At 41.1% G+C, this 143,459-nt stretch overlaps 4 protein-coding genes across 15 annotated transcripts; 2 read left to right on the forward strand and 2 right to left on the reverse strand.

Annotated features, from left to right (window-relative positions):
• Positions 1 to 1,524: 1,524 nt before the first annotated feature.
• On the reverse strand, positions 1,525 to 24,269 carry DRAM2 (DNA damage regulated autophagy modulator 2). 6 transcript variants are annotated; one of them, XM_025379317.1, is made up of 10 exons: positions 23,858 to 24,037; positions 23,407 to 23,531; positions 21,438 to 21,500; positions 15,598 to 15,742; positions 10,395 to 10,462; positions 8,899 to 9,038; positions 4,696 to 4,873; positions 4,058 to 4,140; positions 2,997 to 3,089; positions 1,525 to 2,461 (listed from the first exon to the last, which is right to left on the reverse strand). In XM_025379317.1, exons 4-10 carry the CDS (start codon positions 15,726 to 15,728, stop codon positions 2,354 to 2,356), a joined length of 801 nt encoding a protein of 266 aa, XP_025235102.1. In that variant the 5' UTR covers positions 15,729 to 15,742; positions 21,438 to 21,500; positions 23,407 to 23,531; positions 23,858 to 24,037; the 3' UTR covers positions 1,525 to 2,353. The 6 variants fall into 6 exon arrangements, with proteins under 6 accessions (XP_025235102.1, XP_025235085.1, XP_025235095.1 ...); XM_025379300.1 differs by lacking the exon at positions 23,858 to 24,037 and adding an exon at positions 22,900 to 22,957 and having other exon boundaries at positions 23,336 to 23,407; XM_025379310.1 differs by lacking the exon at positions 23,407 to 23,531 and having other exon boundaries at positions 23,858 to 24,269.
• CEPT1 (choline/ethanolamine phosphotransferase 1) lies at positions 23,218 to 71,672 on the forward strand. Of its 5 annotated transcripts, none has more exons than XM_025379271.1 (10): positions 23,271 to 23,581; positions 31,873 to 32,286; positions 44,331 to 44,478; positions 46,088 to 46,229; positions 59,518 to 59,602; positions 67,041 to 67,172; positions 67,648 to 67,806; positions 68,285 to 68,410; positions 69,014 to 69,103; positions 71,482 to 71,672. In XM_025379271.1, exons 2-10 carry the CDS (start codon positions 31,948 to 31,950, stop codon positions 71,593 to 71,595), a joined length of 1,335 nt encoding a protein of 444 aa, XP_025235056.1. In that variant the 5' UTR covers positions 23,271 to 23,581; positions 31,873 to 31,947; the 3' UTR covers positions 71,596 to 71,672. The 5 variants fall into 5 exon arrangements, 4 of the variants coding, with proteins under 4 accessions (XP_025235068.1, XP_025235056.1, XP_025235074.1 ...); XR_003118550.1 differs by lacking the exons at positions 23,271 to 23,581; positions 71,482 to 71,672 and adding exons at positions 23,984 to 24,128; positions 51,730 to 51,814 and having other exon boundaries at positions 69,014 to 69,928; XM_025379283.1 differs by lacking the exon at positions 71,482 to 71,672 and having other exon boundaries at positions 23,218 to 23,581; positions 69,014 to 69,928.
• A 324-nt stretch (positions 71,673 to 71,996) lies between these two features.
• Positions 71,997 to 89,315, reverse strand: DENND2D (DENN domain containing 2D). 2 transcript variants are annotated; one of them, XM_025379263.1, is made up of 12 exons: positions 89,079 to 89,315; positions 84,415 to 84,590; positions 83,408 to 83,520; positions 82,698 to 82,767; positions 81,921 to 81,998; positions 80,647 to 80,787; positions 79,312 to 79,460; positions 76,896 to 77,073; positions 74,019 to 74,060; positions 73,526 to 73,610; positions 72,957 to 73,196; positions 71,997 to 72,504 (listed from the first exon to the last, which is right to left on the reverse strand). In XM_025379263.1, exons 1-12 carry the CDS (start codon positions 89,134 to 89,136, stop codon positions 72,428 to 72,430), a joined length of 1,407 nt encoding a protein of 468 aa, XP_025235048.1. In that variant the 5' UTR covers positions 89,137 to 89,315; the 3' UTR covers positions 71,997 to 72,427. The 2 variants fall into 2 exon arrangements, with proteins under 2 accessions (XP_025235048.1, XP_025235050.1); XM_025379265.1 differs by lacking the exon at positions 89,079 to 89,315 and adding an exon at positions 85,189 to 85,484.
• Positions 89,316 to 112,652: 23,337 nt separating this feature from the next.
• CHI3L2 (chitinase 3 like 2) lies at positions 112,653 to 127,462 on the forward strand. 2 transcript variants are annotated; one of them, XM_025357323.1, is made up of 11 exons: positions 112,704 to 112,806; positions 114,549 to 114,578; positions 115,463 to 115,664; positions 115,967 to 116,023; positions 118,933 to 119,083; positions 119,648 to 119,772; positions 120,030 to 120,159; positions 122,765 to 122,947; positions 125,339 to 125,455; positions 126,247 to 126,386; positions 127,239 to 127,462. In XM_025357323.1, exons 1-10 carry the CDS (start codon positions 112,767 to 112,769, stop codon positions 126,382 to 126,384), a joined length of 1,173 nt encoding a protein of 390 aa, XP_025213108.1. In that variant the 5' UTR covers positions 112,704 to 112,766; the 3' UTR covers positions 126,385 to 126,386; positions 127,239 to 127,462. The 2 variants fall into 2 exon arrangements, with proteins under 2 accessions (XP_025213119.1, XP_025213108.1); XM_025357334.1 differs by lacking the exon at positions 114,549 to 114,578 and having other exon boundaries at positions 112,653 to 112,806.
• The last annotated feature ends 15,997 nt before the right edge of the window (positions 127,463 to 143,459 follow it).

The following is a 143,459-nucleotide window of genomic DNA, read 5'->3' on the forward strand; positions in this document are numbered from 1 at the left end:
TCCAAGATCTCCCATGGATTATCTGAAACTATAGATAGTACTAAACCCTCTATATACTGTTTTTCCCTACACACACATATATATACCTATGATAAAGTTTAATATATATGAGATAAAGTTTAACATATATATTAGGCATAGTAAGACATGAACAACAATAATAAAATAGAACAATTATAATAATATGCCAGCATACTACTCTTGTGCTTTGGGGCATTAAATAAAATATGGGCTACTTGAACACAAGCACCGAGATACTGCAACAGTCCATCTGATAACTGATGGCTACAAAGTGACTAATGAATGGGTAGTGTCTACAGCATAGATATGCAGAAAAAAGAGATGATTTACATCCTGGGCAGCAGGGAAATAAGATTTCATCACACTACTCTGAAGAGCCTATAATTTGAATTTATGAATTATTTCTGAAATTATCTTATTTTCAAACCATGATTGACTGCAAACAACTCAAAATGCAAAAAGCTAAGCCATGAATAATGCAAGCCAACTGTATTAACATTTTTAGCCTATGTTATTTCTAAGGGTAAAAGTTAACTAATGGGATTCAAATATTATCAAAGTATTTTTTTTTTTTGTCTTAAAACAATTTATTTAATATGTTGGTATGTATCGCTAAGCCTCATGTTCTAGGAATGGACAAAGTCCATGTTTTTCCCTGAGCCACCTTCCCCATACAAATTTTATAATTTTATAAACATTGACTCTGACAATTTCCTTCTCCCCATACTATGATGCTTCATAACTTAAATAATAGCTTCCCTGATACAGGAATCAGGACTAAATAACATTTTGCAGGTGTGTTACACCATGCTTTTCAAAGGCATGATACTTTTTCATGGTTTGTATCCAAATTATTTCTAGCAATGTCAGCATTTAGTCAATCAATACTTATGGAAATGTCTCCCAGGTTTACTGCTGTTTAATATAGGTATAGTATTTTATTCCCTTTCTGTCTTATCAGTCCAGAAGACTTCAGAAATATTATTTACTGATTCTTGTATCTAACAACTAATTTATAATTGAGGTCTCCATCACATAAGCATTATTCCTTGACTTGCTCCACCTGATAGTTTAAATGTTTTCTCACCATCTTTTCTTCTGGCCAGGGAACCATCTCTTCTAAAAAGATAAAAACCTGGTTAATCGTCTTCAAAGATCATTTTGCAAACCAGTTCATCACTGGGCACTTTCCAAATGAGCATTTTTTTCTTTTTCATTTCATCAGGGATCTGTAAACTATTCTTTACCTGTACATACAGAGATTCAAGGAGAAACAATCCAATCATCTGCATAACCAGAAAAAATGAAAACATTGTTTTTGTAGATGCACGTATCACAATTACTTTGCATGTAGTTTAATTGGATTGCCAATTTTGTTCTTTAGAATTTGGGCTCTACAAAAGTTACATCCCATTAAAAAGGCTCAATATTTACCTGTTCAAGACTACTTTTACATGTAATTATAACTTGCTATAAACAAAAATCTAAGAAGCTCTTGACTACGGTTATGACTTTTGTTTGATATTAATCATATCTGCTGTTATTCCCAAACTTTTCAATGTTATATGAATACTAACCCTTGTTTTATATAAAATATGACTAAATTTACCTATAGGTACCTCTCTCCTTCATTGGTGATTACAGTCTCACACCAGAGACTAAACTTCATGAAACTACTGCAAGCATGTGTATGACAGACCAATCAGCTTAGTATCTGGCATTGTGACCAGAAAAAGAAAAAAGAAAAAAAAAATCACCTACAAAATCTCTTGGGCAAAACTTAAGCCATGAAAGAGCTCACACGAATCCAGGTCTACTTTCCAAGTAGATTCCAGAACAACAACAAAAAATTAAGACTATAAGAAATGATTTAATATGATAAAACTCCCATTTCAAAACCCAGTTCTAAAGGATTTACTGACCAATGCTGATTATTTAGTCACGGAAAATGTCTCTCATAAAAGTGCTCCTAACAAAATATGATCTACAATAATTTATAAAATGTGAAGGGCTGGATGTGCAGACTGATTGGTGCACGTCAGGTTGTTTCTCTTAAATAAGGTATAAAAAACTATGATATCATAGTCTTTCGACTTTATTTTCTAGGATAGAAAAGTATAGGCATAGGTGTTTTTAATAGTCTTCTTGATGATATCCTTTAAAATAATCTATCAAATGGCTTCTTTCATGTTTCCTGATTATCAGTATTCATCAATGTTACTGTCAGCCTTGATTAACTGGTTGAAAATTTCAGAGCAGAATAAGCAACTTCTGTGAATCTTTCCCCAATCCCTGAGAATCATAATCATTACAGAAATATTTTATCCTTTCATCAAATATCTCTGGAAAGTAGCCGTGTTCGTTCACTGTTAATAGGGCAAGGTGCAGTGTCATAGAGGGTTAATCCATGTAAATTGGCTTCCACCCGTAAAGAAATTTTCTGGAACAGAAAAGAAAATTATATATAGAAGTTTCCTCCTTAAAGAGAGATCACTCCTTCAATATGTTCTATAGGCTACCTTGTGATTACGAATGTAAAGCAATTCTAATGGTAATAAGAGTGAGACAACTGTTTTACTATCAAAGGTATCTGCTTTGTACCAATTAAAATCTGGAAAAACCAAGCTTCTGTATTCATAAAGTTCCTTGTTTTTCTTTGGTTTCTACTAAGAATCAGTATAATGTTGAGAATGACCTATGTAAAAGTACACAGAATCAATAAAAATTTCTATGTAAGAATTTCTGAAATTTATTTTATAGCCCCATTTTCAAGGCTAAATCTTGCTAGCAATATACTACTTCTTTAAACACAGAAACAATTTACCTGAAAAGTTACATCACTTGTTTATGATACCAAATCATAAACAGTTAATTTTCAAAAAGGCTGAGAGTTGCCTATGGAAAGTTCTCTTAGTCCACCTTCCTGGACTAAGAGAAGGAAGTCTCACTGAATGAAGCTAATACTGTTTTCTTACCTGAAAATCACGAATGTAAGTCAGGAAAAAACCAAAGAAGGAAAATGACATAGACCATTCTGCTGCGGTAGTGATCATGTGAAGCACATAACCCTGAGTCAGAGGAAAAAAACAACAGTTTTGTGAAATTTCATTTAAACGATCTATATACTATGTTTCAAATAAAAAACACACAATTCTTACAAAACAATGGAGGTTCTGAAAATCAACCCTTGACTTACCAGGCATATATCTCTAGAATTAAAGAGCCAGCATTAGGAAGTCCTCCTAAATGACACTCTATTTATTTCACTGGGAGCGAATAAAATTTCCACTTAAATAGCTAAGACAGAACAGGATCATTTTTACTCTACAAACGAGAAATTACTACTGCCTTACCCAAAGTCATAAGATTCATAATATGTGACTAAGAAAAGTTTAACAATGCTCAGAATAAACTTAGTAAGTGGTGTGTTTATGATATTAAATAATATATGGGTTACAATTGGGAAAATCTAGTAAATTATTTCATTCATTACCACAAACATGTCCAATTTGGGGTTAATTCTTAAATAAACCACCACCAAGTGGTTTGTGAAAACAGAGGAATTCAATTTATTCTTTAGTATATGTTCCCCTTCCTTTATTCTCAGGGTCCAAGATGCTATCTACATTCAGATATTGACAATACTGAAACCTAAATGCAGAGTCTATAATCAATTTCCAGATAACAAAAAGTGGGAGATGTCTTTTCAATTCAGAAAACAAGTATTGAAAACATAAATGATCGTGGTTGGCTATTTTATATACTATACCCACATTTAGGGGAGTCAATTTCTCAGAAAACTCTTTTGCCATCACAGTGCTCTTCATATTTTGACAATATCTACAGATCACAGGTAACAGGAGAATATAGAAGGTTCTACATAAACCCTACCATATCCAGAAAATAATTTTAATACAGAACTGATTATTCCACCAGAAGACTTTCATTGTTACTGATGAAATGAAAAACACATCAAGATCAACCAAAATAACCATCTTTAATATAAAACGAAGTTTTATAGACTATAAGTTCTTACTTTGTCCTCGGGGTTCCAATGGAGTTTCTGTTCTAAATCAGTCCCAAAATTGCCACTGTGCAAAATTGATGAGCAAGTCAGCACTATAAAAACATAAGTCAAGGAAGAATCTCAGAGAAGACCTCAGAGAACAAAGATAACTTTACAGTCTAAAAGGATTACTCACACATTTATTGCTAAGGTCTGAACCCATTTTCTTAAAGACTTAATGTTACACAGCAGTGGTACTGTAAAACAAAATGTGCTGCTCAGAGGGTTACAACAAAATGGTTCTCACAGTCAAATCCCACCTCTTTGTTCAGAAAATTAGCTGTTCTATCATAATCTTTAACTAAATAATGGTTCTCAGAGATGGCATTTACTCATCCCTCATTTCTTTAAAGTGAGTATGATCAGGCTCAACATTTTTGTTCCTAGCTCAATTACTGAAGTGCTATGTACAATCTGAATTTTATACTTCAAATTCTTTAGTTTAGGGTTCTGAACCTAAGAAACTCTCCTACACAAAAAAAAAAAAAAAAAAAAAAAAAGAAAGAAAGAAAGAAAAAAAGGCTTCTTACACTGCACCAATAGTGTTCACTTAAATTTTGTCATTCAATTCCTTTCCAAGTGTAGTCACATTGTACAGTGAAGGATACTGCTAAATGCACTTACTCCACACCAGATAACCAACAATAGTCTGATCCAGAAGACTTGTTTGCCATGGATTTTGGGCTGCATTTGGTAGGAAAGGATGGTCTGAACAAACATATATAATGAGCCCATACCAAAGGTAAGCACAGCTCCACTTACATGTGCAGCAAAAAGGGCTGTTTTCTGAGAGATAGAGAGAAGAAATACGTCAATAAAAGAAAATCAGAACACATTGGCAACACAACATTTAAATGCACAAGTCAGAGATTTCAATAGGACATTCACTGAGTAGAGAAGCTCAGCCAACTCTACAAACAAATTACTTTCTGAGGTAATTTTCTCTCATAATACTCAGCATAAACCTGAGGATTATAGTAATACCAAACTATTTCATACATCTCCACTGGAAATATAATAGGAACTATTCAATTATTATTTTCTTCATTTAATAATATGTTTACTTGGTGCCTATTAGGTGCTAGGCACTATTCTAAATCTTCAGATCCATTAGAGAACAAAACAGCAAAAATCCAGCTCTGAGTTTAGTAAAGATACACAAACAATAAATATAAACTTCAGAAATAAGGAAATTCCAGTGTGCCTCATGGTGATAAGTGTCATAGGAAAAGCACAGTGCAGTAAGAAAAGATTAGGATGGACTGCAGTGCTGGGAACTGGGAGTTTCCATTTAAATTCAATTTAACTGTAAATAAAATTTAAAGACTCAAGAAATTGAAACATTTTCCCTTGGCTCTAGCTTGATTGGTTTTATATAGTTACACTGCCATAAGCCAAGGAACACCAAGGACTACTGGTAATCACCAGATGCCAGGAACAGATTCTCCCTCTGAGCCTCCAATAGAGAATCAACCCTACCAACGCCCTGATTTTAGACTTCTGGCCTCCCAAACTTTGACAGAATAAATTTCTATCCAGTCACCCAGTTTGATATTTTATTATGGCAGCCATAGAAAATTAATATAGATTTCTGCTTACTAAACTTTTACTACTCTCCTTTGATAAATTTTGTATGAAGAAAAAAATTCCTCTAAGTAGGCAGTGAAGACACTTGCCATGTAGTTATTTTACAAATTTGTTTTAAAAGAAATTCAATTTTTATTTTTTAAGTTAGATTTTTCAAATACCATTTTATAGCAATTATTAGGCATCTCTTTAAATGCAGGCAACCATAGCAATAACAGAATTTTTTATAATCCTGCATAGTCCCTTTAACCTCTCTCAATAAGTTACTAAATAATTAATGAAAGCATGTTTGTCCTAAGTACTACGCTAGGTGCTGGAAATACAACGGTGAACGTTTCAAAACCATTGTGCTTGTAATTAATAAAGACATACATCAACTAAAAAATAAAAATAATAAATTTACAACCATGGATATAAAGGGCGTTATGGCATACCAAACAGAGGAAACAGTATGTGAAAGAGAATTAAATAAGCTTGTCCTATTTAAGGAGCACAAAAAGTGATATATACAATGGAGACATTAAGAAGGGGAATAATGCAAAATTAGGCTTGAAAGGTAGACATCAGCCAGATCATACAAGATCTTTGAGTTAGGCAGTTTGGTGGTTTAGCAAATTATTTCTTTCTCTCTTGATTGTATCTCTTTCTACATAATTTTTAAACCTGTAGAACTTTAAGCAAGGACACAGGGAAGCAAAGTGAGATGTATATACATTTCCAAAAGATCACTTTTACTACAATATGAAGAAATGACTCAAAGAATGTAAGAGTGAATGCACAGGAACCATTGAGGAGGCTATAGCAGTAGCTCAGATGAGAGATGATTAAATCTAAACTAGCTGAGAATAAGACAGTAAGGAGGGAAGTAAAGACAGAAATGGAAAGAAGTGAATGTCTTCAAAAAATATTCAAGAAGTAAAACCAGTAAGTCCCGACTCCATTTAAAACACAGTGCTAGCCTCTCTTCCAAGCCAATATCTGCAAGGGTAAACCATTAATAGACCTGGTTTTGTAAAATTTTTCCTGTATAAATTACCTAGAATTTGTCTCCACAAAAGAAAAGGGGGAAGTGGAGGAGGAAGCAGCGCACTCGCCATTTTAAGTAGTAAACGTTTACTCTGGAAAGGAAGGAGATCCTCATTAGGATAGCGGTGAGTAAAAAAGAAAAAAAGAAAGAAAGAGAGTCGTTTGATATCTGCGTAATGCTACAGGATCTCGTTATAAACAGGGCCCAGCAATAAAGCCATCAGTGAAAGATGAAGAGGGCAACTAAAGTTGCATGAAGAGATGTTAAAAAAAGAGAAAAAGTAATTTAATTCAAAATTACATGGCCATAGGTACTCTTGGGGTGAAGGTAAATTAGAATAAAAGCTAAAAGCAAAATAATAAAGAAAGTATATAGGCTACCTTAAGTAAATGAGATAAAGGTGGAAAGGCAGCTTGTGTGGGTGCTATCAAGAACTGCTATTAGCATTTGCTGGGCTGTGTAAACAAATATTGGAGATCCATTTTTACCATAAAAGTGATGAGAAACATTGTTAAATTGACCAAGAGACAGAGAATCACCATCCTCACACTGAAATTCCCCAAAACATTTTTTAACAATGAGCTACAGAAACTGATTAGGGAAGGCAGAACTCTATTTGTGGCACAGAAGCTAGCTAGTAGCACACCCAAATTGTTGGTATCCTTTCATAGTATAAAGTGGCTGCTGGGAAATAATGTCTAGCAAAACTACATTTCTCCAGAGTCCATTTTTTCTGACCTGTGCACACCTGCTGCACCCCTATATCTAGCAAACACGAATGTAAATGGAATTACATGAGTTACTGTCAGGTGACAAAAATTCTCTCCTTCACCAAACCCAGCTCAGCTTACTCTGAACTCTCTTGTCAACTAGGTCCTGACTTCTGGGTTGCCATGTTCATCTTATCTCTGCATTGTCCAATTTTAGCAAGAATCTTGTTCAATTTAGCCATAATCTTCCATTCTCAATATCTGATCACCATAAATATAATTATCACCTCTACCATGCCTCAAGTGATGTCTAATCACCCTGGTCTGCCTTCACCAAGAATCCTATTAGGTCAGCGCTATGGTTTTGACATTTGACCCCTCCAAATCTCAAGTTGCAATTTGATCCTCAATGTTGGAAATGGGGCCTAATGGCAGGTGTCTGGGTCACAGGGATGGATCCCTCATGAATAGACTGATGCGGGGGGTTGCGGGTGGTGAATGAGTTCTCGCTCTATTCATTCCTGTGAGAGCTGGTTGTTAAAAAGAGACTGGCACCACCACCCCCTTGTTTCCTCCCTTGCCACGTAAAGCTCTGCACACACCAGCTCCCGCTTTGCTTTCCATCATGTGTAAGCTTCCTGAAGTCCTCATCATAACCAGATGCTGGCATCATGCTTCTTGTACAACCTGCAGAATCATGAGCCAAATAAAGCCCTTTTCTTATAAATTACCCAGCCTGAAGTATTCTTTTATAGCAACACAAAACAAACCAAGGCAGTTTAACCAGAATTCCTTCTTAACCTTTACGTTTCCAGCTTAGTAATTTTCCATCCACTAACCACTGCACCCTGCTCCACAGCTATAAATTCCCACTTTTACTTGTATTCAGAGTTGAGCCCAGTGTTTCTTTCCTACTGCTCTCTCTGTGGAGAACTGAAAAATATTTGATGAAGGTTGACCACTACTTTCACATTAAGTATTTGACATTATTTTTTCCTGAGAAAAAGCTAGAAGACCTACAGCTCTTCCTTTCATTTCCTCATATATAAGGCAGGACACCTAGGAATGCAGGCAATCAAAGAAAACATCCAAACAAGTAGATAAAATAGGTAAATGATTATAAATTGTTAGGCATGCTAAAAACAAAACTTTTAAAATCTGTAATTGTGTCACTTATAATTTGTATCAATTTTGTTTCAGTAGTGAGTTGAAGTAATCTCCAACTAAATAGTAATGAAGACTCTATAGTCCTGTGGATCCTAAAAAAAAGTTAAAATAATTTGTATTTGTTCAGACTTCTAAATATGAATTTTTCTAGTTGTGCAAGTAGCTATTTCTCATAGGGTCAAATAATTTAAAGGAAGTGATTTCTATTTTGTTAAGGTAAAGAAATAACAGCATGTAACTGAATGCTTCAGGTTTCCCTTTTAATATATAGTATATTTATGTACTTAAGGAAAATACCTATGCTGGGCTAGAACACAAACCTGGAAGTTTGCCACAACAGAAAGTCCTAAACAACTCAGTATTCCAAGTACAAGGCCAGCCTTGTTTAATTTGATGATAACGTTCTCTTCAGGACTCAGAGCATGAACTTGCTTATAACGAACATAAATGGTAGCAATGCCTGGGAAAAGATAATCCAAAAAACAACAAAGTAATAAATAACCAAGAAATAAAGTTGCCAATGAAGAGTTCACAAATGTCACTGCTATCCAGAATCACAGATTTTCCTTTTAAAATTAACCAGAGAGAATAAAAAGAAAAAAACAAAAAACAAAATAGCTGTAGTTTTGTTTTTGCTTTTAAGAGATGGGGGTCTCTCTATGTTGCAGAGGCTGGACTCCAACTCCTGACCTCAAGTGATCCATTGGACTCAGCCTCCCAGATAGTTGGGACTGTAGGCACATACCTGTGTGCCTGGCTCATGCTGTGGATGTTGGAGAGCCTTAAGGTTGTATTACAGAACTACTGATGTCTCCAGTGACTAAGCAAATCATTTGCCTTCCATGGGTCTCATATTTACAAATAGTTATATAAAACACAACATATTTTTATGATTAACATCAGAATCAGAAGTAACTAGTTCTAGAATATAGATAAAATGGGCATAGGCAAAAAACCCAAAAGCTTATTTGTGTCACTCTCATATCATTTTATTTCAAATTACAACTTGGCTCAATAAGATATAGCAGCCAATTACACAGGGGGAAAAGCCCACCTTACCATATTTATCAGTCAAGGACTAGCTAAATCACATTTTCCACTGCAGAAATATTGCCAGAGAATTCAACAGTGTAGAAAGCATTACAGAGATATGCTGGTAAAGATGTGTTTCTAAAGAGTTTGGGCATGAGACGAACTTCTTTAAGTTGAATTATCTTCCTGATTTCCATTTTTGACCCAAGCAAATAATAAGCATCATACAGAAGAATGCAAATATTTAAAACAATCACACTTGATGGAAAAATATGTGAGTAAACCATTAATAAAAGTTTGGTTCAAAATAAACAGGGCCATGAAATACTTCAGTAGCAACTCTATCCCTTTAGCATTAGAATGTTGCTCAAAAATCAAAACATGGTTCCATCTTTATTCTCAAACACCTAAACTGCTTATCCCAAAGGAATTTAGTTAGGATTAGTTGTGGTCAGCTGCATCCACAACTCTTTGTTCCTTACTGGTTGCTTAAGAAGTCCACTACAGTCCTCAAGGAATATATGGTTATACTTAACAACTTCCATTTGAATGAATAGTAGAATAATCCTGTACATATTTTTTAAAGGTTTATTCCCATAAGTCAACATTTCTAGAAAAGTGTTTATCTTTTAAAAGGAGCATAATTATGATCAACTATTTAGTGATAACATACTCTCAAATATAACTAGAAAGTAAAACAAGTAACACTCCAGTGTTGAAAGAAGAAAATACAGTAGCAATTTGGCTATTAAGTATTATTGTTAAAATCACTTTCAATACTTACATAAAACTGCCGCGATATTTAGCATTGCCCCAAATAAGCATTTTTCTGGAGCCAGTGTACCAGTGTCACTGAAAGAAAAAAAGGAAGACATGTGCATTTCTCACACTAGATAGACACATATATTTCTTCTAAGGGATAAGAATACCAGGAGTTACTTCAAACCTCTTATCTTTTATAAGTCCATGAGTTCAACTCGTATCATTTTACACAGAGAACATGACAATTTGAGTTCACAAATATCTGCCTACTTCACTTTCTACTCACATCATTTTTAAGATTATTTCTCTTCCACATAGTAGAAATCAATATATACTGATTTTTAAAAAGCTATCCTTGATATGTTAAGACTATGTTATTGACCGACCATCACTCAGGCAGATGAATTTATCTGTCCCACCAGAATATTCCTTAAACACCACAGGCTTTTCACAACTCTGCCTTTTTGCACCTTTTGTTGACTATGCCTGTATTCAATTAACACCTATTAACCTACTGATCAATTTTTAAAAGGATTATCAAGTACTTACCATGTGCCAGACACCATTTCAGAAACGGGAACACAGTGATAAGTAAAATAGACAAAGCCCCTGCCCTCGCAGAGCTTACATTCAAGACCAGTTTTGAGTCTCTTCCCCTCTATAACCTTGGATGACTCCTCTAGCAGATAGTGACTCACACAGCATGCTTTCTGAACTTCCATAAACTCACTTACCACACAGCATTGCAATGTATCCACTTATATGCCTGTCTTTCAGGGCAGTACGCAACATACCCAGGCAGATTAAAACCCTACCACTTACTTACTGCAGGACCTTAGGTTCATCCTTTTATCTCCCTAAAACTGTTCCCTTCATTTGCAAAATGGGGCTATTCATTCCCTCCCAGCTTCATCATATCACTATAAGGATGAAATGTAACGGTAATGCATGTTAAGTATCTAGCACAGTAGCAGGCTCATGGGAGATACCCATTAAATATTAGTTCTTTTCCCCTTCTTAAAACTACTACAAAGATTAAAAAGACAATGTCTTTGGCCTTGAATTGACATACTACAGGAAAGAGATAATCAGGGTTTCAACTAAGACAATGCAATGGGGATAAAAAAGAAATGGAAAGTTATAGCTGGTAAGAAGCCATAACATTTAGTAAACATTTAGATTAGGGGTGTTAGGAAATGGAAAATATTAAACATGAATTGTAAGGATTGCTCCTTCTAACTTTACAATTCCGTGAGTCTTTCTCTTAAAAAAAAAAAAAAAATCTGCAGTGAAAATAGAGAAACAAAAAATAATGTATTTGTAAAGAAACAATTATAAAATAACAAAATGGATCTTTTACATACAAAAGATTTTGGTACTTTGACCATCTTCAGGAGGAGGGAATAAAAAAGTAGAAGTTCCTTCTACTTTTCAAATTTTCCACTATATATATGTATTATTCTTAAAAAAGAATTCCATAATTTTCATAGATATACTTCAAATGGTACATGTAAGTTAACAAAGGCATGCATTTCCAGGATGGTTGGCTAAGAGTGTTTCTTCCTTTGGCTCAGGACAGAATGACAAACACTGGCCTACAAATGAAAACAGCCATGCCCATCACCTCATTATCACAGCACTTCATCTCAGTGGTCACAGCATCACCAAAAAATGTCTGACCATCTAACATCAAAATATATGTTATCATTATTCTATATGTTAAATATTGGCAAAGTTGAAATGTTTTTAGATTAAAAATATACATAGATGTTGTAATATTTCTTCTCTTACCCCAGTGGCTAGTCACTCCCTTGGGCATCCACTACTTGAACCAACTAAGAGAACACCTGAAGCACACGTATAGCAAAATTGCCTTAGAAGTGAAATTTACATTTGGTTATGTCCACTGGGGCTGTTAACAGCTAAACTTTTTTTTTTTTTTTCTTTTTTTGAGACAGAGTCTCGCTCTGTTGCCCAGGCTAACAGCTAAACCTTTTGGATAGGATCTATGAACTGAAAAGAATTTTGCAGACTAGCTAGTTTAATCATTTTGCAGATGAAGGAAATGGGCCTACAAGAAATAAAAATAAGTACTAGAGTTTAAATATGTATGTCAGAATGTTGGAGAAAGACCTCAGGGTAATACTAAGTTCAACAGCAGAAAAATTAAAAAGCAGAAGGGGCAGAACAGAAAAGGATGTGCCTAGGGTGCTTTTTAAAGAAAATCACATGCAGTACCATCAAGGAAGTGAAACTCTGAAAAAGAACTAAGTGGCATTTTATATTACAGTAGTCCCTTGGTATCTGTGGGGGACTGGTTCCAGGACCCCCATCAGATAACAAAACCTGGGGATGCTCAAGTCTCTTACATAAAATGGTGTAGTATTTGTATATAACCTATGCACATCTTCCCATATGCTTTAAATCATCTCTAGATTACTTATAACATCTAATACACAGCACTTCATTCCTGTGGATTCAACAAAGTACTTGGCACTTGGCAAACTCAAGTTTTGGAACCTGATGGAATTTCTGCAGAATATTTTCAATCTGTGGTTGATTGGATGTATAGAAGTGGAACTATGGATATGGAGGGCTGGCTGTACTAAAAGTTCTTCAAAATGAAAGCAGACAAGTTCTCAGATGGAGAAAAAAAATACTGTGAAAGACCCTCACAAATGTTAAATATGTACCTTCTGGAGTTACTAAAGAATGGTGTGGCTCCTTAGGCTACATATTCCACTAGCAGAGTGGTAATTATTTATCAAATTATTCCTCGAAATGGAAGCTTAAATTCTAAAACATTTTTGGGTTTTGTAAATCTTCCCAAACTGCATCCAATTTGTTTATATCTTTTGTGCCATGCCATACCACTGCAGAAACAACATGTAAATAGTAATGTCCAGATCTTTTCTTGACATTTTTAAAAGATAAATTTAACCTTCCAATTTATCATTCTTTAAAAGATTACTATTTTCTGTGTTGGAAAGGTTATTTTTCTGAAGGTAAACAAATAAATGAAACAACCACAACAACAACAAAACAAAAAATATTACTTAACAATAGCAACAAAATCTGGCATCTCTATGAAGAGACCGATGCTTTAAAAGCATCATATAGAGGCTGAATACTTTCGGGGCGGACCTAACTATATTCCATGTGAAATCATCTAGATTAAAACCCACTAGTAGTTGCTTAATCATATTTAATAACAATGTTTTAATAATTATGCTTTCTTCATCTCTCTGCCCTATGTAATTTATTTACCTTTCATAGAGAAATTTAAGCCTCAATAGCTCAGAAACCATGTATATGATTATGATTTCCTCATACCCTTTTTGTGAATGTATAAATAGATGCAATACTTTTAAAAGCATGTCTAGAAATGTCAAATGAAAAATGTAGATGCCCTATTACCTATGTAGCAATCTCACTTCTAGAAATCTACCTCACATCAATATCAGTATGTAAAGTTATACGTAATAAAACCTTCATTATAGCACTGTTTGTAACAGCCAAAAAAAGGGAAGAAAGAATAAGTAAGCAATTTCTGTCAACATCCTATCACTTTTTACAAATGAAACAAAATTAAAAACCCAAAAAAGTGAGAAAGGAGGAGAAAAAAAAGAGAGAGTTTTGTACATACAGGATAATAAGATAAAACAAACCAAACTCTGGAAGGAAATCTACCAAACTATGAATTGTCTCTAGAGTATAGAAATTGGAGGGTGTCAGGAAGGGATTTTTGCTTTTCATTTTTATAATCACTCTGGTATTATTTAAAATTTGTTGTAATAATTACTGCCATTGCAATTTTAAAAAAAGAGGGTTATTATAGCTTCTTGGCCTTTTGGCTAAGATCAAGTGTAAAAAAAAGAGCATATGCAACTGACTATCCCTTCTTCATTCATTGTGAGATTTCAAAAATGTTATCGATCAATTTTGATACTTAATACGTCAAAAATATCTAGGCAGCATAAAGAGTAAAAGCCTAGCTTCTAGAGTCAAACTGTACAGGTTTAATTCTTGGTTCCAACACTAACTGAGTTGTATGTTCATGAGCAAATAACTTGACCTCTCTGGACCTCATTTCCTTCTCTCTCAAATGAGGATCATAGTTCCTATCTCATCCAGTTGTTGTAAGGATTCAACTATTTAGGACATGAAGAATGCTTAGAAAATTACTTTCTATGAGGCTGGGCGCAGTGGCTCATGTCTGCAATCCCAGCACTTTGGGAGGCCAAGGCGGGCGGATCACGAGGTCAGAAGTTCAAGACTAGCCTGACCAACATTGTGAAACCCCAACTCCACTAAAAATACAAAAGTTAGTCGGGCGTGGTGGCGTATGCCTGTAATCCCAGTGACTCAAGAGGCTGAGGCAGGAGAATCACTTGAACCTGGGAGGCGGAGGTTGCAGTGAACCGAGACTATGCCACTGTACTCCAACCTGGGCAACAGAGTGAGACCCCATGTCAAAAAAAGAGAAAAAAAGAAAAAAAAAAAAAAACACAAAGTTTTGGGCATGGTGGCTCACACCTGTTAATCCCAGCACTTTGGGAGGCTGAGGCGGGTGGATCATGAAGTCAGGAGTTCAAGACCAGCCTGACCAACATCGTGAAACCCCATCTCTACTAAAAATACAAAAAATAAAAAAATTAGCTGGGCGTAATGGTACACGCCTGTAATTCCAGCTACTCAGGAGTCTGAGGCAGAAGAATCGCTTGAACCCAGGAGGCGGAGGTTGCAGTGAGCTGAGATTGCGCCACTGCACTCCAGCCTGGGCAACAGAGCAAGACTCCATCTCCAAAAAAAAAAAAAAAGAAAATTACTTCATATGTAGTAAGTATATCAAGAAATGCTTGTTGTTTCCATTATCTTTTCATATTATTATTATTATTGTTTGTAGCTTTTTTTTTTTTTTACTTTAAGGGGAGAATAATTCCAATTCTATATTCTGAAATAACTTCAAATACTTACTTAGAAAACAAGGCACTAAGGAGTCACAGTTCAATAACCAGTTCACAAACTGAATCTTACTGAGCTGTCTCTACATTTCTCTATCACAAAGGAAAAGCCAAATTTAAGTTCCTTTATATATTTTCTTTATTGTTGCAATGCCAGTGTAAGATCTGATTTTTAAAAGGTTGACATTAAATGTCGGCTTCAATGTTAAAATAAGAATGAGACATAAAGAGTCTCCTATCTAAAGAATATATTTCACTTACCTGATATAAGGTAAAGCCGGGTCTATATGGTGGAGTGTTACTGCAGTAATGTATGAAAATATGAAAGCAGCAGATGTCCAAATTACAAGAGCTGAAGGAAGGAAACTTAGGCCTTGCTGAAACCACCACATTTCAAACAGGTTTTCTGAAATAGAAAAAACATATTAGAAAATTCACAAGGGTTTCCTCATCCTACTTTAGCCATCCACACCCCACAGCCTTGTATTTACCACCCCAAGCTGTTTCACCTCTGAAATCATCCCTCATGCCATACCCTAACACTCGCTCTCCTTCCCTTTCTCAGTGAGTGGAACCAAGATTCACCCACTTGACATAGCTAGACACCTGCTTTCTTGTCCCATCTTCCCACGGAAAGTACTAAGGACTGTTTATACTACCTTCTAAATTTATTTCAAATCTACCCTTTTTCTCCATCTTCACTGTCATTACTTTACCCAAACCACCATCATCTCTTGGTCGATTATAACTTCCTAAGGGGTACCTGTGATATTGTGAAATATATATGTATTTGGTCTTCATCCCATTTCCTGGCAAAAAGCTCTTAAAAACGCTTGGAATCTCCAGGGTAATAGGAGTGTCTTCTATATACTAATAAGGCTTGCAGTTCATAGAGAGTTTTAGGATGGGAGCTGGTCACAGGAAAGACCAAGGCATAATTACAGGGTTGGATATTTAGTCCTCCATCCCCAATTCCAGGAAGGCAGAGAGAGAGGATGACAGTTAAGTTGATCGTGCCTGTGTAACCCATAAAAACCCAAAAGGACTGGGTTGAGAGAACTTCTAGATAGCCAAGTATGCGGAGATTCCTGAAGGATGGCATACCCAGAGAGGGTGCAGAAGCTCCGTACCCCTTTCCGTATCCCTTGCCTTGTGCATCTGGTAAATATAAGCGTTTCTCTGAGTTCTGTGAACCACTCTAGCAAATTAATCAAACACAAGGACTGGTTAGTGGGAACCTTGGTTTACAGCCAGTCAGTTAGAAACATGGGTAAGACAACCCAGGCTTGTGATTGGTGTCAGAAGTTGGGAGGTAGTGTAGTGGGACTGGGCCCTCAACCCGTGCAATCTGATGCTATCTCTAGGTAGATACCATCAGATTTGAATTAGGGGACATCCAATTGGTGTTGGCTGGTGGAGAGAAATCTCCATACTTCTTGATGATCACAGAAGTATTGTGTTGATTATTGAGTGAGAGAACAGGAAAAACACTTTGGTTGGTTTTTCTTCCTCTTTTTTTTTTGAGACAAGGCCTCACTCTGTCGCCCAGGCTGGAGTGCAGTGGTGCAATCACAGCTAACAGCAGCCTTGACCTCCCTGGCTCAAGTGATCCTCCCACCTCAGCCTCCCAAGTAGCTGAGACCACAAGTATGCACCACCATGCCCAGCTAACTTTGTTATTTGTAGAGATGAGGTCTCATTATGCTGCCCAGGCTGGTATCAAACTCCTGGGCTCAAGAAATCCTCCCACTTCAGCCTCCCAAACTGCTGGAATTATAGGTATGAGCCACCCAGTCCAGCCTAGTTTTTCTATTATTACTCAGTCCTCCTCCAGTCTTGACCAAACCAATCTAGACTCCATTCTAAAACCAAAGTAATCCTTCTAATTTCAAAATACCAATCTGATCACCTTATTCTCCTACAATGGTTTCCCCTATACCCTTAGTCTTTCCTCCTTAACATGGTCCATAATATGTCCTTGCATTGTCTGTCTTTACTTATCTTTTTTTTTTTTTTTTTTTTTTGAGCCAGAGTGTCACCGTGACACCCAGGCTAAAGTGCAATGGCGCAATCTCGGCTCACTGCAACCTCAGCCTGCCAGGTACAAGATTCTCCTGCCTCAGCCTCCTGTGTAGCTGGGATTACAGGCATCTGCCACTATGTCCAGCTAATTTTTGTATTTTTAGTAGAGATGGGGTTTCACCACATTGGCCAGGCTGGTCTCGAATTCCTGACCTCAAGTGATCCACCTGCCTTGGTCTCCCAAAGTGCTGGGATTATAGGTATGAGCCACCGTGCATGGCCTGTCTTTACTTATCTTTCTATATTCACCTCTGGCCATGCTTGGTTCTCAATTCTTTGCTCTAGCTATCATTATCTCATCATTATTATAAAAGCAAACACCTAGCATTTACTATGCCTTACCAGTGTTTACTAAACACCTTAAATACATGAAATAACGTCCTTTCCTCAACAGAATTACAGAGGTTAAGACAACTGCCCAAGGTCATAGAGCTGGATGTGGTGGAGACAGGATTCGAACTCAAGCAATTTGATTCTAATGCCCAATCAACTATGCCACACTGCCATAGCATATTTCTTGCAGATCTTCAAATGTGTCATGCTCTCTAGCACACCTTCAGACCTTCATGGTGACTACAACACTACCTACCCAGTTAACTTTTATGTGTTTTTCAAGGCTCAATCTTTCCAGCTTCAGTTGAGTGTCCCTGCTTTGTTTTTAATAGCACCCTTTACTTCCCCAACCAGAGCACTCATTACATTTAACTTGCTTGTTTGGTTTTCGCTTCCTCACTAAACTTTAAGTTCTGTGAGAGCAGGAAACAACTGTTGTGTTCACTATTATATTTCCAGCTCTTACATGGGGGCGGCGGGAGTGGGGGCAGAGACAGAGGGCCTAAATACCCCCATACCACACATCACCACTTTCTTCCTTGAATTCCAGACTAAGGATGTTATTAAGTAATAATGAGTCAACGATGTGAATTAAGAAACATTGGAACAACTTCATGCTTTTAATTTTTTTAATTTTTTAAAATATAGGAATACTTTTAAATTAGAATACTCCTATGTATGTGAGAAAAATTTCATGTTTGAAGGTGTATCTTCTCATATTTTTTGATGACCTAAAGAAATTTAGTGTTTCCCATGAACTTTGTGAATACTTACAGCTTCCTCATCTGAGACTGACTTTCCAAAGAATGAAATCTCAGCCATTTTTGATTCGTACTTGTCATTTACTCTGGCCATCTGATTTGTTGCTAAATATATACACTTGCATTTCATAATCTTCTCTTTTCTCTTCCTTTTTCCTTGTCAGTCCTTAACATCCCATCAATATCTTTTTTCTTCATCTATTCAGTTAATCATGACAAGTCCTTGCCAAAATCCTATTGGTGCTTTCGCCTGTATAGGTTTCCAGGACAAGAGTTCTTAATTTACATAATTTTGAGTCATTTCTAAGATCTTTAAATTTTTCATTTTTCATCTCTTTAAATGTTAATTTCTGTTTCTGAACATTCCCATAAATCCTTAGGCGTCTATGTCAGTTTAGCTGTCCCTTGTACACGTTTTACAGTTTTTGACTCTGAGCCTATATTGGACAATCTTAAAATCTGGAAGTATCCTAAAAGGCTTAACTAAGGGTGAGTCATTACAGAGAGGATCCGTATTTGTTTTTTCCAGAGAGTATGGCACATCAGCAACCCGGGCCAACTTTATGTTAATTTCTTGGCTTCTGGTTTTTCAGACCGTGGAGGTATGTAAATTTGAACTTTTTGACTATGAGTGATGGCAGACCCTCCAGTTTCAAGTTTTCAGGTGGTATCTTTATTCCCCCACCTGGAGCTGTGATGAAAATGAACAAATTTCTTTGTGACCTCCCTTTGCCAGGAGGGAGAGATTTTTCTGGCCCACCTATGACTGAGTGTGTAGATTTTTGTGGGTCCTGGCTGAAGTTGGGGGAAGGTGCTTCTCCAATACCATGAGTTGTACAATTTCAAGTGGAAATACTTAAACTTTATTCTATGAAAACATCACCCACTGAAACACAGGTACCATTTACACCTACTACCATGGAATGGCACCCATTGGAGCTATGTGCCTGGGAGGTTACAGGGGTATGAATTCTATCTCTCTGCTTTGGCTAGAGAGCAGCCTGTCACCTGTCCCTGATTGTGCTTTACTTCTGCCATCAGCCAAATGCCCCCAAAGGAAATACACTGCTAGTATACTACTCTAGTTTCGGCCTTTTTTTTTTTTTAACTTTTTAGCCCTGGAGATTTCCCTGTCTTTCGTAGAAGACCTGTCATGAATTTAATGAGCTAATTTATTGAGCATTTTGGTGTACTGGTAAAAGGGATTTTCAAATATTTTGTCCACCTCATTGCTAGTAGCAAAATCTCCTGCCCCTTTGTTGTTTTACATGTCTAAATCCTTCCTTTTCTTCAAAAGTTCAAATGCTATCTTCCACAGACAACTTTACCTAAGCCCTTTGTAGATAGAAATAAGCACCCGTTTCTCCGAGAACATTTGATTTTCACATCTTTCAGAGCTCATTATCTTCTATAGTATGAAAATTGAGGATGGTGTCTTAAGGGAATAAAATCTTTCCACTTCTCTACCTAAGCAGAGCAGAGGACCTTACCCACAGTAATCATTCAATTATGTGTTGAATGAACAGCCAAAGCAAAATCCTTTTAATTCCCAAAACTGTTTATGATTTTTCTATTTCAGTAAACAACATTACCATTTTTTTTCAGGTTATGACGATTCTAAGACTTCAGAAGAATCTTAAGTTCTCTCTTATAAAGTCCTCACATGCTGTCACCAAGTGAGGGCAATTGTATTTCTACAAGTCATTTAAACCATTCTTCTTCTCAGTTCACACTGTACCTATGTGATTCTGACTTTCAATTCTCTTGCCCTATGTGCTTTTTCCTTCCCCTTCACCCATTCCACTTGCATTACTGAATTAACATTCGTAAAGTATTCCTCTCCTCAAAACTTTTTTTAAATAAAATTGTGTGAACTTGAGCAAGTTTCATAACTTGTCTGAACCAGTTTCTCCTTTGAAAAATGGAATAACGTGAGGCAGGGTGCGGTGGCTCACGCCTGTAATCCCGCACTTTAGGAGGCTGAGGTGGGCAGATCATGAGGTCAGGAGTTCGAGACCAGCCTGGCCAGCATGGTGAAACCCCGTCTCTACTAAAAATACAAAAATTACCCAGGCATGGTGGCATACACCTGTAATTCCAGCTATGCGGGAGGCTGAAGTAGGAGAATGGAGGCTGAGGTAGGAGAATCACTTGACCCTGGGAAGCAGAGGTTGCAGTGAGCCGAGACTGCGCCACTGCACTCCAGCCTGGGCGACAGAGTGAGACTCCATCTCGAAAAAAGAAAAATGGAATAACGTTAAGGTTATCGGCACAGATTGTACCAGCTGATATAGCAACCACTGCTACATGTAACTATTGAAATTAACATCTCAATTGATTAAAATTAAATAAAAGTTTTAATTCCTTAGTCACACTAGCCACATTTCATATGCTCAAAAGCCACATGTCATCATCCTGGCCAACATGGTGAAACCCCATTTCTACTAAAAATACAAAAAATTAGCCAGGTGTGGTGGCAGGTACCTGTAGTCCCAGCTACTTGGGAGGCTGAGGCAGGAGAATCACTTGAACCCGGGAGACAGAGGTTGCAGTGAGCCGAGATCACGCCACTGCACTCCAGCCTGGCGACAAAGCCAGACTCCGCCTCAAAAAAAAAAAAAAGAAAAAAAGCCACACGTCTAGTGGCTACCATTCAAGACAGTAAAAGTTTAGAACATTTCCAAGATTGTAGAAAAGTTCTACTGGACTGTGCTGAGTAGTTTTCATACAGCTTATACTGATAGCACAAGCAAAGAACCTAACACATTGCTGGTGCATAATAAATGGTAGCTTTCAATATTATCTGTTAAATAGTATAAAATAATACCCAGTTCATAGAGGTTTATTCAACGATTAAATAAGATATGTATTTTCAGAGATGATCAGTATATACTTGTTCCTCTTATAATGTGAAAAATGAATTACCTGTTTACAAGTTCACAAAATGTTAGTCTTCAGATCTGTTCATACCTGCACCTTTTGTAAGTCCTAAAATCCACAAAGAAAACAGGAAGTTTTTCTCTCAATCCAAATAATTTTAAACACGTACAGTTTTAAGTTAACACACCATATTGTTCACGGGCAGAATACTAGGCTATAGCATTGTTAACAGGTTCTTTTTCTTTAAAGAGTTGACACTTGAGTTTTTTACAATGATGTACCATCTGGAATTAAATAACGTTTTAATTCTAGGATATCAATTTTCATATGCATTCTCACATCCAACACCTTCACTATCTTAAAGAGGATAAAAGAAAAATCATTGACTCCTCCTATAGAGAGACAACATGAGGAAAAAAATAACAGATTAAACAAAATAAAGCAATTGCAAATCCATGTGATATAAAGAACACAGCTGTGAGATGAGATTTCTCCAACTGCAAGTCCTGCCTTTACTACTGCCCAACTCTGTGATTTCAGGCAATTTACTTAGCTTCTGAGTTACAGTACTCAAAGAGTTGTTCCTTGGAGTGGAGTAGAATAAGCACACAATAATGATAGCTGATTTATTAATTATGTAGTTATAAGGCCACAGGTATGGAGTACAACTTCTCTGTATGAATTTTTTCTATGTATGAATTATCTTGGATTCGTATCTCCTTAGGCTTTGAGAGTCCTAGTTGTTTAAACTGACAATTTATAGAGAAGCAGGGCTTGAAATAAATGGTTTACCAGTTTGCGAATGACAACTGAGGAATTTAAATGCATGGACTAGTTGAGGAAGACTAATTGTCAATGTGTTTTTGCCTTTGAAACCCGAAAGCATTGCTAAGTAATTGTCAACCAAACAAAATTAGAATTTTAATGATTCATAATTTAAAAAACCTTTCAAAATAATTGAGAGTATGCAGGAATAAATTTCACAGGGCAGTAAGAATGTTTATAAAAATGTTCTTGTAGGCTGGGCGCGGTGGCTCACGCCTGTAATCCCAGCACTTTGGGAGGCTGACGCGGGCAAATCACGAGGTCAGGAGACTGAGACCATCCTGGCCAACATGGTGACACCCCGTCTCTACTGAGGCAGGAGAATCGCTTGAACCCGGGAGGCGGAGGTTGCAGTGAGCCAAGGTCCCGCCACTGCACTCCAGCCTGCCAACAGAGCGAGACTCCATCAAAAAAAAAAAAAAAAGGTATTGCATCTCTAGCCTATCTTCTCTGCTTTCTTTGAAGTTCCATGAATCAAAACTGTGATTACAATTTTTTTAATAAATATTTAAATACCCGTGGTAATAAAACGAATTCCTCATGCTGTCTCTGCCAAGTGGTGAATGCTAGGAACTAAGTAAATTCTGGAAGTTCCAAGTGAACGGTCAGAAAGCCTTAAGCTGCTTTTAGAGATGCACAGAATCATCAGGCTCAAAGCAAAATACAATTTAAAAATACTTACTTTTCTAAACTCTAACTTGGCCTCCTGACAAACGTAATATTCTCCTAATGGTTAAATCCTAAAGAGTATAGAAAATTAAGTTTTTTAAAAAGCTGCATCAAATGTTACATTAAGAGAAATGAGGACAATCCGATAATGCAATGCAAAATACAGAGTTGCATTTGGTTACTGATTTATAAATTAAAATTTGGGAGAACTGGAAAGATTATTTCTACAGTGTTTCTGTGTTTTTCAGATGTATCCTACCATAAAACACGGTTGTGAAGATACCCAGGACAGGCAATTTCCTTTCTGTGTAGGACCCACCCGCTGCGATAGAATTGAGTGTAAAAGGCTGAGCTTCGTGTAAACACAAGGTCACCAGGGATCATAATTTCAAACTCTCCCCTCCCCCTCACTCCCTCCAGTCACCAAGGTATCTGAACCCAGAACTCACAACAGGAACGTGGACTCACTGCAGCTTTTGTGGGAAGGGGATGAAGATTCTTGGTAACTGCTTCAACAAACCAGAGGAATTAAATAGACCTTTGATTTTTCTCCGGAGGCGCGAAGCACTAGGCCGTTTGAGGATCTCCGCTCCGTTTTGCCTGGGACCAGGAAAAGACGCGAGAGACGGAACTCGCCACCAGGTACTGCTTGGGGAAGGAGGAGAGTAGGGGAGACCAAGAAAGAGGACAGAAAGGTAGGGCACGGAGAACTGAGCCCAGCTGCACGCATCCCCGCCCCCGGAAACCCCCGCAGCTCCCGCCCCAACCAGCCCCTCTCTGGCGCCTGGCACAAGGTAGCCCCCGGAGGCAATGAGAGCCAGCACGAGTCTCGCGCGCCCGCCACGCGGGTAAGGGGGCTCCAGGCTGCGCCCACTTCCCCAAGCTGCCAGATCCCAACCTCTGACGCACCCTTCTAAAGGGAGCGGGCTCCAAGCGCTGGGGCCTGTCGTTTCTCCCCTACTTCGGCTTACCTTACCAGACGGACCAGCGCTGACCGATAGCGCCTAAACCCGCCCGCTAGAAGGAGACAGGGCTGGGCCTTAGGGCGCGCTCCCGATCTGACCGGCCGGCCCCCGGGGCGCGCTCACGGCCCCGAGGAGCGCGCTTACGGCGCTGCTCTTTCAAACCTTGTTTCCCTTTACGGCAATCGCGAAAGTGTCGTGAACGTGCTGCCGCCGATCAGTCATCCAGTCGGCTGGAGTCGGAGGTGGTATCTCTAGGGGTGTGCTTGTTGGGGTCAGGGTAAGGCTGCGGGACGGGGTCACCGGGCGTGAAGGATTTGAAGGGCGTTGTAGGGGCCGGTGGAGAAAGGACTGGATGCTCTGGGGCGGGTCATTAGGATATAGCTGTGTATGGACTCGCGCGAGGCGAACACAGTCCTTCCTGGCGCAGGGTGGCCTCGCGCGCGGGGTTGTGGGGAGGCGAGGGGCGACTGCCCCCTTGCTCCTCTGTGGAGACATTGGGGTGGCGGAGCGCCGGCGCGGGAGCCGGGGGACTGTTGTGTGGGAGCCAGAGGTAGGGGTGGGAAGAACCATGGAGGGCCAGCCTGAGCGGGCCGAGGGCTGGGAGCGCTACCCGTGCGGAACGGACCTTGCCTGTCAGGTCCACACCCTCCTGCCCGAATTCTGGCAAGTCCACACACCGTGTGGCATCCTCTGCCGGGTTTGCCTCTCCTTAGGAATGCGGTGCTGATGTTTGTGGCTGGGACTCGATTCTAGTTAGCAACTTTTCTAGAAATTTCAGCCTATATTGATAAGCTGTGAGACTGCTAGCCGGCGCTTATTTCAGCAGTAGTCTTGCAAGGAGAAATAACCAGAAGAGTTGCTGGTGTTTGCCAGTATTCCCAGAAACACTGCATGAATGGGATCTTTACGTTTAGTCGTGTTTAACTTGTTTTCTCCAATTCAGTGCTTGGCATTTTGGTGTCATTTTTGCCATTTTGCATCATTGGTATTAAATATATAATTTTGCTTGAAGTCTTTTAGTTCATCAGTAAATCCGTAGTATAATAGTAGGCAAATTCATAGTTGTCTTTCAGCAAATGTTAGTGTCTTGTATATGGACAAAGAATAAAGATGTATTGCCTCCTCGAACTATTAGGAATATGTCCAGTCCGTAGATGTTGAGTTGAACGACTTATAACACAAGTTAGACTTTGGTAAGGGCATTTAGAGCATTACTAAATTAGAGCCATTGCCATTCACATAAAATTCGTGATTGAGGTTCTAAAAGTATTTATTTGCCTATTCGTTTTATGCTGAGAAAAACTAGTTAAAGCCCCCTGCACAACTTGTCTTTCTAACACTTCTAAGAAATAAATTAGGTAAATCTACCTTGTGTTAATACCAGTTACATTTTATTGCACGATTTCTTTGTTTTCTAGGCTGCAGATTTGTTTTTTAAGCTGGCTAAAGGTGCTGATGTTCTTTTTGAGGGTCATGTTGTGCTATTTTTTTAAGAGACTAGAAAAATAATCTATAAAATGCCAAGCTTTTGCTGATGTTTGTGTTGTGTGTGTGTGTGTTTTAAGGGGGAAGAAAGCTATTTCCTCTTTTAAGGAGTGCAAGATTTCACTTCAGCAAAACGCTAGATCTAAATTGTGTTACACAGCCCTGTTTTTGCTTCCGAGTCTGCTGAAAAGGCTTTTGGTTTTGTAAACTTGCTCTATGTATCACTTGTTAAATAATGCTGAACTTAATCCTGTGATCCTATTAGTTTTCTTTTCCTTTTTTTCCCTCCTTTCTTTCCTTGTTCTTTATAATTTGCCCTTTCTGCTAGTGTTGCCATGAGTATTTTTCTTTAGCCAATTACTTGTGAAAAGACTGTAAACATACTGCTGAATCAATGCAGATCAAAACTTGGCACCCTTAGACATGGCAGGGATGGACATTCTGGAATTTCACACAACAGGTTGTATATTGTGTAAGCTTACCTTATGCACTGCTCAGGAGTTAGAGTTTTGTTTTTTGTTTTTTGTTTTTCAATGTGATACTTGTCAGCCGTTCCCCATGCTAAAGTCCACACAGGAATAATGTAGCCAGTATGCCATTATCCTCAGCTGATATAAATGCAGCCGTTGTGCATGATAGACTTTTTTAGTAAAGGTATTGATTAAATATCTCTGATTATACTTTTCTACCTTTTTTGGATTTTCCACATAAATATTTATGCTTGCACAAAGAAAATTCTTTGTCAGACCGTATGTGTTTTCCTAGTTCTCCTCTGGACTTACAAAACAGTTTGTTGATAGCATTCATAACTTAGCTGTTTATGAAACCCCACCCTCCCCCTTTTGAGCTTCTTAAATGTATGGAATGGTATATTTCAGTCTTTTTGTTTCCTCAGAGTCTGGAACAACTGTTTATTAAATACTAGACGAGTAATATTTGTTAATTGTTCAGTAAGTACTGGTTACCTACTAGTAGGGTGTGGTGGCACACGCCCGTAATCCTAGCTACTCCGTGGCTGAGACACAAGAATTGCTTGAACCCAGGAAGAGGAGGTTGCAGTAAGCCAAGATCACGGTACTGCCTCCAGCCTGTGCTACAGAGCGAGATCCTGTCTCAAAAAAATTAAATTAAATTAGATTAAAATAAGTATTGATTATCTACATAGTGCTAAGTATGGTATGAGCTTGTGGGAAAAGAATGTTAACAAGACAGGCTTGGCCCATGCACTTGTGGAGTATACAGAAGTGTGGGAGAAAGACCAAAAAAAAAAAAAAATCAAACAAAAATAGTTCAAAGTGTGATGAGTGCTTTAAAGGGAGCAGAGCACTGGAGCCAGATTTTAACAGAGGAGGGGAGTTACTGATTACAAGTGAAAAGGCTACAATAGCTATAGGACTGTGACAGTATTATTATGAACTGACTTACAGCGTTACAGCTGATGGGAATTTTATACAGTTTAAAATATTCACTTGTGCTATTATGATATATGAAAACATATCCTCAGTGAACAAATAATTTTGGCTGTGTTCTAAAGTTACAGATTTCTTTATAAGCACATCGGTTGCTTTCCATTACATCCAAGTAAAATCACAACTCTGCATTAATTCTCCAAACTTCATTTTATCTCGTTCTTCCATCTGGTTTACTCCTGTCCATCCGTGGTGACCTCTCTTGTACCTGAGCAAGACAAACTCTTTACTGTAATCTCAGGGTGTGTTCCATTTTCTTGGATTATTCTTCCTCCTGCTCTCCTAAAATGTCTGGCTCCTTCTTTTCCTCTGAGCTTGGTATAAAAGCTACTTGAAGACTTCACCCTATTTAAAGTGTGTACCCCCAGCTATTTTCTATCTTGGCACTTGTTTTCCTCATTGTGCCTATCACAGTGTGTAATTTTTTTATTTGCTTGTTTACTAGTTTTTATTTATTTTCCCACTGGACATAGGAGATGGGATCATGTCAGCCTAATTCACTGCATTTATATGTTGGTTGAGTGCATTGGAAACTTATAATCTATTTTCTTATAAAAACTATTAAGACTGGTGGCTAGGTTTCTGAGCTAGCCAGCAATAATTTTAATTTCTTACTTTTTTTTTTCTTTTTGTTACTTATACTGTGGTAAGAAAAGGACATTTTCTGCTCATCCTTTTGGTCATAGGCCTGACTCCATATAAAAATTACAACTGGCTAGAAAAACTTTTGGGTTTTTTTGTTTGTTTTTCAGACATGATTTTGCTGTTGCCCAGGCTGCAGTACAGTGGCATGATCATGGCTCACTGCAGCCTCAACCTCCAGGGGTCAAGCAATCCTCCCAACTCAGCCTCCCAAGTAGCTGGAACTGCAGGCACAGGCCAGCATGCCAAGCTAATTTTTTTGTATAGAAGTGGTTTTGCCATGTTTCCCAGGCAGGTCTTAAACTCCTGAGCTCAGGTGATCCACCTGCCTCAACCTTCCGGAGTGCTGGGATTACAGGCAATGAACCACCGTTCCCAACATAGAATAATTTTTTAATATTCTCCTTCCTTCGTGTATTCCCATCCCACATCCGTTTTTCCTTTCTCGCCACATTGTCCTGATATTCCTGTTGTAGCCACCTACCTACCCTATGCAGCTCCATTGAGATATGCTTGCTTTTAATTTGCTAAAATTCAGAAGTTCCTGTTTTTTTCTGTAATGGTTTTCATGGTCAAAGACCCTGGATCTCAGATATGACAGAAGGAAGAGTGGAGATGAACCTGTGGTAGTGACTGCAAACTCTGTATCTGTATGTATGTGTTGAAAGTAAAGTAGCCACCTGTAGGTCAGAGACTACATGTATCTGAATTTATATTTGCAGTGTTGTTGTTAATAGCTTCACAGAGACATTGTTGCTGTAATGTTGGCAAAGAAAACCTTCAAAAACTCATTGCCTCTTTTCATGTATAAATTTATACAGTGGCTAGATCTGGAAAGGTTTGTCAAAATGTAGATTTTTATAAAAGAGAAATAGAAGGTTAAAAAACCATCTAGGTCGCAGAAGGGAAAAACTGAGAGGGAAAGTATCCATTTATCAACTAGTCCTGCCAAATGTTCAAACTTAAAACCATTAGGATCAGTTGCTTATAGCTATTCAGTGCCAAAAGCAGGCTAGCACTCATCTCTTTTTTTTTTTTTTTTAAAGTAAGAGAATAGAATACTGCAACAGTAAAATACAAATGGAATTGACTAAATTTTTTTTTTTTTTTTTTTTTTGAGACGGAGTCTCGCGCTGTGTCACCCAGGCTGGAGTGCAGTGGCGCGATCTCGGCTCACTGCAAGCTCCGCCTCCCAGGTTCAGGCCATTCTCCTGCCTCAGCCTCCGAGTAGCTGGGACTACAGGCGCCCGCCACCACGCCCGGCTAGTTTTTTGTACTTTTAGTAGAGACGGGGTTTCACCATGTTAGCCAGGATGGTCTCGATCTCCTGACCTCGTGATCCGCCCGCCTCGGCCTCCCAAAGTGCTGGGATTACAGGCTTGAGCCACCGCGCCCGGCCGGAATTGACTAAATTTTTAATTCCCATTTCAAGTGGAATTCCATAAGAGCTATTATTTACCAAATACGAAAATTTATCATTGCTTGACTATAGAAAATTTGGCTACTATGAAGCTAAGTGTATTGGTGGTTATTGATCTTCCATTTGATCTAAAGTGATCTTATCACCAGTTATTTAATATTATATAAACATTACTTTAAAACAGTTTTAATCAGTAACTTTGTGATACAGTTGTGTGAAAGAATTCCTCAAAATGTAAGGAATTAGCTTTGATTTTTCTCCTTGATTTGAAATATTAAGTTTTTGGGTTTTTTTGTTTGTTTGTTTGTTTGTTTTAAGACAAGTCTCACTTTGTCACTCAGGCTGGAATGCAGTGGTGCGATCTCCGCTCACTGCAACCTCCACCTCCCGGGGTCAAGCAATTCTCCTGCCTCAGCCTCCTGAGTAGCTGGGATTACAGGTGCCTGCCACCACACCCGACTAATTTTTGTATTTTTAGTAGAGACGGGATTTCACCATGTTGGCCAGGCTGGTCTTGAACTCCTGACCTCAGGTGATCCGCCTGCCTCAGCCTCCCAAAGTGCTGGGATTACAGGCATGAGCCACCCTGCCCAGCGAAATATTAAATATTTTTATTTCAGGGCACCTCAGTTGGTTAAATTGTGACACTGATGAGTCTCTTGAGATTTTTGAAAATTTATTTAAGGGCATTAACTTGACTATAGCGACTATTTTCTAAACGAAATATTGAGATACGTGATTGACAGAGGTCATTCACCGTAGGTCATTAGTAACGTTGAAATTTTGGAATTTGATATTTACGGGCATATAGGAAAAAAGTTCTGGTCTGTATGTGACACCAACATTGTGTTCACATGTCCATACTAGGCTGTGGGGTGAGTGTCCCCCTGGCAAGTACCTACTTGTCCATGTGGTTACTCATGAGCTGAGTGCCTACATTACATGTTTTGTGGCATGTGACCCTGTGGCCCACTTCCCAGAATGCACATGTGGCCTGGGTTCATAGTCCTCTAGCCATGGCCCAGTCTCAGTTCAGTGCCTTCCATCCTGGGCAGCAGGAGCACCATGCTCCAGTCTACCACAGCTGCCTCTGCGCCTTGGCCTGGCTTCACTGCATTCCAGGGACTATGTGCTGCCTCCCCTCCACCCCAGACAGGGAGGAACCTGCCGCTCTCAGGACCACCCTGCAAAGGCAGAATAAACCAGATCCTCTCACAGCAAAAATAGTTAAAAGGGACAACTGAGCATGTTTTGATAGTAGATCCATTGTTGAGATGTCCTAAACCCATACCATTTCTGGCACTTTGATCTTGCTTTATGGATAGTTTCCAACCAGAAGATCAAAGTATACCTATGCCACTAATCTTTGTGTTCTATTAAGATTCTTTCTCTCTTTCTTTCTTTTTAAAATAATCTTATGGTCTCTGTTCCTCCTCCTCCTAACTATGGTAAGTTTCTCACAAGGTTCTTTGTTCATTTTTTTCTTCCCATGCTTAATCCCTTTGAGAACTTTTCTACTTCCTAGTTTTTAACCAGAGTAGCTTTTAAGTTGATGACCTGGACTTTTCACTCTTACCAAAACTCCAGTTTTTCGATTTTGTCTAAAACATCTCTACTTAAAAGTCACATGTATATATATATATATATATATATACACACACACACACATATATATATATTCCCTTCCTACCCTCGTCCCTAGTTCCCTTTCACCCCCTGCACCCTAAAAGTCAAAAAATAACAAACTGATTTTTCTTTTCCAGCTTGCCCTTTTGACAACAGTACCAGTAATCTCTAGCAGTTGACTCTTTTTTTCTTGTTTCCTCACCTCTCATATCTAATTCTTAAGTACTTTCTGCTGAATCTTCCATTTAAATAGAAATTACTTACAGATTTGACTGTCTTTCATATTTTCATTTTTACCATCCTACTATAGGCCCTCACCACTTCAAACCATTGAGATCACTGTAGTTACTAATTTTTAATTGTTCTCACTATTTTCTCCATTCTGATTCATCTTGAAAATACTCTTGTATTTCCTTATGCTACTTGATTACTTATAATTGTTATCTCTAATCTTTACTAAATGAAATACAAATACTTCAGGAATTAAACTCAAGGTCCTTTATCAGCAGTCATCACTTGACCCACTTTTACTTTTTTTCCTTCTACTTCCTCAGTTCATCAGGACACTCTGCTAATACATATATACTGTCTTAAAGTTAATTTTTTTCATTGTTGTTTATCTCCACCGAGAATACCATCTATATTCGTTTTTACCAATAAGAAGTTTTATGTTTTGGTTTAGTTTAAACAGAAACCCTGTGTTTGTTTGAATACTATTTGGTTTAGTTTAAACAGAAACCCTGTGTTTCTGTTTGACTGCTACTTACCAGCTGTGTGATTTGGACAAGTTAATTAGCCTCACTGAGCCTTAGTTTATTTTTCTGTAAAAATGGGGATAATTAATAGTCCTTGCCTTCTAGGGTGGTTATGAGGATTAAAGGAGTTAGTATATAAAAAGTGCTTAAGTTTTGTAATATGAAGGGCATGCCCGACAAATGTTAGATATTACTATTATATAAAAATCTAGTTTAAGACTCATTCAAGTCATTCCTCTGATACTAATACTGATTTGCTAGCATTGAGACCTCAGTTTCCGTATATGTGTAATGATGAGATGATTTCTAACACTTGTTGCATTATACAACTGAAAACTGTGTGAGATCGAAAAAGAATATGAGCGTCAAAGTCAGACAAACTATTGGATAATAGGAAGTGTACTACTATTAAAGTCTCTTACTGTTTTTTGCCTAAAGTTGAGGTTATACACTTTCAATAAGAACTAGAACCAAAATCAGGTCCCTACTTTTCTGGTCCTGTTTGATACTTACTACTTTACTGACAATTTGATTTTTTTGTTTCCTTATTAATATTGGCATAAGACGTAAATAGTGGCTGACAAGTGTAATTTTTGTTTTTATTTTTATTTTTATTTTTTTTAGGTAAGCACCAGCCACAAAATCCTACAAAAGAAGGTAAATTACTGTCTTTAAATATTAAAAAAAAAAACAAGATCCATGAGTGGGCATCGATCAACAAGGAAAAGATGTGGAGATTCTCACCCGGAGTCCCCAGTGGGCTTCGGGCATATGAGTACTACAGGATGTGTATTAAATAAATTGTTTCAGTTACCAACACCACCATTGTCAAGGCACCAACTAAAGCGGCTAGAAGAACACAGATATCAAAGTGCTGGACGGTCCCTGCTTGAGCCCTTAATGCAAGGGTATTGGGAATGGCTCGTTAGAAGAGTTCCCTCCTGGATTGCCCCAAATCTCATCACCATCATTGGACTGTCAATAAACATCTGTACAACTATTTTATTAGTCTTCTACTGCCCTACAGCTACAGAGCAGGTAAGAGTTTCTTAACAGATCTCAATATTTGCTGTATACCAAAAACGTTGTAATTGGGATCTTCGGGTCATTTTAACCAAAGAGAAAGTAATCTGACAGCTATCTGTCGACTATTTTAAAATATCACACACACTGTGATAAAGCTTATAAGTACAACCTACACACTTGCTTATTAGAAACCAGAAGCAAAGGGTAGACTGTGATCCTAGTAGTTAAATTAATGTTAGCAGGGATTAACATGTAAATTGTTCCTTTTAAAGTCACTAAATCTCAGTTTTTTACAAAAAAGTTTTTCATTCTTTTAAATGGTAGAATAAAGTCTTAGCAAAAAAAAAAAAAAAAAAAACTGAGAAAAGTCTCTGGTATTTAATATGCCATGACTGTAAACTAGCCTTATCAAAAGGTTTTTTTTCCATTCTAGTGAGAAGTTTTAAATTACCTTTCTCTCTTCCTTTAAACATGTATGCCTGATGGACTTCAGGTATATGGCTTATTATTCTAACAATTGTGACAAAGGAAGTGTAAGAAAAAGTCAATATAATGTATTTCCTATTCCATATCTTGCTCTGGCTACCATTAAGAAATGATGCATGCTATTGCTTACAAAGACTCACACAGGCCTTCTCAGATCCAAGCCTCTCTTCTACTGTTACCCTCTGTTACCCTCTGTACTCATTACTTGAAACCAAAACTAGAACTCTTTCTCAGAATAGATAATTGATATTTATTTCTTTGGTTTTAAAATGTCCTTACCAAAACATGAACTAAGCTAGTTAGGTAGATGAGAGAATTATAAGCATTTGTTCTGCCTGTATTAGTTAGACTGATCAGTTTCTGGTAATTCAAGACAATAGAAGGTAATTCTAACTAAACATGTCAGAGTGACTGAGCTAAATGAGACGGTAATGGCCACAACATTCCTTAGCTTGTTTTAAGCTTGAAGTAATTTTTTTAAGTAATCTTCTAGATTATTTGTCCTTTGAGATAAAATTACCACCATTCAACCCTCTATTCTTTTCTGTTTTCATCAATTTGTCTGTTGCCATAGGTTAAATTAAAAGTCATTAAAGTGAATGGCTATTGAGGGTCACAGTTACCCACAGAACATGTGATTTCTGTCATTTGCCAGGTTTTCATTTCCCATTACCCTTAATTCCTCTTTTACAAATACAGTCCATACAGATTTTATAGATGTAAAATCTGGTTTCTCCTCATCTTTCTCATCTTTTTTTTTTTTTTTTTTTTTTTTTTTTTTTTTTTGAGACAGGGTCTCCGTCTGTCACCCAGGCTGGAGTGCAGTGGCGCTGTGTTGGCTCACTGCAATTTCCTCCTCGGGGGTTTAAACAATTCTCCCGCCTCAGCCTCCCAAGTAACTGGTATCACAGGCCCACACCACCACGCCTAGCTAATTTTTTTATTTATAGTAGAGACAGGGTTTCACTGTGCTAGTCAGGCTGGTCTGGAACTCCTGACCTCAGGTGATCTGCCAACCTTGGCCTCCCAAAGTGCTGGGATTACACTGAGCAACCAATACAAAACCAGTGCATTATTTAAATGTGTCCTTGGATTCTTTATCACATATCCTTTAAATTGTTTCACTTGAGGCTTATCTGAGAATTTGACTGCCACTGCCGGAAGGGTTTGGTCCAAATCACACAAATCATTAGAGATATAGTAGAACAGCAGGGAGGTGGGTTGATTCCAATGGAAGACCTCCAGTACTAAACTAGTTCTAGGATGGGGATCAAGGAGTGAGAGCAGGTTCAAGGATAGTTCGGCCACTGATAGTCATTTATTGAACACCCCAGAGTATATCAGGTAATGTGTTCCCCTATAATACTTTTTCTTGGCCTCTGTTCTTAAGTGATTTGGAATATATGACTAGCCCAGAAATTAGTTAAATCTTTAGGGAGACTTCCAGAATGGAAGCTATTCTTTTCACTAGTTGTAATGGTTCAGAATTGCTGCTAGGAATGATCAAGGCGGGGTATAACTGAGCTGCTGTTTGTTTCTCTGCAAAGGAAGGTAATGTCCTACAGTGGAGATGCCTGGATGCATCTTCAGCTACAAGGTAGCTATGCTTATTAGGCTCAAAGCAGAATGCATTGAAATAGGTCTTGGTTGTTTTCTATGACAAGTTGTTATTATCTCTGTGATCTTCAGTAAGATATGTAAATTCTCTAAGTCACCTTCTTTAAATCTTATTTTGTGGTGTGATGATCATACATTCAGGGTACCTAGCATATAATGTTCGAAATAGTAGATGGTTATTGTTTCATTGATCAGAAAGATTAGGTATATAATCTATTCTTCCACAGTCACCTTCCCATTCGTGATTTCCTCTAATAATACATAATATGTCCAGTCACAAATTCATCTAAGTCCTTATTTCTTGTATATTTTTCTTTATCATCGTGTTGGAGTCAGAGAATTTCATTAATTTTATCACCCAGGGAAGTTCTCTTTCGTTATATCTCTGATTCTTTTGGGCCTTGTGCCAGTGGATGATCATTAAGTTTCATGTCTACTTGTATAGTATTACAAACTTCCATTTATTTTTTATGTTACTAATTTTTTTAATGTATTAGAGTTTCAGACACCAATCTTTCTGGTAGAAAGGAAGGTCATTATTATAATAGTTTAAGCTCAGTTTGTTTCTTTTCTTAGAAAAAGCAATCTTCCTAGTAGATAAGAAAATAAGTTAGTCTTTATTTTTCACATTCTAAAGGTAGAAATACAGACTTCTCTCTTTTTATATGGAGAGCCAAAATTTCTCCTTGATCTGTTCATTACTCAGTATTTAAACTTCATTAGCTAGTAGCTTTAGTTTTAGTGTCATAAGTTAATTTGGAATTTCTCTTGTAACTTGGTACATATATACTTGTGTTCACCTTGCCACCATCCACAAAAAGAGTCAGACTCTGTAAAATATTTGAAGAGATTTATTCTGAGCCAAATATGAGTGACCATGGCCTGTGACACAGCCCTCAAGAGGTCCTGAGAACATGCCCAAGGTAGTTGGAGCACAGCTTGGTGTTTTTTTTTTTGGTTTTTTTTTTTTTTTTGAGACGGAGTCTCGCTCTGTCGCCAGGCTGGAGTGCAGTGGCTCAATCTCAGTTCGCTGCAACCTCCACCTCCCTGGTTAAAGTGATTCTCCTGCCTCAGCCTCCCAAATACAGGACTACAGGCGCATGCTGCCACACCCAGCTAATTTTTGTATTTTTAGCAGAGGCAGGTTTTCACCATGTTGGCCAGAATGATCTCAATCTTTTATTCTTGTAATCCACCTGCCTTGGCCTCCCCGAATGCTGGGATTACAGGCGTGTGCCACCACACCCGGCCAGCTTGGTATTATACATTTTAGAGAGGCGTGAGACATCAATCAGATACATTTAAGAAATACATTGGTTTGGTCCAGAAAGGCGAGACAACTCAGAGTGGAAGGGCTTTCAGGCTATAGTTGAATTTAAACATTTTCTGGCTGAGTTTGTCTAAAGATCTGGGATTGATAGAAAGGGAATATTCAGGTTAAGATAAAGATTGTGGAGACCAAAGTTCTTTTGAAGTCTTATAGTGACTGTCCTTAGAGACAATAGATGACAAACATTTCCCTTTCAGATCTTAGTTACTATCTCTTCAGGATTGGGACGGTCTGGAAGAAAAAGATCTAGCTATTTTAATAGAGGTTCTTTACAGATGCAAATTTCCCCCTATAAAGAACAGCTTTGCAGAGCCATATCAAAATATGACCAAGAAACATGTTTTGGGGTAAAATATTTTGATTTTCTTCCTTGTCTTGTAATGTTATGCCAGAGTCAGGTTGGAAAGTAAGTCAAGATATATAGGGTTAAATAAAACCCATCTGATGAGAATTTATGATTTGTAGGGCATGACTCCCCAGACTCCTTAGATACAAATTTGGGCAAGGTAAAAATCAATGGTTTAGTCCTCATCACAAAAGGTAGATAAAGGAAGTTGGTGTTAACCTGTATTATGCCCTTAAAAACCAGAAATGCCATTACCAAAAAGAGTTCTGTCAAGTTTCAATATAACTTTTTGAAATATTGTGAGTTGTTTAAATGCTCATTTGTTTTTGTTTTTATATTGCTAGTTTTAATGCTTTTGATTCACCTCACTAAAAAATAACTTGTTAGTTTTTTTTTTTGGCATAGAAAAGTGAAAAGAAAATGAAAATGGCACATTGTCTATAATTTCACTGTCCAGTTAACTTATGTTGACATTGAAAAGTGAAGGGGAAAATAATTACATAGTTAGAAAAATTCAAAGAGTGGCATAAAACAGAAAGTAAAATCTTCCCTATCTGCCTTTCCTTCCTATGCCTCACCCTAAGCCCTCTCCTCAAATGTAATAAAATTTAACAGTGCTTTTGTGTGACAAATCACACCCTAAATTTTATTGAATAGAAAAAGCAACTTGCGGAACACACAGTACACCATTTAGAAATTGTTTAAAATATGCAAAATAAGCCTTTATTGTTTAGGATTACATATATATGTAATCAAGTCTAAAAGCAAACATGGGAATAATAAAGACTAAATTCAGGTTAGTGGGTACTTTTAGGGGAAGATTGCATGATGGATTGGAGAGAGCTGTTCATGGTGCTTCAATTATGCTTTTTAAGCTGAGAGGTTTGTCAAGGGTGTTCATCATATTTTTAAAACTTTTTGTATGTTTGAAATAGTAATAAAACTCATATTGTACCTGCCCATATATATGCCCACCAAAATCTTAGGAGTATTTTTTTCCTTTTAGTTGACACATAATAATTATATATGAGATACTGTGTTACATTTTAAAACACATATACAGTGTATAATGATCAAATCAGGGTAATTATATCTATCTCCTCAAAGATTTATTTCTTTGTGTTCATATTCCAGATCCTCTCTTCCCGCTTTTTGAAAATATGCAGTACATTATTGTTAGCTATATTCAGCCTACATTACTGTAGAGCACTAGAACTTATTCCTCCTACATAGCTGTAACTTTGCATCTGTTAAACTATCTGTCCCTATCCTCTCCTCCCCTCCTCCTTACCCGTCCCAGCCTCTTGTTTTTTGTTTTTTTTTTTTTTTTTTTTTTGGAGACGGAGTCTTGCTCTGTCGCCCAGGCTGGAGTGCAGTGGCCAGATCTCAGCTCACTGCAAGCTCTGCCTCCCGGGTTTACGGCATTCTCCTGCCTCAGCCTCCCGAGTAGCTGGGACTACAGGCGCCCACCACCTCGCCCGGCTAGTTTTTTTTGTATTTTTTAGTAGAGACGGGGTTTCACCGTGTTAGCCAGGATGGTCTCGATCTCCTGACCTCGTGATCCGCCCGTCTCGGCCTCCCAAAGTGCTGGGATTACAGGCTTGAGCCACCGCGCCTGGCCCGTCCCAGCCTCTTGTAACCACAATTCTTCCCTTTACTTCTGTGAGCTTTTTTTTTCTCCCGCTCCTGCGTGTAAGAACTTGTGGTATTTATCTTTCTGGGCTTGATTTATTTCACTTAATATGATGTATTCCAGGCTCATCTGTGTTGCTGGGAATAACAGGATTTCATTTTTCTTTATGGCTGAATAGTATTCCATTATGTATATTTACCACATTCTTTATTCATTTCTTTGTTAATAGATGTTTAAGTTGATTCTATATCTTGGGTATTGTAAATAGTGCTGTAATAAACATGGGGGTGCAGATATCTCTTTGATATCCTGATTACCCTTCCTTTGGATCAATACCCAGTAGTAGGATTACTGGATCATATGGTAAATCTTAGTTTCTTGAGAAATCTCCATACTATTTTCCATAGTGGCTATATTAATTTACATTCTTGCCATCGATGTATAAGAAAGAGCTCCCTTTTCTCTGCATCCTCACCAGCATCTGTTAACTTTATCTTTTTATAATAACCTTTGTAACTAAGGTAAGATAATACCTCATCGAAGATTTGATTTGGATTTCCCTGATTATTAATGATGTTGAGCATTTTTTCATATATTTGTTGGCATTTATATGTCTTTTTTGAGAAATAGTTGTTCAGATCATTTGCTCATTTTTTGATTGGATGATTAGCTTTTTTGCTGTTGAGTTCTTTGTATATTCAAGGTAATATCCCTTGCCAGATGTATAATTTGCACATACTTACTCCCATTCCACAGGTTCACTCTTCACTCTATTGATTGATATGGAGAAGCTTTTTAGTTTGTTATAGTCTCGTTTGTCTACTTTAGGTTTTGGTTTTGTTTTTGTCTTTGAGACAGAGTTTCACACTTGTTGCCCAGGCTGGAGTGCAATGATCTCAGCTCACTGCAACCTCCGCCTGCCAGGTTCAAGTGGTTCTCCTGCCTCAACCTCCCAAGTAGCTGGAATTATAGGCATACACCGCCACACCTGGATAATTTTGTGTTTTTAATAGAGATGGGGTTGGTCAGGCTAGTCTTGAATGCCTGACCTCAGATGATCCACCTGCCTCCGCTTCCCAGAGTGCTAGAATTACAGGTGTGAGCCACTGCGCCCTGCTGTGTCTGCTTTAATTTTTCTTGCCTGTGCCTTTGAGATCTTAGCCATAAAATCTTTGCCTAGACCAATGTACTGAAGCATCTCCCGTGTTTTTTCTAGTAGTTTTATACTACTAGGTCTTACATGTATGTCTTTAATCCATTTGAGTTGATTTTTGAATATAGTGAGAGAGAGGAGTCTAGTTTCATTTTTCTGCATGTGGATATTCAATTTTCCCAGCACCATTTATTTATCCTTTCCCCACTATATGTTCCTGGCATCTTTGTCAAAAATCAGTTGGCTATAAATACGTAGATTTATTTCTGGGTTCTCATTTCTCTGGGTCTGTATATCTTTTTATACCAATACCATGCTGTTGTGATTACTATAGCTTTTTATTATATTTTGAAGTCAAGTAGTGTGATGCCTCCAGCTTTGTTCTTTTTGCTCTAGATTGTTTTGGTTATTCTGGGGTTCTTGTGATTCCATACACATTTTAGAATTTTTTTTCTGTTTCTGTGAAGAATGTCATTGGTATTTTGATAGGGATTAGCGTTGAGTCTATAGATTGCTTTGGGTAGTATGGCCATTTTGACAATATTAATTCATGGACATGGGATGTCTTTCCATTTTGTGTGTGTCCTCTTCAGTTTCTTTCGTTAGTGCTTAGTAGTTTTCATTGTAGATATCTTTCAACTCCTTGGTTAAATTTATTCCCAAGTATTGTATTGTATTGTATTATATTGTATTGTATTGTATTGTATTGTATTTTGTTTTATTTAGCTGTTGTTAATGGTGTTGTCTTCTTGATGTTTTTCCAGCTAGTTTGTTATTGGTGTATGGAAATGCTACTGCTTTTGTATGTTGATGTTGTATCTTGCATATTTACTGAATTTAACAGTTCTATGCTTTTTTTGATGCAGTCTTTAAATTTTCTCATATATAAGATCATGTCATCTGCAAAGAGGGACAGTTTTGACTTCTTGTTTTCTAATGTGAATGCCCTTTGTTTCTTTCTCTTGTTTAATTACTCTGGCTGGGACTTCCAGTACTATGTTGAGTGTGGAAGGTGGGCATCCTTGTCTGGTTCTAGTTCTTAGAGGAAAAGCTTTGACCATTTCCCCATTCAGTATGATGTTAGCTGTTGGTATGTCATATATGGTCCTTGTTGTGTTGGGGTATGTTTCTTGTATGCATAATTTGTGGTGATGTTTTATCTTGAAGAGACGTTGAGTTTTATCAAATGCTTTTTCTGAGCCTATTGAGATGATCATAGGATTTTAGTTCTTCGTTCTGTTGATGTGATATGTCACATTTATTGATTTGCATATGTTGTACCATCCTTACATCCCTGAGTTAAATCCCACTTCATCATGGTGAATAATCTTTTTAATGTGCTGTTGGATTTGGTTTGCTAGTAGTTTCTTGAGGATTTTTGTATCTGTGTTTATCAGTGATACTGGCTTGTAGTTTTTTTCTTTTATTGCGTCCTTGTCTACTTTTGATATCAGGGTAATGCTGGTTTCATAGAATAAATTAGGAAGAATTTTCTCTCCAATATTTTGGAATAGTTTCAGAAGAATTGGTGTAGTTCTTTAAAAGTTTGGTAGAATTCAGCAGTAAAGGCATTTGGTCCTGAGTTTTTCTTCGTTGGAAAACATTTTAATATTTATTCAATCTTGTTATTTGTTATTAGTCTGTTAAGGTTTTCTGTTTCTTTTAGTTCAATCTTTATAGGTTATACATGTCTAAAAGTGTATGTCTTTCCTCTAGGTTTTCCAGTTTCTTGGCATATAGTTGTTCATGACAACCTCTAATGATGTTTTATATTTCTGTGGTATCAGTTGTAATGCCTCTTTTTTTGTCTCTAATTTTATTTATTTGGGTCTTCGCTCTCTTTTTCTTGGTTAATCGTAGCTAATAGTTGGTCAATTTTATTCCTTTTCGAAAAACCAACTTTTCATTTTATCATTTGTGTGTATATATATACATGCAATATATATGACACATGTCATGTGTGTCATATATGTATATATACATATATATGACATATATATTCACCTTTTTGGGGTTTTTTTTTTTGAGATGGAGTTTCGCTCTTGTTGCCCAGACTGGAGTGCAATGACACTGCAGCCTCGTCCTCACCTGGGAGGCAATTCTCCTGCCTCAGCCTCCCCAGTAGCTGGAATTACAGGCATGCGCTACCACACCCGGCTAATTTTGTATTTTTAGTAGAGACGGGGTTTCATCATGGTGGTCATGCTGGTCTCGAACTCCCGACCTCAGGTGATCCACCCGCCTTTGCCTCCCAAAGTGCTGGGATTACAGGCGTGAGCCACCACACCTGACCAGATACTCGTGTACATATATACACACATATACACATATGTGTGTATGTATATATATTCCATTTCATTTCGGTCTGATCTTCTAATTTTGGATTTGATTTGTTCTTGCTTTTCTGGTTCTTTGAGGTGCATTATTATGTTGTTTAATTGAAATCTTCCTACGTTTTTGATGTGGGCATTTATTTTGCTTTATTCTTTCCTCTTAGTACTTCTTTTGCTGTGTCTCTTAGGTTTTGGTATTTTGTGCTTCGGTTTTTATTTTTTTCAAAAAATTTTTTACTTCTTAATTTCTTCATAGAGCCATTGGTCATTCAGGAGCATGTTGGTTAATTTTCATGTTTTTGTACAGTTTGCAAAGTTCCTCTTGTTTTTGATTTCTAGTTTTATTCCATTGTAGTCTCAAAAGACACTTGAAATGACCCCAACACAAAGATTTAAAAATTTGTTGAGACTTATTTTGTGGCCTCACACATGGTTTGTCCTGGAGAATATTTCATGTGCTGATGAGAAGAATGTGTATTCTGCAGCCGTGGAATGAAATGTTCTGTAAATGTCTGTTAGGTTCATTTGGTCTATAGTGCAGTGTAAGTTCAATGTTACTTTGTTGGTCTTCTGTTTAAATCAGGGGTGTCTAATCTTTTGGCTTCCCTGAACCACACTGGAAGAAGAATTATCTTGGGCCACACATAAAACACTGACAATAGCTGATGAGTGGGAAAAAAAAAAAAATCTTACAGTGTTTTAAGAAACTTTACAGATTTATGTTGGGCTGCATTCAAAGCTCTCCTTGGCTGCGTGCAGCCCACGTGCCACAACTTGGACAAACTTAGTTTAGATGATCTGTCCAGTGCTGAAAGTGGGGTAACATTTAATGGTTTTTATGATGCATCCTCCCAGAACAAGAAAAAAATTACTCTTGTACTAGCATGCGGATATATTTGTGTGTATGTAAAATCTTCATTTCTGTTTCAAAAGTTTAGTAAAACCGTATGTTTCTTGGAATTTTTTACCTGAGTTGACTCACATAACATCTCTGCAAGATTTTATAAGTTGGTTAATTGCTACATTGTGATAAGATTATTTGTTTATGTCAGTTTTTTCCCATACACTTATCAGGGCATAATGAGTTCTGACTGATGCGTGAGTTCCTTCATTCATTCAATATCTCCCCCAGGGTCTTACAGCAACTGGGATCATATTTATTCCTGAATTAGAAGGCTTGCTTCTTAAAATACCTCTGAGAAGCATAAAATAATGTGAACAAGGAAGAAGTATATAAATATTAGTGTATCATTGTGCAGATTCACAGGAAGAAAGGAAAATCCAAAGTCAAGAAAACTTTTTATGTCTGTGATTGTTATTTTACTATTTCCTAGGATTGTGTATATACTAGTTATCTTTGTTCCTGAGCAACACTTTGCCCCATTAAAATCTTAAGCTTGGACCCCAACAAGCCCCTAGATTTCTTGTCCCCTAAAGCAGAGGTATTCAGCAGAATTTTCTGATGATGGGCATGTTCTATGTCTGAGGTCCAGTATAGTAGCCATAGCCACGTATGGCTATTGAGCATTCAGAATGTACCTTGTGTAACTGAGGAACTGAATTTTTAATTTTCTTTAATATTAATTAATTTCAAATAGTCACAGATGACTGATGGTTGCTGTACAAGGTAGTGCAGCTCTAGAGAGTTACTGGATTCCTTTAGGAGCAAGAAGCAGTAGATCCAAAGTCCGGAAGACAGAGTTCTTAGTCATAAAGGATTAATTACTTAGTTCAATGTGCTTGCATGTAAAGTATGGTTCCATAACCACATTTATTGCTTTCGGGGTTTATAACGCTGGCTTAGTGGAGGTATGTACTAGGTCCTTTGGATAATCTCAGTGTCTTAACAGAACTCAAAAAAGGTTTGTGAAAAAATTCTTACGTTTCAAAAACTGGTCTCTGTCAGAGAGATCTAAATAGATCGCTATCAGAAACTCCTTTGCAGTACAGAATATACTGAATGTTATTTGCATCTCTGAGTGTTTAATATTCATAGTGTAACTTGATAACAAATATACAGTAAAATACCTTGTGATTATAAAAAATATTTTATAGCCTGGGAAGGGGAAAGTAATGAAAAGTGATACTGTATACTCTTCTATATTCTTAAGGATAAAACAAATAGGACCTCTTCTTTTTGAATATACAACATTTAAATTCAATACCAAGCCGGGTGCAGTGGCTCACAGCCTGTAATCCCAAAACTTTGGGAGGCTGAGGCAGGTGGATCACTTGAGGTCAGGAGTTCGAGATCAGCCTGGCCAACGTGGCAAAACCCCGTCTCTACTAAAAAAAAGAATGAAATAAAAAATTAGCTGGGCCTCGTGGCACATGCCTATAATCCAGCTACTAGGGAGGGTGAGGCAGGAGAATCTCTTGAACCCAGGAGGCGGAGGTTGTAATAAGCCAAGACTGCACCACTACACTCCAGCCTGGGTGACAGAGCAAGACTCCATCTCTAATTAATTAATTAATTAATTCAATACCAGCAGTTCAATTTCTGTTTGGGAAAAAAGAAGCTATTCCTTGAAAATGTGACTGTGGATTTGAAAAATAGTATTCTGAGCACTCTATGCACTGGATATCATGCACTAGTGTTATTTTATGGCCCATTGAAGAGAGATGTTTAAAAATGTTACAAACTCAAATTTGGAAAATGGCAGCACATTATGTCCCCCTCTTGAATATTCACAGGATGTATTAGCAATATTAAGGACTGGAGGAAGTCCTGTAGTAAAGAAATCTGTTGAACATTGTTTAATGTTTAACCCAGTGTGTTTCCCATATGAGCTTAGCATGGCATTTTTCATGTAATACCTGCAAACATTTTGAAGAGTACAGTTTTGGAAAAAATTCAGTAATTGACCCTTCTAATCTAAACATTGAGAAGAATCTTATGGAAGACACCTAGTCCAATCTCTTATGGGATTTCTGTAATCTTCCTGGTAAGTTGTTATCTAGCATCTGCTTGAACACCTCTAAATGCAGGAAATTTAATTCTTTTACAATTCTGATTGTTTCAGTGAGTTCTTCATTATGTAGCACTTGGATCTTCTCTCCCATAGCTTCCAACTAGCTTTCCAATCTGCAGGTAAAAATATTATTAGTCAAACATGGTAACTGTGTGTCTGAATATTCTTGCCTTTCTTATTTCACAGGCACCTCTGTGGGCATATATTGCTTGTGCCTGTGGCCTTTTCATTTACCAGTCTTTGGATGCTATTGATGGGAAACAGGCAAGAAGAACCAATAGTAGTTCTCCTCTGGGAGAACTTTTTGATCATGGTTGTGATTCACTATCAACAGGTATTGTTGATTTTTTTTAATGTTGTTGATTATTAACAATGATTAAACCAATGCGATAAGCAGTGTTAGAATATATGTTTAGTCATGAAAATAAGTAATTTTGTATTAAATTTTAGTATTTCTCAAAAGACTATGAACCTAGTTAATTATTGGTAGTGTTAGGAAATTTAGAAATTAAGTTAATTTCTGTGTGTTATTTTTAGCCCGAAATATTGTTTTGGCATCTTTTGTTTTTAAAAGCTTGGGGCATAATTGTCATCATCAAAACTATTATGAACTAAATGAGAGTACGGTGCTGGGAGACTAGTTAGGTAATTTGTGGTCTTCGTGTATTTAAGTGAATGTTATATATACATTCAGAATTATGTTAATAGACTTGGATTGTAACTATGTCATGAGAAGCTTAAAGACTATGACAAATTAGGAGTATCGTTAATATTGCATTGTGTACTGGAAATTTGCTAAGAGAGTACATTTTAGGTGCTTTTACCACAGGAGAAAAAAGATAACTATGGGACATGATGGATTAGTTAATTTGCTTAACTATAGTAATTATTTATATATATGGCATGTTTTACACCTCATATACAATTTTTAAAAGAAATACTAAAGTGCTAGCAATAACTGAGTTACTCTATTTGGATTATAAGTGATATCTCTTTATTGGCACTGTTTTGCAAATTTTTAAAATAATAGTTTATTATGTTTTTAGAGGGGAAAAAGATACTTAGAAACTAAATGACAGTTTTTCAACTAGTCTTTCTGACAGGAACTCATCCCTCCCCTCTTTTATTTTTATTTTATTTAGTTCCTCAATTATTTTCTTGTTTGGCATGGCACTTAAAATATTTAAAAAGAAACAAGCAAAAACCCCCTATAGTTTTAACTCCTGAATCCAGATTTGCAGGTATAGGTGCATGTCAATTATTGCTTCATTGTATCCCAACAGCAGCTTATTTAGTAGAAGAGGAGAAGCAACTAAGCTCATATAATTTTTTAAGAAATACTCAAAACTTCTGTTGAATAAATGGTAGTTGGCTGTCTTGAAAGGTAACAACTAGCTGACTGCAGGATGGCAGGCTTCCTATTATTTATTTTAAATTGCAGTCATTTTTGCGTTGTAGTTTGAGTTCTAGAGTTTTATAGGAAGTCTTTTTCTATGTATGTCACCCATAACAATATCTGTTTAAAAAAAAAAGACAGTTATCAATCTGAAGCAAGTAAGTAGGTCCATCTGGGGATTATATAGCCCCTTTGTTTTTCTTCCTTTTTGACTGTCTACGTTGTAATGTTTTGCTGATCGTTAGTACTGGTGTCTCTCAGTCAGGAAAGTGCCCGAAGAAATGTTGAAGTATTTTAGTTGCCTTCAAGAACTTTGCCTCCACTAAGTGATTTGGTTTAAAAAAAAAAAAAAAAAAAAAGAAAGAAAGATTGAAATTATGGGGTAAGAGATTATGTAACAGATTATAGCCTACTTTTCTGTTACAATAGATTACTGAGAGAAGATAGTGCGTTTACAACATATGTTTTTGTCTCATCTAAAATCATTTCCAGCTCAGTTGTTTGCTATTCATATTATTTGGTTTTCATTGTGATCTTTCTTCTGCAGTTTTTGTGGTTCTTGGAACTTGTATTGCAGTGCAGCTGGGGACAAACCCTGATTGGATGTTTTTTTGTTGTTTTGCTGGGACATTTATGTTCTATTGTGCGCACTGGCAAACATATGTTTCTGGAACATTGCGATTTGGAATGTAAGTAATACTTAATGGTAATTTTTGTTTTCTCTTTCACGTATGGAGAATGTTGCCTTATAAGTATTTGAGTATTAGAAATTGATCAAATCACTAAGTTAGTTTAATAAATTTAAAAAATTTTTAAGCTTCATTATTATAGCTATTTCCTAATAGTCTCTGCATATGCCCCTGTTTTATACTTTTTTAAAAGGAGATGTCAGAACCTCCCAGCCAGTATTTTAAAAGCAATACAAAAAGCAGTAGCCCCTCATCGTTGTCTTTCCCACAGAAAAATTCACTTTTTTCCCCACCATTATTTACCTTAATTCCATTTTTATTTTGACATATAAAAATGCATTTCCAGGAGAAAGAAGATGGTTTCTGAGAGCAGTGCCCTAATCCAATCTTAATTTTTAGTGTTTCTGCTATTTTCAAAAATGACAGAATTTATAATATCTGGATTTCACATAGTTTGTGTTTCGTTGGTTATTATGTCACAGTTCACTTTCAGTACCTATTTTGAAAGCTTATTTATCAGTCAACCCTAATGTATTCTCTTTCCCTTTCGAATAATACAGCATCAACCATATGGTGTGGGAACTGAAGGAAGGAAAGAAAATTAACCACGGAAGTAGGAGAAGAGTAAATAGTGTTTTTAGTAGTGATTTGATATCACAGCTTTCTGTCTTCCAGTCTTTGAATTTCCCTCATGATGTTATCCTGTGATGAAGTGTGTATTTAGAGAACTGTAAACAGCTCCATATGGTTGGATGATAAGATGCCTGCCTGTAGGGGAGTGGCAGGAGATAAGGCTGGAGAAGATCCAGAAAATTAAGGTCCTTCTGTGCTCTGCCGAGAAATATGAGCTTTTATCCTGAATCTGCAGGGAACTTTTGCAGGACCTAAAGCAGGGAAATGACAAAAGTGCCTTTTAGAAAGATCAGTCTGGCAGTAAGGCAGAGGATAAATTGTAGTAGGCTGTGACAGAAGCAAGAAGACCCGTTAGAGGAAGCATCAGCGCATAATTAATGAGAATGATGAAGCATGCACGAACACAATGGCAGTGCTATTGCAGAGCAAGGAATAAATTGGAGAGAGACTTAAGAGGTAGAAACTCTAGGACACAATATATATTTGGATGCAGGGAATGAATGAGAGGGCAGAGACTGAAATGACTCCTAGTTCCCTTACTTGGGTGGCTGGATGGAAGTAGAGAAAGGCACTATAGGAAGAGGAACCTATTTAAAGAGAACAGTCTACCCAGAAACATATGTGAGGGATTTTAGACATCCAAATAAAATGAGAACAGGAGAAAACTTAGAGAGCAAGCTTAGAAAGAAGCCCATGAAATTTATTGAACAGCCAGAGTAGTAGGAGGCGTACTGGAATGTAAAGCCAGAAGGATGCATTTCACAAAAGAACATTGCTAAATGCTGCCAAGACTCAAAATGAGGACAGAAAAGTGTACATTGAATTTGGCAGTGTGAGCTATTCATAGTAATTTCTGTGTAATGTTGGAGTAGAAGCCAGACCGTAGGGGATAAGAAGTGAATGGAACAAATAAGTAGACTACTATTTATTACACATTATATAAGGTTACTTATAAAATGTGTGACTGTGATGTGAAGGAGAGAAGCATTGGTTAGAGCAGAGGATATGGGCTCAAAGGAAGGAGGGTCTTGTATTTTTATGAGAAAATTTTGAGCATTCAGAAGAAATCTGCTGGAGAAGAGATTGAAGATAATGAATAAAAAGAGAGGGAATGATTTATAGAACAGTAGCCAAAGATTTAGGACCAAAGGAATTCTAGGGTAAAAGGCAGAGGCATTAAATAGGAGGAAACTCTGCCACTGACACTAGAATGCTTGCAAGGCTGGGGTGGGGGTGTGGGGGCAGGGAAACACTAGATAGTTTGAATTTAATATATGAGCTTAAATATTAGTATTACAAGGGATTAGGTTTAATTTGGGAAATTGTATCCAATTTTCAGAAATTCTACATTTGCATTAAAGCAGCACCAAATTTGTTTTTTAAGTTAAAAGCAGGCTATAACATTCATAGAAATGTGCTATGGCCAGGCACAGTGGCTCATGCCTTTAATTCCAGCATTCTGGGAGCCCGAGGAAAGAGGATCACTTGAGCCCAGGATTTCAAGACCAGCCTGAGCAGTATAGACCTGGTCTCTACAAAAAATTTTTTTAAAAATCAGCCAAGCATGGTGGCGCTTGCCTGTGGGAGGATCACTTGTGCCCTGGAAGCAGAGGTTGCAGTGAGCTGAGATTACACCACTGCACTCTATCCAGCCTGGGCAACAGAGCAAGAGGCAACAGAGCAAGAACCTGTCTCAAAAAAAAAAAAAAAAAGAAATATAGGCTAAGTGCTCTACATCAGGGAGCCATTTATCAAAATAACAATGTAATGGAGGCATATAGAATAGAGATGTACATATAGATACATAGAATCTATAGAATACATGTAGATATCCCTAAAGACTTATCAAAGTTTGTATGCATGGAGGAGAAAGTCAAAATTTATTTTGCTTAATAAGGAGGGAACAAGGTCAGCTCTGGAATGTAGTTTGAGTAAAGAAATTTTTTAAAATCCCTTGCATGTTCTTACTCTTTTCTAGAGAAAAGTAAAAGCAACTTTAAGTACCTTAGGAATCTTATTTTTAAACGTGTTTATTTATTTGAATTGTTTTATTTTGATGTTTACATAAGTGAAAGGAATAATGAGAATTTCTTTTTTATTTATAATTTTGGTTGTTATACTTTTAATAACTTCATAAAATAGAATGTTTACCAGATAAGAATTTTTTGTTCCTTAGCCTCTTTAATATTACTGTTTTTAATTGTTATTAAGTTTGCTTATAGTATCTTGAACAAAAATAGTCACGGGATTGTAATTCATCTGTGACTAAATAATTCTCATTAAAGTCTAGCATTTTGAGAAAGCAAATGTGCTTTGGATACATCTTCCCTGAAATTATGAGCTATGTCTTCCAACAGTTTGCTCTGATCACAGCTAAAAGCTGCCTTGCACAGAGAATATTAGTGCCTATCATGTCTATTCAGACTCCTGTTCTCACAGTGCCCTTGGATTGAACAAGTAGAGATCTTACAGAGATGACTAGCCTGGATATGAAAGACTGGGGAAGAAAATGGGGTTAGAGGCTAGAATTTCATGGGAGGATTGGGTTGTAGAAGATAAATATGAATTGAAGCTCATTTATCAACATTTGCAAAATACTCTTTAAGTTATTTATGGATTATACTGAGTGGGAGAGTTCACATTTTCTCCCTTAAGGCCTAAACTATCTATATTAGGAATTTTTTGGGTTTTTTTGTTTTGCTTTGTTTGTTTTTGAGATGGAGTCTTACTGTGTTGCCCAGGCTGGAGTGTAGTGGCACAACCTCAGCTCACTGCAACCTCCGCCTCCGGGTTCAAGCAATTCTCCTGCCTCAGCCTCTTGAGTAGCTGGGACTACAGGTGCGTGCCATCACCACACCCAGCTAATTTTTTGTATTTTTAGTGGAGACGGGGTTTCACCGTGTTAGCCAGGACGGTCTCGATCTCCTGACCTCGTGATTCGCCCACCTTGGCCTCCCAAAGTGCTGGGATTAGGTGTGAGCCATGTGCCTGGCCTATATTAGGTATCTTTAAGTATATAACTTGTAGACATATATAGAGAATCATTTCTATAAATTAAATGCTTAGAAATCCTAATCAATCTTTAATAAAACTATACTTACATAAAACATCGGTCTTAAAAATAAATCTGTGCTGTAAAGGCAGAACTCATTTAAATTATTTCAGGAGCAAAATACTCTTCAATTAAATTTTCCAAGACAAAAAAATAATAATTTGAACTTGGGCCAATATATGTTGGCTCAAATGTTAATCTCTGTTATCTTTTTTATGTATCAGCTTGGGCAAGGCTCGTAACTTTCATGGGCCTCATTTCCTAATTTGTAAAATAAGCTTTAGATTAGATGATCTATAAGGTTCTTTCTTTTTATAAAGTCTGTGAGGCTACTAATTCTACACAGATATTATTACAAGTGTACTTATTTATAATTACAGTAGGCAGAGTATTGATTTTTGCTTTTATTACATTTTTCAGCTCATGCTTCTAAAGTTTCACATTTACATTAGCTAAAAACCCTGTCACCAAATGTTTATTTCTATGTAAGTAAGTAGCTTCCCATTCTTTCTTTTCTATAGTTAAATGAAAAAAAGTTAATAGGCTATGTATTCCACTGGGTTGTCTGACAAATTGAGTTCATCTTTTTGTCCAGGTAATTTTTAAAGAATAATTATTTGAAGACCTCTTGATAATAAAGAACTGTTGTTTGTTAATGTATAATCCACTTTGTATGGATTCAGAATTGGGAAACTTTCTAATCCCTGCATAGAATCTATTTATCTTTAAATGTCTAATACTTAACATATGAATTATTAAATACCAGAGATTTTCTTTCCAGTTTCCAATTTCCCTGTGTAGCTTTTTTCCAGCAATGATTTGTTCATTTGGGCCTCAGCTCTGTTCATTTAATTTTATCAGTTGCCGTAGATGATGTCCTAAAACAACCATTTGTATTAATGTAAAACCTAGATTGCAGTCTGGCCTCTCAGATCACCAGCTAAAATCATGGACATCTATCTATCTCACTAGCATTCCTCGGTTCTTAATTTTTATTTAAGTAGTTTTTATTTGAAGCTTAGTCTATACTGCTTTTTTGTGTGTTATTATCTGTGTTTCCAAACTTTTTAAGTGATTGAACTGGATGTTTTACCTATTTTTATCACTAGTAAACTAATCCAATGTAGTAGAGTATTATAATGCTGGTATGGAATTAGCGAAGAAAAAGAGGAAAAAGGAAAACTTCTGGACTAGAGATTATCAGGAAGTAGGATAAGGAGATGGCCAATTTGATTTTTGCTCTAACCATGTCCATATAGAAGTTACTCTTGATGAGATTCTTTCCCACTTACTCTTTCCACATATATGCTAGTTTTTTTTTTGAGATGGCAGAGGTAGGAGTGTGGTGAGGCTTAGGACAAGGAAGGAGCATAAGACGGATTAGTGGTTTTTCAAAATGTACATTGGGACTTCTAAGAAGAATTCCTATCTACAGGGAAGTCTTGATCAGTTCTGGTGCCAAAAGGATTTATGTCCTAGTGTAATTATTTGGCAAGTAATTCACCACTCCTAGGTAATTAGAGTTGATACTGTGTTTTTAGTATTAGTGTTTCCAGCTGCCTACTTAAAAGTCAATTTTTCAGTATATTACAGTTTTAATTTTTTTAACTTTTCTTCTATCTTGATTTGGATAAGAACTATGTATGTTTGTATAAGGATAGTATAGTACTGTATAAATTGTATCATTCCATCTTTAGGTGTCTTTGTAAGAAGAATGCTACTTTTTAAATCTGTTTTTGTTACCTGTGTTAGTAGGGCTCTTTAGCAAAAGTTCCGAGTAAAGTTATTTTGAAATGTTTGTTTCCTTATGTATAGATTCGATGTTACAGAGTCCCAGATCATAATTATAATATGCCAGCTTCTCACAGGAACCCTGGGGCCTTGGTTCTGGAACTTCACGGTAACTGCTAGAATATTCATGATATCTGATGTACAATGGTGTGAACTCAATAAAGACAGCACCTTTGTCATGCACAGAATAATTAAAACATGAAAAATCAAAAGTCTTCCTGTTGGTATGTCACAAACAGGTTGTTAGAAAACATAATTTTAATATATAATATTAGGGCAATAAAAATCCACCCTATTAAATAAAATTTTTTAAAAGTGGTATTTCTGGTGATTTGATGCTAAAGCCAATTCTCCCATTTGCCTATTGTGCCTAAAATTTTTATTCTATGTACTGTTTTTTGAAACAAATACCTTTCCACCAGTAAATAGAATTTTTTTTTATATTTCTATTTTGAAAACAGAATAAAGCAAGCAGAGTTTTTCTTAGGTAAGGAAGTTGAGACGATCCTATATTAATGTAGGAAAGATTCTGCTTGTTCTGTTAACTTCTTTAGCATATACTTTAAGCAGTCTAATACCAGTTCTTCTGCTTGTGTTTGCAGCAGTCTTGGTGTTGTATAATATTTATGCTGGAAGCTATTCTGATTTCTGTTTGTTTTGCTTAATGTTTTTCACTCTTAGTTGTGCTTTTGAAACTAAATATCCTTAGCTTTTCATGTTACTATAGTCATTCTTTGAATACTTTCCTTTTTTTTTTTTTTTTTTCTTTTCAGTAAATACATATGTCTCTAGTGTATTGCTAAAAGTAATATATCTTTTTCCTCTTTTTTTTTTTTTTAATCGAGATAGAGTCTCATTCTGTCACCCAGGCAGGAGTGCAGTGGCACAGTCATAGCTCACTGCAGCCTTGAAACTCCTGGACTGAAGTGCTCTCCCACCTCACCTTTCTGCACCATCACACCTGGCTAATTTTTAAATTTTTTTTTTGTAGAGACAGGTCTTGCTGTGTTGCCTAGGATGGTCTTGAACTTCTGGCCTCAAGCATTCCTCCCACCTCAGCCTTCCAAAGCACTGGAACTATAGTCATGAGCCACAGCATTCACCCTTCTTTCTCTTCTTATAACTGCAATTTTGACCTTATGACTTTTAAAAACATTGTTAGGAAATGTATTCCTAGTGAGATAGTCCAGAATCATTCACACTTTAGCATAAGAAAAAATAGGGCTTAGATTCAATTTATTTGGCAGTTCAGAGAATGTCAGAGAACTGTTCATATGAAAACCTGACAGATAATTATATCAATGCAAGGGTTCATTAGGTTTCCTACATTAGGTCTCCTGCCCTGAAAAAAAAAAGAATTGTAAAAATTTTAATATTGCTTCAATAATACAGAAATAGTGAATTCCTTGTTGGCCGAGTTCGTTCTTTCTTACTTTCTTTCTTTTTTTTGAGGGGGGTGGATTTCTCACTTTGTCGCCCAGGCTGGAGTGCAGTGGCGCTCTCTCAGCTCACTGCAAGCTCCACCTCCCGGGTTCACGCCATTCTCCTGCGTCAGCCTCCTGAGTAGCTGGGACTACAGGTGCCCGCCACCACGTCTGGCCAATTTTTTGTATTTTTAGTAGAGACGGAGTTTCACTGTGTTACCCAGGATGGTCTCGATCTAACCTCATGATCCGCCTGCCTGGCTGAGTTCTTTCTGAAAAGTGTATTTCAGTGTTGTAAATCCAGTTATTCAGTGGCAGTAATGATGGCTTTGAGGACAAATTCATGGTGAGGGATATTCTGCATCTTTTTTCAAAATAACCTTGGAATGTGGAGAATACAGTTGTGCCTCCGTATCTGTGGGAAATTGGTTCTAAGATCTCCTGCAAATACCAGAATCCAGGGATGCCCAAGTTCCTGATATAAGATGATGTAGTATTTGCATAGAACCTATACACATCCTCCTGTATACTTTAAGTCATTCTACGTTACTTATACCTCACACAATGTAAATGCCAAGTAAATAGTTGTTATACTGTAATGTTTAGGGAATAATGACAAGGAAAAAAGTCTGCACGTGTTCAGTACAGATACAGCTTTTAATATTTTTGATCTGTGGTTGGTGTAATTCATTGATGCAGAACCCACAGATAGAGAGGGCCGACTGTACTAAGAAGTCTATCATTAGTCTCCCTTTACCCTTACACTGTCTTCTGGTACTTTCTCCAAAGACCTGTAGCTTTATGCTCATTGCAGTTGTCTAGATTTATAGGTTTATAATTTTTGATAGCCCTTTTTTATTGTTGTTGATTATACTTAGCAAAGGTCTTTTCCATCAATGTTCTTGATGAAATTAACAGTCAAAATATTGACTGTATCTACTTTCACCTTGTCTCTGATAACAAAGTACCCTATATTTATAGAGCCCTTTCTGTTAAAATGTTTCTAGAAACTAATGCATTTTAACATCATAAAAAAAGTTTTCAAAATATTTTGTTTTCTCCGTATATACTGTTTTTTACCAGTTGCTAACTTGCAGAGATTTTCTTTTGCTTTTAATACTTACTGCTTAAACTGATTTGATAATTAAAATGAGATTGTCAAATATACTCTCTTTTTTTATGAAGTTTGGAAAAAACCTTCAGAAAGAATTGTCCTTAATAATTTGTTTCTAAATGAATTTGATTTATTAGCATGTAAACTATATATAAGCTATTTCCTGTTGTATTCTAGCATTTTTGGTAAAATTGTATTAGAATACGAAGAGTTTTAGCACTGCATGGGAACAACGTTCCGGTTTCTCTTCAAGCTTATTTTCACTGTAACCTTGGAAAAGTCACTTGACCTTTCTAAATTTTCTCATCTACAAAATGGTGATGTTTCCTACCTCCTAGGGTGGTTGTCAAGATTAAAAGGGTTAAGAATGTAATGTGCTTACTGTAGTGCTAAGCATATAATAAGTCTTCATTATTGTTACATTAGGACCTTTAGCTGACTCCTAATGGTTGGCAAATTTTTTATTGTGCCAGTTAGAGAGGAGGAATAAGCTCATGATCCCTTTATTTAACTCAGAGGTTGTGAGAGGATTCTCCTTTCGGGTCTTACTGTTTTCAAAGGCGATAAAGATAGGCTGCCCCTTAAATTTGAGACCTATACTCTATTTCTTTTTATGTTAGAGGACTTGTTCTATTCTAGCCTTTGGCTATATTTTTCTCTTCTTACTCAGAGTTATTCAATGGGCTTTTTCTTTTTAGTCTTCTCAGAAAGTCTGAAGATCCATGTAGTCATTCATGTGGTAGGTAATGTGTTTTTAATAATTAAGCTTATTTCAAAAATAGACTTGTCTTGCTGTCTGTTTTCCAAATTTATAACACTTGAATTAAAAATACTCCAAGTTACCACTCAGCTGTATGGTTAATATTATTTAACATTAAGATTACCATGTCCAGTTTGTCCCTTATCCAGGATAGAAAGTAAAATATTCAAAATCAGTATATTTAATTTCTAGGTAATCTTTATTTCAGTCCACCAACAGTTCACCCCACCCGTGGTATTTCTGGTAGAATCTATAATGAATGTCATGCTCTGGTTATCCATAAGTTACCTACAGCTTCAGATCCATTTACAGATAATTATAAATCTGGAGTTAATAGCGATCTAATCCTTGAGTAAGAATCTAGACTTCTTCAAATAGATGATTTTTTTAAACAAAATGCTTCTCTTTAACAATAGCTCACAGGTCAAATTGTACAAATTGGGGATTCTTTGACATTGTGAATTTATCCCTAATGCATATTCTATGTTAACCAAACTAATACAAACAATTGTGTTGCCAAACTACAACACAATTATATTTACTATGTATAGTTTAACAAAAATACTTATGTTTACAAAATAACTGCAAGTGTATCTTTGAAATGCATATGTCACATGTAGAAGAACAATGGATTGTCTGTTTCTGATTTTAGAGGGGAAAGACATTAAAAATTTGTGGGAAAGATGATTAATGTGCTTAGCTTTCATAGAATGCCATTTAAATCCCTTCACATCCCTCAATTAAAACTGAATTCTGGAATTCAAACCAAATGCATTTGTCAGGTAACACTGATAAACAAATGGAAACTTTCAAAATAGAAATTTTTCTCATAGTTAGCTAACTTACTTTGGAGTTGTTCTACCCCCCTTTTAAAAGCTATTTTGCACTTCTGATGTAGTAACTACCTTGATCAGAGAGTTTTCTAAGCTTTTTGTAGTGATGAAGACCTCCTGAGATCATCACTCCAACTAAAGAGATGCTCTGTTCCCTTGTTGAGAAGTTTATTCATATTCATTTAGTACACTTTATTCTCTGTTAATCAGTAGACCATTAGAGTGTTGTAAGGAATGATTGGCCTAAAGTTTATTATGGGCGTTGAAGGTTATTTTGACCTCAGACTGTCACATTTATAGCTTCCCCATCAGATGAATGGTTTGCTTCTTTATTTATTTTTGTGACAGCCATCAAAACAGTGTTTGTTTCTGGCTTGTCATAGTAATTTAAGTGTGTCCTGATGAGAATATTCATTATGGGTTATCCCCAGTAATTGGGAGAATTCTTTGTTGTCTTTTGACAACCTATATTAAAATAAAGTAGAAATAGGAAATTATTATTTATTTATTTATTTTTAAGACAGAGTTTTGCCCTTGTTGCCCAGGCTGGAGTGCAATGGCACAATCTCAGCTCACCACAACATCCGCCTGCCTGGTTTAAGCAATTCTTCCGCCTTAGCCTCCTGAGTAGTTAGAATTACAGACATGTGCCACCACACCTGGCTAATTTTGTATTTTTAGTAGAGACAGGGTTTCTCCATGTTAGTCAGGCTGGTCTCAAACTCCCTACCTCAGGTGATCTGCCTGCCTTGGCCTCCCAAAGTGCTGGGATTACAGGTGTGAGCCACCACGCGAAGCCAGGAAATTATTTTAAAGCAGCACTAGTCAAGATGTTCATGTACCTTCATAGATATAGAAAATTGTGGTTAGTATCATTTAATTTTCTTCCTCTACAACTTTAGGCTGTAGAAATCTAATGCAACACATAAGTAATTTGTTTTCCCATATAAAACGTTTTGTTAAAAAAATCACTGGTGTTTGGATGCTCTTCGACCACATATCCCATGTGTCTTGAAGGGTTTTTTGGTTTTGTTTTTCATTGTTTTTTTCTTGGTGTGGTACTAGTGGTCAGTTTCTTTGTTTTGGTTTTGAGGAACAGTCCCAACACTTGAGAATATTACCACTGATGATTCTCCACTGATGATAGGCAGTTCTCATGATTGAGAGAATAATATAATAACAATAATAATAATAATATAAAAAAGGAAGTGATTACAGACATGCCAAATTCCTGCCCTTATATAATATTCTGTCCTCTAAATAACTGTGTATTTCCTGTATGGCCAAAAAGATTAAAATGAGCCTCTTTCTAGTATGTGTTACAGTAAATTGAGCCCATACTGAGACTTCTTAGCGGAAAGGTGGAAGAATGAATTGTCATATAACTAGCTGTCTTCTAAACAGAATCATAAACTCTTGTTTATCATTTCTACCACCTGTCCCTCTTAGCTTGCTTTAGTTCCCATCCCTGGGAATGACTTTGCACTGCATGCACCCTTTTTCATTGACAGTCAAGATTAGAACCACACTTCCAGGAGTTATGATAGGCAGTTCTCATGATTCAGAGCAGAAGATTCTCATCCTGGAGTTCAGAATAGTCTTCTAAATCAGATAAACAAATAAGAAAAAATATTCTTAACTAACTACCAACTGGTAAGTAAGTTTTCATGGCCCTCTCTCCATAATAGTAAGACATTATTCATCTAAATAAAATGTTAGTATTAGAATGGTTAAGAAAATTCTGTCTTTGAAAGTTTCAAATGACTATTCTATAAAACTTGACCTGAGAATCCCAATTTGAGACTTTGTAAAGATCTTTTATTTTTCCTATTCTCTTTTATATTAATCCATGGTACAAAGATTAATTGCATGAGGTTCCCTCCATTTTTATTTTGTAATTCTATACTTCTGGCCCTTCCCCTTCCAAAAGGCTACTTCATATATCCAGCAAAATGTTCTAAGATGTCTACCCTCCTCCACCCAAGACAGAATCGATCATCTTTGACACCTACCTGCTTAGTCTCCTGAATCTGCTACTGAGTGTAATTCCCCTTATTGGCAACACCAGTCACCAGGTCAGCTCTACAGATTCTTTTTAGCCTAATTCAGTCCATTTTTTTTTTCAATGTGTATATCAAGATAACTACATCACTGTATGTTTGCAGCTAAATAAGCTTCTGTTTAAAAAACATTCCTGGGCAAACAAAGACCCATTTTTTTTAGTTGCAAGACGTTAGTTTCAACCCAGTTATTTATCACAGCATGACAGCTTATGTATCTTAAACTCACATTACAGATTACCTGCTTTATATAGTTTTAGAAATGGAGGCTCTGTTCCGTTCTGGGAAGTGAATCCCTTTGCTGTTGTTATCTACTTTCAGACTAATTACTTATAATAGATAAATTATTCACTTTGTTGAAAAACTAGCATTATAAGAAGGTATACAGTGAAAAGTCTCCTCATTCTTATCTCCCAGCTCGCCAGTTTCTATACCGTACTCCCCAACAGGTAGCCACTATTCTTAGTTTGTAATGTATCTTTCAAGAAATTTGTTATGCAATTACTGGCAAAGATAAAAGTAGAATACTATCTCTTTTTTACACAAAAAATAGCCTGTACACATTCTACAACTTATTTTCACTTACTATATCTTTGCTACTTTTTATATCAGTATATAGAGAGCTGCCCTACTCCTTAAAAGCTGCAAAATATTCTATGTTATGGAAGTACCATAATTTTTATAACTACTCCCTTTGAGGGAATTTTTTAAAATTATGCTATTGTAAATTTATAATTCCATAGTGAATAACCTTGTATAAACATCATTTTGTGCAAGCGTATCTGTAGGGTAAGTTCTCAAAATTAGAAGGCATTTGAATCAGTAATCTAAGAATGATAATCTCAAAATTGTAGAAAGTGCTAGTTTACAGGAGGAAAGGAAAAACAGCGTATGTTTTGCTTCTCAGTCTTTTTGCCCATATTCTTTTTTTCACACTTTCAGGCTTCTAATTTCTGCTGCCCTGTTGTGCATGAGGTTTGTCTCTTCTTGACTGTAAAATTATTTTCAGCAACCCCAAAGCTAATTCTTGGCTGCTTTCAGTATCTTCTTTGCAGAAGTCTTAGAGTAGTTAACCTAGTAAGAATAAGAATTTGAGAACTGGAGGAGATTTTTGTTTTCACACCTATACAATGGCAGACATTAAATGAATATATCTAAAGAACAGTAAGTGTTACAAAGTCTCAGTGAGTTAAAGCGCACCATTTATTTCATCTGATACTACAAAGCACTTATTTCAAGATTTCATATTTTATAGCAGTGCAATGTAATCCTCTGCTTGATACTCAAAATTTAATACCTCCTCAATTTTTTTTGTTTTTTTTTTGTTTTGGTGGGAAAGGTTAACCTATGGTTTCAGCCCAACTTCAATGAGTCAGAAATTTCCTTTGGAAAGGAGGGGTTTTTATTGCTCTTTGAAATTCATCAAATTAAATTAAAAGGCTTCAGATTTTATATGATTTTTGCTCATAACAAATTTTTGATGCCTCCTTTTCCCCTTTCCTCAATATTTGAGATTTTTTTTTCTATTGTGCATGATAGAGGAATGCTGCTAAGCTTGCACGTAATTAACTTGAAATTGTTGTGAGTAATTCTGCTCTTTTGGCTTTTTGTACCTAATCAGAATTGATGTGACTGAAGTGCAAATCTTCATAATAATCATGCATTTGCTGGCAGTGATTGGAGGACCACCTTTTTGGCAGTCTATGGTAACTTTTTTCACATTGTATGTCCCATTTAATGCATGTTGTCTTTTGCTTGTGTTTTGTAATATGGGATAATCCAGTTAAAGGGTAATGTGTGAAATTCTTTTATTTTTTCTGAAAATGAAAAGTCATAGCGAACAGTAGAACACAACTTCTCTTTAGAGGATGGTGAATTTTACTACTTGGAGTTATGTGGAATGTTAGGACTATTCCAGGGCTGTTATTTTTGAAGGCCATTGAGAATCTGAATTAGTATTGTCATCCCATTTTACAGATGAGGAAACAGCAGACACTATTAACAAGTTAACCAGTGACAAGATTAAATTAGACCTTTTATTCTCTTTCTTAACTACATGAGTCTACCAGTTTCTCTGTCATATACTTAAAGCTGAATAACAAATTTGAGATTGTAAGTTAACTCTAGCTCCAAAACAGGATAAATGCCTGTTGAATGAAATCAGTGTCATGGGATTGTTTGAATGAGCTTGGACCTTGAATTCCAGGTCTACCTGAAATATAGTCACTCCTACAAACAGATTCTATTCCACAAACCTCTGAGGTAGGGAGTAAAATATGGGGGCCAAGAACACAAGCTCTGGAACCAGACTCTGTGCATTTGACCCAGGCTGCACGGCCTACTGTGTGAACTTAACCTGTTGTGTAACTGTCTCTGGCCTAGTTTCCTCTGTAAAATGAGGTCAGTAGTACCTATCTCATAAAGTTATTTAATGCATTAAAAGAGTTAATATATTGTTTAAAGCACTTAGAATAGTGCCTGTCAAATTAATAAGCACTCAATAAAAGTTGTTGCTGCTCTTACAGTTTTAATGTATTCTTTCAGATTTGGGTTGTCATAGTTTGTACTCCCCTGGTCATCAGTTAACTGCCGATTTCTACCATCATCCCTTCAGAATACAGTATTTATCATTCATTTGGTGAAAGCTTAACAAAGAAAAGATTTACTAGACCTAAATTAATGTAATTCTTAAAAATCAGATTAATTTTAAAGTATAAGGGAAATTTACTGAGCAACATTTTTCCCTTACCTAACTCACTTTATGATGGAAAATGAGGTACTTGAGGAAGTGTAATTGATACACTACCTGAAGTATTTATTGCCAGAAATGAATTGTTAAGTGTCTTTTGTTGGGAAGATGAGTCTGTGAAGGGGTAGGAGATGAAGGAATAAAAATAATCCACAGTCAACTGGGAAAATTGTGAAACTATTCAGTTATGTACATAATATCATTCATTTATATATCTTAGATTTCACTATAGAGACCCTATTGGCTTTTGAGACTAATGCATAGGAAATACGAATTTTATTACTTTTGCTCTTCAGTAGACTAGTTCTTTTTTTTTTTAATAACAGTTTTGCCTTATAGGAAGGAAATAATAGTTTTTGTTTTCCTGAAACCAGATCATAAAGCCGAAAGCTTACCCCCACTCCTAAAGTTTTGACTATGTTATTATTTTTATAAGCCTTGTATACCAAAATTTTCCCCACAAAATTATTTGTAACATCTTGTACATAAAGTTTCAGCATACCAATATCCAAAAAGTGGGATTTCTGGCTTGATTATTGGAAAACAAATCAGTGTTTGGTTTATACAGGTTAAGTATCCCTTGTCTATAATTCTTGGGACCAGGATTTCAGATTTCAGATGTTTTCAAATTTTACAGTCTTTGCACATACATAATGAGATATCTTGGTATCTTGAGATACCAAGTCCAAACATGAAATTTATTTTCATATACATCTTATACACATTGCCCGAAAGTAATTTTATACAATATTTTTAATAACTTTGTGGATAAAACGAAGTGTGTGTACCGAACCATCAGAAAGCAAAAGTGTTACTATCTTAGCCACCCATGTGGATAATCTGTGGTTTGGCATCAGTGTTACTCCTGACTCTGAATTTACATACTACTGTTAAGCAATCATTTTCTAACACTTATTTACACATAGATATATTTAGCAAAACATAAGACGTATAAGTGAAAAGATAATGTGTTCAGGGTAGTGAAGCAGCACACTAGCATCACTAGAATACCTGTATGTTATCACTATTAACCAAAAATTATCTGCAGGCCTTTTTGACATTTTCAACAATATCTTTATACCACACAGCAGATAATAAGCAAAAAACAAAAACAAAATTAAAAAACAGTAATGCACTTAGTTCTTGGCCCCATGTCGGGCATTGGGGAGAGCCTGCTGTTGGAATGTCCAGCCTGCACAATGTCATTTTATTACCCTTTGTGGGGGTACTTACGTGACAGGATATGGGCCTTTACACAAAGATATATTGCAGCTATGAAGGGGACTGGGAGGGTCATTTTTCCCTTGGAGATGCTGAATAAACTTTAGTGCACCTACATTTTGACCTCAACCTGTCACATAAGGTCAAGTGTGGAATTTTCCACTTGTGGCATCATGTTGGCACTCAAGGAGTTTTGGGATTTGTAGCATTTTAGATTTTGGATTTTCAGATTAGGGATGCTCAACCTGTGTGCCTAATCATTTTTTGTAAATATGGAAATGCATAAAACATTGTAAATGAAGTTGTCTGCACATTATATACATATCCTTATTTCTTAGGTGATGCCTGGTAGTAAATTGCTTCAGTATACTTTTTACCTTTTTCCATTAGGAAAAATCTACACATGTACATAATAGATATAATTTTTTCTTTTATAAAGATCAAATATTTTGTCGTCTTGTAATTAATATAACTATCCTTTTTAAATTACATATTTTATCTGAGGAACTCTCAGATTCACATCTGAAATGGAGTTCCCAGACCCAGTAAACTAGCAGTCTAATTTCAGGATTCGTGAGGTGAGGTTGCAACAGGAAAACAGATTCTCCCCGTGCCCCTTCATCCTATTGTTAGCACTTTGGTCCTACTGTTAGCATCATTAAACTAAAAGGGTACAACCTGACTTCTCTGGTGATATATTTGGAGACTTAGTGAAATATTCTGTTTTTTCTTTTCTTTTTTTTTTTTTTTTTTTTTTGAGACGGAGTCTTGCTCTGTCGCCCAGGCTGGAGTGCAGTGGCCGGATCTCAGCTCACTGCAAGCTCCGCCTCCCGGGTTTACGCCATTCTCCTGCCTCAGCCTCCCGAGTAGCTGGGACTACAGGCGCCCGCCATCTCGCCAGGCTAGTTTTTTGTATTTTTTTAGTAGAGACGGGGTTTCACCGGGTTAGCCAGGATGGTCTCGATCTCCTGACCTCGTGATCCACCCATCTCGGCCTCCCAAAGTTCTGGGATTACAGGTTCTTTTTTTAAACAACTCCCAATATAGATTCCCATAATTGACCTCAGATCACTATATTATTTTTTTCTTTTTACTTAGCATTATGGGTTCGTTACTGAATATGCTGTTTTGAATTGCATTATGCTAATACAGAAACAATTACTACATATTGAGCTCTCACTTATTTGCGTGCCAAATGGAGAAGAGATACTCACTTAGGGTTCAGGTGTGAAATTTACATCTCTTCTGAGATTGAGGCCATAAAATGGAAATTGCCTTCCAAATCCTCATTAAATTAGAAGGCTTTTACTGACACTTAGAAAGCAAGTTTATGGTCAGAACAAATAAAAACAGTGCAGATGTCTTCATAAGGCTGATTCCAGAAGATCAGCTGTTTTGTAAAGGTAAGTGATTTGCATCTATTACATATGGATTACCCATTCTTTGCCAATTTTTTTCCCCAAAGAGATGAGTTTTTACCATAGGTTATAGTTATTGTTGTTATTGTTGTTTTCCCTTTTTTTTTCCCCAAAGGAAATTGTCTTCATCCATAAAAGTCAGTGCTTGTTTTATACATTGCAAGAAACAAAAAGCATATTTTTTTGTTTTTTGCTTCCCCAAAAGACATTCCTTTTAGAATGCCTTGGAACTATCTTCTATCCTATCACTCTTTAAAAAAACAGAAAAGAATATATTCTTACTTTGGAAAAGACTTACATATAATCAACTCATGGTTACTTTTACTGATGCTTGAGTCTTGTAAATGTAGTAATTGATCACATTGTATTAAGCCACAAGGGACTTTCTGGCATTCAGTTAAGGCAACTAGGTGAGTGTAACTATTGCAGGTGAAGTTTCAGGATTCATTTGGTCAGACTGAAGACTTTCTATGTAGTATAAATTGATATCTCATTCTTGAACTACAAGACGTTAAAATGCCTTTACACTTAAATAATTCTGATAGGGTGATTTTCCTTTGTGGACACTGTAATTATGTTAACATTTGCTGTATTTTGATGGAATTCATTTACATTAAAATGATTTACAAACAGGCATTCCCACATTCTTTGAGGAAAGTGTCTAATCTCAAAGTGATACTTTTTATTTCTGCTCTGGTGTACAAAGCCTATAAGGACATTTTATCATGCTTATAAGAAAACTAGTCAAAGTTTACTAACTGATAGTAGTCTGCATTAATACAAACTATTGAACCAGAAAACATGACCTTTGTAATCTGGTAAAGATACTGATAATTTAAGATTTTCTTTTTCTATCTGTAACCTTTTAAAAAGTGAATTACATTACATTGTTATTATTTGGATGCATACCTTCATGGTATGAGTCTGAAGAGTTTTCACCTGGCTATAGGACAGACACCATGACCCAAAGGAATTCTTACTCTTCCCGACTCCTAAAGACTTGAAACTGCAAGCAGTCCTGACATAAAGATGTCTTTGGTATAGCTCTTTGGCTATTTCTAAAGAGTGGATGCACTTCGGCCACCTTTGATGAGTTCCAAGATGATGACAGAAAGAAAAAGGTTGGGAAATACAGAATGTGCCTGTCCTTTTTGACCTGAGGGAAAGACAGAATGTGCCACCCTCCTTGATCTTAAGTGTGGGGTGAGAATGGCAACACTTTGTGTTTTTTATAAGTAGTGCCAGTTTTTAAAGGATCACCTGCTGAGACTTGGGATTCCTTTGACTCGAGCTTTTTCTTCACTTTGCCTCATATTTTCTTGGTAGCTCATTTCATTGCTAATGTAGGGGCTAGATGTTTCTTCATACTCTCCCAAAACAGGACTTCTACATAGAAAGTAAGAGAAAGGGAGATTTTAGTCTTCATTTAACAAATATGTATTGAGCCACCTATAATAACCAGGGCTCTAGAGAGTGTACAAAATCAATTCAAACAAAATGCATCACTCAGGAGCTTATGTTTTGGTGTATGTAGCTAACATATATGACAAAAGTGATGAGAACCTTAAGAATCTATGATGCTTTGCTCCTAGTTTGCTTCCTTTGTAATCCAAGCCATGTACTAATTTTCCTGGCTTTTCTAATGTTTGTGTTTATTCTTTCAAAAGGCAACGATTTTTACGATCCCAAGGCAATTTCACCAAATTATAAATACAGTTATGACTCTCATTCAGTTCATTTATGACACAGACGACTATTATACAGAGATGGTACTCATTTAGTACCCTGCCCCTAATACAGGGCTGCCCCTGTGATAGAATAATGCTTTGCTTCTTTTGGAATCTGAGAGAAGTATAGTATTTTCCCCTTTGCCAGAGAGATCCTTTGTCTCTGTGGAGTCAAAAGTGGGAGGGGTGGGAAGTGAGTCTGGGAACCAGGAAACTAGCCACAGTATTGAGTTTCAGCCAGGTGCATCAGATTGAGAACGCAATGTCCCTAGTTTATTGAACAAGAGCAGAAAAATCTCTTGGAGTTCAAAGCAACCATGGTGTTGATTTTCTCCTTTATTGAAAACAAGTTTTGAACTTAGACTGCAGAGATTGGAGACTTAGGGGGAGAAGATAACCATTTAGGATAGTTTAGGACTTGACTTTTAGGTTGACCTAGTTAATTTCAGAAAATTTAACACTGCTTCAGTACAACTTAAACTTGAACATTTGATTTCAGTTTTTTTTTAGAGCTGCATTTTTGCAAGAGGTAACGGAGTTATCTAAACAAAGTGAGTTCTTGAGAGTTTTGAAGAAATGAAGTATCCAAACATTAAGATTTATGTCTTCCAATCTTAACTGAGGTTTCCCATATAGTAGGAAGTGCCACATTTGCTATTTGATTTTAAAAGTGTAGATAGATGACAGCCGTACAAAGTGTAAACAGCCCTAATTAAAATGCTTTCATTGTGACCAGGCATGGTGGCTCACACCTGTAATCCCAGCACTTTGGGAGGCTGAGGCTGGGAGATCACTTGAGGTCAAGAGTTCGAGACCAGCCCGACCAACATGGTGAAACCCCGTCTCTACTAAAAATACAAAAATTAGCCAGGCCTGGTTGTGGCCACCTGTAATCCCAGCTACTTGGGAGGCTGAGGCAAGAGAATCACTTGAACCCAGGAAGCAGAGGTTGCAGTAAACCAAGATCACACCACTGCACTCCAGCCTGGGTGACAGAGCAAGACTCTGTCTCAATTTTTAAAAAAAAATTTTTTTCATTGTAAGAACTCATGGCTTATTAAACCATTTGGGGCTTTTGGAATCTTGTTTCTATAATCATTTGTTTCTATTACTAGACTACATCATTTATTTTACTGTTACTTTCTTTTCAATCCATATTGGACAAAATTTGAGACCAAAAAAGCTAAAGGGAGGGGTGCAAAAAAGAAGAGACTCTTAAATGATTTTTAAAATTCAGTACAAGTGTATTTCATTTTAAATGATGGATATTGTGTTTTCAAGATTAAATGCATGATATCAATCCACTCTGTCCCCCATACTTCAGGTAAATACATTTTCAGTATATTTTATGAATATATTATTCACTTTTCTGAAAAGTACATTTAAACTTTAAAATTTTGGATGCATAGTAGTAGAATCTGTTTGAATGTACTTGACCTGTTTTTTCTCCTGCATGTGAATGCCTTCTTAGTTGCCTTCTGCTTTTACTGCCTGTATCCTAACAATTTGGAGTTGGGAACTCTTCTGAATAGAAATTTTGTCTTCCATTCTCTGTACTCTGCAGATTTTTATATCTAGTTGCAACATTTCTGTTATGCTTCATACTTCCTCACAACAATTATGAATGTTCTACAGATTTAGAGGTAGAATTCAAAAACATATACAAAGAAAAAGGCGAGGTGCATTCCTTTTATTAAAAGGCCAGAACACATCCTGGTTCACTGTTGCAAGACCTCCGGGATGCATTCAGTGAATCTATCTTAACTTGTGACACAAGTTAATAAAGTTGAATGTGTTTTTTTTTTTTTTTAAGGTTGATATCAGAAGTGAGACTAATTTCTAAATAGTCTCAACTCTTGAGACTTGCTATATTGCTTATAACGAAGAGGAAAAGGAAACTTTCATTACTTTACATATTTATGTAATTGGAGGGAATGGAAAGTTTTTGGGAATATGAATCAAATATTAGACTGTTTTCTTATTTTAGTTTGTATATGTTTTAATTGTTTTCTCTCTCTACCCATTAAAGATTCCAGTGCTGAATATTCAAATGAAAATTTTTCCTGCACTTTGTACTGTAGCAGGGACCATATTTTCCTGTACAAATTACTTCCGTGTAATCTTCACAGGTGGTGTTGGCAAAAATGGATCCACAATAGCAGTAAGTATGCCTTAAGATTTTCAACACTTGTTTACACTAGGACTTGGTTTTGTTGTCATTTTGTTTTTTATTTCAAATGTATAAAATCATTTGTTAATGTATAATTTATACATAGCCTTTAAAGAGACTAATGTTCAAAACTTCAATTTTATATATACTTACCCACATTTATATGCTTTATATAGTCATAGTTTTATGCACACACACACACACACACACACTTATTCACATGTTTTTTAAAGTATGAGCTGCTTTGTAAAAATAAGCCTGGTCTCTCAAGTGAAATCTTCAGTTTGTGCCTAATCAATTTATGCTGCTACTTTTCATTAGCTCTTCTAGTTTGTGATTTATAGAAATTGCTGCCTATCAGGTACCATGAGGTTCCTGGAAGTTTGAGTTGAACTGTTCTGGAGCAGATCCATGCAGTATCTGATGAGTACTGAATACTATTAACTCTTCTCTTCACTCTGTACAGGGAACAAGTGTCCTTTCTCCTTTTCTCCATATTGGATCAGTGATTACATTAGCTGCAATGATCTACAAGAAATCCGCAGTTCAGCTTTTTGAAAAGCATCCCTGTCTTTATATACTGACATTTGGTTTTGTGTCTGCTAAAATCACTAATAAGCTTGTGGTAAGCACCTGAGTTTTTATTTGTTTTGTTTTTCACTTTTATCTTATTTTGGTTTTATGGCCATAGTTTTTATTCTGTGCTTCCTAAATGGTTCTAGAGTTTGCCCTCCTCTAATCAGAATCTCTTGATATCAACATGGGAACTATTTTTACCCTTTGTGAAGCTACAATTTGAAGTTACTGGAAGTTCTTGGAAAACATACAACTTTTCACCCTTTTATCCACTGTTTAATTTGGTTGTTCAGTTTATCTACATTCTTCAGTCTCAATCTGGACACTCAAATTAAGGCTCCTTGTGAAAAGCATCTTTTGGCGGGTTTCTCAGACACATTTCTTATTGTTGGGTTTTTAGTTTTGGGAATTCAACAGCTATTCCTAAATAATTACTGGAAGTTGATATCTGAGCACAATATGATTTACTCTGTAGTCCACAATTGTCCTCCTATGAAAATGCCTACGTTATTCTGTTTTATTCATAGGTTGCACACATGACGAAAAGTGAAATGCATTTGCATGACACAGCATTCATAGGTCCGGCACTTTTGTTTCTGGACCAGTATTTTAACAGCTTTATTGATGAATATATTGTACTTTGGATTGCCCTGGTAGGTATTGTACTAAGTCTTATTTCATGGTTTGAGGATTTGAAGGTTGCTTGTTTTCTTATTTTGATGAGCCAGTCATGAGAGATAGTTCATATAATTGTAATGATTTGGAATGTCAGAAATCCACATAAATGGGGCTGTGTGAGAGTTCTATGACTTTATATTTGAGCCTTTTATTTTTTGCATTAATCTTACTAGTCCTGCCTACATCAGGCAGGGCTCATAAATTGCAAATTGCTGACTGAGTAAAAAAGCATGAATCAGCATACTACACCCTGTGGGCCCATAGCCTGTTTTGGTAAATACAGTTTTATTGGAACACAGCTATGGCCATTCATTTATATATTGTCTTTGGCTGGTTTCATGCTACAATGGCAGAGTTAAGCAACTGTTTCAAAGACAATAAGGCCCATAAAGCTTAAAATATTTGCCATCTGTCTCTCTAACAAAGAGTTCGTATGTGAAGGAAACATTGCGAGGAAATTGAATTATTGTTTAGAATAGAAGGTCAATCTGCAGAGAAAACAGAGTCCACTCCTCTTTACTTTCAGGAAGCTTAGGGAGAGCCTAAACGAGTGCTGAGAATGTCTCTTTTCTTTCCAGGTTTTCTCTTTCTTTGATTTGATCCGCTACTGTGTCAGTGTTTGCAATCAGATTGCGTCTCACCTGCACATACATGTCTTCAGAATCAAGGTTTCTACAGCTCATTCTAATCATCATTAATGATGTAATTGGTATTATATAGGAACACCATGTTTTCTGCAGGAAGGAATCTGAACATATTAAGGAGAATGGGGGTGGATAAGAACAAATATAATTTATAATAATCAATGTTGTATAACTTTTATTCTTTATTATTGGTAACACTCCCTAACTATCCTGTGTGAGAATGGGAATTTCAAGTCCCATCTTGTAAATTGTATATGTTATCATGCAGGGTTTGGGCCAAGAAAGCATGCAGAAAAAAATGCCATGTGATTGTAATTATCCTGGATTCAGAATAACATTGTGATGGGGAGCCAGATCCACAGTGGTGAAGAGTTCTAATGTTGACTATTTGCAGGCCAAAAGATGATTGCTTTATAATTTTAACAAATCATCGTATTTTAGTAACATCCTTGTTTAGTGTCTTCTCAAGCTTTCTTTACTAAGGAGTTCAGCTTGTGACACAGATACATCCCACTAGCTTGTGAGGTGGAACTAGTAATAAAGACCTTGAATTTGGATTGAAAGGTTTCCTATTTTTACATTGTTGAGGAAGTTCTTTTTTTTTTTTTTTTTTTAATTGCTCAAGAAATGATTCTCTCACAGGCTTGGGAAATCCTGTTAGCATGCAGAATAATGTGGTAACTTTGTCAATTTCCCATTTTATTTTTTTAAATAAATATATGATCTGAAAGCCAACTTTTTCTCAGTTTTATTCAGTGAAAAGATAAACTAAGTTTTAATATTATTTTTTTAAATTTAAGCAAAATTTATTTCTGTTCTTTAATAAATAAGAAAATTTGGTCCACTGCATTGTTCTAATGTGTCTTGTGACATTTCTATTTTGTAGAAACTTTGACTTTAAAAAGGAGAACTATGTTCATCTTTCCTGTCAATGGTTTTTTTGTGTTGTAGTCATCACCTATGTAATTATCAGTCACTTAGAAATCTCAGACCCTTCCCCTAAATTTTCAGCAAGTGCCTGGGCCTCTCTAAGGGGTTACTTTGTACTCTCCTTTTCTGGCACTCTCCTCTTTGGTATCTGTACTATAGTTTGAAATGGGAACCAGATATGTTTCCATTTTATACAGATAATTCAGTTGCTTGAAGAAGAGGAACACAGGAGAAAAGATTTAAACTGTTGGCTAAAATGAATGTCTTATTATTGATTTTCATCTATATCCTGTCCCATAATCAGGAATAAACAGTAGCTACACTGTCTTGTATGGCAGCCAGAGCGCTCCTTGCTTGCATCCGTCCCGTGTAGATTGGATTAGCAAAGAGAAGTAAACTTTTAATTTCTTTGCCAGACTATATTGGGAAATGAAAATCCATTATTACCTTTCCTTGCTAGCAATTGTTCCAATATCTGGGATAAAGAAGTACATACAGGAAAATGTTAGGGCAGATCAAGTATTGAAAGCTAGGACAGAGCAGAACAAAGGAGGAAGGATAATTCTACTTGTTTGGCAAAGTTACATCAGTTGTCTTACTGACACATCGGGTATTATCTATAGTGGAAATTGAGGCCTGGAGAGGTTAAATGGCATGCCAGTGTCAGTTGCTATTTTTCAGAACAAAAATTAGAATCCAGATTTGAAACCTGGTGCAGTGTTCTCTCCTATACTATACTGGGCTTTAGTGGGCTAAAGCTCTAAAGCAAGATGTTGAGGGCTAATTGAAATATGTTTATTCTCTTACATTCTTTTTCAGCATAGATGGAATCTGAAAAGCACTCAGATATTTAGTGTGTGCATCCTTCAGCCCTAAATACAGCATTAGCATCAAATCAAGGGTACATTTGTAATAAGCCTCAGCAAACCTTACCTGAAGAACCTTTTAAGAAAGTACAGATTTCCAGGTCCTATCACTGGAGATAATTTGGTATATTTGTGATGAGGCATTAGAGGGTGTTTTCACAAGATTCTCAGGATTCCAGTTCCTTTTCTGAAACCTTTGAAGGTACAACCATATTTAGGCACCACTACCATAAACTACCAAAAAAAAAAAATGTAATTCCTAGAAGCTGTGAAGAATAGTAGTGTAGCTAAGCATGGTGTGTGGACAGTGGGACATCTGCCACCTTCATTAGGTCTCTGCACTCCCAAAAGCAAATTACATTGGCTTTAACTTCAATATGCCCTGTTCCACCCTCCAGAAACTTTTGTGTTCTTTGTACAGAATTTAGGAACTTCTGAGGGCCACAAATACACGCATTAAAAAGGTAGAATTTTTGAAGATAAGATTCTTCTAAAAAAGCTTCCCAATGCTTGAGTAGAAACTATCGGTAGAGGTATCAAGGGAGGGGAGACTAGGTGACCACTAAACTCCTTCAGACTCTTAAAATTAGGATTCTTTTCTCAAAGGGGAAGAATGTCAGTGCAGAGATCCCTTCATCTTTAGCTAAAGAATTGAACTGTGCTGCTCAAAATAAAGATCAGTTGGAGGTAGGATGTCCAAGACTGAAGGTAAAGGACTAGTGCAAACTGAAAGTGATGGGGAAACCGACCTACTTATGGAAGCTATGTAGTGTTCTTCACAGGCTGCTGTTGACTGAAATTCCTATCCTCAAATTACTCTAGACTGAAGCTGCTTCCTTTCAGTGAAGAGCCTCTCCTCCCAGGATTCTGGAAAGCACACCTGACTCCAAACCAAGGACTTGGATGCCCTGTGTCGAGTGCTGCTGCTGCTTTTACCAGTATCTCTTACCCTTCCTCTTAGAAGAAGTAGAGCTGCTGCCCCCCATGATTCTATCACTCCAAACATATCCCCAGGTTCAGGACCACCATGGCCAGGTCCTCCACTTGTAGTCCACTTGATTCTCATATTCATTGCCTTATTTTCCTCATTCTCCACCCGTAGTAAAAGCCAAAGACACACATAAAAATGAGATTTTCCTCTTTACTCTCATCCTTACACGTCCATAGACTTCTTCCTGTGGAGAGGCTGAGCCTTTCAAACACAAAGTGTTCTCTGTTGAAGATGTTATAATGATGGGAGAGGGCAGTTGCAGCAGCTTCTAACCAAGTGTCTACAACACATGTACTACTGTTTCCTACCTGTCACCTCTGCAAAAAATGCAGCTCTGAGCCCAGTTCTGTGAGCATGGTGTCAGAGCCCTCCAAAGTCCTGAGAAATCGATACCAGGGATCCAAATGTCAGACACCAATTTGAAGCAATACCTGGATACCAAGACTCAGAGTGAGTTTATGGATTTGGGGGGGCTGATAGCTTTGCTGATCCTGCCACACTGGCAGGGGCTGAAGTCCAGAAATGGTGTGTAGCTGTAGTCATTCTTGTTCAACACAGCTCTTATTTCACAGTTTTTTCCCTTGGCTTCTTCTGTTTCTTCTGTTCCTCATATTCAAGTATTTTCTGTTGGAAATAGCCTGTGGGTTCAGATACGGGTGTTAGAGGCATCTGATCTGATCAGGCAGACTATAATGAGCTCAGGAATAAGGATCAGAAATACCCTGTCTGCTCCCCATACTCCCATCTCTGCCGGGATGTCTCTGGCCTCACAGGCTTCTGGAGATCCAAACATTCAGTTCTGTCCAAAAAGGAGCCCATAAACAGAGGATAGATACTTAGCAGGAATTAGCTCTAGACTGAAACAAAGGAAAGGGCTCAGTCCTGTTGGCTAATGAGTAAACCAACTTCCACAAAATGGCAGCCCATTAGACATTTTCGTAGGTTTCGGGTTATGTCATTTCAACTCCACTAATAAAAGTCTGCCTACACCTATTTTGTGGGTTTCTAAAGAGAAGTATTCTTTCTTTCCCCTCCTCTTTATTCTAGAGGTAACCTTCTATGGGCTTAGACTGATGGGGACTGTCACTACCTGCAGGAGGATTCTTGCTTTTCTCAGCTTCCTGGATGAAAAGTGAGAAGAGCTGTGTCTTCACAAACTTCTTCACAAATCGGCGGTTGGTCTTGGAGGTCACAGCCTTACAGAAGGATCGTTCTTGGAAGTGGCCTTGCCCATTTGCCTCCCGCTTGATATAGGAAGCATAGTGACCCACAGTCTTGACAAAGAACTGTACAAAAGGGCCTGAAACATGCTCGTTGATTTGTTCTGCAGCTGCAGGAGATATAAAGGCCATCTCAGAGGGTAGCAGAAGGATGAAATTACCCAAACTCACCTCCAAGAATGGCTTTCATGCAGGCTGAAAGCTCCTGTGGAAAGCCGTGGGGTAGGGTTCATAACTGACTGAAATGGCAATCTGGGTATGGGTTCTCTGCCATTACTTAGGAAGAATACAATCCCAAATTCAGACTTGCCCTAGGTTCTAGGCCTCTAGGGCTGGTTCTAGGACTTCTGAGTGAGTTCATTTTAGTTCTGGAAGGGAATGATTGAGAATCACTCCCTTGCACTCCCTGGAGAGACCCAAAATAAGAGTAAGGACTTACTCTTTAACTCATTGATCCCCTGACCGAGAGAGTCTAAGATGCCATCCTGAAGCTTCGGTGGCAGGATGTCTTTTTCATCACCAACCTAGAAGAGGACGGAGCTCCAAGGTCAAGCAGGAAGGAAGTGTGGAGTGAAGCGGGTTGGCAGAAAAGCATAAGGAGGGTGTGAATTCTACACCCCTACTCCACCCACAAATAATCAGCCACATGGGACAGAAACAACACAAGCTGTTTCTTGGCCTTTAGTTTGACTCTAGACATTAGCAAGGAATCCTCTCCACCCCGGTGGTACTTGGTTTTTATCCCTTGCTTAAAAGGCACTATCACTGATTGTCTTATAGTGAAGTCATCTGTGTTTATATGTCCATGGGCTCCTTGAGAGAGATGCGGTCTTTTTAGCACAGATTCTCGCTCAACAAAGAACTTAATGTTTGTTTAAATAAGTGGAAACTAGAGTGGTAGACCTGCAGGGGATCTGAACCCAGACACTTACCGACATTAAGAAGGTTCCTTCACAAAGATTGACCAGCAGGACCTGAAATAAACATAGACTGGCTTTCTCTGGTCCCCTTTCTTCATAGACCTCTAGAGGATTTACCGTCTTGATTTCTGCCTGTGGCTGTATCTCAGCCCAGGTAGCAACAAAATCAATATCTTCAGTTCTCATTTCCTGTCTAGCATTCTCCTTTCTCACCATTCCCCTCTGGAAATCTCAGTTCCCTTCCTGAGGAAAGGGTGTGGGTGTTTGTAGGAAGGGAGTAGGAGAAAGAGCTAAGGTAGAAGGGAAATACAAGATGGAGAAATCACAGCCAGTCACTCCCTTAATAAAACATTGCAGAAATTGCTTCTACCTGGAGCATTTAGTAGATTGCTCACATAAGTGCTTTACACATTTGATCTCAAGCAACAGTCTTGTGAGGCAGATACCATCTCCATTTTGAAGATGAGGAAACAGACCCAAAGAAGCTGCCCGAGGTCATACTATACTGCTAATAAGAGAACCAATTTTTTTCCAAGCCTAGACTGATATTCTTGAGATGACATTCCTCTCTCTATGATTCCCCTTCAACTCCCTGCTCTCTAGAACAGAGACCAACATCTTTTTATTTTTTTTCATGCTTGCAACAACTTATGTACAATTTTCTATTAGAAAAACTCCCACCAGGCATAGTGGCTCACTCCTGTAATCCCAGCACTTTGGGAGGCCGAGGCGGGTGGATCACGAGGTCAGGAGATCAAGACCATCCTGGCTAACACGGTGAAACCCCATCTCTACTAAAAATACAAAAAATTAGCCGGGCGTAATGGCGGGCGCCTGTAGTCCCAGCTACTCTGGCGGCTGAGGCAGGAGAATGGCATGAACCCGGGAGGCAGAACTTGCAGTAAGCAGAGATTGCACCACTGCACTCCAGCCTAGGTGACAGAGTGAGACTCCATCTCAAAAAAAAAAGAAAAAGAAAAACTCCCTCACAGCTTTGGGCCTTCCAGCAGGAAACAGCAAAGGAAAGAAATGAGCCCAGGGTCAACAGGAAGAGGAAAGGAAAGGAAGTGAGGAGACCATGTGTCTACAGTCCTCAGGTAAGATAAGCACAGGGCTGGAACTGCCCAGGGAGCCTTCAGTCTAGACCAGAGATTACAAATAGGCACCCTGCTGGCTGATTCCAACCAGCAGATCTGTTTCTTTGATCCTTACAGTATTTTTAAATAATTGATTTGGTTTCCAATATTTAAACTGGACTATCTCACATAAAATTTGGATTTGGGGCTTTTCCTGAAAAGTCAGGAGATCTAACACTGGGTCCACATTTCTAAAGGACAACACTCAGATGGAACTGAGTAGCAGTTGCCTGCTTTAGGCAGGGAATGTTCCCACCAGTTTACTGTAATTTCCCAAATCATGTGTTGGTCATTTAAATGCCTGCTAGGCCTCTCTTCCATTTGTGACCTTTGGTCTTGACAATAGAGAGAATGATCCCTCCATTGTCCCTTCTTCCAAATACAAGGAAAGAGAGTGGAAAGTATGCCAAAAAATAGAGCATGCACTGTAATTATCTGTCGTCAGGGGAGAAAAGTTGAACTAGTCCAGGCCTGAAACCACTTGTATACATAGGCTCAGATGCCTTCATGGAGGGAAGACTGTTCCTTTGAGGGATTGGGAGGAAAGTGTGTGTATAAATAATTTGTTTTTCAAGATTGTTCCCAGAACTCTTTCCAGTATTTGGGCATATTATTGTCTGTGGAGTAATCCCTTACCAAAAGCCAGAGTCTGACTGGCCATCAGGAGAGGAGCCACGGCTTCCAGGGAGCTGGAGCTGCAGAGTCAGGAAGTTTCATAACTTCTGGGGTTGGGACATTTAAATGTTTATTGCTAAACATGGGGCTAATACTCTGTCCCAGTTAGTCACAAAGCTAAGGCTGGTTCAAAGGGCATGTGTACTCAGCAGTCCTAAGGAAGGATGAGGGGCCAGTAGAGCAAAGAAAGGAAACATAGCCTTCTTCTTTACTTCCCAGCAATAGTTTCTATAGGAGGGGATTTGGTTTTGTCTGTGCTAGGTTCCACTGTTGTCTGTGTGGCCTTGGATAAGTCTCTGGAGCTCAGTAATCTCTTGGAATGAGTCAATGGTTATGGCCAGGGCAGATATTCCCAAGTCCCTCTTCTGGCTTAAGATATAACAACATAGCTATCTTTTGAAAGTCCCTACTGACCACTCTAAAGCACATGCTTTGAGTTATTTTTCCAACAGTGGGGATAGATTTATGCTTTTAATGCCCATTTTCACAACTGAGTCCTCTGGTTTGTCTGGGGCACTGCCAAGATGTAAGAAGCTAACAAAATGAAAAAGGATTCAGACCTGTATCCTCATTAACCCATTTAGCTCTGAGCTACTCAGATGACTTGCTGCATTCTTAAGACTCACAGTTTGCCAGAGGGCCACGTTAGCTCACTTCCAAGGAATTCAAATACATTCCAATGGGGTGTGTGTTGTATAGACCAGCTGTGTCATCCATTTGGATGAGATGGGACACCCCAAAGACTGTTCATCAGGGTCAGCTGGCATGGAACAGTCTGATCACCCTTGAATAAGCTACCCGCTGCGCCTTATGCCTAAAGGGAAATCCTTCAGAAGGGAGCCTGCGTTTATTGAGCATCAACTATGTGTTGGGTGCCAGGTTAGGAGCTCTATGCAGGTGGTTTCCCCCAGAATCCTTAGGAAGTGACCACTGTTATCCCCATTTTAGAGATGAGAAAGCTCAGGCTTAAAGAGGTAAGGTAACTTGCCCCTAATCACACAGCTGTAAGCAGCAGAGCTGGGATCTGAATCCCAGTCTACCTGGCTCCAAATCATGCACTCTTCTTGCCACATCATACCTCTTCCATAGGGCTGTCCATGACCTCCTGCTGGAAGCGCATTTGTACTCCAACCATGAAGGGGGTGGGGCAGCAGACGGTGGCCAGAAGGCTCTCAGGGACAACAGGGATGTAGGTGTGCGCCCAGCTGAAGGGGTAGAGCAGCGCGGCAGCAGCATGGATGCACTGAGATAGGGTGCTGGGACAGAGCACAGAGGATGAGAGTCAGGAGGCCCCTGCACCTCCATGCTACACACCTGTCATCGCCCACCACCAACAGCAGCTACAGCAGTGCTGCCCGTGCCCATGGCAGAAAGGCAAGTCTGGGGGCCATGCTGGTCACAGAGCTTGAATGTACATTGCTGGGAGGGAGGGACAGAAACTAGAGAGGCCGAGGCTTCACTATCAAGAGGGGGACCTCGATTTGACCCTTCTTTTCCCAGTTAGTCTTCTCAACTTACTACTGGCCAAAAATAAAAGTGACTCCGAAGAGAAGAGAGAAGAAGAGTTGCTTTCATTCAAGGAGATAATTGATGGAGCCCCTATCCTGTGCTCACAGCTGTGAGCCTACCTCACAGATGTGGATACCAGGAAGAGCAAGACACTGACCCTGCTTTTAAGGAATTCGCAGTGTAGTTAAGAAACAAACAACTAAGTAAGCACTGGAGGCTCAGCCGAGAGGCAAAGCCTTTTTACCTTCCTATGTCTATCCAACTTCACCCCCAGCCTTTGCCCCCACACAGCCCCCTCTGGGCACTCAAGGGTGTTAAAGATTACCAGGTTGCTGCTTGAGTAGCTTGGGAAATTCCCAGGTTCTAAGAACCTCTGCCCAGCAATTCCTACACGGAAAGTCCCACAAAGGTGGCTCCTCAAGACTTTCCAGTGAAGCATTTCTCGTCACTCCTGCCCAAGTCACAACTTGGACCCTACTCCTCTCACCACCACACACACAAAGTCCCACTCTCTGTCTTCTCATTTCTCCCCTGGCTTTCATGGCTCTTTCCTCCAGCCAAATTGCCTCAAAGTCAAGGCCAATAAAAGCACAGATGCGGGAATCCTTGTTTCAATTCTGGGTTTCAAGCTAGCACTTCCTGAATTAGCAAAATTGCGTCTCTGAGAGGCTAGCTGACTGGAAGTCCCCTCCCTGGCTAAGCTTCAGGGAGCTGAAAAACTCAGTGTGGGAAGGAAGTGGGGAGTGGTAGGATTTCCCTGAAGAAAGTAAACGTCTGAGAGGTAAATCCTGCCAACCTCCACTTTCCAAACACTGATCTGAGGAGGAAAGGCAGAATCCCAGCTCTAGCCACACAGGAACTTCTGGTTTCCATTCAGGGCTGGGAGTGAAAGAGCTGTTTCCAAAGCAAAATATGATGTCACTCCCTTCAAGGATTACCTACAACTAGTTCCTTTTTGGTTATCACCCATTTTTACAGAATCTTCAACACAGAGACCCCACTGGTTGCCCAAGTTTCCTTTCCTCTGAAACCCATGACATTCACCTGACCCTTTGACTTCTATTGAGTCCTCAACATCCTTTTCTTCCCTAAAAGATAAAAGCAGGGTTGTCAACCTAAAATCATTGGTTCTCTGCCTCCCCAGATATGAATAGAAGGTCCACCCCACCCCTACTGTTTTATGACTTTTTTCATTCTCCATTCTATTATGTCTCCCCATGTCCTTCTCAGATCTGAAGCCCCTAAGAGGTAGAGACTATGGCACAATAGTACCCTGCTTCCACTACACACAGGGATATACTCAACTGTGGGCTTAAGAATAGCAGCTAGCATTCAGCAATATGTGCTTGGCAGGGTGTTAGGTACCTAATGTGCATTATTTCATCTAATCCTCACCACAACCTTATGAGGTAATCACAATCATTATTTCCATTTTCAAGAAGTTAACAAACTAACTTAAGGGGAACCTCATAGCTAAAAGTAGAAGAACTGGATTTGGACCTCCTAAGTCTGCTGAATCCCTGTGCTTTCAACCACTATATAATTCTGCATCCCCTTCAGGTGAAGGGAAGTTTGTATTTCCCAATGCTTGGCATCTGGCAAACAGTTGACACAGAATAAATGTTTGTTGAATGAGTATCTACCTCCTGCCCTGTTCTCCACCCTCCCTCAGCCTTGCAAGGGCAGAATCATGTCTACATCCACCCTAACTGGTCCCACCTGAGCTGTCCCAGGAATACTTCCTGTCCTTCCCTTAGCTAAGTCAGGAGCATTCCTCAGGCCCAGGCAGCAGTCCTGTGTGGAGGAAGAGGCAGTTTGGGTGGTTCAAAACAGCTGTTTCTCTTGGTTTAAAGAACAAGGAGCTAGAAACAGGAGGGTGGGCACATGGGCCCTACAGCCCATTTTCCTTGGATAACCTCCAGTCTGTTCCCTTGAACTCAGGGATGCTGGGCAGTTCAGGTGAGCAGTTCAGGGGCTGGGCCCACCTGAGACCTTCCGCCAGGAAGATGATTTTTCTCTCCAGCACAGCAGAGGCAAAGATCTGAAGTATCTGTTCAAAACTGAGACAGTGCAATAGAGAACTAAAATCCACATGTTCTAGGTGGGAGTCCAGGGGCCGTGTCAGTGAAATGAACTGTGGGGAAACCAGAGAGAGAGAAGGTGTCACTACACTGCAAGATCGTGCAGACCCCAGAGTGCTGGGCCTCTACCAGCCTCTATTCCTTCCCCAAGAAGTGAATCTGACCCTGTCTCTCTTTCCCCTGCTAATTGGCTGGAGGACAGCAGTGATGTGATCTCGAGTATGGCCCATAACGTCCCGCACCCTCCCTCACTCGCCTCCCTGAGCACACACCCCTCTCTCACTGCGCTTCAGCACATGGGCTTCTGTTCCTTGAGCAATTCTATCTTTTCTGCCTGCAGCCTTCACTGTGGGGGCCCTCCTCCTGCACTGCTCTGCTCCCTTCATTCTTACCTTCTTTCAGGTCACAGAGGCCCCCCCTTGGCCATGTGATACTTTCCCATCTTCTTCTTATGTAGCACCATGTGTTTTTGTTTTCCTTTCATCCCAGTTACATAATTTCTAATTCAACATGCACTGGTGTGTTTATTTAACATCTGTCTTCCCCAGTGGACTTATAGCTCCAAAAGGTCAGGGACCACATTCATTTTGGTCACTACTGTATTCCCAGAAAATGGTATAGTTTGGCACACAGCAAGCATTCAGTACTAATTTTTCTAGAAAGTGAAAGTTTCTAGCCTCTCCCCTTATTTTCCTGTGGGGAAGCCAAGTTTAAAGGGGCACAGAGACTATTCAGAGTTCCAGGGGTCAGGACTGGAATTCTTAGAACAGTGTTCTACCTGCTGCCTCAGTGTGCTTGGTGCCTTAAAACAACAGCATTCCCCCAGGCATGGGTGGAGACTCGGGGGTGGGGATGGATGATAAGAAATGGACAGATGGAGGCTGTAAGGTAGAGACAGGACAAACAAAGGAGAGTGGAGTGGGGGTGGGGGCAACTGGCAGTCTGGGGGCTGAGGGAAAAGCCCTTTATAGCACCAGAAGCCTCAACTTACATGGTTTGTTTATTATAAATAAAAGTCTTGGTGGCTTGAGCAGTAACTAGGGGCTTGTGGGTATCAAGTTAGAAGGATCAGAAAATTTGGGCTTGATTTCAACTTTGTTCATTCTAACCAAGTCCTAGTCCCCATCTGGCTCAGTTTCTCTGTACTTTAACCTGGTTAATGGAAGAACAGTGGTAAGAGGTGCCACAGATGCCTACCCTCTCCAGCTAGGGACGGTCTCACCCATTTTGCTAACCCACCTCAGTGCCTGAGTCGGGGATGAAGCTCTTGAGAGTGACAGTCTTCCCAGGAGCAGGGAAGGCCGCCTCTCGGAGGCCCTGCATGAACGGGTAGATGACAGCCATGGAGATCTGATGTCTCTTCTCCACTTCATCCAGGATCTGCAGAGAAAAGAACCACGGGAGGCACAGCTCAAAGGGACACTATTGGGCAGGTGGCAGAGACTCTACATGCCCCTGAGCATCATAATGTTCCCATACTGGTTCAGCTGGTCCTCATGTATCTTCTAGGGCCCTCCACGAACTGGTCTCTCCCTCCCTGGCAGAGGCTGGGCTCATGCTAAATAATCTGCAGTTTATTTCCCATGTAAGACCTGCTTTTTTCCAGCTTCCTTTTTATTATCTCTCTACCAATCCACATTCTTCCCCTCTCCTAACACCAACACAAAAGCACCTCCCTGGGAAGTCATCCCAGAGTAAACTCACCACCCATGATGGTACCATGTCCACTCATGCTGGTTGCAGCAGGAGGCTAGAAGCCTAAGCCTCTTGGTACCACTCTGTCCTCCAACTCCCACTATAGATTCCCGGGGTCAGAGACTGCCTCCATCCCTAGGAACACTGCACAAAGGAATTCTTTACCCAAGCAAAGACTGACAGAGTTTCCTCCCTTCCTCCTCCAAAGGTCCTGCTGGGGTCAGAGCATAATGAAGTCCTTTCTGGTCACCAATGGATGGCATGGCCCCCATGGATTCTGCTCAAATCCTGACTCAGATGCACTGGCACTCAAATTAGCTCCAGCAGAAGTCCTGGGGACCTCAACTGTTCTTCTACCCTTGAAGGGGTCAGAATGGGTCTTATAACTCCTTCATATTTGTTTAGTGCTCTGCCTTTTATAACGAGTCTTCCCATATATCACCTCATTTATACCTCACACCACCCAGTGAGATAGGAAGGTGAGATTATTATATCCATTTGACAGATGAGGAAATTGAAACTCGGGGAAGAAGTTTCTTCCCCTTGTCCTACTTCAACTACTTTCTTACCTGGCTAGAGCGGGAACAGTAGCTGTCTCTGCAAGGAGTCCAGTCCCCTAGATTCAATTTCCACTTTTCCCTTAAGTCAAGTGCATGCCCCTTTGCCTCAGTTTTCCCAAGTGTACTTTAAAGCTGATTCTGGCTATGGGAGAAGAGCTCCACTAAGGACTTAGGTTGCACAGGCAGGGTTGGCAGCCAGAGAGAGCCTGGAAGATGGGCAGGACAAACAGGCCCTGAGGAATCCTGTTCCATCCCTACCTTGGAGAACAAGCCGAAGCAGCCGATGCAGCTGATGATGCAGTACACTTTGGGAAGGCGAGGGCCAGGGCCGGCAGGCTGGGGAGGGACAGAGAGGCTTCTTCAGTGCTGCAGCCTCCCCAGGGGTTTCTCCCAACTGGTATGAAGGAGCACAAGGCTGAGGGCTGGGGAGGGGGAATTTATGGGGAATGGTGGGTGCAGCAGGGAGGTCAGAGTGGCCACCCCCTGGTGAGAAATCCCAAAAGAAGAAATCCTTGAGGGTACTGAGTGAGTTGGTGGGCAAGTGCTGCCGCCTTCAGTGCCAACACAATCTGGGGTCAGCAAAGAGGGGAAGCAAGTGTGCCTTAGAGATGAAGAAATGGCTAAGGAGGAAAGCACTGTGAAGGTGACTTGGGGAATCCTCCTGAGACTTGAGATTTGAAACTAATTGTCCAAATCCCAGCCTCTGCTCTGGGAGGCTCCAGGGTCCAAGGTAAGCAGGCCTGGGTACAGCAGCAGGGAGAGGAGTCAGTTGGAGCCTCTCACAAAGAGGAAAGTTATCAAAAGCCGGGGAGAGCACAGACCAGAGCCTGACCAGCAGGGGGAGAAGGGGCATCAGGTCCTCGTGCTTGTGGGGCTGCAGAGGGAGCACTAGCATAGCAGAAGGTCCTGGGCTGTGCTTTCTCTACAACTGGTGCTGCCAACAAGCCTGGACTTTTACAGCTAAGGCTTGAGCAAGCCCAGCCATGGAGCTGAGCAGACTGCAGAAAGGAAGGGGCAGTTCTGAGCTGCACAGACCAAGAGGCGCCTGCAGTATCCAATCTTTCTGCTCCCATCCACATTGGTCAGAACGAAGGAGAAGGTCTCCCTAAGAAAGAGCAGACAAGGCTTGATTTGCATTGCTCACTGGATTCTAAAACAGGAAAGTGGTCAGGATTAGAGGGTGGAGAGGAGGGCAAAGCGGAACTGCTGATTAATCATAGGAGTAAGGGCTCACTGGTGTCGAGCCCTAAACACATCATCTCATCTAATTGTCAAAACAACTCTTTGAGGCAGGTTCAGTTATTATCCCCACTTTAAAGATGAAGGAACTAAGGCCAGAGGGTGCTTCTTCTTCAAGGTCACTCAACTCATAAATAGTGAAGTCAAAGCTCAAGGAGTCGAATTCCAGGGCTCGTGCTAGAAGGGTCTTTGCTACATCGCCTTCTTAGAGGCTAACTGCTTTCTGCTAAGTCCAGCTTGGGCCAGTAGCAGAATTAAAAGCAGTAACTATTGCTTCTAAGACAGGTGGGAGAATCTGGCTCTTTGGACAGAAGTGACTGATCAAACTGATAGCTAATATCCTTGGCCTTGAGGGACCCCAGGCCGGATGTTTTCAAATGAATCGATTACACTCCTGGGCTGAAAATCAACAAATGACAACAGTGAGGGAGGCTACAGGAGCCACAGAACTCACACATGTTCCTTCTCTCCAAATCCAATACCCTTGCTCAAGGCTGAGCAATTACCTGGGATACTCGGTGAGTGATGCCCACTCATTCCCGTCTGGGAAGCAGAACAAGGGGATAGCTTTGAGTAGCCGCTCCTCCTCCTCCTGCTGACCCCGAAGCAGGTTCTCCCGCTACAAGGAAAAGGAAAAGACAAGTGGATATGAAGCTGGGGGCAGAGGTAGGAGGAGAGGGCTTCAGAGCTGGTGGGTTTCCTTTGAGGCTCTAAAGCAGTCTAGGGATAAGCTTCTCCACTAGCATATGGGTGAAGGGTGCCTTTGCCCATCACTCTGCACAGTTTGCATTCTGGATCTGGTTGGAACAACTCCAAAGCTGAAACAGCCCCTCCTCAGTCAACTCGACATAAGCTTGACTTCGACCTCAGTATTGAGGATCTACATAGAAAGGGGACAGGGCCATGTTGAATATAGAAAGGCCCTGAAATGACCCAGGCCTCTGAGAGGACAACATCAGAGAGGCCCCACATCAGAGAAGAGAAGCGGCCAGCTCAGTTGGCACACCTCCTAATGAGAAGGGTTAATGAGGATTCCCACCCCTCTACCTGGTGCAGGATCAGACAAGAAAGAGTCTGATGCTTGGGCTCGGGCAGAGGGCTGTGCCTGCCTACCAGTTACATGACTGCCCCACTCTTTCCTTCCCACACATCCCAGAGAGGGGATTTATTCTAGGAGGTCTGGCAGAAGGTAAGCTTCTCTACAGAGAAGGGTGACTGAAAATGGGATTTGGAAGACCTATGAGGTCCCCTAAAAGGCAAAATATCTAGCCTAGTTTCCCTGCTAGGAAGCCTAGGTCAGTCCCTCACAAAGAAGTTAGACCTAGATCCTGTGGGTGATAACAGAGGACTGGGGCTGTGCTAAGAAGGAAATGGAGAGCAGCGAGCTCAGAGCTCAGGGCAGCTCCAGGCTCAAGCCCTGGTAGGGTGGGGAGAAGGAGGTAGAACCCCCACCCCTACCACCTTCCAAACACCCTAGTCCTCTGACTGGCCCTGCCCCTCCTTCAGTCCTTACCTTGGGAAATTGGTAGGTGATTATAGGCTCGTAATCATCCTGTGAACGCTTTTTTTTGAGAGAAACCACAAGAAGGTATTCAAAGAAGTGCTGCCCCCCAGCAAAGTTGGGCAAAGAGTGCTCCTGGGCCCTTTCTGGTTCCTTTAAAGCTTCCCCCGAATTGTCCTGGGGCGGTCCTGAAACCAAGACACCGGAGCCCATTTAGTATAACCTCATTGATCCATTCCTGGAGTGGAGTCTGTGAGAATCTGGGTGACCTCCACACCTCAAGGCCGCCTTGCCAATGCTGAGATACCTGGATACTGGCCAGCACCACCAGTCACTCAGGATCAGGGCCAAATGGGCAGTTTCCACACCTGCCCTGGTAGACTTGAAACCATGGGGAACCAAGCAGAGGAAAGAAAACACTGACGCAGAAGCCACGGAAATGTGCTGGAGAGGCTGCATGGAGGCCAAGGCCCCAGGGTGCCACAGACACTGCCTAACCTGTAGGGTGCTTCTGGCAATCCTGGAACAATATGGCCTGAGAGTTTAGGTCATACTAAGTGAATAAGAACAGGCACAAAGGGCATGTGACTGTGACCACACTAGCCCCACAGAGGGCATGACTAGTTCTTAAAAACCAGCGGAGGAAGCCTCCTGGCCCAGTCACATGGGGAACCATGTGGAGGCCGAGATATAAAAGTAAGAGGAGGAAGGAGTATTTCAAAGAAGAAACAGTCCCGCCTAAGAGGGTCACCCTAAAAACAAGGAAGTGGGCAGTCCAGTCCTGACCTGCTCGACGTCGGAAGAGCCTGAACACCCGGCCTACCACTTGTCCTTCCATCTCTGGGCCTTCAGGACAGAGTGCACTCCCTTCTCCCCTAACACAGACAGACTGGTGACAGAAAGCCTGAGAAAGGGGCTGCTTCAGCCTCCAGCCACAACTCCGTGAAGCCAAGCCACACGCTATCTTCCAGAGAGGGGAGAGAAGTTTCCATCCTGTGCACCCAGTAGTTGAGCAAGAAGGATGTGACGGGACCCAGGAAGGCAGCAGCAGCCAGCACCAACAGAGTCAGCATCCTGGCACTGCAGTGCAGATCTCAGCTCCTCCCAAGGGCCTCAGGGTGTGGCGAGAGAAAAGGTCAAGAGCAAACACCTCTGGCTGAAAGAAGCCAGAAAGGTCTGGCTACTTCTGGGCTAAGGATTTTGAATCTGGGCTGCAGATTGTGCAGAGAGTTTATTTACAATCTTAGAACAGTGGACAACAGTGGATAGCGTCAGACTGTGGGCAGTGGAAACTGGCTGGTCTCAGGATAGGGATCCTATATCTTCATCACTTAGATTGTTGACCTTTCACTTCTCAACTTGGTCAATGGAAGTCAAAAACCCCAGCAGGGCCACCTGCTGAATTCTAGAACTTCCAGGACATCCCAACCTAGAGCACATGCCCAAACACTCTCTGCAGCGGGGATGCCACTGTCCTCTTCTGATTGAGATAAATAGACTTGGCCTAATAATTATCCAAACAGATTAATTCTTACAACAAAAGAAAGCGTTCTGGAAGTCAATATCCAATAGCCTCCTTTCCTGATGGTGCAGTGAAGAGCAAAACCCATCTCTAAGCCCAGAGTTCGTGATATTTGGGAAATAGCTACAATGGTGAATTTCACCTGATGCAGAGTTCTGTCACTGGCACTTGTTCCAGGGTTCCAGCAGAGTCCCTCTTCTCAAATAGGAAGCACTAGCTCAGGAGACTGTCCCCAGCTCAAGATAGGGGACTGACTGCACCAGCAGCCTGAGGGTGATTGTGTGGCAGTGGAAAGCATCCGGGTGATCTCCACCCAACCCCCACGCCTGCTCAGCCTTCCTCTGGATCAGGCCAGGTCAGCCGTACTGCCCAAGTTACAGGCAGAGCTGCTAGCCCACTGCTGTGTCTGGAGACTAGGTAAGAGAGAAGGAATAGCAAAAAATCACCTTGGATTCTCACTGAAACCCCTGAATGAGTAAATGCAGAGAAAGCTTTTGCCAGGAAGCTGCCTCAAAGGGAAAGCAGGGGGCAAAAGGGGTTGGCGCCAGTGTTTGCCACTCCTACTAAGAATAAGCAGCCTTCTGGAAGAGAGTGGGGTGCTAGGATAGGGAAAACAGCTGCTTTGCCTCTAAGAGCTCTAGACCTGGCTTCTGTGGGACTAGTAAAAGCCAGGACTCATGGATGGCCAAACTCATTTACAGTAAAGAAAGGTGTTCAAATGCTGTAATGGGTGAGAAGAGCAAACCAGAACACTTGGAGCTGGCACCACACCTTACTTGCAAGCTGCACAGACTTGTTGCACAAGCCTTACCACCTGTCTAAGGAACAAGCATCTTCCTGAAACAGATGGGGACACTGAGGCATAAAGTAATTCAAAGGCTATTAAAATTGGCAGGATTTGTTGGGAATGGGGATTAGGAAAGCTCCACATCCATGCTCCTGCCTTCTGGATGCATTTGACATCAAATATCCCACAGAGGTTTTCAAAGGACATTGAGAAACAGAATCTTGTCACTGACATTTCCAGATTCTAACGAAATGATGCCTTTCCCTAAATCCTTTGGGCTGCATTTTCAGATCATTCTCTTCTGCTTTATCAGGAAAGCCAAGAGAATAGCAAAATTAAGAAACCATTGACAAAAGAAAGTAATTAGACTTTTGGGATGAGGCCCAAGAAATGCAGCAAAAGACTGTTTTCTCCCCTCTTTCAAAAGGGGTTATCCACAGGAGAGAAAAGCACAAGAGAAAACTAACCTCCATCAAACTCATGTTTCATATAAGGTATCTCATTTAACCTCCAGTGCCCTAGAAAGGAATTATTATCCTGAGTTTTAGTTGAGGAGGGAGTCGCCTTTTCTAGGGAAGTCAGGAATCTGGTTACACTTGTTCCTCCACCAGAAAGCCTCTCCCACAGACACCTGACTGAAGTCCCAGATCTGTCCAGAATATAGGTGAGGGGACCTTCTGGAACCTTAATCTGGGAAGCTGGCCCATCCCTTCCAGCTCAGGTGCTCTCAAGCCAGGACTACCACCACATCACTCCTTGTCACCAGGATACACACACACACACACACACACACACACACATTCCCTCCTAATACGCAACTGTCCTGGGGCCAGAAAGGTAAAGAGGAAGGGGGAGAATCCCCAGGCAGGTGGAGGATGGTATGGAAGATGAACAGGACACACGCTCCTGGCCAGAAAAGTATTAGGCCTCAGTTCTTACAGTTCCTCAGTATCAGGAAGCTCCTTCAGGCACAATCAGGAAGTGCCTGGTGTTGGGGCAGGGGTGGGTGGGAACAACTGGAATGTCTCCTCTGGGCTGCAGGGGGCAGACCCCTTTCATTCACACAGATGTCCCAGGGTCTGGGAAGACCAGGACAGACCAGGCCAGTGCTCTCCAGAGAAGAGAGAATGTTAGCCTCATCCTGCCTTCTGCTCTCACCACTGCATGGTCCCAGGCCTCTGCCCCAAACTGTGGTTTCTGACCTCTCCCTGATGGTGCAGCTGGAATGGCCAGATATTGGAGATCTGTGTCTAGAGAGGACACTGCAAAAGGAGAAGGGGCAGGGTGTGGCAGGAGGAATAGCAACAGGATGAAGAACAGAACACTCGTAGAGGTCACTGCAGTTCAAAGAAGGGCGCACTGACCTCACTCCCTAAGGTCTTCCCAGCTCTGGGGCTTGGGCTAAGAGAGGGGCTCACTTGGCCTCCTTGGTGTGCCAATGTTGGAAAGGGCAGGCTGTCTGGGAATGGCCCCTGCTCACTTTCTAATCCACTCTTTGCTCCTCAGACGGTAGGACCTCTAGGCAAAGTATCTAAGGGTCATGGCTGCTCAGCCATAGGACTGGCTAGTGGTAAGCCACACAAATATTTGCCGAAGGAATGAATAAATGAATGAATTTCTAACTGCTCTCCTTCCAACCCCAGGGCTCTGCTAAGAAAGAAAAGAAGCTGCTGCTTTAAATTAGCAGTTGACTTCTAATTTAATCCCCATAATCCTGGACGGGGGAATTATGTCCATTTCACTGTTGCGGGGCTGAGGGAAAGGGCGACACGCTGGAAAGCAGCAGCTGTGCAGGTTCTACCGCCGCTCCGCTGGAGGCCACACTCTGAAGGGCACCTGGCCGCAGGTGGGCGGGGGTGGTAACGTCATCGAGGAGACCTGTGTTTGTGGCCGGTGGCTATCTGCGGGGCAGGGGCAGGGGCGCTGGCTCCGAGGAACTGGGCAAAGGCCACGGAGGAGTCCCAGGGCGGCGAGATGGGGTGGGGCGGCGGGCACGCCGGGAGCTGAGGCAGTGCCTCTGGGAGGGCACCACAACCGGGGCGCTTTCAGGCACACTGCGGTTGCACCACAAGCTTCCTGGATGGAAGGACACGTGGCCCCGGGGCCCCACAACGGTTTCCTGTGTCCCGCCGCCTCCCCCTCGCCCCCGCAGGCCTGGCCTAGCCGTCGTGTCCCGCTCCCGCCCCCACCTGACCCTCTTCCCCTCTCCCCGCGCTCCCTCCCGCTCACCTGCCCCCGCGCAGCCTCCTGAGTCCCCCTCCAACTGCTCCCGGATCTCGACGCCCCGTGCCGCCCTCCCCCGGGCCCCAGCCGCCGGCTCCCCGATGCCCACGCCGTCCCCGCGCGCTCTCCCCGGCCGGCACTAACCCCCATGGCCGCGCTTCAGTCTCAGGCTGGCTCGAAGGCGGCGGCCGAGCCCATCCATGGCCCCTCGAGTGCCCGGCGCCCGCTCCCAGCTCCGCGCCGGCCCCGCCCCCCTATCCTTGACCTCCTCGGGTCCGACACTTTCACTTTCACGCGGGGGGAGGCCTAGGGGACAGGTTCGGGGCGGCGCGGCGCACCTTCCGGGCTCCGGCCCAACCCCCGGCCTCACCTGGGCGGGCCCGCTCTGCCCTCGCCCTGGGCAGGGCGGCGTGGGGTGGCAGAGGGCGCTCGACGCGCGTCCGGGACTGGGCGGCGCCACCTCGTTCCCACCCTCCGTGGGGCTCCCAGGGAGGCTTGACTTAGCGAACCCCCTACAGTCCGCAAAAGCGCGTGTCCTGGCTGAAATCACCGCCTTCCAGGTGGCTCCAAACGAATCCCAAAAGAGACAGAGTTTTCAGTCCTCACACCTCTCAATCCCTCCACCTCTCCCTTTGCCACTGCTTTAGCCCCTCGACCATCTCCAGGTCTCTTGCCCTACTTGTCCTCTCACTCTTGCGGTTCCTCAGGAGGAACTGGAGATGCGGATTAGGGAGCTGACCCTGCCTTCCATTCAAACTTGGCCTTGAACAGACCAGCAAAATGGGGGTAACCCCTCCCATTCCACAGAAATGTGAAAGTTCAGGAATATAGAAAACTTTTTGTAGGTTGTTACATAATAAAAATTCAAGGAACGATTATTGTCATAATTGTTGCAGCAGTCCCCTCTCCCCTTCTAATCCTGAGTTTCAATGCAGCCTTTCCGCTCCTCCCTTTTCACATCTTCATTAACTTGCAAATATGTCCAGGCTTTAAACTTCAGGTATCAACCATGACATTGTGGGTCTGCTAAGCCCACTTCCTGCTGGAAGATTTGCCCTAGTTCCCCGCTTCCTCTCAGAACATTTTCTGTAGGGCTGGGAAGTGCAGAGTCCATCTGGGGTTGCCTTGTTTACAAGGTTTTAGGGTCCGTTTCAGGAGGGGTAGGCAGAAGGAAGAAGGTACTCTGGCAGAAATACATCTGGAATCTGTGGGCCTGACTCCCAGACCTGCAGCCCTCTTTCCTCTCCTCAGGCATGGCCTCCAGGTGACTCTCCAGTCACCACGGGTGAGCCAGAATTGGTTATCCAGCCCTAGTATTAACTGTCTAGTCTTCGCCCAGAGGTTCTAAAAGTTGACTTTACTCTGGCCGTATGCAATTTTGCACTTAATTACAGTCTGTTGCTGTTCCCTATTCTTTGTGTATTCCCTTCCCTTCCTCAAGTACCTTTTGTGGCCTGAATCCATGTCTTACGCATCTCTGTGTAAGAACAGTCGTTGCTCATGATAAACTTGTCCAATTGATTGGATATTATTGTGCCTTAACTTCCCCAGTCTATTTTGTGGTGTTCTCAACCAAACTAACTCCCTTTCTTTAAAAACAGATGAAGAAAACTGTGTACATGTGCACCAAAAAGATAAGTACAAGAATGTTCAAGGGGGTCTTATTGAAACAGACTCACACTGGAAATAACCTCAAATGTCTATTCATAGTAAAGTGAGTGAATCGCAGTATATTCATGTAATGAAGTACTACATAGCAGTAAAAATAAACAACAGCTGCATGCAATAACATGGCTACATTGCACAAACATCATGTTGAGAAAAGGAAGTCAGACACAGAAGAGTACATTATGTAAGGGTCCATTTATATAAAGTTTAAAACAGGTGAAATTAATCTATGGTATGAGAGGTCAGGATGGCGTTACCTTTAGGGACGCAGGAGGAAATAATGACTGGGAGAATACCATAGCGTTTCTGTCTAGAATGCTGGTCATGTCCCATTTCTTAACCAGGTGGTAGATACCTAGATGTATTCGCAATGTGATCGTTCTTTGCAGTGAACACTTAAGCACTTCTCTGTATGTATATGATACTTTTAAAAGATTTTTAAAGTGTTCGTTAGGATGTTAGGGTGACATTAATGAAGGTAATGAAACAGGAAGAAGCTAGTTGAGAATAAAATTAGAAATTATTGGGATGGGAGGAAGTGGAGCTAACTAAGTATAATCTGCATTTTTGAGAAGTGTGGATAATAATAGGAACAAGTTAATTGATCCATAGAGGAAAATTGGGGTTTAAAGTGATGGGTTAAGATGGGAAAGATGAGAGCATATTACGGGTATAGCAATGAGAACTAGCAAGGGTAGACATTTAAAGTATAAGAAAGAGGGTGTGCAGATGGAACAGAGTCTGAGAGAAGAGGGAGGAGGGGGCAATTAGAAGCTTAGGTAGAAGTTTGGCTTTAAACGGGAAAAGGAAAGTTTTTTTTTTTTTTTTGAGACAGAGTTTCATTCTTTTTGCCCAGGCTGGAGTGCAATGGCGCGATCTCGGCTCACTGCAACCTCCACCTCCTGGGTTCAAGCGATTCTCCTGCCTCAGCCTCCTGAGTAGTTGGGCTTACAGGCAAGCGCCACCACACCCGGATACTTCTGTATTTTTAGTAGAGACAGGGTGTCGCCATGTTGGTCAGGCTTGTCTCAAACTCCTGACCTCAGGTCATCCGCCCGCCTCGGCCTCCCAAAGTGCTGAGATTACAGGCATGAGCCACCGCGCCTGGTTGGGAAAATGAAACTTTATCTGAGGGAAAAAATGAAAATGGCTATAGATGTTGATAAATGTATAGATAAGGTAGCAAGAAGTTAAAGGATACCACAGGAGGCCTCAGTTTCTGTTAAGACAAAAGGTTATTTTTCTTCTTGTAGCTGCCATCTTCCACTGTCCCCTAGGTCATTCTCCTAGTCTGGCTGTAGAGTGGAAGTGAATGACCCTAGCCTCCCTTTTTTGAAGGTCTTGAAAGGAAGCACACTAACATTCAAGGACGCAGTCAGTATGACATAACAGAATGAGCCTGGGCGTCCGACACAGACGAACTTGGACCTGAGCCCACTCTTCCTCTTGCTTGCCCTGTAGCCTTGGGTTACGCATCGCACTGAGCCTCACTTTTCTGACATAATAAAATCACCTTGCAGGGCAGTTGTGAGGATTAGAAAGAATATATTTGTAATACAAATTCCAAACTTCATACATACCTTTAAGGCTTAAATCACTGTAGTCTCAGCTCCATTTCTTTTAATTGCAGAAAGTACTGTCTATTACCAGGCTTGTATCTCCAGGAATTTCTGAGAAGCCTCAAGAAACACACACTCCAAAGACCAATTCTGATATTCACTGGTCATTAGAGTCCATCATGGGAATTCAAACTACTACTTTCCCTTCCACAATTATACCCATTTATCTGAAGACATACTGCTATTGTTCTCCCCTGTGCCATTTTGTCCAACTTGGACAATGATTCTATCTTCAATTCCGTATAGAGATACCTGAGGTCAGAGGAGGTTTTGTTAAGACTTAGTCGAAGGTTTGTTAAGACTTTGTTTTATAAGAGAAGCACGTTATAAAAGGAAAACTTAAACATAAAATATCACCGCTTTTGGGATCTGCATGAAGGTCCTCTTTGGAGTACTTCTCTGCCTAACCCTAGAGCTGCCCCCATCTTGCAGGGATTAGCTAACCTGACTCCAGTGGGAATGCCCTTGAACCCAGCCCGTCTTAGTATTTGCATATTCCAGAATAATTGACAAGAGCAATGTTTATTACATTCATGGGGAAACCCTGTCTCATACTTAGAATCTAATCTCTTCTTTTGGCACAGAGACACCAGAACAACAACAAAAACAAAAGCAACCCATATTTCCCCAAGAATAGGCCCATCGATACAGAATGCCACTATCAATTGACCTGCACAATTCCTCTTCCTTTGAGATGAACAAAAGCTCAAGCTGTCTCAAACTATGTATACTGCAAGTCATCTGAAGTCTTGCCTTCTCATCTCCTATGAGAAATGAGTTGAATAACCTATATGTCTTCCAGAAACAAGCAATGATATCCAGGATTAGGAAAGAACATCTGAATATTAGAAACAAAGATAGCCTTTTCTGTTACCACAAAGAGTTCCTGGAGTTAAAAAGTTCTCAAATCTCTCTCTCTCCTAGAAAGGGTCTCTACTCTATGTTTGAGAGCCAAAAATCTCCTTGTATTCTCTTTCTTCCCGTTCTTCTAAAGTGCTAAGATTTCAATCCCAACATTTTGTGTGTGTTGATCCCTCTACTTGGAAAGTTCTTCCTCCCACTCCCCACTCTACTAACTTCTACTCATTCTTTATATCTTGCTTAAATGACCTTTTCTGAAAAGACTTCTTTGACCACCTCCCCTTTCCATCTAAATCAGATCCTCCTGTTACAACCTCAATCACACCATTTCCTTAGGAGCATTTATAGCCATTTGTAGTTACATATATGTATTTCTGAGATTATTTGTTCAACTACTCTCTCCCTTTCTAGAGTTGTCCCCAGAAGGCATGGGTCTTACCTCTTTCTCTTACTTCTGTGTCCCCATTGCCTAGCACAGTGCCAGGCATACATTAGATAAACAGTAAACATTTGTTGATTGAATAAATTTATGAATTAATAGATGGGTAGTATGCAGAAAGCTTCTATCTCTAAGGAGACAGAAAATTAATTTAACCATTTTTTATTTTCTGGGTTCTACTCAGGACAAACACTTTGGGTACCTAAGACTCATTTCCCCCTTTACCCTTGCTGGATGTATGCATATATTTGCTCAGAGGTGTATCAGATGGTGGAATCTGATCGTGGTAGTCCTGGTCTCCTTCCCCCAGGTTGATTCATGGTGGCCATGTGATCCAGGTGTGGCCAGTGGGAGGTAAGGAGGTGTCTAATCTAGTAAGGGAGGCAAGATGCAATCTCCTAGGGACTTTTGGATAGGATTCTCCAGAAGTGATGCTGTTTCCTTGCCTCTGGGCATCACTGGGTTTGGATATGATGACAGGAACTGGTGAGATGAAGCCAGCTAGTGTAGCAGAACAGGGACAACAGGCTCTCAGGATAATGGGGCAGGAGTCAGGGATGGTGTGTCAGGCCTGAAGCTGCCTTCACTCTGTACTGCTTGTTACCTGAGGTAATAACTCTCCTTATGTTTTAACGCAGTGAGCCTTCTAAATATATTTTACGTGGCATCTCAGTGCCATGTAATATATACACATGTAATACACAAATAAAAGTTTCACAAAACAATACCACTCCTACTATGTGCAAGGTATGCTCATATTTCTCCTTTTTCTTCCATTCTATTATTGTGCTTTTAAAAAAAATCCTTGTTTGAGGCACCTTAAAATTATTTCGCCCCCAAAATGTGTTGTGACCCACAGTTTAAAACATCTTTGGGTTTTCTGGTACTTTTTCTGCAGACTCTGGAGCCAGACTATCTGAGTTGGTGTCTCAGCTCTGCCAGTTACATCAGGCAAGTTTCTTAACCTCTTTGTGGTTCAGTTTTTTCATATTTGATAGAATAAGAATGGCATCTACCTTACAGGGTTGTTTTAAGGAATAAATGAGCTAATACACCTAAAGCACTTGGAATGGGAAGCCATTGGCAGGTCTGAACACAAGATTTACATGATCCTACAAAGATGAGTAAGGCGTGGTCCTTGTTCTCACAGAGTTTGCATTCTTGCAGGAATAATATAATGCAGAGATACTGAGATTAAGATAAGCACAGGGTAGTTCAAGATCATGAAGGAGAAACACGCATTTTAGCCTAACAAATCAAGTCTGATCTCCAGTAGGTAAGCCTGGGAGATAAAATCTCACTTACTTTTTTTGTTAACTAATAGACTAGTTTTAGGTTTACAGAAAGATTGAGCAGAAGGCACAGAGAGTTTGCACATATCCCCTCACCCCACCCCCATATATAGTTTTCCCTATTATTAACATCTTGCATTAGTGTGGGACATTTGTTACAGCTGATAGACCAACATTGATCTGCTATTAACTGAAGTCCATCATTTACATTAGGGTTCACTCTTTGCTTGTATATTCTATGGGTTTTGACAAGCGTACAATGACATGTATTCACCATTACAGTATTATATGGAATAGTTTCATTGCCCTAAACATACTCTGTGCTCTTCCTATTCACCCCTCCCTCCCCCTGTCCAACTCCCCAATACTGATCTTTCTACTGTCTCCATAGTTTTGCCTTTTCCAGAATGTCAGATAGTTGGAATAATACAGCATGTAGCCTTTTCATCATATAATATGAAGCCTTGCTTCTTTTAATTAGAAAAATGTATTTACCTTTCAAAACCCTCTCTGAATGCAGAATACATTCATAAGCAAAAGAACAAAGAGTAATAATTTTTAAGTGTATTTTCAGCACTGTTCAGGGGATTGAGCAGCCAATAGGTGTAACCGATTTCCTTAACAAGCATCTGCTTAATAAATATTTGTCAAACAAATGAATGAATGAATTCCCAGCTTGATGACTACATTAGCAGATGGTCAATGCGTGCTTGTTAAATTGAACTCTAGACCTAACATTTTGATTGCATTTAGGGGATTCCCAGTTCTCCTTGACCATAAACTTAAGAGGAACACATAGTTTTCATGGCTTGGTCACTTTATATGTTTCAGACACTATGCTAAGCATTTTACAAACACTATTTCAAATCAGCATTATCAATAATCTTCTGAACTAACAATTAGTATTTCCACTTTACAGATGAAGAAGCAGGCTCAGAGATGTTAAGGAACTTGCCCGAAATCACACAGCAGGTAAAGTGAATTTTTAATTCACACTCAGATGGAAACTTTATCCCCAGGAGCATCCTGATGAGCCCACCAGGACATGCTGTGGAGTCGTCCATGGAGCTGACAAGTGGCCCAGCACTCCAAACTTTCCATGATGGTCTCAAATAGATATCCTATGAGACTACACTCAGGTCAGTCTGTGTACTGCTCCCAAAATGCCCTACCTTGCTTTCTACACTGAACAATGCCGCAAAGTAGTGGATTTTTTTTTTTTTTTTTATGGAAGCCAGAGGTTCATCATAACAGGTGTCACGGAAGTCCTCAGAGATGTAAATAAACTCCTGGAGATAAGGCTGACGTATAAAAGTCTACCTCAGTGCTGGGGAAACGAGCACACTGTTCGCCACTGTAGGAGAAAAGAAGGGGACAGAAGATCACGTAGGGCTTTGTAATTCATCAAAGATTCTTAGATATTTCTACCTACAATTAGAAATGAAATTATCTCCAACACTTCAAACTTCTGACAGAGAAGATTTATAAATCTGATAAGCAGAATCTTTGTAAGCATATAAATAAGTTCTGTAAATCGAACATACCCACCTGCTAAATGTGCTAAGCAGAGACAGCATCATCAAAGCAGCGCTATGAGGACAGATTGGTTTCCTTGAATGAACACAATTTACCAAAAGTATTGATCCCATTTTTATCTCTTTATTGTCTCTCTGCTTGCTTGTACAATTTCCCAGAACTACACATTTTTCTCATCCAGATAAAGGAGACTTAAAAACTAGGTCAGTCACGTGAGTACAGTAACTGACATTTCAGAATCAGGGTTTGGTCTGAGACTCTGGATGGGAAAGCAAGGCCTGAGCATCAGTTCTAAGTTCATTCTAGATGAGCCATAAGTTAATACACTGAATGCTTCTTGTAGGAATACAACTTCCTAATCATATACTTTTTCTTGCAATATAGTGCATCCTTTATCACCTTTTTGGCTTTTTTGAACAATAGCCTTTGATAACACTTTTACCAAGATGTCTTTTATATAAATTTTTATTGAATAATTTGAGTTAAAATTATCTTCTTCTTACCTGAATTGCAATGAAATCTTTCTATTGCCCACCTGGGTCCAATACCCTATTTGTTCCTCTGAACTTTTTGTGTTTATTAACCACCATGTTCTGGCCATTTATTGACAGAATCTGGAATTCTAGAGTGTCGAGTTAGAAGGGACAGTATCAGAAGCATTCTTGTGCCCACCCCTCCATCCCCGCCCCCGCCCCACCCCGCCATTCCTGCTAAGTGCTGGGAACTCTGCCTAGCAGTTTCAACAATGGGAAAATCCTGCATCGAGAAAATATAAAGCCTGCCATTCCCTGGCCTCCCTGGCTGGGGTGTGAAGCCTTGTGATTATACAGCCAGTTAGGGGCTGTCAGGACCGGAATCCAGGAAATGTCTCTCCAAGCCCCTATCTTCAGCCCAAGAAAGAGATCTGATGGATAACTGTTTTCTATTTTCTCCCCCCTACTTTTTTTTTTTGTTTGATAAGCAGAGATAGACAACAGAGAACAGTGAGCCCTTAGCTCAGTCCTGGAACTCAGAAATCAGAACATACTTGTTAATGGACTGATTAACACCACCAGCCCCCACCTGTCCTGGTTGCCCTAATCACAAACCCCAAGAAGGAATGATGCTCACACCCCCACAGTGCTTCTCCTCTTCCCTCACCCCTGCACAACCCAGGAAGGTGCTGTGCTGAGCAACCGCATCAGGCAGAAGGGTTGCCTGCTAAGTGACCACGGCATTTAAGGGAAGCCAAGAAAGTGATGAAAGGCTTCGAAAGACAACTGCAGGAAGAAAGAAGGAAGGTCATGGTGGACAGGATCCTGGAGGGAAGAGAGACACGGTCAGGTGGAGAGGCTGGGGGCAGATTGCCATCACCCTCACCATGTTGCCTACTTGAGTCTCAGAAACAACTCTCTTTTCCTTCCCTTTGTGCTCCTGCAGAGAATATCATTCCATCTTACATCTTATCAGTAGCAGTGGCAAATCTGTACAGGTCTGCAGCAACCTCAATTCTTGGCTTCTCAGAAGAAAGATTTTGACTGAGGGGAATAAGGCAGAGGAAGAGACTGAATCTAGTTTTAGAGCAGGAGTGAAAGTTTATTAAAATGTATTAGAGCAGAAATGAAAGGAAGTAAAGTACACTTGGAAGAGGGCCAAGCAGATGACTTGAGAGATTCAAGTGAATGGTCTGACTTTTGACTTGGGGTTTTATATGTTGGTATGCTTCCGAGGTCTTGCATTACCTCTCCCCTGATTCTTCCTTCAGGGTGGGCTGTCCGCATGTGCAGTGGCCTGCCACTACTTGGAAGGGGCCACATGCACAGTGTGTTTACTGGAGTTGTGCACATGCTCATTCGAGGCTTTCTTCCCTTACCAGTTGAGTATTCCTAGAGGAAGGTCATATACCAGTTAAACTCTGCCATTTTGCCTTTTAGTGTGCATGCTTGGGCCCACTCGCCCCACTCCTGAGATCTTCTTATTGGAAGCTGCCGATCATCAAATTTTGGTGTTTTCTATCTACTGGGAGATGATTGCCTTTCCCTGGTGCCAGCTGCGACCAATTATTATTTTAGAGAGATCGTTAACAACCGCCTGACCATCACCTGAGGCTCACCTGGCATTCCTTGTTGGGGAACCCACTCCTGCCCTGTTCATGTCTGCATGACTACCTACTGAAACATCATGTTTTGTTTAAAGAGATGGATGCACAAAGTGTGTATATGTATAGGTGCCCACATGTCTATTTAACTGTATGTACTAAATTAACACCTGTCCCCAAACTGATCTCTGCTGAATAGAGCCCATCAAACTTGGTTCCCTTGGTGTGCTTGCACTCTTGGAAGTATATACCGACTAGGGCACAGGTCCAGCCTCAGCCCCAGTGTTACAGTCTCACCAATGCACCACAAAGTAGCAGTCTCTCATTGTGAGTTATCACCTGGAGTTCTTTGTCTCACAACTAAGAGAATTAGGGGGAGTGGGCACAAAGGGTGAAGTTAGAGTGAAAGTTTAATAAGCGAAAGAAGAAGGCTCTTGGCTGCGGAGAGGGGACCCAGAAAAGGGTTACCGTTTTTATAGTTGAATGCAAAGGCTTTTATAGGAAGCCAATAAGGACTGGGGATCTCATTTGCATAGGTACGAATTTCTGGTAGCTCTACCTTGTTCCTAATGCGCATGTGGGCCCTTAGCTTGAGTTACTCCGTATTGCTTTGTTCCGCTTACTGTGCATGTGTCAGGGGATGGAATTGTCCATTGTGGGCATGTCTGGGCAAGCCACCTGTATAGCCTTTCTTATCTGTTTGGCTGTGGGCATGTCTTAGGCAAGGCCCCCTGTGCAAGTTCCTTTACCTGAGCCTGCAGCTTTGATTTTTCAGACTGTTCCTTTGTTTGAAAGAGGACCCACCCTAACTATCTGCCTGACCAGTTTCTTCCTTTCTCCTCCCTCACTAGGAGATGCTCTTATCAGACCTTCCTAAGTGGAAAAAAAAAAAAAAAAAAAAGCCACAGCCTACTCCATCTTTTCTCCACTTCCTTGTTCACTTTTCATCTTACTCTAAGAAGTCTTTATGTAGCTATCATTTCCTGAGCGTCACACTGCTTGGTGCTGGGAGTCAAACCACCCAAACCTGAACTCAGCTCATAGGACATACCATCTGTAAACCAAAAATAAAATTCTAACCCCCCCGACCATCTGAATGAACCCCTTCTCTCAGCAAGGGCGTTCTAAGACTTACCTGAGGGACTGGTTCAGGCCATGATGTGGGGTGGAGTGTGGACGTGCCTCATCGTACACGCCTCCCTCTCAGAACAGACTCTGAAAGTTCGATGAAAAACAGTTACAATCAAGTCTTTCTGAAGCCTGCTGCCTGAAGGCTTCATCTGAATGATAAAACTTTGGTCTCCACAACCCCTTATTGTAACCCAGATGTTCGTTTTTATTAATTCCAGGTCTTCAGACAATAACTCTTTCAACAAATTTCCAATCAGAAAAATTTTAAACCTGCCTATAACCTGGAAGCCCCCATTGCAATCCCCCCACTTCAAGTTGTTCCCCCTTTTCAGACCAAACCAAGTACATTTTGCATGTATTTGACTGATGTCCCATGTCTCCCTAAAATGTGTAAAACTGGGCTTTGCCCTGATCACCTTGGGCACGTGTTCTCAGGATCTCCTGAGGGTTGTGTCACAGGCCATTGGTCACTCATATTTGGCTCAGAATAAATCTCTTCAAATATTTTACAGAGTTTGTCTCTTTTCCATCGACACATTTCAGCCTTTCGAGGAGTTTTCACAACCAACATAATTTGCACAGTACTTGCAAAGACTGACAGTGATTTGAGATATAAAAATGCTTTAAATAATTGAATTATATGAGCTAATATTATTGCCATATACTCCAATGGTAAAACAGAGCTCACTAGTATCCTTGCAACTGAGAGGAAGCAGAATATAGTGGTAATCAGCACCCGATGGGCTATCTGAGAGATGTGAGGTCTGAGCAGCCATCACGTTGTAGAGTTGTAGAGAAAAGACCGTGAGAAACCACCAGCATCAAGTTCCCAGGTGAATGGGGCTGGGCAATTACTGCTTCATTTTGCTTTTGCTTTCTCCCCCAGCTCTTCTCTCTCTGTCTCTCTCTCTCCCTCTCTCCCAAGACACAAAGGAAACCAAATGCAAATTGATACTTATTCTATAGGGTCCAGATACCAGTCTCCTTCTTAACAGGAAATTGAAAGTCTCAGTAAGTCTCTCCACAGAGGCCTGTTTGCAGGAGGCCAGGGCAGGAGGTGGAGCTAAGTTTGTTTATCAGCTTATTCTGGGGACGGAGGTAGAACCGTCACCCACAACCAGAGGAAACTGTCTGGTTCCCCAAGGTCATTATGGGACTTCCTGCCAGAGCACCTGATGGAACAGTTCACGACTGAGGTGGGCCCTCACCTTAAAAACTTTCTGTAGACAGACGTGGGGGGTGGGAGAATTTGTAAATGACCAACCAACCACCTGTCAGGTCAAATCTGAACTCCCTGGTGACTTGAGGGAGGTTTTGTGCAGGAAAAGCACCAGGCCTACCAGGCCTGCAATGCAGTCAGAAATTGCTGCATGTAAATCCTGGCCCTGCCATTTGAAAGTTGCTCAACTTGTTCCCTGTAAGATGGGGAGAGGCTATAAGGTACACTATACCCCGGTGATGAGGGTTATGTAACTTCCTCTCCCACTCATTTTCATTTCCCCACTTTCCTTCCCGGTTCCCAAGATCCTGTTATCCTTCCTCTTACACTGACAGCCAAAACTTAAAATTCTACTTGTTTTATTTTGCTGAGCGATTTAGTTCTGTTTCATTTTTTCCTTTCAAGACAAGATTCTGGGACCTAATTTTTCAGCATTAAACAACCATATAAATGTTTTACTAACACACACACATGTGCACACGCACACACACACACATACTTGAGTCCTCTAAGAGGAATTCTGCCTCCAGCTTTAAAACACATGCATTTTTCTTTTCTCACTATATTAGTTTTTCAGTCTATACTTCCCTTGTTTCTCCAGAGAACCTAAAACGAGCAAGACCACCAAGCCAGTCCACCATCCTCTACATGGGTTTCAAGGGTCCCCAGAACACTATGCTTTTTATGGCCATTTTATAATCTGAAATGGTGCCCCTCCATGCCCCTCCCATGTCTTTCAATCAGCTTATTTATAAAGTCTTCCATAATCATAGTGCCATTGTGCCAATATCTTATAAAAACATGTTTATTATATACACCTGCCAAACATAGGCACCAGGTATTTTGCAATAAAAGTGAAAAAGGCAATCAACAGTCAAAATTGTTCATCACTAGCCCAACATCCCTCCTACCACATGCCCCTTCTTCTCTGCTAATAGAACCCCTATTTGCTAGGTAATGGTAGAAATCCTTTGACTTTAAAGAGAGGAGGCCTCCTGCCCTGGCCATAATGTATGAATTGTAATTCACCTAAACCACGCATAGTAATTTCATTCTCCTATAATTGGTCATGTGACCCAATGAGATATGAGGGTAAGTTTGCTGAAGGTAGCGCCCAGGAAAGCTTTTGCTTTCTGGGCAAAAAAGGACAAACTCAACTGGTAGGGTCCCTTTTGCCCCTCTGCCATTTTTTCTTTCCTATAATATTGACATTATGCATGGAAGTACTGCAGCAATCTTGGAACCATGAGGCACAAGGAAAAGAACAAAGAAGCGATCTATTAAACTATGGCTTAGCAGAAAGATAGCAAGAGCCTGGGACAGATGACAACTTTGAGTAGCAGACCAGCCTTGGTCTGACTGGTTATGTGAAACAGCTAAGCCCTCATTTGTTTATGTCACTGTAGCTGGGTTTCCTGTTATATATACTTAAATGCAGTCCTAATAGGTACATAGTGCATGCTCTCAAAAACGGTTAAAGGCTCGTTATATACACCTTTGCATCAGTCTTGATTCCAAATCTAGCACATGAGCAAATCCTGTCTGCTGTACCATCAAAAGTGTATCCCAGATTTCAACCATTTAGTACTTCCCACCACTCCCACTGCCATTAACCTGGCTGAAGCCACCATCATCTCTCACTCATAATGCAGCATTCTCTTAATGGGCCACCTGTGTCTACTCTTTTCTTCCTTCAGTCTTCTCTCAACACGGCAGCCAGAATGATTCCATTAAAATGTAAATCAGATGGTATCATTTCTCTCAAAAAGCTCTCCAATGGTGCCCCGTTACTCAGATTAGAAGCCAAGGTCCTTAAAATGGACTATGGGGCACCTACCTGATTGGGCTCCTCTCTGTTTTCTTCATTTGTTTTGTGTTGTGTGTGTGTTTGTTTGTTTTGGTTAGATACTTTCTATTACTGTCTTCGAGTTTGCTTGTTCTTTTGCAGGATCTAATCTATTGAGCTCACTCAGTGAATTTTTAAATTTTGAATCTCATATTTTTTAGCTTTTCTTCACTTTTTGTTTAATTTTTCATAATTTCTACTTCTGTCTTCATTATACTCATGTTTTCCTTTAAATCCTCGAACATACTTTTTTTTTTTGAGATGAAGTCTCACTCTCTCACCCAGGCTGGAGTGCAGTGGCGCGATCCTAACTTACTGCAACCTCTGCCTCCCAAGTTCAGGCAATTCTCCTGCCTCAGCCTCCTGAGTAGCTGGGACTACAGGCACCTGCCATCATGCCCAGCTAATTTTTGTATTTTTAGTAGAGACAGGGTTTTACCATGTTGGCCAGGATGGTCTTGAACTCCTGACCTCAAATGATTCACCTGCCTCGACCTCCCAAACTGCTGAGATTACAGGTGTGAGCCACCCTGCCTGGTTTTGAACATACTTATAATAGCTGCTTTAAAGCTCTTGTATATTAATATCTGTCATTTCTAGGTCTGTTTCTATTGATACATTTTTCTCCTGGTTATAAGTCACATTTTCTGTTTTTTGGGATATCTGGTGATTTTTTAATTGGATGCTTGACATTGTAAATGTTATGTTGTTGCTGAACGTTTAGTTTTTGTGGCCAGGCAGTTAATTTATTTGGAGATTGACATGAGCTTTTTATTTTTTATTATTATTATTATTATTATTTTGGCAAGGTCTTATTCTTGGCCGGGCATGGTGGCTCACGCCTATAATACTAGCACTTTGAGAGACTGAGGTGGGTGGATCACTTGAGGTCTGGAGTTCAAGACCAGCCTGACCAATATGGTGAAACTCTGTCTCTACTAAAAATACAAAACTTAGCCAGGTGTGGTGGTGCATGCCTGTAATCCCAGCTACTTGGGAGGCTGAGGCAGGAGAACTGCATGAACCCAGGAGATGGAGGTTGCAGTGAGCCAAGATTGCGCCACTGCACTCCAGCCTGGGTGACAAAGCAAGACTCCATCTCAAAAATAAAAAAAAAAAAATTGAATTCAAGGTCTTATTCTGTTGCCCAGGCTGGAGTGCAGTGGTGTGTTCATAGCTCACAGTAGCCTCGACCTCTTGGGCACAAACAGTCCGCCTGCCTTACCTCTCAAGTATCTGGGACTACAGGTGTATGCCACTATGCCCAGATGATTATTTAAAATTATTTTTTGTAAAGACAGAGTCTCTATGTTGCTGAGGCTGGTCACAGACTCCTGGCCTCAAGCAGTCCTCCCACCTTGGCCTCCCAAGGTGCTGGGATTATAAGCATGAGCCACTGTGCCCTGCTCAACTTGAACATTTTGAAGCTTATGTTTAAACTTTGTTAGAACAGGTCTAGAATCACCCTTACCATGGGACTAGTGTAGCCCTTAACTAAAGTTTGACACTTCTGAGGTTTCTATTAAATTCCCAGCTGCTCAAGAAGGACTTTCCACTCTAGCCGGTCTTATCAAATGTCTGCCAGTCCACTGCAAGCTCTAGTGGTTGTTCAGCTTCCAGATCTCTGGTGGTGCTTATTTCCTTGGTAATTTTTATTGTTGTTGTTATTGTGGCCCATTCTCCTGCAATCTCACCCCTGTATGGGAGCTTTGTACTCAGCCATGGATCCGAGGGAACCCTGTGCAGATTTCTGAAGCTCTTTTTCTGTACCGCTTCCTTATCTCCGGCATTCTATTGTGAAGTTTCCAAGCCTCTCAGCCTCTTCAAACTCTGTTCTTTGTCTCAGTGGGACTTGCATGCTCTCCGTAGGGCCCCCTCCTTGTGTTGCAGTCTGCAGAAGGCACAAAGCTGGAGTTGCGGGAGGGCTCACCTCATTTGTTTTCACAGCCCTGCATTGCATGTTGCTCAATGTCTGAAAACAATCATTTTGTATATTTTATATCGTATTCTAGTTTATTGTGTGAGTTACTCAGTCGTGACTGGAGGAGGCCACAAATACTTATTAAATGTGTGAAGCATTTAACTTCCATGCTGGTTAGTGTAGGCTGTGAAGATGAGTTAGCGTGCATAGAGGAAGTAGAGGGACTGAAACTCAGGGTGGGTGGGTGGGGAGGAATTTACCCAAGACAAAGCTATTGTTAGACCTAGGAGGAGAAGGCTGGTGTTTTGCATCCTCGGGCTGTGCTTTCACACTCAAGCTACATCATCTATTCCCCGGCTTAGCTGCTCTGAGCACTGCCTCCTCCTCAGTTGTCTCCTCAGTTATGTCTTCCAGCACTTGGGATGCTGACTTCTTCAGCCAAGCCCCCTCGAAGCCCTCCCCATACCCACATTCAGATAAAGTGGAAAGAGGTTTTCCATCCCAAGTGTATCAGATCATTTGGAAAAACCAAGACCCACTAGCTCCATCGTGAGCCAGTGGATGAGCTTTCTGATTGTCCCTACTTTGACTCCTGCTTCCGATTTGCCCAAAGGCCCCCTCACCACCATGCAGCCTGCAATATGAGACCATGTCTGTGAAACCGTGCCATGAGCAGCAACACGTAAGCAAACTGGATTCTTTAAACAACAATTGGAGCAATAAGCGTCTGCCTCGGTGTGCCAGGCCACAGAGGGCACAGGCAAAAGGCCTGTCTTCTCAAGAAGCACTGATTCTAGAGACTGGCTGCCCACCGTGGGGTTCAGTTCGCAGAAAACACCCTGCTGCCAGTGGCTTCAGGGTCTGCCTCAGACGGAGATAAGGCAAAGGATCTCTTTGCCCAAGGTCATGACTTACCAGGGGAGCCCATAACTTGTGGCTGAATGAGGAGGGTGTATAAAGACCCAGGCATTTTAGTCTGAAGTGAGACAACTCTGATGGACATCACTTGCTCTGGATCTCCCAGCTAGATGGGCTGAAGCTTTGTCAGAGCTGCGTCCAGACTCAGCCTCTTCCTCTGCCCAATCTTGCTCCCTCTTTCCTTTCACAACTGATAATTCCTAATTAACAACTTGTGCCCACACTTCACACGTGCTTCCAGGGGGCCCAACCCGTGACACAGGGAATGACCATGGTCATGGGCTTTGGCATCTACTGTCCAGTCCAGTTTCCCTGCAAACAGGGAAAGGTCAGGTCAGGCAGGGGATGATGACTCCACAGAACAGTCACCCTGACACCACAGGCTTCAGCTTCTCAACACTTTTTATCTCCCTTCTTTTTTTTTATTTTTATTTTTTATTTTTATTTTTTTTTAGATGGAGTCTTGCTCTGTTGCCCAGGCTGGAGTGCAATGGCACAGTTTCGGCTCACGGCAATCTCTGCCTCCTGAGTTCAAGTGATTTTCTTGCCTCAGCCTCCTGAGTAGCTGAGATTACAGGCACCCTCTATGCCCAGTTAGTTTTTGTATTTTTAGTAGAGATGGGGTTTCACCATGTTGGCTAGGCAGGTCTTGAACTCCTGACCTCAAGTGATCCACCCATCTCAGCCTTCCAAAGTGCTGGGATTACAGGCATGAGCCACTGCATGCGGCCAACCTCCCTTCTTTATCAATGTGACAGAAAGTTGAAATGAAGATGAATTACTGGGACATGAGATCAAATCATGTTTATTGAGTGTACACTCTGAGTCAGGTACTATGCTAAGTGCTTCACTTGCATTATCACATTTAATTCCCTCAAACAACCTCCCAGGGAGGTAATCTCATTATCCTCATTTTATAAAGCCCCTTGCCTCTGTCTTATGAGAGTTGGGGCAGGCCTGAGGGTAATGAGTGATGATGTCAAATGCCCTCCAGGCTCCTGGCCTGTCTTCTACAGCAGGAATCCCTGTGAGCAGCTTCATTCTCATTGCTGGCTCCTGCTTATCTCCTCTTTTTCCTCCTTCCTCCTCCAGTCCTCAGTTCTGCAGATCTGGCAGCACCTGCTCAGACCCCACCAGTACATCAGAGGCACTTTCAATGCCCATCCCCCACCCTCAAAAATAGGAAGAGGAGAAACTCTCAGACCACATCCTGCATTCTAGCAAAGTTCCCACCAGTGGTTCAATTCAGGCAAACATTTATGCGACATCTTCCAGCTCATAGCTAACCTAGCAACCACCAAAGCTGGGCTCCCAAGAGGTCATTCATTCACTCATCAGCAATGGACTACCAGTGATGGACCTGCTATGTGGAGGGGTGGAAACTGGAAGTGTACAGATGAGTGATTCATTCATTTATTCTTACACTTTTTCACCTAACAGTGACTTACTGAGGTCTTATTTTGTTTGAAGCACAGGTCCTAAAGATGTGGTGGGTAGTGAAAAAGAGTCTTGATCTCATGTTCCACTTAGTGGAAGAAATAGGAGTTACAGTCCATTATCAAACAACTTTGTAACAGTCCAGTCATACGCACAAAAAGTCCAGAAGAATGTGGAAGAGATCTGTAGTTTGGGATGATGGATCATAACATCTCACACATAATGGGTCTCAGACAAGGTGAGTATTGAGGTGGCTGCTGCAGTTTGTTTTCTTCCTCCCTGGTTCTGCACTGGGCCCAGGTCTTTCTATTTAGACTCTCTGGGTGCCTCACAGACCCACTGTTCTCCCCAGGGAGCACGTGCCTCTCTCTGAACCTGCTACCTCTTCTCCCCCACGCCCCGTCCCAGCAGGCACTTGGCCTCTTTAAACCTCCCTCCAGTGTCCTCCCTTATTGATGGCCACACTGAGCAAGTATCCCAAGTGTCCCATGCTGAGATATGTTAAAAGAGCCAGCTTTTCCTCAGCCTTGAAGCACATTAACAGACGTCCCTTTCTGTTACACCAGTCTTAGGCCTGAATCCGGCCCCAGAAAGCAAGATGGGACAGCGCCAAGCCTCAGGAATGCAAATGTGTTAGAGCAAACAAGAAAAAGCCACTTTGCTATATTTAGAACAGAGCATTTCTTCTTCCTTCATTTTTATTTTCGTTTTTCCCTTTGATCTTCCCTGGTGTTCTCCCTCTGCATTCTCTGTTTTGGGTCATACTTATTTCTGCAGTGAACAAGATTATGACATCACCCCTCTCTCCTCACTCGTCCTTCCAACATTTCTGAGACAACTCCGGGGCCAAGAAGAGACTGAGAAGCTGGGGGAGGTAGGACCTTCCCAGGACACCTGCCTAGCGCCAACTAGGTGTTGAGCTGCCTACCAACAACCACCAGAGGGCACCCCTTCCCCATGCCTCTGCTGCGGAGGCTCCTTCGGGAGTCCAGGCTTGGGATGGGTCAGAAGTGCTGCAGGCCGTGGACACAGGCTTGTATCTGGACAGTGACAGTGCCTCTGCCTCATCACTGACTAATAGAAGGCCACCTTTCATTGTTATTTCCTCACTGTGGGGCAGAACTGGGTTCTGAATTTTTCCTCAAGCAAATCCCCAAAGCATACTTGTAACCTAACCTTGGGTTAATAAGTGTAGTTTTTCCCACCTTTAGGGATTCAAGTTCCCCCTGGGGTTTGGAATGGAGGTAGATCCTGCCTTCACAGGCCCCTGTAAATCAAGGGGAATCGAAAGTGGCATTTAAATCTGGCCTTATATGCCAAGAAATGGACATCCTCATGCTTCCACCCCGCTGGTGATCTCAGTTCCCATCATACCCCTACACTCTCATTAAGTCACACTTGTTCCCACATCTGCCACAGAGTTTCAGAGTCCAACTCTGAGACTTCACTAAAACTGGTCTCCTTGTGTGTTTCCTATTCTCCTCCTGGCAATGCCCAGATCCTCCTTCTAATCCCTTCTCGAAGCTTGCTTTCAGGACGAAGCCAGCCGGGTCCCTACCAGGGCAGTGTGGCCTTTCTATTCTCTGCAGTCCTCCATTCTTTCTGTCCCACTGTGGGGTTTGTGTTTAATTCTCTGCTCCTTTATCCTGCCTCTTACATATCTCTTTCCTAAGCTAGATGCAAAAACTGAAAATCAGATTGGCAGACATAAAAATATTTTTAAAATTATATAATGAAAACAATATAAACACAATAGGAAGTAAAAACTGAAAAAAAATACAATAATATGATAATGGATTAATTTATATAATACAGAGAATTCCTAAAAAGCCATACCAAAGAGATGGAGAATCCAATAGAAATGGCCAGGCAACTCAGAGAAGGAGAAAAAGTATTGGCCAATAAATGTATACATTAAAACGTTGTCCCACCTTTAGTTTTAACATAAATTAAAATAAGAAGGCATAATTTTAATATAAAAGATAGACTGATAATACTCATTATTTATTGTTTACTAGAATGGGGGTAATAAGCATGACCCATATGTATTTGGAAGGAGTACATGCTGAAGCACAGTTTGAAATGTAGTATAAAAATAGTAAATGGATGTCTTTTATACAAAATCATCTCGTTGCAGAATTATCTGTGACTGTGAAATTTGGAAACAACTGAAATATTCATCAATGGGAGATATAGTCATTGAAAATCACATATAAATTGATATTCTCTATTTTGATGATGTGAAAGGATGCTTTGCCATAAATTGTTGAGGGTGGGGGAGAAAGAGAGAGAGAGAGTGTGTGTGTGTGTGTATGTGTGTGTCAAGAAAGAGGAGAGAGAGAGAGAGAAAGAGAGAGAGAGAAGGGAGTTAGGGATGATACATACCAAAATTGTTAACGGTAGTTTCTTTAGAGAATGAATAGGTACTTTCATTTTCTGCTTTATATATTTTAATATCCTTAGGGTTTTGCTGCAATGTAAATTTGCTACAATTAAATTTTTCAAATTTCTTTTTGAGACAGAGTTTCGCTCTTGTTGCCTAGGCTAGAGTGCAATGACGCAATCTCGGCTCACTGCAACCTCCGCCTCTTAGGTTCAAGCGATTCTCCTGCCTCAGCCTCCCAAGTAGCTGGGATTACAGGCATGTGCCACCATGCCTAGCTAATTTTTTGTATTTTTGGTAGATACAGGGTTTCTCCATGTTGGTCAGGCTGGTCTCGAACTACTGACCTTAGGTGATCTGCCTGCCTCGGCCTCCCAAAGTGCTGGGATTACAGGCGTGAGCCCCCGTGGCCGGCCTAATTTTTTAAATTTCAAGTATGAGGAAAAAAGGAATAATTTGTTTATATGTTTGTCTCCCCTACTAAACACATAAGTCATTAGAAAGCTGGAATCAAATTATATTTGGTTCATATTTGGTTTACTGTATAAATTTATACAGTGACTGACAAAGAGTAAACACTCCATTATTTTTTTAAATTAATTTTCTTTTATACATTTTAAGGGTGGATGCTTTATTTAGCACATACTTCATTCCCCATAATGTTATATTTTCCTGTATTTATACATTTGCCTCCCCAAGTAGAGTACAAGTTTCTTTTTTTTTTTCTTTCTTTTTTTTTTTTATTTTTATTGTTATACTTTGAGTTCTAGGGTACCTGTGCATAATGTGCAGGTTTGTTACATATGTATACTTGTGCCATGTTGGTGTGCTGCAGCCATCAACTCATCAGCACCCATCAACTCGTCATTTACATCATGTATAACTCCCAATGCCATCCCTCCCCCCTCCCCCCTCCCCAGAGTACAAGTTTCTTGAGGCAGATCAAATAGGGACTCTACAAGCTCTCACTAGTTCTTTACAAGGTATAGATTTTTCCGTAAGTGTTTGCTGTACTTGTTGGGTGCTGAAGGACTGAAAGCCATTTTTCCTCCTTGGGCTCCAACTCCCCGCCCCCCCCCCCGCCCCACATTATCTTCCTCTTCCACGGTGGGGTTTGAGTTTAGAACATAGTAATGTCTCTTGTGACTTTGAAAGATTAGGAGTCTAGTAAGGAATGTCTCCAAGTTAGGTTTTCAGTTGGAATGGGCACTGGAGCAGATGAAGACCTTGCTTAGGAGAGAATCCACGGCTTAAGCCTGGAAGGAAACTTGTTTAAGAAAAAATTTGCAAATAATTGCCATGACCTTGACCATGAAAGTCAAAATCTGATTGACTAAGTTTTCTCTTTTAGTCCTGGGTTATCATTTTCTAGAATTAAAATGTCAGGATAAAAAAGATACATCTCTCCATTCACCAACATAATAAGTCGTAATGTCAGGAAAGCAGAGATAAAACGTTAATGCCTTTCTTTACTGTACTCTGAGTGCCAATCTGATCATCTGATTGAAGTACAGAGATAGACGCCTGCAAAGCAATGCCAGCGAGAGTGAATGCACAGGCACACTTGTAAAATGCTACATTTACCTCCTTCAGCAGGGCAGGAAATACCTACCATAAGATGAAAAGATCACAGTTCAAACTAACAAAGAATGCCATGAGTGCTTGCTTTTTCTTTAGACGGAGTCTTGCTCTGTCACCCAGGCTGGACCATGAGTGCTTTCTTAAACCTCATTTTAAATTTGAAAGAAGAATGGATACATTGGTATGCATAAGAAGTTTAGTATGAACCCATACTATATTTTGTTATCAACAAAGAAACAAGAAAAAATTGGCACCCTCTCAGTAAGCTGAGCTGAGGTATTTTCACACTGAAGGTTCTGCAGGCTTCTGGAGCCCTTGAGAACTGAGTAGGTAGGTTCAGGCAGCTATAACAAAATACCACAGACTGGGTGGCTTAAACAACAAACGTCTATTTCTCACAGTGTGAAGGTGGGGAAGTTTAAAACCAAGTTGCACACAGATGAGGTGTCTGGCGATGGTCCTCTTCCTGACCTGCTGAGAGCCGCCTACTCGCTGCATACTCACATGGAAAACAGAGATAATCTCTTTTGTGTCTAGTTTTGTAAGAGTACTAATCCCATTCATGAGGACTCTACCCTCATGATCTGATTACCCCAATGCCCTTTCTCCATAGACCATCACACTGGGACTTAGGGCTTCAACATGTACATTTTGGGTTGCACCGAGGAGCCAGTTATGAAAAAGGCCCTGGGAGATAGGCAGGGAGAAGATGTGCAAGGCCCTGAGGATCTGAGCCTTTGAATCTGGAGTGCAAGTCCATTCTCACAGGTTAAGGCAAGATCCTGAACAAACATTTGTTGAGGTTTTTCTTTTTGAGTTTCACATAATTCTTTCTTTTCTTTTTTTTTTTTTTTTGAGATAGAGTCTTGCTCTGTTGCCCAGGATGCACTGCGGTGGTGTGATCGCAGCTCACCATAACCCCACCCTCTGGGGCTCACTCAGGTGATCCTCCCACCTCAGCCTCCCAAGCAGCTGGGATTATCAACATGTGCCACTACGCCTGGCTAACTTTTCCTTCGCATACTTCTTGTACTTGCACAGTGGAGACAGACATAGACACCAATACATCATGATACAGTGTGAAGAAATGAAAGGAAATAGAATGCACTGTAGGCAGAGGTGCCAGCTAGTCTTGGCTCAGGGGGAAGTGGGAAGAGCTACAGAGAAGGTGTCATTGGAGGTGCCTGGTAAACAATAGCTGTTGTCGGGTGCGGTGGCTCGCGCCTGTAATCTCAGCACTTTAGGAGGCCAAGGCAGGAGGGTCACTTGAGCCCAGGAATTCAAGACCAGCCTGGGTAATGTAGTGAGACCCTATCTCCAAATTTTTTTTTTTTTTTTTTTTTTTTTTTTTAATTAGCAAGGTGTAGTGGTGCATGCCTGTGGTTCCAGCTACTCTGGAGGCTAAGCTGGGAAGATCCTTTGAGACTGGGAGGTTGAGGCTGCAGTGAGCCATGATTGTGCCACTGCACTCCAGCTGGGGTGATAGAGCAAGAGCAAGACCCTGTTTCTAAAAAACAATAAGCAGGCCAGAGGTGGTGTGAGCACAGAGAGAGGTGGGGGCAAGAAGAAGGAGACAGACTGGGATGATGAGGAAGGAGATTCAGGGCTGAGGGTGATACCAGGAGGCAGAGCCTGAGTATCACCTCCTTCCCTTCTCCAGGACCAGGTCCCTTTTAGGTGAAACTAGATGAAAAGGACTCTTCAGCAGCTGTCTTCACAGCAACTAATTTCTGGCAGGTCAGAGTTGGCATTGCTCAAATCTGGGCTTTGTTTCCGAGAAGTTTCACAAGTCTGCCAGGGGAAGTCCCTGGACTTCTTGCTGCTTTCATGTAGGGCAGGCTGTCGAAACCTCAGTGGATAAAAGACCTAGAGAATGTGCATCCCAGAAGAAGCTGGTCGAGGATATGGGAGCAATCACCATGGAACAGAAGTCTCTCTGGGCAGGTGAGCATCGGGTTGATAATTCAGCAGGAAAGTTGTTGAGGAAGAAAGAGGTAACAGGTCTGTAGAAGAAGTGATCTTCCTCCTTTCATGGGATTTCAGTCTTTCTGTTGACCTTAGTGTCAAAAAATTTCAGGCCAATGCAACTGTCGTAGGGGAACGAGCTGATCTTTCCTGAATGGGCAAGAAGGCAGCAGTAGCTGGAGCTCTTTGCACTGGCAGGATGTTCTCAGTTTGCACAGAGGTGCTTCTTGTCCACATTAGAACTGGAGCTAAGACAGGAAAGAGGCCAAGTTTTCTTAGTCTCTTAGTGTATGAGCATCGTATTGGGAGTCACATCTTTCATGGGTCACAACTTTTGGAGAGCTTCACATTTCTCATCGCAGAATGATTTATTGAATTAAATGTTTTCTGAACTCTCCCTTTCAACTCTAAAGTTCTGATCCAAAACTCTGGCTTTTGTGATGGCCGGGAATTGGGATGAGAGTGGGGATGAGGCTAAACAGGGCTATGAGTGAACGAGGGACGTTTACCAGGAGGCGAAGGGAGGGTAGGGAATATGTCTGCTGGAGGAAAGAAATCATTTCTTTGTGTCCATACCTCTTTCACCTTGTCTTACCCTCTCAAGCCATGAAGCACCCACTTGGCAAGAGCCTTTTGGGTTCCCTGTTGAACTCAGCTTAGCCCTGGACCCACCCTTGACAGGGTAGACAGTAGGGAGGCCACACTTTGGAGAAGGGCCTGGAGGCTGACCTGACAGTGGATGTGCCAAACAGAATTTCTCTGACCATTTACATAGTGAGTGTGTGGAGAGCCAGGGCCTAACTTCCCTGCCTAAAAAAACATGTGAATCATCAGGAGAGAACAGTAGAGCCCTGTTTTCCAGCCCTAAGCTCTGCAGGGGAGGAATCAGCTCCAGCAGCTGTGTCATTGAAAGTTTTCTCTCCTTTTTGGCTGCCCCTTTCCTTCACTTTCAGACCTCTAGGGGTTTCGGAGTGGACAATATCCCCAGGCTAGGGGAACTGCAGTTCCAGGAATCTTGTCCATGGGGCAAAGTTTCTAGGATCCAGGGGTCTACTCTTTCTTTCCTTTAGGAGGATGTGTTAAGTATAGAATAATCTCACCAGTCTTCCAAGGGTAGATGTCCTATGGAGAAGAGACTGGGCATAATCTCAAACATGTAAGTTTAAAGCACCACCAGGACCAGCTCACACCGCTTACCTTGTTGTAAGAATTAATTGTTTTTACATAGGGTGACCATCTCATTTTGCCTGAAAGAGTTCTGGTTAAGTTATCGTCCCAGGGAAATTATTAATAATGCTCCTTTTCACTCTTTGAAGGGTCTCATTGGGCAATAAACTATATGGTTACCCTACCTTTATTCAGCTCCAGACTAGACTGTGAGCTCCTTGAGTGCAGGGAAGGCATTAACTGCATTGTAATTTCCCCAGTGCAATACTTAGCACAGAGCATAAGATTCAATAGAACTTTGTTGGATAAATGAATGAAAAAATAAATTCCCAGCTTGGAAAATGTTTCTGCCTAGGAATGTAGAGACACAAGGCACCCCAGGGCTGGGGAACCTCAAGGTCCTGTAAAGAAACCACAACAGCTGTGGCTGGGGAGCCCAGATGAAGTGTGGCTCTATCTTGTATGTGAGCACACCCACATTTTCACGGCCATTATCTGGTACAGCAGAACCAGGTTTGGCTCAACAGATTTCTCTTTCCACCCATCTATTGCAGGTGTAGTGGTCTTGCTGCTTCTCCAGGGAGGTAAGTAGTCAGTCACTACCGCCTGGATCTCCTGGCTTGGTTGGGTGCTTTCATTTTTGATGTCCAGTTTCTTTTTCTGCTACATGCTTTTTCTCTTGGTTACGCTCTCCGGTTCTGCCACTGACATATTTATGACAGAGTTTTTGTTCTCTGTTTCATTTTGTGTATCCCTTCTTCTAGTTCTTTTTGAGCCACTCTCTCTCTCACCCCTCCCCCATACCTGGCCTCAATATGTGTGTGTGTGTGTGTGTGTGTGTGAATACAAACATACACAATGTTTGTATTATCTGTTTCTCTACTGATCTGTGTCATCCATCCATCCATACACACTGAATCTTAGTGCTCCATGGGTGTTTCATATGTTGATGGTATTTCTGTCTCTCAATGTATTTTATTTTTTTTAATTTTTTTGAGACAGGGTCTTACTGTGTGGTCCAGGCTGGAGTGCAGTGGTGTGACCATGGCTCACTGCAGCCTGGACCTCCTAGACTCAAGCAATCCTCCAACCTCAGCCTCCGGAGTAGCTGAGACTACAGGCATGTACCACTACACCCGGCTAAATTTTTAAAAATTTTTTGTAGAGATGGGGTTTCTCTATGCTGCCAGGGCTGGTCTTAAACTCCTGGGCTCAAGCAATCCTCCTGCCTCAGCCTCCCAAAATACTGGGATAAGAGGTGTGAGCCACTGTGCCCAGCCTCAGTGTATTTCTTAACTGGGGTCTGGGTACTCAAGAGCCAGCACTAAAGGCCCAGGCTGAATGGCCCTCAGAGGCTCTGGCAGAATGAGCAAATGATACAATGGCTGTCTTGGGGAGAAAGTTGTGGCTTTCTGGGCTCTAAGGCAATAGCACTAGAGTCTCATTGGCTCTCTTCACTCCACTCCAGGATCTGCCTACAAACTGGTTTGCTACTTTACCAACTGGTCCCAGGACCGGCAGGAACCAGGAAAATTCACCCCTGAGAATGTTGACCCCTTCCTATGCTCTCACCTCATCTACTCATTCGCCAGCATCGAGAACAACAAGGTTATCATCAAGGACAAGAATGAAGTGATGCTCTACCAGACCATCAACAGTCTCAAAAACAAGTCAGTAAGATGAGGGTAGAAGCATCCGGCATGGATTTTAGAGGAGGGAAGCTGGTTTTAAGCTGGGCCTAAGACCTACTGTCTCATTCATTCATTCATTCATTCATTCCTCTGTATTTCTCTGGGTGTATTTCTGATCCTAACTGTTCTCACCACTGCTTCATCCCTTCACTGAACTTCACTTTGGTTCAAACAGCCAGGCCCTAATTGTCCATATTCTCTACACTTAAGAACTCTGTTCTTTAGACAAAGGCTTCCCTGGCAGCCAGAAAATAAATAATCATCTTATTCTTCTGCTTCAGGAATCCCAAACTGAAAATTCTCTTGTCCATTGGAGGGTACCTGTTTGGTTCCAAAGGGTAAGACTACATCTTTATTTTTTGTTCATTTCCCGATGTAATTTTTGATCATCACCACTTTTCTTCCTCCTGAGAAGAGATATTAAACTAGGCTTTAAGAGGTCTTCCCTTGGCCAGCTGCAAAACTGATCTGAGTTTTATCACAAGAAGAGGTGCAGCACTAGATTTCCTGGGGTGTTTGAAGGAATTCTTCTGGAGCTTAATACAAGCCCAGACACTCAAGGCTTGAAAGTGGGCCATGAACAATACTCAGAAAATTCTTAATTATTTGCATGAATGTTTTTCCCTTTATGGATTATAGAGATAGTTTCAATTGGAAAGTGCAAATTATTTTAAATTACTTGAGAGTTTGACTTTGCACCCTGGGATGGTTTGGATGGGCTGCTTCTGCTTAGAAGCCCCGCCTTGGACCATGGCAGTCAGTGGACTACCATGTCTGGGATCATGGCTTCGCAGCCAAATGGCCTGAGCACCATCAGAGCAGCAGAGGAGACAATCGGTTCTGCTTTGCTTAAAACCAAAATAACCATTGATACAAAGCACACATTCGAAGTAATATTTTCTACTCACATGAAAATGATATCCCACTCACATCACGAGCTAAATGAAAACACGTAAGGATAAATATCACATTTTTTCAATCTTCAACTACAGTTTATCTAATTTTGAATTTCTTCTGCTTTATTATTTAAAGTGTTAACATCTTAAAAAGTCCAGAGATCTTAAACTCGGCTAGGAGAGTCTTGGAGTTTTTACAGAAGTCTGATAGTACAACTTGTGAAACCTGTCAGTACTGTTACAGCCAGAGTAGGCAGAGAGAAGAAGCAGTGTTAGAAGACCTATGGAGATTTCTGCACACGGAAAGAAGGAAGAAAGATCAGGCTACCTAACTTTTTTGGTTCTGTGTTAACCCCTCCATGAACACCCTTCAATATGAATGGGCTTCCATGGCACCCATCCTTCTAATTCTCAAATTCTCTTCCTTTCCTAATACTTGCTTAGGTGTTGATGCAAATAAAAATGTCTTCATTTATTCATTCATTCTTGCATTCATTCATTCATTCAGTAAATAATTGCTTACCAGTTTAGTGGTTAAAAGTAGAACTTTGGAGATAGATATATTTGGTTTGGATTTCCCTTCAGACGCATGCAAGCTGTGTGACTTCTGTCAAGTTCTTTAATGTCTGCATGCCGCAGTTTTCTTTAACTATACAATAAAAATAATAACATAATTTACCTCAGGGTGATGTTGTAGAGGCAGGCAATGCAAGCAAACTGTCTAGCATAGTGCCCATGTGCAATAAGGGCTCAATGGTTGCGGTAATCATTGTTATATGATTATTGTTGTTATTATTAGATAAATGCCAGACTTTGTGCCAGGTGCTGTGCAGAATAATTACATATGTGTAACACACAAACTTGCTTCTAAGGAACAAATTAGTAAATTTCTATTGAATGGGCATGTCTCCTAAAATTGGAGGCATCTGCCCAGAGGCTCAGGTGCAATGGCTTTCTAATTATTGTAAGCACTTTCAAATGCAAGAGAAAAGCTAGAAACCTTTTTCCACCACGGTTTCCTGATACCAGGCCAGTTTCTTGCTATCTCTTCCACTTCGAAGATGAGATACATGCAGGAATCAAAATCTCAATTTAATATTGAATAAAACAAAATTAATTCAAGGCTCTAAGAAAGCCTGGGGGTGGGAGGTATTGTAAGAGGTGAAAAGTGACATGACTTAAAGGTTATGTCCCCAGGAAAATACCAGTATCTCATCTACAGCTTTGGGTTTTAAATGCTCTTGGTGCCCTTGGTATGGGCATCTGAGAATCAATTTCATGGCTTCAGAATTCTAGTTCAGATGAAGCCCTTGAGGAGCTGCTGATTTCAAGTCCTGTTTTCATCAGAAATCCTGGGGGTGGGGAGATCTGCATTGCCTATTTGTGGATGGGATGCTTGTTTGGGGACCATGAATTCACTGGAGTCCAGTCCTTTTTCTTGGAACTTCCCTAATTGTTACCCCCTTGAGGCACATGAAGCAGGATTAATACCCTCAGTCTCAATTTAGAGGTGGCCAGACTGGAACCCTGAGAGCGGGTTAATGACAAAGTGGCCATCAGAAAGGACTCTGACCTGGGACTTCAATCTAGCTCTCCTGATCCTAAGCCCACCACATTGCAAACTGCTTTTCCAAGGGTGTAAAGTGTTGAAGAAAACCAAAGCTGGACAGCATTTAAGCAGTAAAACAGATTTTATTCAGGAAATATTGCAATGGGGGAAAAAGACCTCAGTATGGTACTGGGTTCTATTCCAAAGGCAGCAAAGGCAAGTGAGGAAATACAGCCAAAGAGCACACTGGGGGAAATCAGTGGATGGAAAATCATAAAGAGGAAACATCAGGGCTAGGGGGATTCTTGCTAAATTGATTCAACAGGATTCCTGTCCTACCAAAGGATGCCAGAGTGATGAGATATCACCTGGGGGATGGCATGGGGTGAGTGATCAGGTGCCAGGGGTGGGGGTTTCTCACCAAACTGACCTAGCAGGACTTTTGCTAGAATCAGACACGGCAAAGACAGACACAGAAGCCCAAGGTTGAGGTCCAGTTGAGAAGAGGGCTCAGAGAAGCCTACCTAAAGTTTGGTCAAGGCAAGAGTCTTTGTCAAAGGCAGCTCCGTTACCCTCAGGAAGATCTGCAGAGAACCCAGTCTTCCTTTACCTGGCCGGATCAACATTCTGGCCCAACAATCCTTCTTCTCTCATCTGTTCCAAAAAGCAAAAGCATTAGAATAGACAAATTGTACGTGAATATTGGGGAAGAGAAGACTGCTCAGGATTTCTGTGAAAAATGTGTTACACCACAGATGTTACTTGTTCTTTCCAAAAAGACACTTGTATTGCTTCTTTCCAGGTTCCACCCCATGGTGGATTCTTCTACGTCACGCTTGGAATTCGTTAACTCTGTAATCCTGTTTCTGAGGAACCATAACTTTGATGGACTGGATGTAAGCTGGATCTACCCAGATCAGAAAGAAAACACTCATTTCACTCTGTTGATTCATGTAAGTCAGATGCCGTGGTGTACTCAGTACTCTGACCTCCAGAATCCACAGCCACATTGGGAGACATAAGGAAGAGACTGAGTGTGGCGGGAAGACACAACCCCAGGCTTTCTGAAGCCCCCACTGATGACAGAAAAGCCCCTGTTCCTATTTTAAGGCAGGAACAATATGAAACAATGGAACCCCCTTGTATATTTATTTTGATGTTCTTCTTTTTGATGAAGAACATCAAAATAAAGCAACATCCATATAAAAGAGTGTGTAGCCATAGGATTTCCTGGGTACTGAGGTAGCCTCATAGAAGATCTATCAGATAGATCCGAAAATCTGTCAGGTAGAAACCAAGATGATTATTTCCTGGGTACAGTGAGGTTGGGGTCCTCCTGCCTAATGTGGAAACTTCCTGAGCCGATACAGGCACAAGGCATCCCCATATGGGATGGAGAGGAAACGGCTGATCTTTTCCATCTAATGTGGTTCTAAACCTCATAGATCCCAGGCAAGAAGCTTAGTGCTGTACTCGGGGAAGGGGAATCTAACACCTTGTTTCCTTGTTTTTCCTAGGAGTTAGCAGAAGCCTTTCAGAAGGACTTCACAAAATCCACCAAGGAAAGGCTTCTCTTGACTGCAGGTGTATCTGCCGGGAGGCAAATGATTGATAACAGCTATCAAGTTGAGAAACTGGCAAAGTGAGTACATCAGAGCAACTTTCCATCCCTCTGCTTCCAATTTGGTCCATGCAAATGATGCATCGCATGTTTGAGGGATGAGGGGAGAAGGAGGAGAGGGAAGGTCACTGTCCTAACCCTGCGTCATGCAGCCAGGAACAACTTTACAGAGACTTTCAGTCCTTCTAGCAGCATCATTCAAAGCTAAAACAATCACTTAACAATTGTTTCTACCACTGCTCTTCACAAAATTTCTCCCTTTGCTTTTGGCACTTTAGAGATGTGGATTTCATCAACCTCCTATCATTTGACTTCCATGGGTCTTGGGAAAAGCCCCTTATCACTGGCCACAACAGCCCTCTGAGCAAGGGGTGGCAGGACAGAGGGCCAAGCTCCTACTACAATGTGGTGAGTAGGCCAGTGGAACTGCAGGGGTACTGGCTGTGGGAGTGGGGCCGGGGAGAGTCCAGCATGTCTAGAGTTACTTCTGTCTTGAACTGAGGAAGAGCTATGAGCCCAGGAGGGAACTTGGTAGCCCCAAGAGCAAGTGAGTGCAGGAGAAGTGCTTTGACCAGGCACCAAAAAAATGTCATCTGGAAAATGTCAGAAGTGCTGATAGCTGAAGTGCCCTAAGCTCTGTCTCTGGCTCAGAGTGTCCCCCATCCCAGTCTTCTCTGGATTCTCCATCTTTGATACATTTCTTGGCATCTACACAGGTGAACAGAGCTTGTACCTTCCTGTGTCCGTCTACATTCCCTATTTAATTCTGTCTTTAAAACAACCCCATGAGGTCAGCTGGGTAGGAAGTGTTACTCCCACTTCACAGATGATGAAACAGAAATTCGTCAGATTCCATTGACTCTTCAAGGTCGTGTGATGTGAAGGTCCTGGTGGTGGGAAATGAAAAGTAAAAAGAAAGATAGTAATGTAATAATGTTGTTGATGCTGTTCTGGAACATAACGTATCCAGCCAATGAGTTTTCCTTGCCCACTGATTTATCAAGATAGGGGAACTGCAATAGAGAAAGAGTTTAAGTTATGCAGAATCGGCTGTATGGGAGACTGGAATTTTATTATTACTCAAATCAGTCTCCCTGGAAATTCAGGGATCAGGGTTTTTAAGGATAATTTTGTGGATGGGGGGTCAGACAGTGGGGAGTGCTGATTGGTCAGGTTGAAGATGAAATCATAAGGGTTCAAAGTGGGTTTTTCTTGCTGTCTTTTGTTGTTGGTTGGGATCACAGAACTGGTTGAGCCAGATTCCTGGGTCTGGGTGGTGTCAGCTGGTGCATCAGAATGCAAGATCTGCAAAATATCTCAAGCACTGATCTGAGGTTTTGCAACAGTGATGCTATTCCCAGCTGCAATTTGGTGAGGCTTGGAATCATGCAGCCTTTGGCCGCATGACTCCTAAACCATAACTTCTAATCTCATGGCTAATTTGTTAGTTCTACAAAAGCAGACTGGTGTCTAGGCAAGAAGAGAGTTTGTTTCCAAAAAGGGCTGTTAATCATCTTTGTTTGAAAGCTAAACTATAGACTAAATTCCTCTCAAATTGAGTTGGCTTACACCCAGGAATGAACAAGGACAGCTTGGAGGTTAGAAGCAACATGGAGTCAGTTAGCTCAGATCTCTTTCACTGTCACAGTTTTCTCAGTTACAATTTTTGCAAAGGCTGTTTCATATATATGGATGTATATTCCTAAAATTCTGGGAGAAAAAAATATCTGTGTTGCATGCTTCCAGGCCTTCATATTCAAAGTTACAAAATGGATCAGTCCAGAGCTAGATATGATTTCTGGTTGGGGTTTTCTAGGCCTTCACGTGGCTAAGTCACATCAGCCTCCTTCACTCCTTCCTCTCTGTCAGTTATCTTTAAGGATGAGGAGACTATCTTTGTCTTCTCTAACCCTTTATTTTGTTCTGAGAGCAGGAAAGCCAAAATTAACCTCTTACCTCCCAATCTATCTGTAAACCAAAATTAAATTCTAAGCCCCCCAAACATCTGAACAAATCCCTCCTCTTGGCCAAGGGCATTCAAAGTTAATCTGAAACATTAATTCAGGTCATGATGGGAAGTTGGGTGTCAGACATGCTTCGCAGCTGACCAGCACTAACATCAACACAGAGACCTTAAGACTGATAGAGCAGACTTTCTAAGTCTGATGAGAAACATTTACAATCTAATCTTTCGGAAGCCTGCTACCTGGAGGCGTTATCTGCATGATAAAACCTTGGTCTCTACACCACTTATCATAACCCAGACATTCCTTTCTATTGACTCCAGGCCTTTAGATAATAACTCTTTCAACCAATTGCTAATGAAAAGATCTTTGAATTCACCTATGACCTGGAAGCTGCAGCTTCTAGTTGTCCTGCATTTCTGGAGTGAACCAATGTACATCTTACATATATTTATTGATGTCTTATGTTTCCCTGAAATGTATGAAATCAAGCTGTAACCTGACCACTGTGGGCACATATCCTCGGGATCTCCTGAGAGCTGTGTCATGGGCCATTCGTCACTCATATTTGGCTTGGAATAAATCTCTTCCAATATTTTACAGAGTTTGACTCTTTACATTGACATTTCCCACTGGGTTCAAGGTCATTGTGAGGCCTCATGGACCAGGAATCTGACAGCCACCTTTGTCAGTATTCACAATGAGCCGTGGTGTAGACAAATCCCACAGGGATTTTGTGTTGACTCAAAAGGGAAAGGAAGATGGTGACAACCTTGATTTCATGTTTTCTAGGTTTCTTGACTGATTTCTTTTGTGATCCACCGTCTAGTTCCTTTCAGAAATTAGAAAAAGCTGTATAAGCCTCTTGCTGCTGAAGAGCATATGTGCGTTAAAACAAGCACTCTTGTCCTGGGGAGGTCTGGTCTGTTCACACTCAGATGTAGAAAAGAAACCAAGCAGTCACCTCTGTGAAGTTTGGAATAGAGGCTAAAAAAGGCCTGACACCTTTCTTTCCCCACTCTGAGCCTCCATCTCTCTTCCCATTCTAGGAATATGCTGTGGGGTACTGGATACACAAGGGAATGCCCTCAGAGAAGGTGGTCATGGGCATCCCCACATATGGGCACTCCTTCACACTGGCCTCTGCAGAAACCACCGTGGGGGCCCCTGCCTCTGGCCCTGGAGCTGCTGGACCCATCACAGAGTCTTCAGGCTTCCTGGCCTATTATGAGGTACCTGGAAACCACCTGTACCCTCAGCTCCCTGCCGTGTCTGGGTAGATATTCCAGCTTCAATCTGACAGCACAGTAAAGCATTCTGAGTGTTGTGAAGGGGAAAGTTCACAGAACTACTCAACATGTGAAGGGATCTCCCAACTCTGGTTTGGGAGAGGGTCAGGGAATGCCCTCTGGAGGAAGTGAAATAAGCTGAACTCTGAAGATGAGATGGAGCTAGCCAGGAATGGGGACAGGCAGAGGAGGATATGAGAAATTGAAAAAGGAAGACTACCCCAAGTTCTTGATTTGAGCAGCTAAGTGAATGGCAATGCCATTTACAGGAGATAGGGAAGACTGGAGGGAGAACAGAGTGGACATTGGTCCTGCTCATGAGATCAGTTTTTGGACGTTCTGAGTGTGAGGAGCCTATGGGACATATAGATAACATGTGAGTCGTTGAATATATGGGTTTGGATCACAGCAGACCAGTCTGCACTAGAGAGGTAGATTCAAAAATATCAGCATAAAGGTGGTACCTGAAGCCAAACCATACAATGAGAAGTGCATGAGGCCCAAGACAAACCCAAGAACCTCCTACACCTGAGGGATGTGCAGAGGAAGGGGAACATATTAAGGTAACTGACAAGGAACTACAAGAGGGTTAGGAGGAACCCACACAGATCTGTGCCAAAGACCTTAGAGAAGTCGGTGTTTCAAAAAGGAGGGAGTGGTCAAATGTGTCCAATTCTGTGCGGAAGTCAGATAGATCATAGGGATAACAAAATTGTTCAGTTAATTATACCATCATTTCTCTCTGCCCTCCAATCTGGGAAAATTTATTTAAAAAGCACAGGGGAAGATATAAATCTAACATTAGGTCAACCAACAGAAACTCTTTGGACGCTCTCATATCCCAAACACTGGGTACTGTGAAAGCTAGAAATAAGTAATTATCCATCCTTGTCTCTAAAGGGGTTATAGTCAAGGTGAAAAGAATGTAGAATACAGACATAACTAGTTAAACAAGAGTTCAAAAACAAGACAACTATAATATTTAATAAAATCAGAGAGGTATTGTAAAACAATATGGGATTCAATGACCAATGAATGGTGCAGAGTGACATGAGATCAGAGATGTGTGACTGGGGAAGGCTCCACGGAAGAGGAGAAGTTTATGCTGGGCCTTGAAGGATGAGTAGAAATTTGATCAGGTAGAGAAAAAATATATCATTCTATATCCTGGTCTATCTTTGGAGTCCCATCCTGACCTCTCATTGTGAATGTGGACATGCCATAGGCCCATGCTGAATGACTTGGCACCCACCAAGGTACCCATTCAGTGTAATGCTCAATTTTTCCTTTCACCTTACACATAGGAATGATTGACATATCATCAATTCAACAGGCAACAGGAATGGGACATGGGTCATCGTGAGAGTCCTCAATGAATCTCAGGGTGCCTGATAGATAGGAGGTGGGAGAGAGGCTGACCCATCCTTGGGTAGTTCTAGGTAGATAGCAATAACACTCTTAATTTAAGGGAGAAGAGAGGTCATTGCTCAGAATCTACTGGTAGGGTTATAATATCAACCACTAGATATGCACTTCCCATCTCATGGAAAGTTTGATTTGATTGTTCAGTTCATAATGACTCTAGGCCACTATAACTTTGACAGGTTGATATTTGCTTAAATATTCAACTTTCATTTTCTGCCCTCATTGTAGTAAGTGTGAATGTAGTTCATCCAAAAAGAGTAATCCAAAAGGGATTTTCTATGTGATGTTGAAATGCATTTTTTAATTGAAGATTTATCTTTTTTAGAGCTCTTCCTTATGCTAACAGAAAGAATGTAGCTAATAACAGAATGGGAGCCCCAGGACAGGGCATATTGGGAATGGGAGGGGACAGAGGGGGAGTAATGAGATTTAAGTGGAGATGCTACAAGATGAGGAATAGTGGTGATGGTCTGGATAATACTTCACATTTGTAAAGCACTTTACTGTTTTCAAAAATTTTTTTTAATGTGTATTAGCTCATTTGATCCTAACAACAACACTGGAAGGTAGATATGTTGAAAGCATTATTATAATTATTTCCATTTTGCAAATGAAGAAATTGGAAGATTTATTGGTCGGTGCTGGGATCTGATCTGGAACTCAAGTATTTTCTGATTTCTAGCTGCTGTATCTCCTCCTGATGAGACTTTAGCACAGACACTTCCCAGTGGTTCACCTTGGACCACCCACTTCGTATGATATATGTGGTCATTCCTCTCATTGTCTGATCCTTGGGATAAAGGTTCTGATATTTTCCCCAAGTCCCTAGTGGCTCACTGTCCTGTCTACCCCCACCAAGTTTCAAGAATAACCCATTACTGACCCTCTCATTTCCCTTTCCTCTGCCAGATCTGCCAGTTTCTGAAAGGAGCCAAGATCACAAGGCTCCAGGATCAGCAGGTTCCCTACGCAGTCAAGGGGAACCAGTGGGTGGGCTATGACGATGTGGAGAGTATGGAGACCAAGGTAGGTGGGCAACAGGGTCTGGAACAGGCAGATGCTCCTTTAGGTGGGGAATGGGGATATGTAGTAAAATGCCTGAATACTCTTATGTTGAAAGAGAGAAGCTTCTGAGGCCCCAGACTCTAGGACGGGATCCAGCAGTCTCTATAGCTCAAGTCTAGTAGTGACTCTATGTCATACCTATGAGCAGCTGTGGTACAGGTAGACGAGTTGGAAAGGACACAAAAAAGAGTTGAGAACAAGTAAGTTTATTCTGATAAGTGAGGAGTGGAGAGAAGAGAAAGGCAAGAAGAAGGGAGAGGGAATAAAGGAGACATTGGTGCCTGTATAAGTAATCTACTTTGTTAATTATCTCAGGACAAACTGTTTAGTCCTTCTCATAGATTACCTAGCTAGGAGGCTCCAGATTCCTGAGCCTACCAGTTCTTAGACCTTGGTAAGACATTTGCATTCCTTTCAGGGTTAGGGCAAAAAGGAGGCTTGAGTGTAATTGACAATCCTGGCCACTTGTCTTGTTAAGGGCTTCCTAGTTTCTTCCCTTATTATGGAGAGTTTTCTCAGCCTCCAAAAATGCCAGACCTTGAGTGTGGTGACTCAAGTCAGAATGAGAGGTGGCTAATGCTGACTTGGTGGCTGTCTCTCCCTCAGCAATCTTACCCCTCAGGGAGTCTCTAACTCCAGAAAACCAGTTAGTCTACCGCTGTATTCTAAGCTGAGACCCTCATCTGAACCTGATATGGTCCTGGACATTTAGGGGTCACTTCTAATCTCTATGTGTCCTGTGCCTCCCATAGGTTCGGTTCTTAAAGAATTTAAACCTGGGAGGAGCCATGATCTGGTCTATTGACATGGATGACTTCACTGGCAAATCCTGCAACCAGGGCCCTTACCCTCTTGTCCAAGCAGTCAAGAGAAGCCTTGGCTCCCTGTGAAGGTAACAGTCCAGGCTGGAGCTGGGAGTGGGCAGAGAGATGGGCAGAACAGGGCACAAGAGACTGGGGGAGATCATCTTCACATATTTGGGCTAATCCTTTCTCATACTCCTTTGGCTCTTCTGCCATGTTTTCTTAGTGATTAGACTGGTTCTGCCCTTTTCATAGGTTTCCCATAGACTTTCAAAGTGATAATAATAATATTAATAAATTTTGGCTACCATTTATTGAGCATAGTATGAGCTAAGGACTTTCATTACATATATATTAGGGATAAATATTGACTCCACCACAATTCTTGGTTACAAAATCATCAGCCTGTCTTAATTTTCTAAATCACAATAAATCTGACTCTGTGCCCTCAATTCACTTGACTGATGACAATTTCCATCTCAGTCACTACCTGATGCTCTTTTTCCCCACCCACAGTTGATCTTACTTAGTCTAGACATTTGTGAGCTCCCATGGTCATTATTGATACGCCTTTACCCAAGTCTCCCTATTACCTTGAAGGTCGGTGGCTTTGCTGCTGCTCCATCCCTGGGCCCCCAGTTCCCTAGGTGCGTTGTATATCCTCCTGTGCAGATGAAGGCTGTTGCTGACCAACCAGTTATGCTGTGATACATTGGTTCTAGGGCAGAGGGTGGAGTAGCAGGGCGCTGGGGCTCACTGCAGATGGACAACTAAAAAGGACTGGCTCTACTATCCTGGCAAAGGGCGTAGAACCATTTGAAAACTCCTGATTAGATAATTGGGTAGCAGCCTTCCAATTCTGAGCATCCATTGTTTAGTAACTTGATTTAGGCCTCAGTTTACTGAGTTGGGCTTTGAAATATTTTTCCTTTTGTTTCCAGGATTAACTTACAGAGAAGCAGGCAAGGTGACCTTGCTGCCTGCGGCCTGCTCTCTCCCAGGAATTCTAACGTGGGATTCCCCTTGCCAGGCTGGCCTTTGGATCTCTTCCAAGCCTTTCCTGACTTCCTCTTAAATCATGGATTGGACCTGGTTTTGTTTTCCTGCAGCTGTTGACTTGTTGCCCTGAAGTACAATTAAAAAAAAATTCATTTTGCTCCAGTAAGTATGGCCTCATTTGTTCAGTCCTTGACCCTGTGATATCAGGTTGTTCTGTTCCTCCTATTTGTGGGGTCCAGAGCTAAGGTGAAAATGAAAGTTTGCATATCATGTTTAAATATTAAAAACAGCTAACGTGCTGTTAAAATATGACTTATGCTCCAACATTAACACATACAACTTTGCAACCACTTGAAAGATCAGAACTTGAAAATTTAAAATTCTCAGACTCCTTGGAATTCCACATGAGAATTCCCATCTTTGCCTCTCTCACAGCAGAAGCCTCATGGGCATACTTGTGGACACTGTAGGCTTTGCATCCAAGCTTCATCTGCACTCTACCCTCTACCCTCAACCTCCAACACACACACACACACACACCCCTCTGGGCTATGCATGTGCACACAAGCATTGTAGTCCACTCTCAGTGAAGATGGGCCCAGGGAAAAGTCATGTGCAGTCCCTGAGAGAGCGCATAGGCTCTTCTGGCTATTTGGGTAGAAATGCTGGATATCTGGATCATGATTTAGAAGAGGAGGTATGTGAGCTTTAGGTGAATGTGCTCCTAGCCTGGCAGTCTCCTTACCTTGTGGGGAGGGGTGCAACTGGAAGAGGGCCCAAGTGGGACCCTCCAAAGGAGGGTCAGAAAACTATGGCCCATGGATCAAACCTAGCCCACTGCCTGTTTTTGAAAGTAAAACGTTATTGGAAGACAGCCACACCCAGTTGGTTTACATATTGTCTGTGGCTACCTTCTCCCAACAATGGCGGAGTTGAGAAGCATGACAGAGATGGTATGGCCTGCAAAGCCTAAACTATTTACTCTCTGGCCCTTTACAGAAAAGTTTGCCAACTCCTTTTCCAAAGCATGGTGCCCACAGCACCAGGTCTAAGGCTGATTCTGGTGTCAGACTCCTTAATTTTAGGATGAACTGTTTTCCCCCATTTTCCCAATTTCTTCCAATCTTTTCCTTCCAGAAAAGCCACTTTTATCTTGACCTTTGAACAAGAGTTTCATACACGTGTTTAATCCTCATGGCTTGTGAAGTGACAATAAGCCCAATTTTCAGATGAGCTAACTGGGGCATCAGTGTAAGGGTACATGTCTGATAAGTGGTGGCAACTAGACTGAATCCAAGAAGGCAGCAGCACCAGAATGTCTGTGGAGGAGGGGATTAGAGGTGGCTCCATGATCGAAGTGGCATAGGGTGGGAATACTAGGAGACTTTTTCAAAATGACTTTGAATATCCTATTATGATGGAAAACCCCAGACGTACATACCAAAGAATGGCAGTGGCAAGCACTGACGGATACTAGGGGAAGTTAGTCCCCAAGGTCCCCTTGAATGCTGCTCCAGTGCTCAGATCTTCTTACTACAAGGTAGAAATTGCTTGGGCACCTCTCTGGCTTTCTAACTCTGGCTTTCTAACTTTGCTTTCTGTGGTAATTGAATTCTCAAGAAGCAGAAGAGCAGAATAATTAAGAACATAGTCCGGAGCCAGATCTCCTGGGTTCACACACACTGGCTTTGTCACCAGCCTAGTGGCTATGTGACCTTGGGCATGTTATTTACCTTTTATGTGCCGCCAGCTTTCTCATTTTTAAGGTGGGGATAATAAGAGTACCTACCTCTCAGGGATGTGATGATGGTTTGGTAAGTTAATATTTGTAAGGCATTTGGGCAAATGCCTGACACATCACAAACACTATTTGTGTTTGTTATTATTTCCATTAAAAGGAAAACATTAGATAAAACAAATCTAACAGAGTTTATTTGAGCAAAGAATGATTCAGTGAATTGGGCAACACTGAGAACCAGAAGAGGTTCAGAGAGCTCTCCTCTGCAATATGGAGAATGAGTATTTACAGACAGAACAGAAAGTAGAGAAATAATCTAATTGGTCACAGCCAGGAGTCTGCCTTATTTAAACATGGTCTAATCAGTTGGCTACCTGTGATTGGCCGAGATCTGGTTACTGTTACAAAAAAAAAAATACTTCTAAGTTAGGTTTCAGTTTATTTATATACTACATTAGGTTCCAGTTCATTAGTAGGGACTCAAACTACAGAGATAACCTCAGGCCAAAGTTAATTTAACACTTCCATTATCCAGCTGCTATAACAGGCACGAGAGAGTATGGGCAGCTGCCCAACACATTAACCTTGGCCTTGCATGGAGCCTGAGAGCTCATTAAAGGTCTGTGTCTTGGGCTCTAAGCTTTGAACTCTATGGAGCTTGCTGTGATGATAGAACCATTTGTTTTGCAAACATCCAGGAGAAGATTAAGGAAATCAAGGCCCCTTGTTTGGTTGGGGTTGGGGATGGATCCTGATCCCCTCCCCTCCCCTCCCCTCCCCTCCCTTCCCCTCCCCTGCCCTCCCCTCCCTTCCCTTCCCCTCCCCTCCCCTCCTTTCCTTTCCCCTCCCTTCCCCTCCCTTCCCCTCCCTTCCCCTCCCCTCCCCTCCCTCCCTCCTTTCCTTTCCCCTCCCTTCCCCTCCCCTCCCTTCCCCACCTTTCCCTTCCCCTCCTTTCCCCTCCCCTCCCTTCCCCTCCCCTCCCTTCCCTTCCCCTCCCCTTCCCTCCCCTCCTCTCCTTTCATTTCCCCTCCCCTCTCCTCCCCTCCCCTCCCCTCCTCTCCTCTCCTCTCCTCTCCCTTCCTTTCCTTTCCTTTTATTCTCTCCCCTATACCCCCACCCACTACAACCCCTTTGAGGAGATCTTTGTAGGCTAAGAGTCTTATGCCAAGGAGGAACCATATCTTAGACTTGCTCAGGGGCAGTGTAGGTGAGAGTCAGGAGGTCATAAGAACTCAGGCCCCAGAGTCCATTTGTCTCTGCTTGCATTACCACTCTGCTACTTCTCAGTGTGATCTTTGGCAGTTTGCTTAGTCTCCTGTCCCTCAGTTTTCCTAACACATAAATATATGATAGTAATAGCATCTTCTTGAAGGGATAGTTTTGAATAAACGAATTCATACATGTGAAGCATTTAGCACATTGTAAGTGCTGAATGAATGTTAGCTGTTGTTGTGTTCAATACTGGTCCAGTTCTAGTTAGTCAGTGCATCCAGTTTTTGACATTCTTCTAGGGTTCACACAGAGGCCAAACAGTCAAAAGCCTGGGAAAGATGGGGACAGATTGTAGGTAATAAATAGCTTTGGAAATGTCATCAGCTTCACACAACCACACACATGTACTGAAGTTTCTAGGACCCATTTCTATTTTCTTTGTGAATCTAAATTGCCTTTAAATGTATCCAAACTCAAAGCTCCCAAAGGTCTGAGTAGCATCTCCCAGAAAAATCTTGAAAATGTACCTGGCAGATCTCTTAAAAAGGAGGTATCTTGGCATATACTGGGAGTGGAGCCAGCAGCAAGACTCCCTCCTAGATGGGATTTCAGTTAGGTTATGTAGACACCTCAGGGCTAATGTCAATACCAAAGATTTTTTAAAAAGGCCTGCCTTGGAGGAGAGCAGACCACATCTTTGGTACTTTCGTTGTCTTCTGGGGTGGAGGGACCCTCAGAAATGGTCTAGAAACCTATGATGTGGCATCATGGTGGGCTTCCTGTAGGTGGCATCCCTTTATGTATGGGTAGTAAGACTGGGGATGGAGTGGAAGGAGGTGGGTAGTAAAATATTGTGATTTTCAAAGCCCGGGACCTGTCCCAGGTCTTGCTGCCTCTCCTTTCTGTGTGAAAGCATAATTAGAAATGTCTGCCCAGGTGAATTTTCTCTATCCTCTGTAAACCAGACAACCTTCGAATAAACAGAAACAACCTTGGAAAATGATGCTTTCTCACGCCAAACTTGATAGAACTCACAAACTTCTTGTAGCCACTACCCAAATCTATTGCTATAATAGAATCAAGGTGTTAGGGCCTGGGCAGGGTCCACCTGCCCAGGATGGTTCAAGAATATGGTCAAATGGTTGCTTGATGTCCTTTGTCCATATCCCTCTGCTAGCATCCAGCTAGCAGACCCCAAATGACTTTGGACTCTAGGTCAACCTCATACGTGTGCCAAGTATGCCATTTTCCTCAAAGAACTTTCAGTCAACAGCCTTTTAAAGCTGCCCTCTCATGTGTCCCTGGGTTGATTACCTAAGATGGAAGACACAGATAAGATTCAAAGAGGTAAGGGGAGCCATATGCAACCCGTACTCCTTTATTCCTGATCTCCCATCATGTCTGCTGAAGGGGGCCAGGTGCAGGATGAGGGGGCATGCGTGCTCCCTATAAAAAGCTGTTGAGTACCCCACTCAGAACTGGAACTTGCATTTAGGACTTCCCAGCAAAATGGGCAAGCTGCTGATTCTTGCTGTTGAGTCTTTCCCAGGCAAGCTGAGTTTAGCTTTCAGAGCAGCTGCCTTTTCTGCTCAGTTCACTTGCTCTCTCCTCCCCTATCCTATGCTCCAAAGGCCTGCACTGTCTCCTTTCTCCCTCTCTTGCAGACTTCTTGAGTTCATAACATGGTGGGGAAGTAAGGAAGGGCTCACTGAGCACCTTAGGGCTTCATACAGGAGGGAAAGTGGATAACTCTGGCAGACCAGGACAAGGCCACTTCCCCCACGTGAAATAATAGAAGACTTAGGCCAGCCCCCACCCCAACGCCTTTCCAGTGTTCTGTGACTCCTGCTCAGTGCCAGCCACAGAGCAGGAGCTCAAGACACTCACTTAATCAAAGATTAACCAACTACCAGGAGCAATTCGTAGAAAAATGAATGAGGCAGATGTTTGTCTGAATGTAGAACTCTGGGAGCAGGTGTGTAGGAGGAGGTTTGGGAGAGAGGAAGACAAGGCCTTAAAGAGTTAATGCAGCCCCCCCAGGCCTAACTTGTTTCCCAGAGAGAGTGACCAAACTGTAGAAAGGAGCCCAATAAGGGCGATCACTGGGTTGACGCAACAGCACATCCAGGGTGTGGTTAGGTGGCTTGGAAAAGGATACAATTTAAAAGCTTCATCTGAGTTGAAAAGTAGAGTATAGTTGTTCCTGGAAAAGGTGAGTTGTAGCTTTAGGGTGAAGAGACTGCTATGGGAAGGGGCCCTCTGCCTGAAATCTCCCCTTCTTCACCTTCAGTGCCTCCTGTGACCCTCCCCACAAATCTGGCTTATCTTTAGGGTCCGTTCATTCAACACTTACTGATAGAGGGCTGACTGTGTGCTGGGTAGTGGGGACTCAGCAGTGTCAGCACAGCCCTTGCTCTCACAGAGCTCGCAGTCTGATGGGGAGACCAATAAACAATCATCTTTCAGTGTGGTAAGGGCTGTGATGGGGATAAGCACAAATGTCAAAGGGGCCTAGAGGGAGAGCAGGGAGTTCCAGTCCCAAGGTCAACTCTCTTGAGAAGTCTTCCCTGACCTCTGTATCTCAATTTTATCACTTGTCATATGGCATTGCACCTGTGTGCTTACAGGTGTGACTGTCCGCCAGACTGTGAGCTCCTTAAAGGCAGGGACCCTGCCTCTGTAGTCTTTTGATCTCTAGCACTCAGTAATTAATATAGATTTATTGAAAGAATAACAACACGTCCTCCTGGCTCCTGAGTCACACACCATCATCTGAGCTTCCCGGTAGCCAAGCGAATGCCTACATTAGCCTCCTGCTCCAAACATGTCATACAGTAGCCTATGTTGGGAAAGGGTTTATAGAGCAGAGGGGGCACCAACCCCATCTCCCTTTCCCCATTTACTGGCCAGGGCTGCCGTCGCCTTGCCCCTTCCCAGCCAGAGAAAAGGTGACCCTGGCACCCTCTGACCAAGGTCTCTTTGTCTTTAGGTCTGGTCCTCTTGCTGCAGCTGGGTAAGTATTCCATGAGAGGGTAGGGAGTGCCTGCGTATGAGGAGGACATTAGGGCAGGACACATATCTTACGTCCCTCCCATTCTGGGCACAGAAACCAAAATCATCTGTTACTTCACCAGCTGGAGCCAGTACTGCCCTGGGATTGTCCGCTACATGCCCCAGAATGTGGACCCTTGCCTGTGCATACACATCTTCTATGCTTTCGCTGGCATGGCCAACAACCAGATCAAAACCATCGAGTGGGATGATGAGGCCTTCTATGCCGGCATCAATGGCCTTAAGAACTAGTGAGCTCTGAACTTGGGCTTTGTGCTGGGTTGAAGGCTTCTACATGAGGCTTTCACGAGTTCCCCAAGAGATACCGACACCAGAATGTTTAGCCTTTGAGTGCTGTCCACAGTCACTCTCATGCCATGCCTCATTAGTAGAGCTTTCAGCATCCTTCTCCCCAGGAGAGGCAGGTTGCTGTCATTTTTCTGGATTATTTTCTCCAGGAAATTCAGATACCCAGCATTCTATTCTGTGTGTCACAGGAGGTGCCATTCACAAAGGATTCTTTGTGAATAGTGTCCCCTGAAGTTTGCCATGTTGCTGTACAGCCCCACAACAACCTATCAACTAGCTACCAATTTAACCCAAAATTTAACCTAAAATTGCACCAGCTAAATGCTTAGCATATTTATTGGGTAACTACTGTGTGTGAGGTGCTTTTCATTTATTATTTTATATACCCGCACAATAAACATGATGAAGTGGGCATATTAAAACCATGTTAAGGTTGAGGAAACTGAGTCATAGGGAGATTAAAAGCTTTCCCTAGCCCACAGAACCCAGGAAGGCCAGATCGCCTTATCAGCTAGGTTGATGCTTTTGTCTCATCAGGAATCCAATGGGTAGGTTTTATGGTCAAGCTCACAGGACCATGGTACAAAGGACTTAGGTGTGAATCCTGGCTCTGCCACCTTATGCATTGGATGATCTTGGTCAAGTTGCTTAATCTCTCTGAATGCCACTTAAAGGTCAAATGATATTAACAGTTTCTGCTTTGTGGGATTATAAGGGTTAAAAAAGCAATGCATGTAAAGTGCCTGGCATTTAGCAGGCACTCAGTAACTGGTAGACACTTCCACTGCCTGTGTTCCTCGCTCTCTCCTAGAATCAGACTTCCAGCTTTCTGGCCTTGTGTATCCCAGAAGCTCCAGCCAGTCTACTTTCTGTGCTAAGGGGTTGATTTCTGGCTCCCTCATCCTGCCCAGGATGCCCTGTCTTTTCTTCCCGGAAGCTCCCTTCTGCACCAGGGTCCATCAGCCCACTGGCAGAGATGGGAGCAAGAACCTACTCAATGAGTTATTTATAGCGTGCCCTGGAGGACTCATGGCACAAGGGCCCCTTGATCCTACAGAGAGCTCTGCTCCCAACACAAGGCCTTGTGTGGGATGTGAGGGTAGAGGGACCGACTGGCAAATGACAGCTCCTTCCAAGTGGAATTTCTTTACACTAGTATCTTTTTATCTCCAGCAACACAGAACTGAAAACCTTGCTCTCTGTTGGTGGCTAGAACTTTGGATCCCAGGGGTAAGACCTTGTATCAGGACTGAATCATTTCCAGATTAATCAGTCTCTTCCAAACTCCAAGGACTGTAAGTTTCTGTAATGTGAGTGTACCCTGGGCCTCAGACCCCAGTGTAGACCTCTCAGAACTCTTCTCTGACCAGGTCTCCCTGAAGTCTGCTCTTCCTTCATCATAGCTCTTACCATACTATTTTTTTAATTGGACATTTCGTGATTTTATGTTATATTATTTTTAACTTTGTTTTTTAATTGACATGTAATAACTGTACATATTTATGGGATACATAGTGATATTTCAGCACATATAATGTAGAGTGATCAGATAAGGGTAATTAGCATATCTATCATCTCAGACATCTGCCATTTTTTGTGTTGACAACATTTAATATCCTCTTTTAGCCATTTGAAACTATACATTATTGTTAACTATAGTCATCCTATACCACACTGTATTTTAAGTTCCATTTACTTATCTATACCTTCCTCTATATGAGCTTCTCCAGGGCAGAAACTATTTTATTCACTACTCTATCCCAGCAATGTTAATAAATGACAGAATAACTGAATGACAGTAAATGACAATAGACGACAGAATAATTGAATATATGTCCAGGCGAATAGTAAGGAGGATAGGTGGCAAGACAGAGTATCCAGGGGCTTAGGCTACTGTGATTTATGCTGCAATGACTTATTGACTTCAGATTCTCTGACGTGGTGGCCACTGCTGAGAACCGCCAGACCTTCATCCAGTCAGTCATACAGTTTCTGAGGAAGTACAACTTCGATGGGCTGGACATTCATCGGGAGTATCCAGGCAATCGTGGTAGCCCAGCTGACACCCAGCAGCTCTTCACCATCCTGTTGAAGGTGTCTCACCCTCACTGTGTCCAAAGAACACACAATCTGGCCCACAGCAGGCTGGGACACGGCCTCTCTCTGGAGAGGGGTTCTGAGAGAGGCTGAATATATCCTGGTCAGGGGTGTAGATCTCACCCTTTCTGGCTCACAGCCTCATCTCTTTAGTGTAAGAGCAGATCTCTCTTTTGGGGAAAACTGCCACTGGCAGTGAGAAGTATATCTTTGAGCACCAGTGTTGGCTTTAATGCTCTTATTTCCCCTTCCTCTGTTTTTCTGATAATTAGATGCAATCACATACAGCTTGCAGGGCTGGAGGCCATTTTTGTCTCTTTAATACAATCTCCCTCCTTTTTTTTTTTCAAATTGTACTCTGGACATTATTTGTTTATTTTAAAGTTTAACTGTCAGAGGATGACCGAATTTCCCTCATTTCCAAGTTTTCGGAAGACAGCTTACTGTTGTCCCCAGAGACCAATGACAGCTTTTGGATCAAAGGACTCTAAATCAAGCACTCTGTAGCTTTCTTCATAAGAGCTGTGACCTCGTCACATGCCCACTGGTCCCTCTAGCCTGTGTTCGGTGTCTTCTGTTTCACAGGAAATGCATGAGGCTTTTGAGCAAGAGTCCACCCGCAGCAAAAAGCCCAGACTGCTGATTTCTGCTGCTGTGTCAGCTGGCACAGGTGCCATTGAGACTGCCTATCAGATCCCCAAGATGTCAAGGTAAGCAAACCCAGGAGCCCATACTCAGAGCTAAGTGACCCTTAGACCTTCCCCAGGCATTGCCAAATGCCCAGATATCAGTGACCAATGTTCAGGTACCCAGGATAGAGAGGACTCTATCTCAGAGGAATGAAATGACCCCAATTCCTGAGGAAGAGGCAGAGGGAGCCAGTATGAATGCTGGCCTTGTTTCTAAGTCTATCTCCAAGGTTCTCGAGGGTAAATGGCCATTGGGAGAAGGTTAATTGAGTCTCAAGCTTTTACAAGTCCTGAAGGTCTGAGTGTAGCCAGATAGTGATCATGGTGTGGGTGCCTTTTATATTCCAGGTGCTCTTGAGATAAAGATAAGGGAGAATGGAATAAAGAATAATAATGCATAAGGGAATCCTTATTGCATAGTAGCAAACAGCAGATTTGGCTGTTTGGCAAATCTGCAATCAGCCGATTTGGGACTAGGAGCATTAGGGGTAGTGGGTTAGAAAGAGTGATTTCCCTTGGGTCATTTATTTCCTCCTGTTCCCTCTCCCTACTACCTAAGGTACATGGACCTCATCAGTATGATGACCTGTGACCTAAGGGGCTCCTGGGAGGGCTTCATAGGAGAGGACACTCCCGTTTGCAGGATCTAATGACTAGGGAGACTACAAATACTTTAATATGGTGAGTGAGGAAGCCAGCCCTAACGGACATCTTCAAAGCCTGTCACTGGATCCCCGGCCCCAGACTGCAAAGGAGGCCAAGAAACTTGATGGACAGCTCATGTTCTCTACCTCCCTGTCCCTATGACTGATTGTATCCATTCATCTTTCACAAAAAAGGAAGCAGAATAGTGGCTTGGGATAATCCCAAACATTGGGGAATTTAAAAAAATACATTTTCCATTTATGCTAGGAGCACATTTCATGATCCATCTTCTTCCCACTCTTCCTTGCCTCCCTTCCAGCCTCTTTCTTCCTAATTTGTGTGGTTTAGGCAGCTGTAATAATTAGTCTGCTTAATGGTAAGTAGGTGACTAAATGGGCTAGATGTCATTTCAGTGGAGATTTCAACCAAGGATTTAAAAATTGACATGGGAAAATCTCCCAGTCGATGCTCCATGCACAAATAACTCTCAGCATTGTAGTAAGCCCGTTGGGAAGACAAGTGGATGCACAGCTGAACACTTGTCATGCCCCAAATGAACTCCAGTATAAAGAAAAAGAGGATCTCTGGCTAACACTGGGCCCTGCTACTAAAGCAATGGACCTCTTGACCCTTTGGTCAATCCATTCTTGAAGGGGCAGCATTCCTTTCCTTTCTACAAGGTTGAACTGTGGAAGGGGTTTGGCTGGATGCTGTACCCAGAGACACTAGGGAATTGGGCAGAAAACCTAGACTCTTCTAAGGCCTCTGGGTACATGCTCAGCTGCTTTCTAATGACACCTTCCTCATCTTGCCTCCAGGATTATGCAGTGAACTCCTGGAAGAGCCCAGGTGTCCCTGCTGAGAAGCTGATAGTGGTCTTTGGGGCTTATGCTCATACCTTCACTCTCACTAATCCTGCAAATCATGGCCTGGATGCTCCCACTTCTGGCCCTGGGACTGCTGGGCCCCATACACAGGAGGCTGGGACCCTTGCCTACTTGGAGGTAATGTCCTCAGAGGGCCTAGAGGACCCACTCTCTCTGTTCTCAAGGTTGAAGATATGTCAATGGAGAGAGAGTCTATACTCTGATTTCCAGTAGAGGGTACTCTGTTGCTGACTGCTCTGAATATATGTGGCAATGAGAGAAGGGAAGAGTGAAAAGATGATAAAACATCTTAAATGTTAACCTTTTAAAGTAAATATGCATCTTTAATACTAGAACTAGCTAATGCTTACTGAGTGCAAATAGAGAGCCAGGTTGTGCTCCAAGTGATTTTTATATATAATCTCATTTAACAAACAATAAGGTACTGCCTTCTCCCCATCTTATTCAAGAGGTCACCGAGGCACATAGAGGTTAAGCAATTTGCTCAAGGTCACAGAATCAGTAAGTGGCAGAGCTGGGATTCAAACTTAAGTTGTGCAGCTCCAGAATCTCAGACCTTACCCATTATGCTACACTGTCCTCTTATTAGCTCTTTTGAGACACAACCCTTTCAAACAAAAGGAACAGTCAAATTCATTTCAAAAGGAAACCAGGACACTAGGCACAAAGAAGCTGCTTGTCCATTGTTACACATGAGGTTATTGGCAGACAAAGGACTGAATTCATGTGTCATCTCTCTAGCTAGTGCAGTCCACTGTCCCATGAGACAAAAGCAGGGCGGGGACCTGGGTGACACTGGAACCAGGTTCTGTTATTTCCAGCAAAGGGGAATGGACTGGGATGTGGATCTTAGAAAAGAAATGGAGGGAGGACAGAGAAGTGGCCTGAGAATAGCAGGGCCCCTCTGAGTTATGACTGCTCCTTCTGTACCTGCCCCAGTTCTGCTGCTTCCTGAAAGGAGCCACTGACATGTGGAATGACCCCCAGGAGGCGCCTTATGCCTACAAGGGGAACCAGTGGATGGGCTATGACAACTCCAAGAGCTTCGCCCTCAAGGTAGGACCCTCCACACTCTTCCTAATGCATGGTTGGGGAGAGGTGGGGAACCTGCCCTCCAGCTGCCCTTGAATTGCAATCCCAGGAGACCTGAGGGAGGTGAGGAGAGACACAGGGAGGTTGTGAAGTTTCAGGGTGAGCCAGTGACCCAGCCACAGAACCTGGCAGTTGGAGCAACCCCTTCAGCTCCTTTTCCTTCCTTCCCTTGGCTCCTGCAGTTTCTCCTTCCCCCCACCCCTGGAGACTCTCCTTTGGCCCCTCCCCTGCTCTTCTCTGGTCCTCATGCAGCTCTTTGATTCGTGCTTCCTGACACAGGTGTTCTTCCCCACTCCAAAGATAAAGTGTAGACCATCGAGTTTTTTCCTCTCCTTTGCCTGTCTCCTGCTCATGGCAAATTCACACAGGCTGAGCCCAAATCAGGAGGTGATAGTGGCTCTGGTCTGTGAGGTTATGCTCAGGTCTAGGGAGGACATGACTGCTGTTTATCAATCCCAGGCCCTTCACCCTACACCTTCCATCTAGAGCCCTCTCGCTTTGCCCAGGCACTTTGCTGTGTGAAGGGCCTATATCTCTATAGCCCTCAACCCACCCAAACTCCAGCTGTGAGATGCCTTCTCAGAAGGTGGTTGGTGACAACAAAGGGCAGGGGGAAAGAGCTGCTTGGGGCCAAGACTTATCCTCCATGACTTAGTCCTACAGTCCTTCTGTACATACAAATATGTTAATGAATTCCTCAAAGTTGCCTCCTCAAAACCCACCCCTAGTCTCTCCTCTCCATGACTAGATCATGGTCCTCCTGCCATCCTGCTAGAGTTGCTCCCTGCATTTGTGCAAGGACACCCCAGAGTCCCCCTGGTTCTCTCCCACTGGCTTAGTGGCTGCTAAAGAACAGATTTGGAGGGGCCATGGTCTGGGCCATTGACCGGGATGATTTCACGGGCACTTTCTGTGGACCAGGCAAATACCTTCTCATGAAGGCACTCGAATCCGCGCTTGGTGTCTCTGCACCCCGTAAGCAGTGATGATCTACTAGCCAGGAGATAACAAACTAGACATGGTTAAGAAGAGAAGACCAGAGCTCCTCCCAGCCTCACCTCAAACAAGGCCTCCTCCAGATCTTCCAGCTGTCCTAGTGTGTCCTGTTGGAACTGGCATTTAGAACCCAGAAAGCAAGACCCAGCAGACTTACTAGCAGGCAGGCCATGAGTGACAGGCCTGGCAAGTAAAAGGGGACCCATCAATATTCTGGAGGATTCTCCTCTGTAGGGTTACTCAGGGAAGCTTCTATAAAGCGAACTGAACACGCTGGAGCCTGGGTAGGGAAGGGAACACAAACACTGTATTCCCTGTCACTGCTGCTCAGCTCCAGCTTTTATGAACTTTGTGGGTCAGAGTTTAAAAAAAAAAAAAAAAAGCAAGGGATTAAAAACTTACAAGATGAGGAAAGAAATGAAAGAAGGAGAACTCTAAAGGGGCTCAGCTAGCATCTTTCCTAAAGTGGGGAGCAGAGCTACAGATGGTCTCAACACGATTCTATCCCAGCCCTGAGAACAGGGCAAGTCCAGGAAGCAAGAGGGGCTGGGAAGCTGCGGAGAAACCTACTGCTGATCATTGGATCTTTACTCCGTGTCAAGCCTGCTGGTTCTTTAGATTTCGTGTAATTCTCATAGGCACTCTTGGTGCCAGGTGTATTAGTTTACTCACAAATAAAAGCTAATAATTATATAATATAATAATATATATTTATATACTACATATATGCCTTATATATAATAACATAATATATAATATATTATATATAATAATAAAAGCTAATAATTACTCACAAATAAAAGCAATGTGCATGCTATATGACTCACTATGTTATACGGCATGCACATTGGAAAATGCTTTATCTAATAATTCTAAGAGATAATACAATTATGCCATCATTTCAGAGAGAAAATTGAGGCTCAGAGAAGTGTTAATGAATTTCTCATGGTCACATAGCTCATGGCAGAGCTGGGCTATGAACTTGGGTATCCTCGATTGAGGCTCAGAGCATTAAACCACTGGTTTAGGTAGGATGTGCACTGAGAGAAACCCACAGTGACCTTACAGACATGACACTCATCCTGGGAAAGGAGTCCTCTCCTGAGTTTATGGGGTCCATTTTCCTTCTCTCTTCAGGTTGCAGTGTACCCACCTCTACCCTGGGAACCAGCTTGACTCCCATCGTCACTGTAGCACCTGGAGGTGGCAGTGGATTCTGTACTGGGAAGTCCAATGGTCTGTATCCTAGCCCCACCAGCAAGCGTGCCTTCTACAATGTGTGGATGAGCACACCTATGAGGAAGCTTGTCAGGAAGGCCTGGTCTTTGATACCAGCTGCTCTTGCTGTAACTGGGCATAAGCTATTCACCTGTTGCGCCCCTTGGAGATTGTAAGACAAAAGGATGATTAAAGGGAAGTTTTGCATGTGAATGTCAAGTTGTCTGTTTTGATTTGTAAATCTGTGTGATACTATCCTGCAAGTAAAAGATAGCCTACTGCCACCCCCTAATCCCCATTGTCCACGAGCTCCCAGGAGATGCCCAAACATTGAGGCTGAGAGAGAAGGAGGAACAGGTACCTGGGACCTTTCTGAGCATCTCTATGGGAAGTTCTGGTACTCTGGCCCCCTCCTGAAGGAGGATGAGAGAGGAAATAGGCTCTAAGGAACAAGAGAAAATAAAGCCTCATTCTTTCTCACAAATTCGCCTCCAAAGGGTCTTGCAGAAGGACCCAGAAGAGTGGCTGGACTTGGAACATTTAATTTACAGGATCCACCCTCTTCAGGAGCTCTACCTTCACGAAGTTTACTCATTTCCCACCTCCACGGCAAACAACCCTAAGAAAGCCTGTGTTTTACGGACACAGCATGATGGGCCAACCACGGGCTAGTTTGCACACACCACTTCCACACCTACGAGGTTAGGAAAAAAGACCATTGCTGACGATTTCAAGATTAACTCATTTTCAAAACAAATTCATTTGTTATCATTTTATTGCCACACTATGCTCCAGCGTACCCTTCGATACCCTTAGGGAGGGCAACAAGAAAGCTAGAAGGAAAACCACATTACAGCAGGAGTCAGAGGTCCTCTTTCTCCTACCACCTCCAGAGCCTGGCCTTGGCTTTTTCCCCAGTTGCCATGCTGCAGAAGGCAGGAAGAATGCAGCTCACCAAGCAAGGGAGACACCTCTTTGTCCAGCCACCTTAACAGGTTTACTGGTGAATAGGAAGGGAGTCTGTGGATTATACCATTTTGACAAAACTATCATAATCAGTAAGCAGAATCCCCAGAAGTTTATTTTGTGCCTCCTGAGCAGGATGTCTATACAACTCCGTTTTCTCAGGAAAGTCCTGGTTAACTATAGTTCCAGTGTCTAATTCATTTAGCAATTGTGTGGGCTTAAAATTTTTATTTTAAAGTATTTTTATTACTATTGTATTGAAGTTATAGGACATGAATTTATACACCTCCACTTTATGCTACTTTTTACTGTGTTTCATAAACAAAATTCTTTAATATGTGGTTAAATCTGAACATTTACCAGAGATAACCGCTCTCCTTTCCTGGACCTTTTCTGACAAACAAACACAGCCCCTTTTCAATGACTACTTGCTGGGTGCTTGCTAATAAACTGATGTGTGCTAGGACGGAAGTAGCCAGAGATAGCTATCGCCTCTGGTCTCCAGGACTGGTGAAGGACTGCTGCTCCTGCTAGCCCCTTAGTGGACCAGCTAGTTGTGCCATGGCCTGTGAGATGCATAAAGCCATCAGGCCACCTGTCGGTAGGATCAGTGGGTAATCATAGGTTAAGGGTATGCAGAATATAAACAGGGAAATATTAATAGAAACCAAGAAGACATTCCACTGAGTTTGTAGAGAGTAGTCTGAATGCTCTTCTTACAAAGACTTTATCATCTATTGTGTAGTATAAATCTACAATCACTTATTTATTTTGTTGTTTGGTAACACTTTTTATTTTGCAGATAAATGCTTTTGTCAGCAATGAGCTTTAAAGTTCAAATGTCTACATAATAAAAAATTAAGTAATGAATTTCCATTTTCCAAGAAAGTTGATGGTGATTGTATAACTTATGTATAACTTCGCAAGACGTTGGTTGACATTTACCAACCACCATGGGGTTGTTTGATGTAGCATGAAAACCAAAACACATAAATCTGCTGAACAAGCATCAGCATCTACTTCAAAAGAAATCTTTATTTTAAGAGGATTTCATGAAAGTAGTTGCCAAAGGTATTATTTATATCACTAGGTGCCATGGTCTGAATGTTTGTGTCCCCACCCAAATTCGTTGAAATCCTAACCCCCGGGTGACAGGATTGGGAAATGAGGCCTATGGGAGGTGCTTAGAATTGGGGGCCTTATAAAGAGAACCCAGGGAGCTAGCAAACCTCTTCCACCATGTAAGGACACAGCTAGAAGTTT

Source organism: Theropithecus gelada, chromosome 1, assembly GCF_003255815.1.
Source record: "Theropithecus gelada isolate Dixy chromosome 1, Tgel_1.0, whole genome shotgun sequence".
Taxonomy (NCBI): Eukaryota; Metazoa; Chordata; class Mammalia; order Primates; family Cercopithecidae; genus Theropithecus; species Theropithecus gelada.

Coding starts and splice junctions, on each gene's coding strand:
- DRAM2 (XM_025379310.1), bottom strand. CDS start 15,728: ATGTGGTGGTTTCAGCAAGGCCTAAGTTTCCTTCCTTCAGCTCTTGTA. Junction 9,039..10,394: donor AAATATCGCGGCAGTTTTAT/GTAAGTATTGAA, acceptor ATCTTTTCCCAG/GCATTGCTACCATTTATGTT. Junction 2,462..2,996: donor CTTACATTCGTGATTTTCAG/GTAAGAAAACAG, acceptor TTTCTGTTCCAG/AAAATTTCTTTACGGGTGGA.
- CEPT1 (XM_025379271.1), top strand. CDS start 31,948: ATGAGTGGGCATCGATCAACAAGGAAAAGATGTGGAGATTCTCACCCG. Junction 67,807..68,284: donor AAATCACTAATAAGCTTGTG/GTAAGCACCTGA, acceptor TTTTATTCATAG/GTTGCACACATGACGAAAAG. Junction 68,411..69,013: donor TTGTACTTTGGATTGCCCTG/GTAGGTATTGTA, acceptor TTTTCTTTCCAG/GTTTTCTCTTTCTTTGATTT.
- DENND2D (XM_025379263.1), bottom strand. CDS start 89,136: ATGGATGGGCTCGGCCGCCGCCTTCGAGCCAGCCTGAGACTGAAGCGC. Junction 79,461..80,646: donor TCCCCGACTCAGGCACTGAG/GTGGGTTAGCAA, acceptor GTTTCCCCACAG/TTCATTTCACTGACACGGCC. Junction 73,611..74,018: donor AAGGAACCTTCTTAATGTCG/GTAAGTGTCTGG, acceptor GTCCTCTTCTAG/GTTGGTGATGAAAAAGACAT.
- CHI3L2 (XM_025357323.1), top strand. CDS start 112,767: ATGGGAGCAATCACCATGGAACAGAAGTCTCTCTGGGCAG. Junction 119,084..119,647: donor ATTTCACTCTGTTGATTCAT/GTAAGTCAGATG, acceptor TGTTTTTCCTAG/GAGTTAGCAGAAGCCTTTCA. Junction 125,456..126,246: donor TGGAGAGTATGGAGACCAAG/GTAGGTGGGCAA, acceptor TGCCTCCCATAG/GTTCGGTTCTTAAAGAATTT.